The following is a 144,179-nucleotide window of genomic DNA, read 5'->3' on the forward strand; positions in this document are numbered from 1 at the left end:
AAAAACTGCGACAAGTGGTTTTGGCAGTCCTCTCGTGATGTTAACCTGACACTGCCTAAGGAATTCTGCAGAGACCGAAACAGATGAAAATCTGAAGGTGCAAGGTCAGGACTATACGGCGTATGCATTAATGCCTCCCAGCCAAACTCTCGTAATTTTTGTTGAGTGGCTAAAGATGTGTGAGGTCTAGCGTTGTTACGGTGAAAAACCACACCCCTTCAGTTGATCAATTCTGGCCGCTTTCTCTCAATTTCTTGCTTCAATCTCATCAATTGTTCGCAATACAGTTCTGAATCGATGGTCCTGCTGGGCGGTAACAGCTCATAATGAATGATGCCCTTCCAATCCCACCATACACACAGCATTACCTTGTTGCGAGTTAATCCGGGTTTTGCCACAGTCTGTGAAGCTTGACCGGACTTTGACCACGATCTTTTTCGCACGTTCTTGTCGTATGTGATCCACTTTTCATCACCAATTATCAGCTTCTTCAAAAGAATCACAAAGGAGTACACGGTTCATTACGTTTCTTTCAGTGAGTTCATGAGGCACCCATATATCGAGCTTTTTGTGTACCCAGCTTTATTCAAATGAGTCAAAACCGTTTTGTGGTCAATTGCCAGTTCTTCAGCTACATCGTAACTACTAATATGCCGATCTTGCTCCACTTTTTCAAAAATGGCATCAATTTTGTCCGTAACAGGGCGACCAGAGCGAGATGCATCTTTGATATCAAAATTTCCGGCTTGAAAACGCTTAAACCAAACTTGCGCTACTCTCACAGATACTGCATTAGGTCAATAAACATCACAAATTTTTTTCGCGGCTTGAGTTGAATATTTACCTTTTTTTTTGTAAAATTTTAAAATGTATCGAATTTCTTCTTTAGATTCACTCATTTTAACAACAACAAAAACAAATGAAAATCACACAAATTCCTAATTTGAATTTGGAAGTGCCTTCTTTAAAATTAAAACTTTTTAATGATACCAAAACCAGCCAGATACAAATGGTATAGCCAAAGAGATTTTATTATAAGTTCATACATACTATATGCGAAAAGACTTTTTCCCCAACCTAATATAAATAGTCTGGCTGTAAATAACTGAATGTTTTCACCAAATAGGATGAAATTTAAACTTATTTTTAATCTAGGTACATTACATTGGTTTATTTTTTTATATAAATCTTATAAACGTATCTTTATCATTAATTATACTATATTAAGTAGATAATGTAGGACTCATTTATAATATAATTGTTGATAATAAATATTATTTTAATTAATATTGTTTTTATGTTACAGACGAGTATTTGTGACATTGTGTAATCATCATTATAATATTATCTTTTCAACCTGGCAACATGACCATTTGACAGATACTGATCATGGCGGGAAAATTGACTCGCAAATATATATTTTAATCGAACATCCAGTAACCTCTGTTTATAGTTTCTATAAAATTATGTAAAAAAAATAGAAATCGTTTCATGCCTGAGTTAAGACCAAGTTCTTACAATATGTCGTAATCAATACTCGCAGTTAATAATTTGGTATGTCGGTTTTTATTTTTATATTATTTGTATGAAAACAAGTGCGATCCGCAATTTTTTTAGTACTATTGTATCAACTTTTGTTAGTTTATTATGCATGTAATGAAAACTTTAAACAATGTTAAAAATTTACAATGTTACACTTTTATACAATCTATATGTTATAGACACCATGCTTTTGTGTGCCTTATTTTTATCCATAGATAAAAAGAAGGCACACAAAAGCATGCATACATTAAAAAAAATTAATAGATAATTTAAATGTTCACAAGGTTAATATTATACGATATTCTTTCCATTAAAATATTAACATGTTATGGAGCTTCAAAAATATATTGGACTAGAAACAACTACTCTTAAATTACAAAATATTTGAATCAAAGACAATGAGATTTAAAGAGAGACAATTTTACTACTTTTTACTAATTGATAATATATTCCTAGCAATGTTTTTTTTTATAATACCTATAGTTACTGTGATTTTATTTCCTGTTTCTGGTTCACTTGCATTGAACGGGTATTGGTCTATCTGAATTGTTCAGCATGGTGGATTAAGGGCCAAGCCAAACACACACAACACACGTTCAGAGGAGTCCTTAGCCCAGCATTGGGATATTTACAGACTTTACGACATGTATAAAACGATTATAAACAGGTAATTTTTTTTTTAAATTCCTACTTCAAAAATAAATAACTGTAGTAAAACATAACTGTATGTATTTAGTGAAAGCTGAAATCACTCAAACCTGCAACTGCAATATCTATGAAGTGTAGATGCATCTCATACGATAGATCGGATAAACAACGGCACTATTTCCAAAGCTAAAACTTTGCTAAAACTCACTTGAAATTGTGATTACTTTCCTTTGACAACACCATCAACCGTTTATAAATCTGTGATCCATAACATTAACAAAAGACAGGATTCGCTAAAATTACCGTTATGCCATTATCTTACAGTGTATATTGCTGTAAACGCTTCGTAAATTTGAAACGCGTACGGTTAGTGTTGTGTAAGCGATGCGCTAATGGAGTACACTAGAAACAATGTGAAAATCTCAAATAGTACCAACGCCTTATAGAGTATAGACTACGGATCATACTCTTGTAACAGTATAATGGCTCGTACTATAAATGCTTTACATTATATCGATGTATTAAGTATAAACTTAAAACATCCGTGTAAATAAAAGTATCTTACGGTTAGATATATTGGAATTAATATTTTTCATGCAAATAACGTACGTGTCAAACAATGAGACATGAAATAGGTTAATTGATTTTTTATTTATTTATTTATTTGTAAGTAAGTGAAACAAACAGCATATTTTATATTACATAAAACTTATAAACCTTAAATAACACACATGCCAATACAGTTTCCACAAATAATTAATCTGGAAGTGAACATATATATAAAAAAGATAAAACAGTGAAATTATAAATGTATGGTAATTAAAAAAAAAAAAACAAAAATCTAACAACTGTATGAATGTATATAAACCAAACTTATATCATGTGAAATATGAAAAAGGAAAAAAAAGTTAATAACAAATCTTAATCTAATTATTTCTAAGTATCGAGTTAAACTTACTGAGACCGCTGCTGAACAAGTCTATGTGGTTATATTCATCGTTATAGTTGCTACACGATCTTACTATAAAACTATTTTTGTAATAATTTGTTTTATGATTTGGAGTTGCGAAAGTAGCTTTGTACCGAGCACTTAAGCGAGGACAGTTAAATAATATTTTATTTAGGAGATAAGGCGAATCTATAAGGCTGTTAATAATTTTAAATAGAAACAATTGGTCCCTATGTTCTCGTCTAGTTTTTAAGGACAGTAGAATAGGCAAAGCGTGACCAAATTTATATTTTAATTTTTTAAGAAATTTATTTTGAATTGTTTCGATTGCTTGAATATACTTAGCATAACATGGATTCCATACAGTCGATGCATATTCCAAGTGTGACCGAACGTAAGCATTATAAAGTATAATGTGTGTATTAGGGTTCCTAAAGTCAGTACCTTGCCTGAAGATGAAGCCCAACATTTGGTAAGATTTTAGAGTAATTTTTTCAATATGCTTATCGAACACGAGTTGGCTATCAAGGTGTACACCAAGATCCCGTACCTCAGTTACCCTTCGCAATTTAACACCAAACATTGAATAATTAAAAGAGTGTTGCATTTTTTTCCTTGAAAATGTTATAATACAACATTTAGCTAAATTTAGTTGTAAACCATTAGATTTGCAGTACTGTCCTAACCTATTTAGATCATTTTGGAGTTCGATACAATCCTGGTTATCTCTTATAACTTTGAAAATTTTTGTATCATCGGCATAGAGTAAAAACTGTGAGTTTAAGAAGCAGGATGTTAAGTCATTGATAAAGACGTTAAATAATAAGGGACCAAGGTGGGAACCCTGAGGCACACCGGATGTTATAGGTACAAAAGTAGAAGTAAACCCTTTAACTGCGACAGCTTGAGTACGATCACGAAGGTAGGATGTCAACCATCGCAGAAGATCGCCGTGTACACCGATGTTTTCTAGTTTTTTTTTGCAACAGATTATGAGAAATTTTATCAAAAGCTTTCGAATAATCGGTGTACACGGCATCCACCTGGTGACCATCTTCCATAGCTTTCAATACTATATCAAGAAATTCACAAAGATTTGACTCAGTTGAGCGTTTATTGATGAATCCATGTTGATTTGGTATAAGTAAAGGCCTTAATAACGGAAACAAGGTATCAAAAATATTTTTTTCAAACATCTTAGGAATCACAGACAATTTTGAAATGCCACGGTAGTTTTTAACATTATTTTTATCGCCTTGTTTAAAAATAGGTGTGATTAAAGATTTCTTCCACTCCTGTGGCATACAACCAGTGTTCAAGGACTTTGTAAAGAGAATAGTTAAAGGAGTGCAAAGTGCCTTGCTGCAATTTTTTAGAAAAATAGGATGTAGTCCATCTGGGCCGCTACCCTTAGATATATTCAGCTTTGAAAGATAATGCTCTACTTTGTTATTAGTAATCTCAATTGAATTTATTATTGTCTGATTGCAAGAGTTGTTAGACGATATGATCGAAGTGGACCCTGAATCCAATTCAAAAACAGAATTAAAAAAGTGATTAAACATATTCGAGATTTGTTGTCCATCAGAACTGAATTCATTATTATAATATAAAGTATCCGGCAGACTGTTATGACCTTTCTTAGATTTAATGAAAGTCCAGAAATGCTTAGAATTGAAATATATATTCTGTTCTGCTCTCTCTACGAATAAATTGTAACAATCAGTTTCAATATTTTTTGTTTGAGCCCGAAGGTCCGAAAATTTATTGTAATCATATATTCGTCCATAAATTTTCCACTTCCTATGCCATTTTAATTTTTTATTTATTAAGGTAATTAGTGTCCGAGAGTACCAACAAGGATATTTATTGTTTTCAGTAATTACTTTTGATGGAATAAAATGTTGTATGATCTGGTCCACGATTTGATAAAACATATCAACTGCTTCGGTTATATTTTTATTATTTAACTGAAGCTCCCAATTAACTTTGTTTAATTCAGCACTGACAACCTCATAGTCAGCCTTATGATATAAACGAACAATACGCCTATTAGGTCTTAAATTCCTTTCAATTGAACAAATATCTATCATAAGACAGAGAGCAGGGTGGTGGGCATCCTCTGGTTCAGATAAAGGGGCGGTACGAGATACATCACAGTGTAAATTTGAAAGAATTAAATCCAATAACCTACCGTTTACATTAAAAACGTGATTAAACTGACGCAAGCTATTAAAATTTATAAATGCAGATAACTGATATGTCATAACATCCACAGAAGGATTTGAAATATTAAGAGAGTTGTTATCATCACTATATAACCAAACAGATTTACTTATGTTAAAATCACCCACCATCACAATGTCTTGACATGGATGTTGAATAATTAAGTCAGAAACAAACTCGAAAAATTCCAATTGTGACTCAGCCTGGTAACAATTTTGTGGAAAATAGCAACAGAAAAGAAATATTGACTTATGTGGTAAATTGTGCCGTAATATAATTTTTAAGTAAGTAATATCGACATGAGGATGAGTTGGTGAAAATTCTTTTATACGCATGTCTACAGAAAATTCCTTACGAATAGCTATTAATGTTCCACCTCCTCTCTCCACATCGAGACAGTCATATTTACGGTCATTACGATATACAGTATATCGGGTATCAAATAATTCCTCGTCAAAAATACCTTCCAAAAGCCACGTTTCTGTTAGGCAGATAATGTCATAGTTATGATTTAATACATTATGATAAAATTGTTTTGTCTTGGTACGTAAACCACGAACGTTGTGGTAAAAGATATTCAAAATCATGGCGGATATAGAAAAATATACAAATATGCATTCTGTTTATTACGAAATATTACGAAATATTACGAAATTGATAATTGCTTAATCTCTAATATAAAGGTACTCAAGCTCTAACATAATTAGAGCGATAGAGTTCTATCGAAATAAAATTGGAAAAATTGGAGCGAAATGTGACTAATAACAAGCTAACCAAGTAAATACATTTTTTCTTTACTCCTTTAAAAAACATAATTTTAAGGGGACGATTCTTATGTGTATGTTGTTTATACCGCCAATTTTTTAAAACAAAACAATTGAATGTATAATAAAGAAAGTGAGTTCTTGTTTTATATAAGAAACTAACTACTTTTCTTTATAGAAATGTAAAACAAAATTACCGGTACTTCATGAAAATTAAAGCTTTACTTCAAAAATTTAATCACAAAGATGAAAAGATTCTCATCGTCGAGTGCAAATTTCGCTAGGTATAAATGAACCGATATTGCCGATGCGGGCTATTCAGATTTTTGCTGTGAAGTTTAAGGTCAAGTTACTCAATCAATAAATTGAAGTACCGAATTTTTATGCAAAAAATCTGTTACATGACCTCAATTGTTTTGCTGAAATGTGTAATATATCAGATAATAACACGGAAAAAGTATCAGAATTCAAAAGTTAATTTGTTTAAATATTCACGTAGTATGAAAAGAAACAGTGAGGTTACTGTGTCACGAACGGAAGCCTTAACTCATGTACAATGTACATACGACTCGCACCCAAAACCCCCTTAGACCAATAACGGAGTAGCATAACCGTAAACAACTTTTTCCTTATGGGGTTAGGACTCAAGAGGCAATGTAAGAGCAATTGGATATACAATATTATTTAACTTATCCCAACCATAAGAGGAACAAAGCCCAATTAAGCAATATTTTACAATAAATTAATTATTTACTCAGTATAATTCAAGATCTATGATAAACAGTTTGAAGAAGTTTGAATCTGGGGGCACGGCAGTGCCCCAGCCAAGTCTCGAGTGAAACGGGCACAGCCGTACCATCTTTTCTCGATTCGTTCGCCCCCCCACCCCCTATATCTTCGAAGCGGACAAAGCTAGGAGTTTTCGGTGACTAATAGTAGGTATTAGAACAAGCTTAAGTTCGCAATTACATGCCAATTGAATTAAAAGTTTAGGATTTACGATCGATCAAAGTTACACGATTTTGTCACTGACTCACTGACCGATCATCAAAAATCTAAGGTACTTCTAGCAGACTTAGAAACTTCAAATTTTGCATCAACATAGATCATTAGCCACATATAAAGGAACAATTATAAAAACATTAAAAAATAATATACCATAGAAAACAATTTTATATTTGCGGTTTGGCAGGAACATTGTGTATGGATTTTGACTGCATTGTTAACTTTGTTCATTATTTAAGTATTCAATTGGATGAATTCATACATAGAATAGAAAATAATAAAATAAATGTAATACATAGACTATAATAAATACAAATTAATACATAATTCATAAAGTTCATAATTCTTTAAATTTTAAAGCTCCATTGTATAGCGATAAATATTGTATGCTCCGCTCGGGCTCAGGAGACAGCAATGGCTGAATATAATCGACTCCGAAGCATATATCGCCCAGACTTGTCTACCATAGAAGTAATAAAGCCTTAGAGAGGAAACAAAAGAGATAGAGATAGAGAATGGATTCTAAGCAAAGCAATAGCTGTAGTCCAAGAAATTATGAGGTCTCCTTAAAAAAAAAAAGAAATACGCTTACAAAAAATAAATGAGATCCCACCAAACATTAAATTTAAAAAAATGCCAAGCCTCTCGCTGCAGTCTTTCCATCGTAAAGTTTTGAGGTCTCATAAAAGCAAAGTCCTATTCAAATTATTATGTAGTTATAAATCAACATTTAGTAATTGTATCAATAGTTTTCTTTATATTATAATTATAGTGCCAATTTGTTTAGCCTACTTAATAATATTATGACATTATAGAATACGATCAAGAATAATTTTTTTTTTCGCCTCTTTATCCTGAGTGTGCCTGGAAATTATAATTTTAAATATTATAACTTCATATTATATACCACACAAGTTCTGCAATATCTGCTGTGCAACAACTGGACATTGTACTAGTTTTCTATAGTAATGGTCAATCAATATAATCATCTTTAATTATAATGAAAATATAAGAAAATTGTTATATTTCTCGCAATTACTGTATTGTCCTTTAAAAACTCTGCTTTCCAATGCGATATACCGTCGGCCTCCCCGATTTCGACCAAGAGGTACATCAAAGGTGAGTAGCCATACCGAATACAAGTGTGTAAGCAAATACAGATGCACGCTCGATTCCCTCACGAACACGCCAAATTAGGGCGCAGAACAAACGTACTGTTCGAAGCTCGGGAGTTTAAACATTACCCACATGTTTTCAAAGTTCGGGATACAACTGGGAATTACGTTTCCTTTTTTTGCAAGACCCGGAATTGGAAAACAGAATCTCGAGATTTTCAGCTTTAAAACTAACCAACATATTAGGTATATTATATTTGGCGGATATACAAGTGGTATTTGCTATAAAATTAGGAAAGGAAAAAATAAAACAATCAAACATTTGCTTTATCCGTTCATATTTAACAAACTTAACTGGTATAAATAAAATCATTTGATAGTTAGAGTGAAGAACATTAATTAGGCGCGAAATAAAAGGATATCAATAATAGATATTACAGTAGAAAGATTACATGATTGTAACGTAAATTGTCAATAATCCTATTAAATTGTTTATTTTCATTTCTATCTACTTTACCCGAAAGTAATTACAAATTATTAACAACAAGCTAAGGAGTTATATCTCCTAATTTTTGCGTACAATTATTAAGATTTTTTTTTAAATTTGGCTAATTTGTTTCATAAACTTTAAGTAACATTTTTAATTGTAGTAAAATATGATTGTTACTTATAAGAGTATATAATTAATTTTGGAAATGATTTGTAATATTCTCTACATTTTTCAAATACAAGGATACATTTATACTTAAGAAAAAGTATTTTCAAATAAATGTCAGAGATTACATGATATGTTAACTTGAGTTTTGTCTTTTATAAAGATTTCCAACTCAAAATTAACATAATATTTTGTTCGAATTTAATCATCATTTAAGTATCATACATTTCAATATCCCTGGCCATTATCGTTTTTAGGCCACCCCTTTCTAAAAGATGCGTACATATCACCTTTTATACTAAAACAGCGTAACAGTTAACACAAAGACGGATATTACACATTCTGAACACCAATGAGTATTTTTATGTTTAAAATATATGTATTTTTAAACTATCCGTTTATTATCAAACGGGTATACTTCTATGATAATAACCAACAAGAATTTTTAATAAATGTATCAATTACGAATTCTAACTTTTTTTCTATGGAGTGTAGAGTTAAGAAGTATTCACATAGGCCTTCTGAAAAAGACACGTTTATTGAAATATATCAATATAATAAAAGTTCGATGAATTGGTACTTCTGTAATTACATGGATTTATTTATTTAATTAACAGAGTCAGGTCCAGTTTTTTTTATGTCCATTGTTGAATGCAAAACATTAGCTTTCTAAAAGTTTAACCGCCTCGCTTCATCAGCGCCATCCACATTTCATACATTTTTAGGGTCACTTTGTATAAGCAAAGATACTCCTCACCTCTACACTCCAAACGCTTTTAGGTTGTCATAATGTATTTAATCCCATTTTATAAAAATACAGAACGTTATGATAACACATTCATATGAAAATTTAATTCTTAATTATCTGTATAAGCTTACAAATTATGTACTTCATAAAGCATATTATAAATGATTTGAGATTCTATACTGTCATCAAAAGCTAAGTATTATAAAACATGTCGATTATATAAACTAGTTTGACCATAGACAATATTTTATTCATATTATGTACTGTTCATCATCGCGATTATTCGAAATTAATAAAATCATAATTCAATTTATGTGTCCGTACAACCGTCATCAGTCTGCAGCCAACATACATAGCCCTCCATATTTTATCAAAAGCTACGATCACCTACATTCATTATCACTTCGTTCCTGTACCGTACTTAATTTTATTATATATTGTCAATAAGCCAAAAAAATATCTATAAATTTATACTATCGTAGTCAAACTACATTTAGCTAGCTTCATGATGATGTCGAGGCTAGGCACCCCTTAACGTTAATTAAAACTTTTTACGATGACATTATTATTATAAATACAAGAATACATCTTTTATGTCAATAATATATAAATGGAATTTACAATGTGTATTTCATGATTATTTAGTAAATAGAACGTAAATAAACAAAAGAATGACGTGTTAAATTGGCGAAAACGGAAGCAAGCAACAGTATTTAACAAAGTCTGTAGGATTTCATATTATTTATATGAAATCAGACTTCAATAAAAATACAAGAAAGAATGACAAATGACTCGTTAACACGATAAACTAAAATAAATAACTTTAATAACTTCCCACGTTTGAGATAACAGCAACTTAGCTATATACAATAAAATACTTAGCGTCATTATATAGATTACCCATTAGTTAACTGTTATGACTCGATAACTCACTATCCCAGGACTAATTCAACAACGTTGCTTGGAAAGCAGTCTCTTTTACAAATTATTCATTTTGATTTTCGTCACTCTATGTGAAGTCGTTGAACTGTGCGAGGGCTGTTTTCACTCTGCGGAAAAAAAAAACAGTTTAAAACATTTTAAGGAGAATAATATCCAAGCAAATTAAAGCAGTAAACTAGACAAATGTTTTACATGTAATTTATATTTTTATGTAATATAACACCGATATGATCAATAATAAAAGAAAAAACATTCGGTACGAATTATAAAATAATAATGGCCTACCACAAGAAATAATACTCGCAGTTGAGAATATACATGTTTAGCTTAGTTTAAAAAATGTAATAAAGACTCACAAGTGTCGGGCTAAACTCGCCATTGCTCTCTCTTTTAGACACGCAGTAAACTAGCCCGCCAACAAGTCGGTGATGTATGCCAGCACGCCGAGGCCCGCGAGGCGCGCACAATACTCACTTCTCGTGCAGGTGGTGCGCGTCGTGCCCAATACTCACTTCTCGTGCAGGTGGTGCGCGTCGTGCACAATACTCACTTCTCGTGCAGGTGGTGCGCGTCGTGCCCAATACTCACTTCTCGTGCAGGTGGTGCGCGTCGTGCACAATACTCACTTCTCGTGCAGGTGGTGCGCGTCGTGCCCAATACTCACTTCTCGTGCAGGTGGTGCGCGTCGTGCCCAATACTCACTTCTCGTGCAGGTGGTGCGCGTCGTGCACAATACTCACTTCTCGTGCAGGTGGTGCGCGTCGTGCACAATACTCACTTCTCGTGCAGGTGGTGCGCGTCGTGCACAATACTCACTTCGCGTGCAGGTGGTGCGCGTCGTGCACAATACTCACTTCTCGTGCAGGTGGTGCGCGTCGTGCACAATACTCACTTCTCGTGCAGGTGGTGCGCGTCGTGCACAATACTCACTTCTCGTGCAGGTGGTGCGCGTCGTGCCCAATACTCACTTCTCGTGCAGGTGGTGCGCGTCGTGCCCAATACTCACTTCTCGTGCAGGTGGTGCGCGTCGTGCCCAATACTCACTTCTCGTGCAGGTGGTGCGCGTCGTGCCCAATACTCACTTCTCGTGCAGGTGGTGCGCGTCGTGCCCAATACTCACTTCTCGTGCAGGTGGTGCGCGTCGTGCCCAATACTCACTTCTCGTGCAGGTGGTGCGCGTCGTGCCCAATACTCACTTCTCGTGCAGGTGGTGCGCGTCGTGCCCAATACTCACTTCTCGTGCAGGTGGTGCGCGTCGTGCCCAATACTCACTTCTCGTGCAGGTGGTGCGCGTCGTGCCCAATACTCACTTCTCGTGCAGGTGGTGCGCGTCGTGCCCAATACTCACTTCTCGTGCAGGTGGTGCGCGTCGTGCCCAATACTCACTTCTCGTGCAGGTGGTGCGCGTCGTGCCCAATACTCACTTCTCGTGCAGGTGGTGCGCGTCGTGCCCAATACTCACTTCTCGTGCAGGTGGTGCGCGTCGTGCCCAATACTCACTTCTCGTGCAGGTGGTGCGCGTCGTGCCCAATACTCACTTCTCGTGCAGGTGGTGCGCGTCGTGCCCAATACTCACTTCTCGTGCAGGTGGTGCGCGTCGTGCCCAATACTCACTTCTCGTGCAGGTGGTGCGCGTCGTGCCCAATACTCACTTCTCGTGCAGGTGGTGCGCGTCGTGCCCAATACTCACTTCTCGTGCAGGTGGTGCGCGTCGTGCCCAATACTCACTTCTCGTGCAGGTGGTGCGCGTCGTGCCCAATACTCACTTCTCGTGCAGGTGGTGCGCGTCGTGCCCAATACTCACTTCTCGTGCAGGTGGTGCGCGTCGTGCCCAATACTCACTTCTCGTGCAGGTGGTGCGCGTCGTGCCCAATACTCACTTCTCGTGCAGGTGGTGCGCGTCGTGCCCAATACTCACTTCTCGTGCAGGTGGTGCGCGTCGTGCCCAATACTCACTTCTCGTGCAGGTGGTGCGCGTCGTGCCCAATACTCACTTCTCGTGCAGGTGGTGCGCGTCGTGCCCAATACTCACTTCTCGTGCAGGTGGTGCGCGTCGTGCCCAATACTCACTTCTCGTGCAGGTGGTGCGCGTCGTGCCCAATACTCACTTCTCGTGCAGGTGGTGCGCGTCGTGCCCAATACTCACTTCTCGTGCAGGTGGTGCGCGTCGTGCCCAATACTCACTTCTCGTGCAGGTGGTGCGCGTCGTGCCCAATACTCACTTCTCGTGCAGGTGGTGCGCGTCGTGCCCAATACTCACTTCTCGTGCAGGTGGTGCGCGTCGTGCCCAATACTCACTTCTCGTGCAGGTGGTGCGCGTCGTGCCCAATACTCACTTCTCGTGCAGGTGGTGCGCGTCGTGCCGCGCGCGCAGCAGCTTGAGCGCGCGCAGCACGCCGAGGTCCGCGAGGCGCGCCTGGCGCGCGGCGGCGCCGGCCTCTCCGCGCCACACTAAGTTACCGGCCACGAATAGCGCCGCTTCCTGCAGCTTGCTCTCGGGATGTGCCTGTGAAAGTTAAAACCAAATATTAAGGGTTCTAGGCCCATGCACTCCTAATGGATCTCATGTAACCAACTTATCCAACGATTATTATATGTACTTTACCACATAGTTCAAAAAATATTCATGAGATAAAAATAATTGAATTAGGATTTAATTTCCAGAATTTCTACGTACTGCAAATATACATAGATGTTCTATGTAAATTTAACCATAAATGTGCATTTAGCTAAGCTACGGCCTGCACTTTTGGTTTTAAAATCTGCTATTAAACTAATGATGAATAACTTCAGATAAATTTATACATTGTTAGTGTTAGTAATCATATTACTTACTAAATAATCTACAAGTTTCCTCAACACGTCCTCGTTAGCCATTATAAGATCTTTTGCCTTTTCTCCATCGCCGATATTCCCCAAAATGCACAGCGCTTGCTCTTTCACCTCAGCTGGATAGGAACCTTCTAGCACTACTATGACTGCCTGTAGACAAATTCATATCGTTATTATTTTAACAGCTATTAGTTATTAAACTTCAGTAATTTTCAGATCTAAATATAAATAATAAATGTACTATTAGTAGTATTAAGTACATATTCAAACTTACAAATTACTTAAACAACTGTAATATTGTACACTCAAAGGAGAATTTACATGTTAGCAATACTTTTACAAAGTAAGAGACAGTCTGTTATAAAGTATAAGTCTTGTCAATGTCTATCGGCAAGGATGACCACTTACCACCATAGGGTCCAAAAAACGTCATCTTCAGCGACCGACCTGCATGACCTGCGAGGAGTACTCCGCCATGATGGCGTCGATGTGATGTCTCGTGGAGAGCAAGTTCCGCAGCAGCCCTAGCGTCTTCATGATGACGCGCGTGTCTCCATCGCCCAGCAAGCGGAACATCTGCTCCGTGCCCAGGCAGCACAGGATGCGCTGCTTTACCTTCTGTTCAGCCTGTTTCATATTAAAACATTTAAGCCACATACAAAAAACCAAAACCAAACATTCTTTGATAAATTATTAATATTTTACCTGGAAAGCCATATTCATAAGTGCCCAAATTCCATTTAACCTCAAAGCTGCCTCTGGCCTCTTTGTCAAGTTACACAACATTTCCACGGCACCTGAAAATCAAAATCAAACCAAAGGTTATACAATATAAAATAAAACACGCTAATTAAAGTTATTGCTTTAAAATAAATATTGAATTCCACAAAAATAATAATGATGACAAAATAAAAAAATCCTACATGCAACACAATACAAATCAAACCTTGGTCTAACATGGGCTCTTTTGCTGGAGAGAACTCCAATAGCAGGTTGCATAGAGTTGATGACCCCACTGTTAGAAGTTCTGTTCCAGGTGAGTCATTCAGGAGTTGCATTAACGGTCTCCAGACCGAATGATCCTAGAATAGACGAAATTCCAAATTAAATGTTACTTAAGCCTCAAATCAAAGTAATAATGAAAACATATTAACATCCTTGACATTGAATTGACATTCATTATGGATTAGTGAAAAATGCCTGCTGATTTCGGAATTTTGGAATGTACTTAAATTTCTATTAAACAAAAACTGTTTGTGGTACACAAAACGTACAGAGCTATTAGCACTAAATTTTCAATCACGTGAAATATATGTTTATAAAAACAAAATAAAATGATTTCGCAGTTTTATTAATATTTACTACGCCAATAGGCATAACATAGACATACTTATATCCTACTTATAATTACTTATGTGTTTTCATCTTAATTAATATTATAATTACTTCACAGCCAAACCACTAAAACATATTATAGAAAATTTGCCATGGAAGCTTGAACTTTAAGGAAAGACATATTTTTATACTCAAAATGTGAACACAGCCGCGAGTCACAACAAGTATTAAATAAACATTATCTCTGTGTTCTTATGTGAACCCCAAAGAACATTAAATTATTTAAGATATCTATTGTAACCTTGGTTACATCTTATTATAAAGACACGATTGGAAACGTTGGCGGCGAGCCCAATTTAATTAATGAGTTTATTCTGTTCATTTACCTGAAATGTCGTCCGTAACTGTTGAACTGACCTTGAGAGCGAATGCAGGCATCTCACAGCTGCTAATCGCACCTGAAAAAATAAAATCATATTATAAATATTATTATAATTTAAATTGTTACCACCATGAAATATTTTAAAATGTCCTCTTTTAAATTGTTTCTGCATAACAAATATTTATTTAAAGAAATGTGTAACAAAAACCAAATTATTAGAACAATAATCTTCATATACTCAATCAGCAACAAAATATAAATCTTGTCTTTCATGATTATGGAAATATATAAATAAAACAAGTCATGTCAGGAAGATGCTTTTATGCCTCGAAAGTATAGTACCAAAAGTTTAGTATAGAAAAGAAAATAAAACCGATCACTGTCGATTTACACGACCAATAGAAATAGCTCCCTATCGCGTCATTCGACGCTATTAGTCGCTATAGATTCCCGCATTAGTTCAACACAAGAAAACAAGTGCATGTAAATCGACGTGCCAAAATGACGAATTGATTAGGTCATATGATATTAAAAGTTATTACGTTGGTGTAAAGATCATATTCGCATCAGAAATAAATATTGATAATTTGGGATAGCGTAATCAATTCGGATGTGATCGGTTTTACGAATTTAGCCGATGCTACGTCTAAGTTGTGTCGTACTATACAGTGTGCCGATCTCTCTGCCTTTGATCACGTATCCCATCGGATGTAGAGTGAGTAGTGGGCACTCACCGAGGGCTCCGGGTTGTTCATGCCGTTGACGACGTGCACCATGAGGCCGTGGTAATCAATTCGGATGATATCGGTTTTACGAATTACCGATGCTGATACTACATCTAAGTTGTGTCGTACTATACAGCGTGCCGATCTCTCTGCCTTTGATCACGTATCGCATAGGATGTAGAGTGGGTAGCGGACACTTACCGAGGGCTCCGGGTTGTTCATGCCGTTGACGACGTGCACCATGAGGCCGTGCGTCTCGATGATGCGCTTGCGGATGTCCTCGTCGTTGGCGCCGAGCGACGCGAAGCACTTGAAGGCGCCCTGCTTGGCGGCCGCGGACGGGCAGTTCACGATGTCCGCCAGCGAACTCATCAGGTGGTTGGATATCGCCGCTAGTCTTTGTAGGGATGTGTCCACCTTATAAAGATCATTTGTATAAAATTAATTAATTTATTACCATATGTAAAATATACATAAAAAAAAAAAATTTTTTTTAAAAAGAATATTATTGCCTCTAAGTGAAAAAGGATTTACCAGATTTTATAAATTAAGATATTCGTCTTATAATTTTTTTTTTTAAATAAAACTAGTTATAACGGATTTTAATCGCGTATATTAATTATTTTGGACATCCCGACGTTTCGAGCACTTTACAGCGTTCGTGGTCACGGGTAGACTTAACATACGCGATTAAAATCCGTTATAACTAGTTTTATTTAAATGTGTAATAATCGCGAAAATTTAAGACAAATTTTTTTTTGTCTAACTTTTCGATACTAAGTAATTGCACAAAAATTGCAAATTTCCAGAGGCAAAGATAAAATAAATGCATTTTGTATGTAATATAAATTATACGTACTTCTGCTAAGTATGCTAGCGTTTCAGCTGCTGTTGCTCGAATATCTTCTGGCATATCTTTCGTACAAAGCCGAGCGAGACATGGTAAAGCTCCAAAGACAACCCTGTAACATAATATTTTTATTTCAAAATGTTGCATTTACTTCTTTAAAAACTACTTGTATACATTCCTCTTGAAATAAAACTAAATTATAAATACACACAAATAGAAAAGACGAATTAAGTACATTAGTTAAAGTTATTCAATATCCATAATATGATGAAACTATACTACTATAAAATGAATTAAAGATCAGCTTCAAATTATTAAATATTATGACAGGTATATATAAATATTATAGTCACAGTATAAATACCTGGTATCATCAGCCGTCAAAGCTCCAGCTCTATGTATGAAAGTTAGACATCTTGCAGCACCCATAGCAATTGCCAGTGGTTTATCTCTGGACACGAGAGTTGTGAGCAATTCTGGGATTGTTTTATCTCCAAACCTAAAACATGGATAATGAGGATTACAGCTTTATCATAAAGAAACTAATTATTTATGTTACTTGATATAGATCTGCACCTTAAATAAAAAATTATATTACTACATATAATAATACATATAACAGAGTTTCAGCAATATATATTTTTCAGATCATAAATAAAAAATAAAATTATATAATAATAAAATTTACAATATATTTGTGATATTACACATAATAACAATTCCATTTAATTTTTACATATAGTTAATTAAACTCAGCATTACCAGTAATAAAGGGGATTAAGAAGAGTTTAAATATTCCAGTTATAATAAACTGTGCTGTTATCTTTTCGAATAAAACTTACGCTATATAAAATCTCCTTTATATAGATGAGTAATATAGACTACACTATTTTAAAAAAATCAATTAAACGCCACAATGAACATCAACTTACCTAGTATTGAGAGCAACTTGCGAAACATTAGCATTTTCAAAGCACATAGCTGCTAACAAGTCGAGCGCAGGGAGTGCTCTTGCTAATGGTGGTGATGAGAAGCCTCTGCTGGCCAGCAGGGCTGCGACAGCTGCGCATGCGCCGGCAGCACAAAGTGCTTCCTGTTCCACGGGGCCACTGCACCATATAGACAGAATGCGAACTACACAAGCTCGTGCAGTCGGTGAACCTTCACGTGCTATTTCTGCATCAAAACACATTCACCATATTATTATTCGCCTTCACCTTCGATTTATAATAGAATGCATGTTGTAAAGTATTAAATGCATTAAAATAATAGACTGTGATTATTTGACATTGAAGTAAATTGAAATCTAATTGAGAAATAGTGAATAATAAAAATAAATGAGATTTATGTAATATGCTCAATAATAATTCAACTCAGTATGCCAAATCACCAAACAACAGTACAAATCCATAAGAAATATAATGCTTAATATGAGCCATTTCTTTTATACCAGATTTTGGAAAACGCAACTAGGTAGGAATTCCATTACATCGAGATTATCATTGTTATACATCACGATCAGTATGAATGTAAATGATTAAGACATATGTCATGATAGTCGCCCTGTATTCAATCAAAAAGTAAAGAATTTCATTTGTGCTCAATTTTAATTTTAATTGTTATGTTTTTATTTTCTATTATTTAATTTTAGTTTAAATAATGTTTAATTTATATTTTCAATATTATGCACATTGAAACTCAGATAGTCTAGTAAATAGTAGAACTTTAACTTTGATAATTTTGAAATGTAATTTATTTTGACGACCTCCATGGTCAAGTGGTGTGTACACCAGTTTTCAAGGGTACGCCACTCTGAGGTCCCGGGTTCGATTCCCGGACGAGTCGATGTAGAAGGTTTATTAGTTTCTATGTCGTCTTGGGTCTGGGTGTTTGTGGTACCTTCATTACTTCTGATCTTCCATAACACAAGTGCTTCAGCTACTTACATTGGAATCATAGTAATGTACGTGATGTTGTCCAATATTTATATTTTCATGTGATATTGTATCTTCTATTGGTTGTCCTAATAAAAATAATATAAAATAAAATGCTTACGTGTTAATCTGGTCAAAAGTCTCATATCAGCAGGCAATGCTGTTATGGGTGCTGGAGGTTGCTGAAAGATACTCCTTAAAGCACATAGACAAGCTTCAGCTAATCTTGTACCGGTTGGCACTACCTTTAATAACTCTACAAGTACTATGGTTGTGCCTTGGTCGACCAATGATGCTACATTCTCTGGTGTGCCTTTTGCTAAAGAACCTAAATGGAAACAACATTTTTAATATCAAAGTTATAGAAATATAAAAAAGTATCATATAAGTTAATTAAAAAAGAAATTTATTGGAATAAGGAACATAACATTAACATTCCTATTTACGACTAATTGAGTTAAAAACATATTTGGAGGGCTAAATTAACATGGAAATTTAAAAATATACATGGTAACAGAAATAAAACTTAATAATAAAATAATAATAGCAAAGTATGTACATAACACAACTAGACATACCTATCATCTTGTCATTAACATAGGACATACATACAAGACATGGTTGAATATTTACATATTTGTAACTGTACCTTTTTTTATATTTTTCTTTCACTATAAAGCATGAGATAACTGGTAAACGCAAATTGAGGATATGAAAACTCAGCTGTACTTGCTTAAGTTTGAAGACATATTAGTAAATTTAACATGTTGAAGCCACTAATTATTCTACGTTTATTGGATTACAATATGGAGGTATTTTTTTAATACATTACACATTACTCTAATCAAGGCAAAATAGCTTGAAATATAATAATTATATAATAACCAATAAACTAGGTAACATATACATATAATACTTGTAAAATAACAACGCTTTGAAACTATCTAAGATTACATCACTAATGTTAAGTGTCAAATGTAAATTAAAATAGTATCACAAAATAAGCACATTTGTAAAACAGAATTACAGAGGATAAAAAAGAAAAATCAAATAAAAGTAAAAAACATTTCGGCTTTTTAAAGTGAACACATATTTAGTACTCGGCACATACTTATTTTTTATATATGAGTTTATTAATTTGAAAATAAAACTATGTAAAGTTTTATTATCAAATTAAATTATGAAATTAAATCATCCTTGTGGAATACAACAAGGATATTATGTCAACATTATGTAAATTTTTACTAAATAGCTAATACATTTTTTGCCTTTAAAAATTTACTAAATTAAAAACAATATAATTGCATATATTTTTGTGAATATATGATCAAATATTCAAAATAAACATTATACTTTGTTATTTTCTTCGATTAAGTTCTATTAGATTAAAATAACGATCTTCAAATCGTTTCACTATAATAGTATATGACATTGATAGCAAAGGGCAGCTTGTCATTACATTTTGCTGAGGCCAAACTTTTAGAGATATCAAGGCTAATTTAAAATATAGGAGATAAGAAAAGTCAATAGATATCCTCACCGATTGTAATTGTTGCTTCGAGTCTTATGTTCGGATCGAGGCAATCGTCCGTCATCAATTGCAATAATCTAGGTACTATCCCTTGTTCGATTACAGAACTCTTTTGCCTGTTGCTGCCTATCACAGAATTCTTCAGTGTAACCAATGCATCCATGATTTTCTCTTGATTCGGCGAGTAGAGCTCGTCGATGTAGGAACGTGAACTTTCAATATCCTTTCGGCAAAATATTATAGGTTATAAAGTTAAATACTATTAAATATATTCTGATAAAATAACAAAAAATATATAAATATTCATACCATAAATATAGTGAGCTGCTGCATATTTTGTGATATCTACGCCGAAGTGTTGTTAAAAATATCACCAAAATTACTTTGCGAAACCGATTGGTGAATACGCTGTAGCTGTCAGATCCGCGAAACTGCTGTCAATATCATGGCAATAGATAACATATTTTATCATAGCTAATAGTCCCTTATGTAATAAAATACTGTACCACAGTGTAGAATCGTAATAAGACTTTTACTAAATAGGTTAACTTGATTCTTTCGGAATCTGTGGACTGTGGTAGGTCACTTTGAATTATTATGACAATTTACATAATTTGACATTTGTCAATCTGTAGAAAGTTTTGTTGTCCTCAAACTGTTATTTCTTAAAGAAATTGTGTGGTCTTCCGCACCGCTGTAACGGCTGGTATGTGTCCTAAATACTTTATTTAAATAGACGTAATAAATATGGCTGATTCAGGTGTGGACACAGGTAATGAGAGTAGCGACAATCCTGTTTTCGACCATTCGTACTGTGTGTTAGATTTCAATCCACGAGCAATACCGATTAATTTAGCTGGACAACCAATGCCAATTGAATTTTTAGACGAACCTCATGAACATATTGGCAAAATAAAATGTTCAACAAAAGCTAGGCATTGCAGATTGAAATATCGATATGTGGGTACAATATGTTCTTCGAGAAACAAGAAATTACGATTTGCAGCGTCTACAAACAATACCGATCTGGTTGAAAAGCTGCTTTTATCAGGCGCTGACCCAAACTGTTCTGATGAACACAAAAGAAGCCCTTTACATTTGGCAGCTTGTCGTGGTTATGTAGAGGTTGTTAAAATGTTAATTAGACACGGAGCTAACCCGAATATTAAAGATACTTTGGGTAACACGCCTCTTCATCTTGCAGCGTGTACAAACCACATCCCTGTTGTCATAGAATTGCTTGATGCAGGAACAGATGTTAGCTCTCATGACAAGAATGGTCGTAATCCCATTCAGTTGGCACAGAGCAAGTTGAAATTGATACAAATGCGACCTAGTGGTGCTGGCCACTTTGAGGAGACTAAACAACTTATCAGTGAAATTTGCTTGGTTGTTGAAATGATGCTTAAATACATGAAGATACAAAAGGCAGATGCATGTGAATTGGAATCTGTACGAGAAAGATTAGAAAATGTTAGCACAAGGGAACAAGTTGATTCTGAAGTACAAAACCTACTTGACAGTCTTGACTCCTTGAAATTAAGATAATTCTATTGATTTAAGATATTAAGACTGTTCAAATAAATGTAACTGCCTAAATATAGGAGCTCATAATAAAATAGTTTTATTAATAATTGTAAGCTACAGGTGTCATCAATTTGATTTCTTAATTTAGAGTAAGATTTAATGATTATATAAAATAAGACATTTTCAACTTATTATTGTGAGTACTCTAATTGTCTTATTGATTGAAAATATCCATTGTTACAACTAGTGTCTTGTAGTAATAAATTTACTATTGTCTTTTGAAATTTCTTTTACTTGCACACTATTATAAATAAATAAAATAACACAATAAATGTATAACCATTTATTGAAAACAATTCTTATCATTCAATAATTTAAAACTTAATATGAAGATGGAATGCCTACTGCAATTATTATATAAAAAAAATCCTGTTTTAATTCCTTAGCCCATATAACATTAAGGAAAAAAATACAATAATTATCTGTATAAAATTTTACCATAATTTTAAATTCTTAATACATAAATCCATTCCTCTGAAAAGTTTTTAAATAATAATTAACATGCATACATTGACTATTAAACTACACATTTTAAAATAAATGATAACAGTTATTAATAACATGCATGCAAAAATAACAATTTTATTTGAATGTTTCTTTCACACCCAATGCCTTGTGCTATATTCCGTTTTAAAAAAATAATTATCACAGAAAAATAATATAGAAAATAATGGAAATAATCATATACAGCTCATTCATTTTTAAAATGATAAACACAACTTCAATAAAAGTAAATACAAAATATTTTTTGGAAAATTCTAAGCAGGAAAAGATGGCAACTTCTTAGTCTCGTAACAAAACTTAAATTTAATGTATTTAAAGTAAAAATAAAAACTGAGTGAATATAATTTAAAAAGAGAAGTATTTCATACAAAGCATATATTTATTAGTATAAAACTTTTAAATAGTTTTCAAAAATTATGAAGAATAAGATTAGGCACAGACTGCAGGGTTAATGTGAAACTAATAGACCATGTGATAGAAACTAATGTTATCACAGAAACTTTATATTATGTAAGCTAATACTGCTAAATATATTAAGTATAGTGAACAGAGGGTACTTATTCTATCATTAATTTTATTATTTATTATAAAGTTTAGTCATAAACCACTGTTCATTCTGAAGTAAATAAGATATGTTCAGAAATTAATTTTAAAGGATTGATTAGACAAATAATGCTGAGCTACCAATTTATTAACTTTATAACAAAAAGCTACATGATGATTTGAATAAAGTTTTTTTGTGATGTAAATTTTTACATAATTGTAACATTTCTTTTTTTGTTGTAAATATACTGAAAGATCTTAGATACCTAATAATTAGTAATCATATTATACTAATTAACTATTTATTAACAAGTGTATTCTAATAGAATAAAATAATAATTATGCTACAAGTGAAACCCACTGGATACGGCAAGTTATTAGAGCAATGTGAAAATAATAGCCCGATTTTGTGCTCTAATGTGCAAAAACAACCTTAAAATCATTGCTTTGAGTACAATATTGAGTCTTAGGAATTCCGTTTAAAACGGGAAACAAAATTGATATGAATATTTAAAATAACAATTTTAATTGATTAACAAATTGCTTTGAGCTATAAAAAAAATATATAGTGCATTGCATTCAGCTAAGTAGATATTATGGTAGTTCTGTATTTGTGTACAAGTGCCCTACATTGAGCAACGTGTTTAGAAGTATTGACAAGTTATTAGCAGTTATTACTGATCAATTCCTTCCAATAAATTATTTAAAGTGCGGTATATTTGGCACTATTTTAAATTTCGATAGTTTTGACTAGTCACAATAATTATCGACAGAACCGATTTACTTAAAATATTATCACAATTTTCGCTATTAAACGGATACATTACAGTCATCATCATGTTTAAAATATTGTATTGATAATATAAATCACAATGATATTGGAATGGCATAGTCGATTGTACTTAAATATCTTACTTTGGTATTAAATTATATAAACGTGTTTTCTGGCACAACCATCTTTAGATATAAGAATATTTTCTATTTAAAATATTTAACACCATTTATTGCACAAACATCGGCTCGGTAAGTTTCATCGAACTAAATCAGTCAAATTAGAGGCCAACACATCACATGTGAAATCATCTAAACGTTATTTTGTATCCGGTACCAAGAGATTAACTATGTTAGGAAATATCTCGGCCTGAATGGGACCGTACTCGACAAGCTCGCCATCCACCGTGAGATGGCCATTTGGACCCTCCGGTACTATCCTAAATGCACTGACTGGAATCATTTTAATATGTTCCGTGTTAATTTCGGAATGATTTCCCTGGCTCATACCTAATAATAGTGATAAAATTTGAGATCTCGATATACCAGCTTTTATGATAAGCATCCACATGATACCGTCTGACAGGTTGGATCGTGGAGCAAACAGTAAATCCTCGCCGATATACGACTGATAGGAAACGTAAACCATAACGAATTCGCCTTCCTCGTGCACCCAATGAGACGGCAATTGGGACATGAGGGAGGGCAAGTGGGAAGCGGGGCCGTGCATGCACGCGTGAACCGGCGACCGCATTTCAGAACCACTGCTCGTTACGCTGTGATACTCCGAACCCCTGGTGCTGTAAAATGCACTTCGCCTAGAGTTCACGGAATACCAGGAATCGACACGTTGGTGTCGTTTGCCGTTGACGGCGCTCGTGAATACTTCGGAATTTTCGTCGCAATCGAAAAATGCGTCAGCTTCCGGCGAATCGAGCGCGCCGTCCTGACTTACGCTATGGCTTATCGTGAGCGGGTGCTTCGGCTTAGGCAAATTGCTCACATCCTTTATTTTAGCGTAACTCACAACACCTTTGTACTTCCTCAATCCCACCAGCCTCGCTAATGCCCAAACTGTGAACCTTTGCCCTCCGATTGCTCTTAATCTTTCACTCTCAATATCGATGTCCGATAATAATCCCCAGCCGACTGATAAGAAGGAAAACATTATCTGCAAATGAAAATAATTATTTATACGTCAAATTTCATGAGATATATATTTTTAATTAAAAGGAGTAGCATGAGTTGTCGTTTCGGACATTACAAGCGTTGAATAGAATATACGATAATGTATTTGTATTGTAAAAAATATTAAGCTAACAAATACGCGTTAGGGAGATAATCGCAGATACGGATGTAATAGAACGAAGTATATGGGTATAATTGTATCCGCACTACGCCGTTCCTTGTTTGTTATGACGGACGCACTCAATTGTATAGTGTAACATTACACTTGAAGGTGAAAAGAGATAAATTGTATATTATCTAGTAGTAGAGCTGCGTATAATTTATAATATCACACAAAAAATCTTGAGGTGAGTAGTTCTAATGCATAAGCTGATTAACTAATTAATAAAACGATAACAAATTAACGCAATAGCGTAATCACAATTAGGTGACCTTCGTGAAATAGATAATATGCTTCAAGAATGAATATACTAAATAAATCTCGTATTAAAACCGCTAAATAATCTTGAAGTCTCAATAGCTCAACGGGACACAGGCCGTTTAGTCATAGGTTCGAACTTGATACCTCAGGCTAATGTCCTACCAAAAACTACGAGATAAATGAGAAAAGAGGAATATTATGAAGCAAAATAATAGACATTGTAACGAATACTCGTCATCTGTTCAAACAAAAAATCTAATACAATATTTTCAAAATATTAAAATACTTCTTAAGAAAGACTCTAAGAGATTTTAAATTGATATTTACAAATGTAATAGTAATGTAATGGAATAATTCTGAATAAGTGTGAAGTTAAAACCGGTTCCGAATATGAATTTTAGAAGCAAGAAACTGAATAAGCTGAGTTGAATGATGTGTAGCCAAATACAAATAAGAAAAAAATAAAAATAGTAAACATTTTTTATTTTAAGTCAACCAATCAAAGCAATCAATATTGAATGTTTTTTATACTTATAGGTATTTCTATTAAAGTTTCATGTCGATTTTATCTTGAACAATTAAACAAATAACTAAGATAAGAGTGACACAAAAGTAACGATATCTCTTCAACTGTGTTTTCGTAAGAAAATGAGGTTTTAATTAAGCTAGGTGTTCAATTATGAAACATTAATACATACTTTTGATTTAGTCTCCACTCTGACGACGTCCATATGCGCTGTTTTACCTCGTGCAAGCGCCATCGTCAAACCCGTCAAATTTTGAGGGATATAAGGTTCGCTGAAACAAAACAATCAGGTTTTAATTATGATACAATAGCGACGGCCCCGACTTCGCACAGTTTATCATATGACAATACATAGATATATTCCATTATGGAATTTTTGGAAGACCTTCTTTAGGTGTATAATATTATAGTTTTTTATTTTGATTTTCGTAGTGTTCAACCAGCGTGTGCAATGTAAGCGCAAAAAATGTGTTTAAAAAAATTTACAACATAAAATTAAAAACTTCTAAAATTATCTGTGTTTTTTTTTTACTATATTGTCCATCTCCATATACAAAAACCTTCCTCTCGAATCTTTCCATCTATTAAAACAACCGCATCGCGCGTTGTGTAATTTAAAATATATAAGCTTACACAGGGACAGATAGCAGTAAGCGACTTTGTTTTATAAAAATACAATACAATAAAATACAAAATCAAACTAATTTCCCTTATATCAACAGAACCCTTTGACCGGTCTACAAAAGGAAAAACCAGAGACGTGTCAGATAAGGCAACGAATAAATTACTATTTAAATGAAATTTACGTCGTTGAAACAACAGACGATTTTGTAAAATACGATTCTAACCTCGCTCTACTTTTTTAAAGATGATGATTTATATCACTGGATCAATGTTAGTAATCAATGAGACTTAGTGAAGGATTACTACGAAAATGAGTAATTTTTATAATATTTTATGACTATTTATTAGCAATATGCTCTAAAACTGTGCCGTATATGCACATAGGTATTAAAGTACAATTGATATAACATCAGCCCAGCAATAAAACTAAAGGTTCTTCTTTACTTTAAATTGTGTACGATAGTCGATTAATAGTAATTATAAGAAACTCTTTTGAACCAATATTGCAGTTATGTGCAAATAGTTAAATATTTCTGAAAAATTGATTATCTCATTTATTTAGTAATACTATCTGGAACACGTGACTCGTGTTAAGTGAACTGTCCCTCAAATATTGAAGCATTTTTTTAATTTATGAAATGAAGAAGAATTTCTAGGAAGCAAAATACCTACTAGAATATTTAAGTCGTAAATACATATTAGACTAATATTTTTTCATTTTTTCAAGGATGTTTTACTTAGATTTTAATAAGTGTTTAAAAATAGATAACTTGCTTTAGTAAGTGGTTTTCGTTCGTTCTCTCGTTATCATTTGCACATCCATTTCACTATCTTTAAACCAAGTTTCGTTAACGATCTGATAGCTGGCATCCTAGAAAATGCATAGAAAAAATCTATCAAAACCAACTTTTAGGACATATGTGATTAATATCAGAAATTGGAAGTAGGCAATGTTATTCTCTGGTGCGGAAAAAACAGACCTACAACATCTCCAATGCGAAGATTATCATTTTGGATAGCCGTTGCCGAAATATAAACAGGAACACGTTCTTATTAATACCAACAGTTAGCTGCACGCTGTACAATGGACATATTTTATCGCACATTTACAAAAACATACCCTTATTACTTAATTTGTATAAAATTTTCATCAATGACAATAAGATAAATTGTATAAAGCTTTAGATGGATAAGATCGTAACCGAAACTAAAGCGGAAAAAAAGTGAAAGTATTTATAAGCAGCCATTGAGCACGAGGTAAAATGAGAAGTATGAAATACCGACCCGTACTTCTACCGGATTATGAAATTGTGACATAACTACAATATAGTTAAGAACGAAACAAAATACAAGCGCAAACCAGGTAGAATAAATTTATTTAATAAAAACAAATTACAATATCAAATGTTTGTCTGTTTAAACATATTCTCTGACCTAACCTTGGCCACGAACGATTTTTCACGGCGTTACCTCATTTCCACTACTTAGATGCTTTGAAATGATATTTACATGTCTCTTAACACAAAGCTCTCTTACCGCGTCCTAAATCTGTATTCATTTTATAACGAGTTAATTGTACATGAATACAACATTTGCGGTTTTAAATAAAATACATAACTTGTATCCGCTATTAAATATGAGTCTTAACAAAAAAGAAATATCAATATAAAAGGCATTCAAGTCATCCAAGCTTCGGAAAACTACTGGAACATTACAACACAATATGTTATTGTCCGCGTTAAATACTAAAATTAGTGGAAGTAAAATACAGAAGAATGAGTTGTCGGTAATACTTTTCCAATATAAACACATGTATAATGTACAACATGTGCAAATACATATACGGAGCACAAATTTAAATCGTGTTCACTTGTACTCGTCACAAGAAAACAACTTGAGAAAACGCATCAGACATGAGACGGATGAAAAATTGCCACAATTATCCAATACCCCGCATTGGATCATCTTTATAATAAAAAAAATCGATTTCTAAAAAGCTTGAACCTTTACCTCAAACTAGGATAAAAGCCTTAAACCCAGGAGTGATATATCTACAGGCTAGGTACATGAAATTTCTGCTTTTATATGGTATTATCTGATTGTATTGTGTTAGTGTACTGTTTGATTGTATTAAACGCCTTTGCATGAAATAAGATTAAGGGTTAAAAGCCTTTCCTAATAAATGGGTACACAAACAACGCAATAAGATTTTCGAAATCGAATGATAAATCCAGAAATTAGCGGTTAATGTACGATCAAACAAGTTATTGTACAGTAAAACGCCGATTATACGAATTAATTGGGACCCGGGTCGATTCGGATAATGGGGCATACACTAAATAATAAATATACAAATAACACAGTTCTACAATAATTCTTACTTGAACATCTGGATCACAGTAAGTTAGAGCCCCACAAGGCATTAACAAAAATACAAATATGAAAATTACTTGGTTGTTTTTTTATATTACGCTTAGGACCGATTCGGATAATTCGATTAATCCACGTTCTACTGTACTGCCTCAATGTCTCTCCAATAATTATAATAACTTGACTGACGGGCACAGTTTCTATATGGCATTGGGAGTTGAAATTAGGGCGTAACGTAATGAAAAAGCGCCTTAAAGGAAAATACTACATTTTAAATTTAAGGAATGTTCCGCCTCTTCGTATTCTCTGCTTTATTATTCATCCTTTAATTCCTTTATCACAAGAAAAGAAAATACAATATACGATTTAAGGACAAGAGAGCGCGTCGCGATGAAAATACGATGAATAATGTAAGTTACAATATATTTGAATACGATTAACAAATACTATAATATAAGAACGATACGCGAACGATATAAGAATTGATAATGAAGATTACGATACGATAATTTGTTAGGTATAATAGTAATCGTGAATAAAAATAACAAAATATATAAAACAAGCAAGTTTAGAAGATTACGTTAGAAATTTCTACCGATTTTTTTATGATACCACCGATGACTTTTTTTAGACATTTAAAAGCTAGAAAAAACCTAAATGGTTTAAAATAAATAGGTACCCTTGAACTTTGCAGGTAATTCGATATTATACATACTTAATTAACAAAATTTTTTAATACTTGAGAAATATTTTTCTTTCTTGACAAATTTGTTTTAAATAATTAGACAAAAATATTTTGCAGTAACATTGCGCGTCAATACATCATTATAACGTACAACAAACTATAATTCTGCTGCAGAGCTATTAAAATCAGATTTTCTCAACTCTTGTAGATGAATCAGAGATTGAAAGCAATTTATTATTTCAATTGAATTATTATCTATGAAATGTTTATTATAACGGCGAGATAAACACTTCACTTATCTTCTAAAGACGTTACGGTGAGAAGATCTCCAACAACACTTAGGCCAAGGGCAAACCAATAGCCATACGAGTGTCTTTCAAGGCGGAAATTGAACTTACAATCATCAAAAATGGCCTGGTGTGAAAAAAAAGTTATTTCTAAATCAATTGTGGTAATAAAATGTTAAGTTTAAACAAATATCATGCAAAACAGTATGTATTGTTATAAAATTTGTTCCACAGAAGCATGTCTACGGTATTTATAATATAAATGCAAAAATAAATGTCTGTCTGTTAATTTTTCACGGCTAAACCAAAGAACCGAACTTTATAATATACCTAATATAAGTTATGCATCAAGCCTTTTTATACCAACAACATGAGACCTATCTAAAACGCTGTCAAATTTGATATACATATATATAATATCAATAAAAAAAATTCATCGTTTTTTTTTTAATAAAAGGAATAACAAAATAATGGTTTTTTATATGAAGTGAGGTAATTATTACGATTCTTTTAGATAAACTGTATTATTACAATGATTAAATCCACTTAAATTACGTGTGAATATAAAAAAGAAACAAAGCTTAAATTTTAACATCCTCCTTTGTTTTGCATATGAATGAATCATCACTTATTACTAATAATTATTGTTAGCGACATGTTCTAAGACAACAATTTGTGACGAATATTCTTTTAGTTTTCTTTATTTATAAAAGACAGACGTAATTTTAAATACAAATTATGTACAATTGTACGTACACGAACAAAACACGTTTTTATAAGACACTTGTTTGCGTGCTTAAAAGTAAATCTCCAAAACACGATTTCGCTTATTACGAATTTGACCGTGTTATCGTTATATAACAGATTTTGAGACGTTTTATTTGTTTGCTACGGTAACTCCGTCTCTTGTCAACATTCGTGTCAACTCTTTGTCTATTATAAGGACATTATAATTGTCAACTATTATCAGAAACAATATTCCATGAGCCAGTGATCGGCAGACCATTTTTTTCATTATTACAGATTTTTTTAAGTAAGAGACATGAAATTTTATTTACTAACCAAATACTTGGCAAAATTCAAGTCCCTAACTTTAATACTTTACGCTCGGCGATAATGAATCAGTCAGACAGGACTTCTTACTTTATAAATATAGAAAGAAGATATAGAAGGAACCGGAGTGTCTGCCATTGAAGTTTTATAAATATTTTTTTTATATATTTTACGATATCAAAAGGGCAGACTTGCTGCGATCACGTTTGAAAGTCGATTTTTATGCTTTTCGACTTCATGGCACGCTCAAAGGAATGGCGAGGAAGGCTCAAACCCTCGATGGGAATAGTGAACCTCCATTTCACCAACAGCAGGTGAAGCAGTGAACAGTGGCAGTAATATGGAGCTTGCTACTATAACGTAAGTCTGCCGACCACTGGCTCTCAATCTACAATATTTTCTTGTTATTATTGTCCACGAGTATCTGTTGATCGCATAAAGTAAAACAACATTTCTGTATCAGTCATTGCACTGAGTAACATTTGCACAGGTATCCAATTTGATAGGAAAAAAAAAATATTAAAACGTTACTAATTAAATGTACGTTACCAACATAATACTAATTGTATAGTGTTGCCTTGTCTTAGATCTTCGATCGAGCTTTCAGGATACATGAAAGTACAACACAATGAAAATATTGTGTTATTAAAAACCCATGATTAAAATAAACTTATTGACCTCTCAGGATAATATTTTCACTTTAAATAACATAATTAGAATTTAATTTCAATTCTGAGTACTGACTTTCTGTTATCAGAGAATTATTTAAACGCTGCCTGCGTTTAAATAATTTAGAAACAAATCGTAAAGAGTTCAGAAACAAATCGTAAATCATAAAAGTCATAAGCTACATTATGAAATGTCGAAATAATTAAAACCATTTGTAGACACGGATTATCTACTGATAAAATTTTAGGTATCATCGTTATCAAAAAACAACAACTAAAAATTTATATCACTTACAAATATACTAAATACATTTATAATTCTATAATTCATGAGAAATGGACTAAATATAAATAGCCTTATTAAAATAATGATAGTAATATAAGGAACAATGAGGAAAAACAGGGACGAATAAAAATTGAAGAATATGCACAGTCATGACAACAATACATGTATGTACAATGTTTTGCACGTGATGGAAAGATATAATATATTTTTAGCAAGTCGCAACATATGGTGTTCCTGTCTTCTCTAATAGTTAGCCTATTACATTTTTTAAGTTTTTTAAATACTTTGACTTAGTAGATTTAAGCCACATTAATTATTGTTTGAATTTGGATGACAATAAAATGACAAAAAATATCAAGCACGTAACAGTTAATTTTACACATACAAAAGACATAATTATTTGTTTTCAGAATTGCCTATTATTGTCTTTGTATATATTACCTTTATACTTATTTGCTTAACTTTATACAATTTAAACTAGCGAACATAAAGAATGTTTATGAATTTTCTGATAAGAGTAATAGGCGAGACAGATCGTTTAAGTTAGCTCACGAGAAACAATGGAAACTGAAAAAATATGTATATACCAAATACCGATAAATACTTAAGCTTAAAAAGCAAAAAATAAAAAACTACAACCTTCATCTGAAGTCATAGAAATTTATGTATTATTTTTTTTAAACAAAACACGGTAATATTTTTTAGCCAAATAATTCATCCCACTTAGAATTTAGAGTAGGCTCAATGTGTTTCTCTATTTTATTATCTATTTGACTTATTTTTAATTACGATCTATTCCTGTCATCGGTACGCATCGGAGATAGACGTGTTACTTTACGATCCGTTCATTTAATTCTAAATAAATAATAAAAGTGCTATTATATAAAACTAAAGTATATAATTTGGCAAAATAGTTAGTGAGTTATATGTTCAGTGAAAAAACTTAGTATGAAATTGTGTAGAAGGACCTAAAAGTGATCAAAACTTTAATACTTATTATTCAACAACTAGTGAAAACAAAGTTAAGAGTGTGAGTCTATTGGATTCATTTTTCAACACCACCCGCTTTTACAAATATAATATCAATCATACTTTACGAGTACAAGCAACTGAAGCAGAAATTCACCTATTCCACTAGCAATCGGCTGGTCCAGCGGTGCGAAACTTGTTGATCGCTCCCAAGATTTAGAGTTCGATCCCCAGTCCGGCCGTAACTTTTTCTTTATTTTAAAATATCTGCCATATCACTAATTAGTATTCCTCATTGAAATATGACAGAAACAGTGTCATCTTGGGGATGTTGCAATGCACGTATAGGCGATGATGAATACGTTCAATGCTCAAAATGTAACGTCTCATATCATTGTGGTTGTTTGGGTATTGAAGTTAATTCAAGAACTTGTCATAATTGGAATTGTCCGAAATGTTGTGGAACAAAACCAAAAGGCGTTAGAAGTGATGAGACACCAGTACGGTCAAGTAATTATCGCAGTAATGCCCCTATAAATGAAACCAATGTCACAAAAAGATCACACAAAAGACAGGCACTTAGCTCTCCAACGTCACCAAACGAAACACCATTAATCACTCAAGAGCAAGTTCGCATTATTATTAGTGAAGTATTAGAAAAAGAAATATCTTCTCTAACTGATAACATTAAAAAAACCATCACCTCCTCCATCAGTAGTCATTTAAAAAACTTAGAAACTAAGATTGAAGATCTACAACAATCAGTATCATTTATGAGTAATCAATATGATGATATGAAGAAACAAGTAGACTCATACTCCGAAATAACCCTAAAACTGCAACATGAGAACCAGTCACTACAGTCCGCTGTCTTAGATCTTTCTTACAAAGTTAATCAAATGGAACAAAGAGCGCGAGCAAATAACATTGAAATTCAGTGTGTGCCCGAGTCAAAAAATGAGAACTTAATAAGTATCGTAAAACAATTGTCCAATACTGTTGGCTTTAATATTGAAGATTGCAATATACAAAATTGTACGCGAACTGCAAAAATGAATCGTAATTCAACGCGACCGCGATCTATTATCTTACAACTAAATTCGCCATCTGTTCGTGATCAACTATTGGCAGCAGTTATAAAATTTAATAAGAAATATCCAACAGAAAAATTAAATAGTTCCCATCTAGGTATTGGAGGAAATACTGTGCCAGTATATGTATGCGAACATTTATCTGCAGCCAATAAATTACTACATGCAGCTACGAGGCGCAAGGCAAAGGAGTTGAAGTACAGACACGTATGGGTACGAAATGGGCGTATATTTGTGAGAAAAACCGATAATTCTGATTACAAAATTATATATAACATGGACTGTCTTGATAAGTTAAATTAGTCATACTACTTTTTGCATGTTAACTTGATCTCAGTTGTGTAAAATTCAATCGATTAAATATTTATTATCAAAATGTTCAAGGATTACGAACAAAAACTAATGATCTATATAGAAATATTTGTTGTTGTACCTATGATTTAATAATACTCACAGAAACCTGGTTATGTGACAGCATTCTTAATTGTGAAATGTTTGGCTCCAATTATATTGTTTATAGAAGGGATAGAGACATGTATAACTCTAAAAAAAAACATGGGGGAGGAGTGCTGGTTGCCGTGTCCACTAGACTTATTTCTCGAAGAATGGTTCACTGGGATAGTTCTTGTGAGGATTTGTGGATCGTTCTAGAAATAAAACCATCTATAAAAATCGCTATTTGCGCAACCTACATTCCTCCACCAGTTAATAAAAAGGTCTTGGAAACATTTATGGACAATTATAATCGTGTTTCTGAACAAACGAAATATAGCACACTAATAATTGGCGATTTTAACTTAAGTTGCATTGATTGGAACTTGGCTGACGGTCCCCATGATAGTTACCATACAACTACTTTAGCTCAATCTTTAATAGACTTTTCCCATTCTAATTGTCTTCGTCAAATGAATCGCATTAAGAATGTAAAAAATAAAGTACTCGATCTAGTGTTTTTTAATGGTGAATCGTTAACGGTTACAGTAGATAATGCTCCTAAAGAATTAACTCGCATTGATCCACTACACCCACCCCTTAATATTGATATTGTAGTAACACACAATTTGCAGGAAAACTTGAGGATTAATCAAGATATCAAAAAATATAATTTCGCTAAGGCCAATTTTGTAGCTATAAACGAACTTCTTAAAAGTATAGAATGGAGTGAAAAATTTGCAGAGCTTCATGATATTAACACAATGGTTGATTACCTATATACGAAGATATATCATGCTATAGAACTTTACACGCCGAAATTCAAAAGAACAAAATCATTAAAATATCCACCTTGGTTCAACAAAACACTAATAAAGAGAATAAGAGAAAAGGAAAAACTAAGATTGAAATTTAAAAAATACAAAAATGCTATGGATGGTTTGTCACTAACGCTCTTAGAAAAACGATGCGATAGACTATCTATTGAATGTTATAATTCTTATCTTAACTTTGCAGAAGAAAAGATTACATCCAACAGTAATTATTTCTGGTCATACATGAAAAGTAAACGCGATAAAAATGTTAACACCTATCCAAAATCAATGAAAAATGATGAAAGTGTAGCGTCTGATGGCTTAGCAATTTGTAACCTATTTGCGTCACAGTTCTCTTCGCTGTATGAAGAAAACGAGAGCAAGTACGATATTGACAAAATATTTCGAACCATGGATGCTACAATCAGTTGCAATAATAGCCTACCTTTGATCCAGCTTGATGAATCTGAAGTCATTAATAAATTAAAGAATTTAGATATGAATAAGGGTGCTGGATCTGACAATATTCCGCCAAATTTTATTATAAACTGTGCCCAAAGTCTTGCTGTACCACTAACAATTATTTTTAACAAAGCATTAGTCACCGGAATATTTCCTTCTAAGTGGAAAACTGCGAAAGTAGTCCCTATTTTCAAAAGTGGAGAAAAAAATTATGTAAAAAACTATAGGCCTATTTCAATCCTCTCTATCTTTGGTAAGGTGTTGGAGTCTCTAATATATCCATATATTTACAGTCATGTTAAATGTTTTCTTAGTACCCACCAGCATGGCTTCATAGCCGGTAGATCTACATGCACAAATCTAGTAAATTACTCCGAAATCTTATTTGAATCTGTTGATAGGAACAAGAGAGTGGATGTTATCTACACAGACTTAAGTAAAGCATTTGACTTGGTTCCGTGTTCAGTACTAGTCTTGAAGTTGTCCAATTATGGTATTGTCGGATCTTTATTGAGATTTCTAGCATCATATCTCACAGAAAGACATTTTTATGTTGTTGCCAGCGGTTATGAATCGGTTGAATGCGATGTAAAATCTGGAGTCCCACAAGGGTCACACCTGGGTCCACTGCTCTTCAACATATTCATAAACGATCTGCCTAATTGTTTTAAATATTCTACACCATTTCTGTATGCTGACGATGTCAAACTTCTTAAAATGATTGAAGAACCAAATGACACTATTCTTTTACAAGATGATCTGACAAGATTATACCATTGGTGTAATGATAACGGCATGAGACTGAATTCAGTAAAATGTTCATGGATATCATTCACCAGGAGTTTAAAAGAATCTCAAACAAATTATTACATAGCTGGTGCCCCTATTAAATCTGTGGACAGAATTACAGACCTGGGAGTAATCTTCGACAAAAAACTAACTTTCATACCTCATATTGATGGTGTAATTAGCCGTGCCTCGAAAATGTTGGGTTTTGTAATAAGAAATGGAAGATTATTTCGAAATCCTAAAACAAAAATTATTTTATTTAACAGCTTAGTCAGGAGTATACTGGAATACGGAAGCGTTGTTTGGAGGCCACATTATGCAACACACTGCCTAAGACTTGAGAGGATACAGAAACGTTTTCTTTATCATCTTGCTTTCTCGTTAGGTAAAGGGAAAATGCTTCCTTCTTACAAAAAAAGATTGGAATTTTTCAAAATTCTTTCACTAAGTGATCGGAGGGATTTGTTGGATTTAAAATTTCTATATAAAACATTTAACAACAACTACGATAACTCGTTTTTTATATCAAAAATTGAATGTTCCCATTAGATATCCACGTAAACCAATAACACCATTAGTAAGACCTTTCCGCAAAACTGTTTTAGGAAGCAATTCACCTGTATCTCGCTTATGTAAAATTTTAAATGAGCACAGCGCTGTTTTAGACCCTTTTGGAGACTCATCAAACAAGTTTCACAAAAAAATATTGTCAAAATTGTCGGCTAACTAATTTATTATTTTTTTTTTTGTTTGTATGTTATTATTTTACTATTATTGTTAATTCTTGTCATTTTTAATTAACTTTGATTTACTAACAATTAATTATTTGTAAGTTCGTCATCTCCAACTGTATCTTTGCAAGTGGTATTCACCTTAATAGGTAATGCATTTAGTTTTAAGTTGTATTAAAATTGTATACCTTTGTACGTGTTGATGTATTTACCACTGGTGAATCTTAAATAAAATAAAATAAAATAAAAAAATATTCACATAGTGTGCAAATGATCTTTATTTTTTTATCTATCGAATGATGGTTACTTAATAATCAAATGAAATTAAAAATATATATGTATAAGCTTTTTTAATCATCATGTTACAGCATTGGATTAAATGTAAATCTACCATCGGTTCGGAAAGTAGATTTTACCGAAAGGAACCGACAAAAGAATTGTTGAATTATTTTTTTTCCAAACTAATTAAGAGTTAATCTAATTGGTAAATCGATTACAATTAACTTTATATATGTATTTTTAAGGAAATCGCGCATGGAATACTAAATCAAAGGTTTATTTATCTTCATTCCTTTTTCGAGTGGAATAGGCTATACCTATATTACACGTAAATTATTTTTGTTTACAGCTAAGCCATGTTACGTACAAATACATAATCATAACCGTTGCTATAACTGAACTGTGCCGAGTCAAAATTCGTTTTGCATTTGAGCAATACTTATTTATTTAAGTACAGGAGCATGATACTCGACCTACATTCGCCTACTTATCAAACCAGTTCAAATTATTTAAACACGGCGTTAAATTATGTATCTTACAATCAACTTTTGAAAACTTTGCGAATCCACATGCATAATTTATTTTTCCTTCAGATACCGTGATTCCCTTACATATCATACTGCTATCCTTTCCCAGATCCATTTCGATTATTCGTTTAATTACGATTTAGCGTTACTTTCGCATTTACAATATTAGTTTGGGTCATTTTAATTACAAAAATGTTTAGAGCTGCTATTAGTATTATTTACATCTATCTATACATTTTTCACAAACAGTTTTGTATTAATTTAAAAAAGGTTTCGTTTCCAGCGTTAGCACGATATTTTTAAGACATTTCATATTTTATATTTTGAAAAAGCAATTGAATAAGAATCAAAAGCCTATAAAATATTGAAGGATATGTATAATCCGATTCGATAGACCACAACAGCTACTGTTTACTTCGTCTCGAATTACTAAGTATAGTACGACACAAATTAGATGTAGCATCGGAAAATGCAATGGAATGAAAATAAAACCGATTACTGCCGATTTACACAACCAATAGAAATAGCTCCCTATCGCGCCATTCGACGCTATTCGTCGCTATAGATTCACGCATCAGAGAAAGCAAGTGCATGTAAATCGACGCGTTAAATTGACGAATATATTAGGTCACATGATTATTACAAGTTATTACGTTTGTGCAAAGATCATATTCGCATCAGAAACAAAATATTGATAATTTGGGATACCGTACTCAATTCGGATGTGATCAGATTTACGACTTTTGCCGATGAGACATCTAAGTTGTGTCGTACTATACCGCTTTATAATTGAAAATGATTTATAAAAAAAGTATCACAATTTTATTCCGTTTGGTGTTGCCAAATAAAAAAATAAAAAAGTACTATTTTTAACAATTTCAGTTGCATAGTAAAAGCTTAAAACAATACAAAAAAGCTTACTTAAACATTTTAAATATTTACTAGTCGTATAACCCTATCTTCGGAAACGCAACGGTGTTTTTCAGTATTTTTATACTGTTCATGATGAATTTTGAAAATAAAACTAATAAAATATCTATAACTCATTAATAAGCCTGAACACGCACTTTCATATCTCTAACATAAAAAATTACGAATTTACATACGAACTGTCATCCTTTGAGAACCTTCTGTTTATCGGATGCATTATATATTAGCGAGACCAGTCATTTTTAAATTTATAAAGTAGATAAACATCACGGATCTTCCGAGCAAATTATCTTTTTTAATTATAATGTAAATATGTGGGTATTACTATTAACCCAATTTATAGTGTCACCTTTACAAGTTTCAAAATTAAGATTTAAATGTTTTTTTTTTTTCATTTAATCTATCTAGATATTAGCAAAGAGGTTAAGTTAATATCATTATTGAAATTGAAACACGATAAAATAAAAGATAAGAAAATTCAATGTGATTGTCGCTTACCTGTATAATTTGCATTCATTCATGGATGATACATAAGCATAAAACTGTGTTATTTTCAATAGAATAATGACTAAACATGTAATAATAAACAGTGGGGATCGTCAAATGGGTCACCTGATAATATTAACCATTCCTTACATTACTAATCCTACCTTTGGAGCTAATATGTTATTATAATAAGCCAGCAATATATTATTGAATATAACTAAACATTAAGAATAAAAAAAGATCTTTAACAATATATATAGCACACAACTAGAACAATATTCTTTATATATATATATTTTAACCTTGATACCTTTCAATTAACAGTTTAAATGATTTTCCGAACAATATGTAGTTGGAACGATCAAGTTTTTATCTAAGCTAGTAGTAATATATATAAGAAATTAAAATAAGGGTTAAAAAAAAATAGTTGTTTCACAATTTTAATCGTTCCATAACTTTAAAATTCATTGCAAATTCCTAAACAAGTTAATTATAATAAGTTTATAAAAGTTATTTACAGCAAACATTTCATAAAAATATTTACTGAAATAACACTACCTCATTGCAGGGGTGAGAGAGTAATCTTATGATTATCTTTTTGTTAATTTTAAATAAAAAACAATTAAAACATAGTGTTTCCAAACCAAAGCAAGAATAAATAAAAAGGATAACAAGGGGACAAGCATTAAACCAAAGGGCATTTTTGGTTAAGCATAGCTTTGGTTTACTCAACATTCAATGTTATAATTTGAAACACAAGGTTTAAGACTTAATTCATTAATAATTGAAACATTTTAACTGTTTGTTGGCCGTTTTAAATAATACAAAAACATTTGCCACTTTTTGTATAGCATATGTATGAAAAGTGGCAAATATATTTTTTTAATAAGTATTTTATCAATTGAAGATATTATTAAAATAAAAAATATATTTTAATACAAAGCTTATCTATCATATTTGTTCTAAAATGATTTTTTAAATAACGCAAGTACAACAGATAGGCAAATATTTTCCTTTAAGATTCTGATGCAATTAAGAACTAATCTATTTGTAATCATTTGAATGGCACTGGATTACTTTTTCACATTTTATTATCATAAGCATTTACAATCTATTTATTAGCTAATAAAGATCTTGATCTTTATGATAATTAGGAAAAACTCTTAAGACATCTGATAAAGCTGGATTAGTAGTGGGCAAGGTTAATGAGCAAATCAAAAATAATATTAAAATTTTACTTACTTGTAGTGATGACAAATGGTTCTCGCCAAGCCATTGCCAGAACCACATGGCAGAATAGCTAATGGAACTTCAGCAAAAGCCTGTTGCCAATCAAGTCGCTCAAACATTCCATTCAATATTTCAAACAAAACCCCGTCACCTCCCACTGCCACTATTCCGCGCCAGGCGTAAACATTTCTCGTACGCACAAACTCACGAGCATATTGGGCATACTTGGTAACATGGAGATCGTAAGGTGTATCTGACTCTTGCAAAATTGGAGCGGCTTTTGTCTGAAAAAGTTCTCTTGCTTTCCCGGGGCCAGACTTTGGATTCAACAGTATTAATAATTTCTTATCGTTGTAAGGTAACGTGTATGTAATCGGCTGATCTACTAATAAACATTTTATTGTTGTTCGCCACTTTTGTGCTTCTCTGTTATTGTCTTCGTATTTATCGTAAGATCTGAACCTGAGTGTTATTGTTGTTCTCTCTCGTTTGAAACTACGGCGACTGCGCTTTAAATTGTAAGCGTATATGTAAAGATACGCACTGATATCGCTTTCATCAAGGTCGCCACTGTTTTCATCTACTACCTTGAGCTGTTGGTGGCCCACAAATGAACTGCAAATACAAGATCTGGCTCCAACACGACGTCTCTTACTTCTCATACATTTACTGCCGATGATATCCCGCAATAGTATGGTTTGCTCTTTTGAACTATCGTCAGTTTCTTTTATTAATGATAACCCTTTTGACGTGAGTCTTACACGGAACACAGACTTCTTCTTAGAAAGAATATAAAATGTTTCTTCAAGGTAAATATGCTCTTTCGAGTCGGCATTTTCATCACTTTTGACGTTATACACGTCTTTACTGAGCTTAGGTTCCGCCATAACTGCCAGAATCAAGGCCATTAAACTACTAATACCAAGTTTACCAGTTGTTTTTATTCAATGACAATTAGGATATTATAAATGGTAATCAAGAAATCTGTTATTGATTGATAAATATAGAGTTAGAAAAAATAAATGTTATATTTATTTACTAATAATATATTATATGTAGGTATACTCGAATTGACCGTATATATTATATATCCACAGATCAGTTGATACCTACTTAAGTTAAAAATGTTTATTTTATTTGTAAAAAAATCTGGTATTACATTTTACTTACTAATTCGATATATTATTATAGTAAATTATTGGCATTTTACGTTTACAGTGGCACGTAGTATTGTATAATTATGTAGCACAAATAGTTTATCATAGTAATGGAAAAAAACTTTTGAAATTAATTATATCATATTGATGGTTTTTAAAGTGTTTACGAGTAATTTAGATTTATTTTAATTTCAAAAATAATTACACAAACTCATTAAGAAAAGCTAACCATGAATGTAGCATTTATGTAACTGGTAGCTCAGTATTTAATTAAATTACCTTTCAAAAAGGCTTGTATCCAGAGCTGTCAAGTGTCAAAATATTATAATTTTGGTTTTTGAAGTTTTACAATTTTAGTTATTACAAATAAAACTATGTAATTGTTAATCGTTATCAAATTTCTTTGACTTTTTAACTAATTATAACTATATTTTGTTAAAAATCATTGTAATATCAATTAAGAATATTTTATTAATATGACGTTACACAGAATTTTAGAACTTTATAGTGGTATTGGTGGCATGCATTGCGCGTGGAATGGTAATATTATTATTAAATGTTTTGTTTTATTATATCACAACATAAACATTATTCATGTTCCTAATTTTAGAGTCGGGGTTGAATGGTGAAGTAATGTTGGCTGTTGATGTAAACAATGTCGCCAACGAGGTTTACAAATACAACTTTCCCGACACTCCATTACTGAATAAAAATATACAATCCTTAACACCAGATTACATCGATAAGCTTAATGTGAATACGATTCTTATGTCTCCCCCTTGTCAGCCCTTTACTAGAAACGGTAAATATTTGGACGAAAGTGACCCTAGAACCAACTCTTTTTTACATTTAATAAACATGTTTGTACACTTAGACAATATTGAATACATTTTAATGGAAAATGTAAAGGGTTTTGAATGTTCAACTGTAAGAAATATGTTTATAAACAAATTAAAAGAATGTAAATTTGACTATCAAGAGTTTCTGTTATGTCCGTCCAGTTTTGGTGTGCCTAATTCCAGATTGAGATATTATTGTATAGCTAGAAGAAACAATTCTGTATGGCCTTTTCGAAGTAAAGAGGATATTGTAAGTTTCTCTCATATGTCATTACATGATAAATCTTTAAAAAATAATAATTAAACAATTTTCTTTTTATATTCAGATCAAAAGTCTTCCAAAATATTATGGACATCCTATAGCTTTAGAAGATATATTAGAATTGAATGTTCCAGAAAAATATTTAGTTAGTGACAAATTGTTAAAGAGGGCTAAAGTATTGGACATCTGTTATAAACATTCTAGACGATCCTGCTGTTTTACTAAAGCCTATACTCATTATGTTGAAGGCACTGGTTCAGTTTTTACTAATGCTACACCAGAAGAAGTTGAAGAATGTTATAAAGTAGCAAAAACATTTGATGATAAGAGCGATGATTTTGTAGACACAATAAAACAATTGAAGTTGAGGTTTTTCACACCCAAGGAAGTTCTAGCACTAATGTCATTTTCGAAAAACTATAAATTTCCTGAAACTATTACAACAAAACAGTGTTATAGATTATTGGGAAACAGTGTTAATGTTAAAGTTATTACAGAATTATTAAAAATACTCTTTGAATGATTAAAGATTCTTTATAATTTTTTTTATTTTTTATTTTATACATTCTGATTTGCTTTATGTAGCGGTTTTGTATTAAAATACTTTCTTTTTATTTATTTGCTTACATTTATTTTATGTTTAGGGAGGGGAGGTCTAAAAGTTAAGAGGTAGGGTACAATAGAATATTCAGCATGTTAATATTCTTAAAAAACTAAGGAATATTTTCAAATGAGACTGAAAAAAGGTACTATCAAAAAAATAAGAAGGTTATTTTAACCCATTATGAAGGCAAAACAAAGTTATTTTATAACCATTATATATTATTATTATACTATATTATTGATGTTGAAGCTTGTTATGTTGATTATTACATTTGTAGATGTCAGACTATTGGACCTCCCATTATAAATAATATAAATATGGTTATGTTACAATATATTCATATTGATCCATTGCTGAGAACTTGACGAGCTCTTAGCTTTGCTTTGTAGTTGAGTACTCTCATTCTAAGCATGACAGCTAATGATGACACCATTCCAATAACAAAAGACCAAATAGTGAACTTCCAATATGCCCTTTCTTCTAAATAAGCGACTCGATCACAGCTGTAACATAAAATTCACTGATGAATAATTTGATTTAAGATAAAGTAAATGTCAGGTTAGTTTAAAAATATAGATTGATGCTGAATGCTTTGATAACTGAATCTATACAGTAGTCATTTTATTTGACTGGTTATGATCTCATAATTTGTTTTTTCAATAGTAAATAAAATTTACTTCATTTGAGAATTTATTAGACTATGACGTTCTTACCACCAAATTATTACAAACTTATGAATGACCATGATGTGCCTATGATCATAAGAAAAAATAGAGTTGAATGGTATAAAAAAAGTTTAAAGCATAAAATTTTTTCAACAATCGTACAAAATTACCAAATACCATAAAAATATTTTCCAAAGCAGATATATTTTTAAGATTGTTTCTCTGTATCTACAATTGTCAAAGTAGCACTAGCTAGTACCCACATAAAAAACATTTATTCATACCTTCTTGTTACTGTTTCACCATTATCACATTTCAGAATTTCTTTGAAATTTGTGTGTATACATACTCCAATGCTCTTACTACGTATCTCAAAATCTAAAATTGAAAATGTTTACATTAATACAAAATAATAGTACTATCTCTTGCTATGTACAAGTATAGTTTTCACTTACCTGAGCAGGGGTGACATTCGCTAATTATTTTATATGGTTGATGCATCCAGCATGTAGAATTGTTCTCTGTAGGAAATGTCTTGTTTTTCATTCTTTGGCTGCCGGAAAGTGTGTCAGCCAATTGTGATTCTAATATAAGAACCACAATGGTTAAGCTGAAAATTTTATTTAACATCAAAATAATGTAGTTCTAAGTCCTAGTACCTTTTACAGTTTTAAAACTTACACCCCCAAAAAAATCGTTCCTAAGAGCATACATCGTTTGGAACACGTCTCAATCATTTTTTTATTTGTATATAAGATTATTTCATCATTATTATTATAAAATAATATTACGATTCAAAAATTCTTATAGTGAGTAAGTTAACCATAGTAATTCTTATTTACGATTTATCGTAATAACCACTATTTTAAATGGATAGTAGTCACTAATTATGTTATCGTATTACAAAAATTAATGGTATTTACTAAAAAATAAATAGATTAAAGCCAACGAACGAAATGTCAATACTCAATTGACATTTGTCATTACATGATTACACGATTGCTTGTTTTGTTGCTAAAGTTACAATAGTCTGTGGTACGATTAATACAGATTATTATATAGACAGACTAATATACAGTATTTACGATTGCGGTCATTAGATTTTTTACAGCAATGATAAATATTATTGTAACGGGAATGAAACGAATAAAATATTTCTTATATGCATAGACATTTATACATATGTGTACTCGTCATTTAAACAAATCTTAACAATTCGTAAACGGTTTCAATTAATCTTTTTTATATGATGCTTTCACACTATCGCTTTTAAGTATGAACTGTGGCCGTATTAGACATTCTAACGGACACTTTATTTGTTCTATTGATCTTGAAATTTATGATACCATGTTATTTTAATAGTTATTGAATTTACAGTAAATTCAATATATATATATATATATTTGTATTTTACACTTGTTGAGCCCGCAGCATGTTTCAAGATCTTGCATACAACCCATCATCTTCAACTTAAAATAGCCTTTGTACATGTTTGGGATTCAAGTCTGCTTGGTAAAAAAATTATTGACATGTATTCAGGTATTTAGCTACGAATGCGTAAAAGACATACAGAAATACTTTTAATGCTTTTGACTAATCAAATTTGCACAAATTCTAATGCGAATTAATTTTTTAATCATGTTCATTAATATTGTTTTTGAGTTATAAATATATAGAATATTTGTATATAAAATGTTACAATGTCTAGCTTATCCAGTTAACACCAAGAAGCAACAACTTTAAGAAAATCTCGATCTTTAATACAAAAAAAAGAGCTGCTCTCTTATTTTAGGAATTTCACATTGTAAATAATGATTATGTCAATATAAAATATATATAATTAAATTTTGTGTACTACTACACCTTTGTGTGCTTGAAGAGCTTATTCGATAACTGATCTAAGCTAATAAATATAGGGATAATATTCAGTTAATTTGGTTATAAAATATATTTTAAATCTAATGAATTTATCAATTTAAATTATACAAACTATACATTTTAAGTTCAACTACGATCGATTTAAAAATAATAATAATTTACAATTACAATTCACAGTCGGCCAAACTAAGTTTCTCTTAATGTTCTTTATGAACGTCATGTTCGTTAAATTGCACAAGTGTAGCCGTAGCTTATAGATAATTTAAGCAGCTCTACATTTTATTTATATCAGAATTTACATTCTACATACGATATAGATGTTATTCAATTAATCGGACTAATCATCAGTGATCAGACATCACTAATTCAGTATCTCATAGACAACTTTAAAAAAGTAATGCAAACGAATCAAACGAAGCGCCATGTTAGCTAAAAACGTAAACGGAAAAGAAAGTGTTTTTTTTTAATGATTTATGGTGTTATTGTCCGACGTTATAAACGTTCTTTATTTTCTTATAAGAGTTATGTGCTTAAGTATTTATTTATCCTATTAAGAAAACGGTAAGAAGAAAAGTGTAAGCCATGGCTCTACCTGCAGAAGCTCAAAGATCTTTCAGACTTTACGTGACCCATGTGGATGGTGATGGTCTTTTTCTGAAGATAAGTGGTCAGCTAGATCAACAGTCTTCGCTGATGGTTGAAAGCTTGTTTGAAACCGCTCGAAGTAATTTAGAACAGGGCGTAGGAGTGGTGCCACCGACAGCTATCCACGAAGGTGTAATTTGTGCCGCCAAGTATAAAGATGGAACCTATTATAGAGCAAAAATTATTAATGTGACGAATCTCGCTACCGGCTTAGTTGGAGTGCACTTTATTGATTACGGTAACAAAGACATTATTTCATTAAGTACTATACGCTTCTTAGATAGTTATGATCCTATGTTTTTACAATTACGCGGCCAAGCCACGGATTACTATTTGTCTCGTGTCATGCATCCGTCAGGAAGATGGGACGAACCTTTACTTCTAAAACTTCAGAGTTTGCTCTGCTACGCTGAATACCCTGCGACAGTCGAGGCTCAAACAATGTCATTACCAATTATATCAATACAGTTTAAGGGGAATGATTTATCGACACATCTAGTATCAAAAAGATTTGGAGTTGCATTACCAGTACCCAAACAAGAAGTTCTGCTATTACAAATGGCTGACAATCAGCATGGAACGAGCTGGTCACCAACATTGTTAACTGACACCTCACCTTTTACAGAACATGTACCATTCTTAATTAATCAAAACTTCCCTAACCCTGCATCTGCCATGCGTCTGAATCAAAATGTAACAGTACCATTTAATGGTGCCCCTGCTAACTCTGGGGTGGGCCAGAGATTACTAGTCAACAGAGCATCTAGGAACATGGTGAATCTAAGAGCCCCAGTACGTCAACTACAAAATGCTCAAACTTCAGGTCCATTAGCTTTACCTACTACACCACAATCAGCATCTACAATAGCAAACAAACCACTGTCTCCTAAAAAATCTATAACTTACAAGAGTAGACTACTTGAAGTTAATTCACAGCACAAAGTATTTGTATCATTTGCTGAAGAAGGTCCTGAGCTATTTGCAGTTCAACTCGTATCAGACGCAAAGAAATTGCAAGATATGATGGATGATATAAACAGAAGGCCACACAGTAGCCTCGCAGAGCCTCCTATGATTGGAACAGTATGTCTTGGTAGGATGTCTGGAGATCGTATAATTTGCAGAGCAATTGTGATGAATTTGTCTGGATCTCAGTGTAAATTATTCTTCGTGGACTTTGGAGACACAGAAATGGTGTCATACTATGATATTTTTGATATTCCTGAGGAGTTTGTTAAGCCAAATGTTTTTGCTATGCGTTTTTGTTTATCTGGTGTGAAGAAGTTAGAGAAGAGCCCGCATTTGAATGAGGCATTTAAGCAACTAGTTAATGGTAAGGTTTTGACTTTAAGAGTAGTGCCACCAGAAGGACCACCTCTGATTCAGTATGGAGAGCTGTTTTTGGACAATAAAAGTGTAATAGACTTGTTAATGGCAAATATGAAAGATAAGTTGCAATTTAAGTGGATGGAGATGCTGCCGTTAGGGAGTAAACAATCAGTATTAGTGTCATATGTAGATAGTTGTATTAAATTCTATGTACAATTGTCTGACAAAATCGACGATCTTAAGGCTGTCATGGGTGCAGTTAAACATCACTGTGAAAATACTTCATCTCCAGGAGAGCTAACTGTAGGTTCTGTATGCTGTGCAAGGTTTCCTGATGACGATAACTGGTACAGAGCAATGGTTATGGAGACTTCCGGGAACAAAGTTGTTGTTGCATATGTTGACTATGGTAATGAGCAACAAGTCGACATCTCAGACTTGAGAACAATTACACCAGAGCTGACGAGACTGCCTGCGCAAGCCATGAAATGTGCATTAAAAGTAGGTTATTTTTTTGTAACAATAAAATAATATAATAAAAAAAATTGTAATATATAATACTCTGTTTGCCACAACTCAAAAATATTTTACATACTGATTATGATTATTTCAGTAAGCAACTAAATGATTATATTTATTTAACAGGGGTTTGAAAACAGACCGATAGAAACAAAGACATCGAACCAATTGGAAATGTTAGCCTTAGAGAAAACTCTAATGGCGCACATAGGTGGTGTTTTGTCCAATGACACTATGCTTGTCACATTAATTGATGACACTGTTACACCACCACTGGATGTGGCTAGAAAAATGAACCAGCTGTCTCAACCCAGAAGCAACACAATTGAGGTGAATTAATATTATTACCTGAATGTTGATTACATAACTTTGTTATAATCTTTCAGTAGAAATTGTTAAATTTGTATTCACATTTTGTCTTCTTAACTTAAAAATGCTATGAATGAAATAAGTCATTCGTCAGTTTGACACTTTCACTACACACTTACATTTTCACTACACCTAAAAAAACTACACATAAAATATTTTTTTTAAATAATCTGTGTCTGTCGGCATAACTAATAGCCAATAAATCAAGAATTGAATTCAATTCAATATTTCTTTGTTATAATTATTTGTGTAAGATAAACTTTTATATAAAAACTATTCTGTATTTACACAGAATTCTTAGTAATATAAGTTTTGCCAGGAAAGTACCTATTTAGACGGGAAAAATTATAATTTTGTAATCAGGCCAAAGTGACAACACCGGTACGTAAAGATGCTCCAGAACAATTCAGTTCTCCGGAGAGTAGTGTTCCTGATGATAGTAGGAAGAGAAGTTTCAAGCGCGAAAAGAGCTTCAAAGATGAGAGACGCAGGGATGGAGAGGAATTCAGTCAAAGAGGAAGCAGCTTCCGTGGACGGTAAGTAAACAATCTTGGTACTTGTACAATGTTATACAGAATATATTTGTTTTTTCAGAATAGTGATCAAAATTGATCTAAGTATGAAAATGAGACGCTACAATTATTAAATCTATCAATTCAAATATTTTTATTCAGTGTTTATTACATTCGCAAAACGATTATCGAAACAGTTAGGGAAGTAATTCCGTTACGAAATACGAAACCAACCTTACAAAATGCGTAGGTGTTAACTTTGTACATGAACGCATAAACGACTTTATATAAACAAACTGATATTTAAAGTAGTAGTACTGCCGCAGCCTGCAACTAGAAAAATACTATGTAATAATTATCATATTTATTTGTGTGTATAATAAAATAAATGAAAAAAACGTCCAATGAGTTTCTTTCGCCGGTTCTTAGATCAGGTTGTTTTCTTTTCCAAAACGTTTCCAAAACTGTTTCATTTGAATAAATTAATTTGAGTTTGAATACATAGGTTGTGTTTGTACGATAGAAAATATCACACTTTTGCTTGCGCACACATTTTTGCACATTAATATCTTCTGTGCAGTTTGCAACACTCATCGCGTTTGATTTACATGATCGATTTTCTGCAGGATATCATATTTTATTTATAAAAATATTTGATTATTCGTTTAATTCATTGGCGTGTTTTACACCATTTAAGTTTTATATCTACGGTAATAAGTACTGCTTGTTTCATTATATATATCACTTCGTTAATGTCAATGATATTCTAATAAACAGACTATATGTTATATCCATACTAAACAGCAGAATTAAGTGTGCCGCGCCGAGGACCGTTTATGTTTACATTTCGTTAAAAGTAAAAAGGATAGCTTGATAAAAACAATAAGTAAAAGGGATAACTAGATGTTTTAATTACGCAAAACGTATTACTACGTAATTTTGATGTATTATTACGTATTACTACGTAAAACGACTAAAGGCAAACGTCCCAATTAGGACGTTTTCTAGTCTTCACTTTTTGCGCGTTAATAACATATCTGTTTACTACAACATCATTGGTTAATGTTATCAAAACATTTTTACAATTTCATTACGCCTTGAATATTAAACGATTTATTAAAGAGGGTACATTTGATAATCACGTGCTGATAGTAATAACACTTTCAATTCAATTGACACTTTCTGTTTACACTGCATAATAGTCTTAGTATAATATATGTAGGTATAATATTGGCATTACACTTTATGCTTTTATATAATACAGTTTGTGTTACAATTTAAATAATCATGGAAAGAAAAAGTCCTCAAATGGAAATCATATTTTCGTATTATCTGTAAGCATTTACAATAATTTAATTGCGTTTTTTTTTTTAATACAGAATAAAACTGTTCTTTCATATCGTTTATATTGTTGCATTCTATACTTTCTCGTTATGAATAACTGTATCAACGAATACTTTAAATTAATTACGTAAGTCATATAAAATAGTTATAATGAATATTTTGGTCTAAATACATTTCAGTTAACTTTTTCTTTAAAATGTAACAAAAAAATGTATAATGGATCCTGAGTCATGGTAACTGTGGCCTTCGTACGCGGTCTTTGAACTCGTCGAATGAAATTTTTAGTTGATGCGAGATTTCGTACATACAACATGTATAGATACTGGTATAGGTAAAACATGGATTTTACATTGAATTATATATGATGCAGTGATGATGTTTCATTGCTTCGATTGTGGAGATGTTAATTGTCTATAGATAGTAGTTTTGAAGTGGTCGTTTCTGTCTCAGAGATCAAAAGGAGGGCTTCGAGAGATCAAGCGCTGGACGTCACAGTGAAAAATACGGTTCGAAGCCCGAAAGAGGCGAGAGGTAAGAGGCGATATCATATATTCTATTACTTTAACAATTAACAGATAAGGTTTGCTTTTTTATACCCCGTTTACAATAAACTTTCATATATCAAAATCTTATTATATTTCTAAACCGATTTATTTGGACCTTTCACGTTATGTAAACAATACTCTTATTGAAAAATAGTTTGATAGTTATACAAGCGATCTGTCAAAACTGTTAGATATATACAGAGAACGTTATATGAAAGTATTGCATATAGACTTATTAGATGTTAGCTTTTTAACTTGGTGTAATTTATATTGCTTAAGCCTGTGATGCTTGTTAATATATTTTAAAATATTTGTTTACCAGTATTAATTCTTATCATGTATGAACAATACCATTTTGAAACCTTAATTTTAGCGGTAATTCATATAAATTATAGCATTCAGATCACTATACCGTGATCATGTATTATTATTAAATATTGAATTAACACGCAAATCTACCACATGGGCATTCGTTTATCGGAATCAAAAGTAATTAGATAATAATAAATAGTTTGTGATTTCCGATGTAATTCATCAATGCAATTGAAACCAATGCACTCAATGACCTTGATGTAATCGAATACGATTCTTTAATTAATCGTTATCGATACTAGATCTTCTCTTTGCACTTCGTATATAAAAATGTTTTGTTTATGAACGTCGTTTAAGAAGAAATAACCTGCAATATGTTCCATAGCAATCACTCATGACAAATATCTATTGTATATTATCTATGTTTCAGTCACAATTTAAATCTTTATTTCAAAAACAATACGTGAATGTTTTATGTAAATATGCAATAACTATTATAATTATACATTTGTTATTATATTTTTGAGCAAATCCATCCGTTCCCACCATACCGGTTTTATAATAAAACAAAATATAAATGAATTCGAATAATTAACACTACGTAGGTTTGTAAGTGCTTATAAGATAAAGTCAACTAGCTGAGAGACTTGACAAAAAGGTCACTAATACAAATTCTTATGTTTGGTATAATTACATAATAAATAAATAAATAAAATAATTTATTTCATCAGTAAGAAAACACCTCAATAACTTTACAAAGGTATAATGCATTTTAAAGATGTAATCTGTACTAATATTATAATATATAGATCTCTCTGTATTTGCTCTTTCTGAACGAATTAAGGTGAAATTTGGTGTGAAGCTAATTTTAATTCCAAGTATATGCCACTTCTAATTCGAACACCCGATGACAAACTGACAAACTCCTTAGACGCGAACTAAGTTATGAGTGACAGTTTTTTTTAATATAAAACAGTTTACCATTGAGTAAAATCTTGACATTTTCAACGAACCCACTTGTTCTGTTATGCTGAATGAGTGTGTGATAATGTCTGTATTTAACTATAAAATAATATCACAATCTATGAAAAGAAGTGTTCAACTCTTCTTCGACAGACATTTGTATATTTTTGATCTCTCTGAAGTTTTCACGATTAACTTCCTAAAATAATCCACCTTGGTAATTCTACTGGTGCATCGGTTTGATCCGCTTACCTGTTTTATTGATCAGCATAAATAATTATCCTATTCGGTAGTTTCGGATGGATAAAAATAGTGTTCCTTAATTCTACTCTGGTGGAAATAAGTCTAAATAAAAGAACTCAATCAGTATATAGGATTTTGTATACCATGTACGAAAAGCTAAATATATTTTACAATTTTATTCTATCTATTTTCTTTAGTTATCTGTTTAAAAAAACAGCTGTTAATTATTTAGAAGACGTTTAAGGTTGATTTGTGGTAGTTTAAGGGGTATGATGGTAAAGAAAGTCTGTAAACACTATATTGATGTGATAATTTAATCTTATATCAGACGTGGTCCACCGAGACCCCGAGAAAACAACGCCCCGGCTTCTACGAATAACGAAGATGACTGGGAAGAAAACGCTCAGACCATGCCTCCTCCAGCTAGGCCCAACAGGGACAACGCCAGGGAAAGGTGAGATATGATTCCAGGATCGAACGAACCGTTAAAATAAGTGATGTCGCTTTGTCACATATGTGACCTTAGCTTTACAGATCTCGTCACAGTTTGTTTGGACAAGTGTGTTCGACCCTTACGGCGTTATAATAAGCAACTACTTACCGTGTTATAATTGGATCAATCGATTTTTTGTAAATGGTAGATTACAGGTGAAATTTCTTCGTTTATATGAAGATATCGGAATTCTAATATTCAAGATATTACATACAATGCACTAGCTGTGATCAACGATTTCACCCGCCGTTTAATTTAAAAGAAATCGGATTATTTATAACTGCATCGCAATGCCCGCTCGCGTTGTTAATTCGTTTTAGTCATCGTTATTTCAGCTTGTTTTAAACTGACCCTTAAAATAAGGGTTATATCGTGTGAAATATGGTATAACCTTTGTCTCAAATCAAATGCCAACATATTTTTTCAAATCTTGGCTGGCAGTTCCATATAATCTTTTAGAAAAATATCTTGTCAATATTATTATGTTACTTTAAATTGAGCCTGCATACTTATCTTCTGAAAACTGAAACAGGTACATTTATAATAGATATGATGTTATGAGCCAATTGAGAAAATGCAGGAAAATATAAAATCGATTATCGTATCATGAACATTTCGAGTTAATGCACATTCTTAGGAAATAATTAGCTCGTTATGATAATGTGATTAATTATTTTTTTGCTTGCTTCTTCGTTGTTGCGCAAAGAAGTTATGATGAGATTTTTCAACAGAAATTATATTTAAAATTAGAACAGCATATATGTCTGTTCGAAAATAACTATATTATAATGTAATCAGGATTTATTATGTGCTTATTAAATTTGTTGGTTACGAGTCTGTCAGATTTGAACATCGTTTGTAATAAAAATAAACAATACAAAAAAGTGGGGGCAGGGGTACTATGCCGTTTATCGTCACTTCATGCGGCATACGCGACTTTACTACCTACAAGATGCACCAATATTAATTTCACATTAAAACTAAAAATTATAAATTTATCTCAAACATTCTATATCAATAAATAGCATGATATCCTAAATATCACTAGTATATTTGGATTCCTTTTTTATTTTACTCGATCTGCAGTTGCACTGGTATCATACTGTACAAACTTTGTTTTGTATTCAATCAAACTATACAATAAAAAGAAAGCAATATTAAACGTTACACGTACCGACTATAAAACAGCTAGACTTACAATTTCAGTTCGGTTTCGAAACGGCGCGTTAATATACTTTTCCTTTAAAATTTTCCAACTGAATGCACTGCTGTATATTAATAAGAGCAAAAAGTTTATTATAGAGCGAGTGTATCAGTTAATTTTATTTGTGTGCAGGTTTATGCAAGAAGTTCGCTTATGAATAAATTTTATTTATAACGATTTTATGCATAACTATACGTTCTGTAATCGTTTTTAAAGTTATTTATGAATATATTCAGTTGCATTGTTTTAATTTTATTTTGCTGAAATTGAATAATTGCTCAGATTATTATCTGTTTCTTACAATATCGCAAAGGCAAATATCGCAATTGAGGCAAACTCAATTTAGTATTTACACATTATTGTTATGTTTTCATGACAAAATATATCTAGATTATTGCATAAATGTTTGTTTATAATCTGTATATTTAATATCAATATTACGAAGTAAACACATACAAAGACATATGAACATGAAATACTGTAATAACAAAATTGATGTTCAATATTTATTAGGAAGATTAACTACAATAGTTATAATTGTGTATGTTTTTTTTAAACAAATAATTTTACTGTTTACATGTCAAGGATTAAAAATATATAGTAGATATAACTACGAACTATCATTGACTTTTGATTGCTTTCTGTAGATTATTTATTCAACATCGTTAGTACTTAATAGTAGTTTGAGACGGGCATATTATAAATGGCAGCAATTGCTGAATTATTTCAATATAACAGTTCGATGATTAAATTATATTTATAGCGTAAAAAGATCATAATGTAATTAATTAACTTTTAATGTATTGTTAAAACAATACTACTATATAGCTAAGAACTATCATTGACTTTTGATTGCTTGCTGTAGATTATTTATTCAACATCGTCAGTACTTAATAGTAGTTTGTGTCTATGGCATATTATAAATGGCAACTATTGCTGAATTATTTCAATAGTACATTTCGATGATTAAATTTAATTTATAACGTCAAAAAGATCATAATGTAATTAACTTATAGTGTATTGTTAAAGTATTTAATAATTATATGAGATTGTCGATTGAAGTGATAGAGTTATATAGATATATGTTTTTATATAAAAAGTTTATTATGCTAGCAAATAACGATGTATCAACAGAAGAAAACCTAGGACAGAGCTTCAAGATAAAAGAGGTGCGTGGAAGAAGGAAGGAAGTGGCGTCGGCAAACGACTCAGGCAGGCCGCCGAGGCCGCCTCGCTAGATGCGCAGGCGCATGCGCACGCCGCGCAACAAAGGGCCACCTCTATACAGGACCGACTGAAACGGTACTCAGTGTGTCGCTTCGATCCACGCAATTAACGCTTCGCAATACGTATAGTAAGACACAAATTAGATGTAGCATCGGAAAATGCAATGGAATGAAAATAAAACCGATTACTGCCGATTTACACAACCAATAGAAATAACTCCCTATCGCGCCATTTGACGCTATTCGTCGCTATAGATTCACGTGTCAGAGAAAGTAAGTGCATGTAAATCGACGCGTCAAATTGACGAATATATTAGGTCATATGATATTACAAGTTATTACGTTTGTGCAAAGGTCATATTCGCGTGAGCAATAATTGATAATTTGGGATAGCGTACTTAATTCGGATGTGATCGGTTTTACGAATTTTTCCGATGCGACATATAAGTTGAGTCGTACTATACAGCACTGCGACACAGATAATCGCACAAGCTATTCGAAACTTTCTTATCGATTAATAAGCGTTGAAATTATTGTTATAATATGAGCTGAGATGGCCCAGTGGTTAGAACGCGTGCATCTTAACCGATGATTTCGGGTTCAAACCCAGGCAAGCACCGCTATATATATATGTGCTTAATTTGTGTTTATAATTCATCTCATACTCGGCGGTGAAGGAAAACATCGTGAGGAAACCTGCATGTGTCTAATTTCATCGAAATTCTGCCACATGTGCATTCCACCAACCCGCATTGGAACAGCGTGGTGGAATATGTTCCAAACCCTCTCCTTAATGGGAGAGGAGGCCTTATCTCAGCAGTGGGAAATGTACAGGCTGTTACTTACTTATAATTTAATCGCTGAAATATAAGTCCTAATGTTATATAATTGTTTGCACTCGAAGTAACCAATTCTATGTCTGTTAATTGACATGGATAAGTGATATTGTACAGTTATAATAATTGTAAAAAAAAAAACAAGAATGAACAGTTGAATCGTTCGTGTTTCCTCGCCCCATTTGCTTGCCGTCACGCTTGGTCACGCAGCCGTTTGTAACGTTTGATTATTTCCATTGTACGTTGCAACTTATCTGAAACTACATACAAATCGTTCTATTATATAAACTCAAAAGTTCGTGTATAAGTATGAAATGACGACTTTGTCAATGACGCAATTTATCTTATTAAACATTCTCCTACTCGATTTGGAGACGTTTTGTATGTGGTTTGCTTCTCACATGCACTGATATTTCCAGTTGTTTTTTTTTTTTGTCGTTTCAGCACGATCTTCATTATCATTCGTTTTCACTTGTCTTTCGTGTCTGTAGAAGCTTGGTTTGGAATGTTGTGTATCTTCCAGCGGATAATCGATTTCTCTTTCCTTTGTTGAATACTTTTATTTAATTTACGCTACGGCTATTGTTAACAACTAATTTGTTTTAAGTATTAATGTTAGTTTTATTTTTTTTATATTTTAACTTTGCACTGCTATAACATAAAAGTTAATATAATAATCTCTGTATCTATCTTCCTATTGGAATGGAATGTAAATAATTTTTCTTTCTTTGCAGTGATAATAGATTCAATCAAGATGAGAACCATAGGAATGACGATCGCGGCAATAGAAACTTTAGACCCGAGAGAAGGGACAATCGAGGCGAAAGGCGCGATAACTGGGGTGACAAGAAAGACAACTGGAACCAAAAGCGAGACAATAGAAATGAAAGAGGAGAAAGGCACGACAGGGGCGAGAGACATGAGAGAGGAGAGCGAGTTGGCAGAAGTAATTTCTCGCCACGAGAGCGAGCGGAGAGAAATGACCGTTCGTTTGCGTCCGACGGCGACAAGAGATCAGAAAGGAGCTTCCGGTCTCAAGATAGCGGGAGGGAACGTAACGGCCGAGCACCGCCATACAAACCTCGCGGCAAGTTCACTCAAGTCCAATACAAAGAATTAACCAAGCCGCTCCCACTGGAGACACCGTTTATTGAGCCGTCCGTCGAAATAGGGTCACAGCACGAAGTTTCCGTCACGTGGATAATATCACCAGAGAACTTTTACACACAGATATTATCGTTACAACCCAAATTTTTAGAAATGATGCACATGATTCCCGAGTTATATAAAGGAGTTAAGTCGTATTCTGGAAACGTCCCAGTCGGTGCTTCGGTATTAGCCCGATACCCGTCGGATGGTGTACTGTATAGAGCGACAATAGTATCAGTCCAGCCATTCTCAAAGTTCATAGTTCGCTATGTTGACTTTGGTAACAAGCAACTCGTGGATGCAAAAGATATTTGGCAAATGGAAGAACAACTGATGGAGCTTCCAAAGATGGCTGTTCATTGTTCCCTGTCTGGTGTAGGCCCCAAGGATGGCGATTGGAAGGCAGACCCAGAAATAGATCTCTGTTTCAATGCCCCACGTTACCAGTGCGTGTTCCAAGATTGTGTAGAAGATCAGTACAAGGTATCTCTATGGAACAATGGCGTTAGTGTAGCCGACCTACTCGTTGAAAAGCAGCTGGCTGTTATGTCGGAAAATCAATCGTCAGTCACGTTGAAAGGTTAAATTGTAACATTTTAAGTTATACGTTGAGTATGTTTTATATTTTATATAGCGTTACATGGTACTTTTTCAGATGAGGCAATCGACTTGACAATAATTGTTGGGCAACAAATACTATGCAGAGTGACACACGTGGAATCGTATGATAAATTTTTCGTTCAATTGGATTTGGATAAAGCTGATTTGGTTGAAAGCGCCATAGCCAGCTTCGATGAGGCTAAGGTGATATAAATGTGCCGATAACTGTGTTTGTGAAAGTCAATTATTATATGCATTTTAATTAATTAATTCTTTAACTGTTATTTACAGTTAACGCCGCTGACTGCTGAGAGCCTTCTAGATGGAGTCCATTGTACAGTTAAGCACGACAATAAAGTATACCGCGCAATACTTAACGATGTCTCCGATACCAACAATATTGTAGCTGTTTTACCAGATTACGGAAATTCCATTACTACCACTTTGGATAAGGTATATATTTATTTATATGAGGATTGTTGAAATTCTTAAGAAGTAATAGTAACGTTCGTCCTAATTTTCCTTGTATTTTTCAGCTAATGATACTGCCGACGGAACTGAGTGTTTACTATTATCAATCTTTACAATGCTGTCTAAATAATTATACAAAGGACTCGAAGACTTTAATGTCTCTCGATGAACTCAAGAAAAAACTGACCGGAAACAAGTTTATAATATTCGTTAATAATGTTGAAGAGATCTCGTAAGTATTATATTATGAACAGTACAGTTAAATAATAGAATATTTTGGTGCTAGTGAAAGTATTGTCCGTAAAATGCAATCTTTGACAAAGCTTTCTCTATTGAAATGGCAAGTCGGCAAAGCATTGCATAACGAAACAAATAATTTTATATAGCAATGCGTTTATTAAAAAGAGAGTAGCGGTATAGCTGAGAAAAGAAATAAGTAAATTTTTCAAATGATTAATTAATTAAATTCTATAAAAAACCAATAATCATTAATAGCCGAGAGGTAGCTCAAATTCTCACGTGCTTTCTTGTTCTGTATTTATACATTACTTCTTGCTTGGTGGTGAAAGAAAAATCGTGAGTAAAACTGCACGAGTCGAAAGAAACTGTATCTATGTATGTAATACATAGATATTTTGTACAGTAGTGTAGTAGTTAGGAGTTTCCCAACCTCCGTAAAAGGAGAGAACTCTTTGGAATATTTTCAGCACTTTTTAATCCTGTAATGTTTTATTTCTGTCTTTAGGTTGATTTCAACATTGTATGACGGATTAACTGGTCATAAGATAGCAATATTCGAGCCGGATGATGGAGCTTATGATGAGGTCGTGCCCCTGTGTACGAGAGCCGTGTTCAATTACAATTTCGGAAACGCCTATTTGTCACACATAGAAAATCTTAACGAATTTTATTTGCAAAAATCATCCGATGGTGATAAGATTGCTCAACTCCTAGAAGATTTATACAAATTCTATGAAGAAGGTAGAACACGTTGAAATTAACTTTATAACAATTGTATTTTATTGTTTATGGAGATATTTAATTTATTTTTTTTATCAACAGGTACACCTGAGGCTTTAACTGAATTTGAAGTAGATGCATTGTGCGCAGCCAAGTCTTCTGACGGTAACTGGTATAGAGGAACGATACTTAGCTCATCTGAGACTGAAGTGAAAGTCCAATTCCCAGACTATGGTAACTCTGAAACGGTGCCTAAAGAATCGCTCAAAAAACTCGATTCTAAATTCTTTGAACCATGTTCTTTAGCTCTAGTCGCCAGCTTGGGTCTTGTGTCACTACAGGACGATACTATTAGTAAACTACTAGAATGGACGACTGAAAAAGAAATTCAGGTCACTCTTGCATTTGGTAATGATGGCTGGCTTGCCAATCTACACTTAGACGGTGTCGATCTTTCTATAAAACTAATAAATGAAAAGTTAGCTGCCCCTCAGATAGTTTCTGATGAAACTCCCGATGAACCAACAACCGAAGTTCCTGTCGAAGAGCCAATTTCATTGCCGGAAGGTTGTACACAAGTTTACATTAGTCATATTGATACACCTGGACACTTTTGGTTACAAATGTTAAATAAAGTAGACAAAATAGAAGAAATCCAAGCAGAATTGCAAGGTAATGCAGATAGTTATACGGATATTGAAACCAGAGAAATGGGCACATTGTGTGTTGCTAAATATTTAGCAGATGATCAATGGTATCGAGCGGAGATTCTCGATTCAGATTCGGATATAACAACAATTCGTTTTATTGACTATGGTAACACTGATGTTTTAGATAATCAACCCGGATTACTTAAAAATATCCCAGAACATTTAAAGGAAATCGAACGATATGCCATTAAGTCCAGTGTAAATGCGATACCGACAGGAACAGGGCAATGGTCGGAGCCGGCATCCGATTACTTTACACAACTTGTTGGAGATGTATCGTCGCCTGTAGATGCATTGATCGTTCTTAAAGATGTCACAACATATGTTGACATATTCGTAAATGGCCAAAACGTAACCGATAAATTAGTTTCAGAAGGCCATGCTACTAGATCCGAGGAAACGGAATGCGGTGATTTACCTTCTTGTTTCGCTAGTCATGTTAACTCTCCGTCCGAATTCTGGATTCAACTTGAAACTGCGGCTCCAGAATTACAATCAATGGAGGCAGCAATGATTGATGCCGAAAACTTCCCCGAACTCACTGAAAAGGAAGAAGGCGTTTTGTGTGCGGCTAAATATCCTGAAGATGGTGCCTGGTACAGGGCACAAGTCATTGTTGACGGTTCTGAAGGCACAGAAGTGCTATTCATGGATTACGGAAATGCATCAATTGCAAACGAATTACGCAGTCTTCCAGATGAACTGAAAGTTAAGCCGGCTCTTTCTAGAAAGTGTGCTCTACAAAAGCCTCGTGATGTTAAAACTTGGTCACGCAAATCCGAGATCAAATTTAATGATTTGGCTGCCGAAGGAGCCACTATTTTTAATGTACAGTTCATTGCCTCGGGTGATATTTCTATAGTAGAACTTTATCTGGAGGGGAAATCTGTTACAGAGGAGCTGGTTGGACTCTGTGAAGAACACCCAGCCTCTGAAAGACCTACTCCTGTAGGACAAGACTTGAATGCTGATGGAAAAATTTGTTATGTTAATTCCTTAGATGAGTTTTACGTGCATTTAGATGACTCTTTATCCAATCTCGATAAAATCACAGAGAAATTAAGGGAAGGTGAGGAATTCGAACCTATTACGGAGCTCAAAGTGGGCTCTATATGTGCTGCTTTCTGGGATGAAGACGGACAATGGTACAGGTCTAGGATCTTAGAGTTTTGTGACACAGGGTATCACGTGCAATTTATTGACTACGGCAATAAAGCTAAATGTGAAAAATTCAGACAATTACCCGAGGATATTGCAATAATAGAGCCATTAGGCAAATGTTGCCGTCTAGCTGGATTTACTGATGATGTTTCAAATGAATCAGCTAAATCTAAACTCGACGATTTAGTTGCTGAGCTTGTAACATTCCAAATAGAATTTTTAGATAGCCTTAAAGAACCATCTCTAGTAAGACTATTATTAAATGGTACAGATCTAAGCTCTGTACTTAAAAGTGATTCACCAGATATCGGCGACGAAGCCGATCTAGCAGATGAAAAAGCAATTAATGCACCTAGCAGCCAGAATCATTCCGATGAATTAAATTCATCGCAGCAAGACTTGAACGAAAGCATAAGTAGCAGTAATACAGTAATAGAAAACAAATCATACGAAGAAGAGAAAGACAACTTAAATGAGAGTATTACGTCCAATGAATCTAGCAAGAATCAAACGCTAACATCTGAGAAAAATATTTCAACAGATACTCTTGAAAGTTCTAATGAGGCATCAACAATACCTGAAAAGGTAGATACTTCAGTAGCTTTGACTACAGATACGAACAATATTGATGAAGAAGGTCAAGATAAAATAAGCAAAGATGCAGCCTCTCCTGAAAAAAAATTGGAATCAAAGGATGATCAAAAAGTTGAATAACATTATTTTAAAAATTTACGCATACCAAAAGCATATTAACAACTAAATGTTTTACGTAATGTTCCTTGTTAAAGATATTTCCTGTTTATATCAATATGTATTTTACATATTTACCCTTGAAATGTAAAGACAGTTACAGATAAAATTTTACGATGTGATCATTATCACAATTAAATATTGTGTTGTTTTAATAACTTATGTAGTTATTTCATTTGTTGAAATTTTTATTACTTAATTATAATCTTGTGTTATTTTTTTTATAATTTTGTTAAATGTCTGTACTTGACACTTAAATGGGCAGTCATAAAGTTGTAGTACATAACAAAAAGAATAGGCTTACTATTGACCATGTTGTAAAAAAATAAGTGGTGCTTTTGACAATCTAATTATATTTTCTTGTACCCATATAATGTTATTGTACTTTAAAAAATACTCATTTTTATAAAGTGATTTGTCTTCAGTTTGAAGATTCTAGAGTAATTAATAAGGTTTACTGCTAAAAGCACTTTTTTTTTCCTAATGTATAAATTTGGTTTTGCAATGTTAACTACATCATTTTTTATTCGCTGAAATATTTGAATGTTTAATAAGTCCAATAAGTGTACACGGAAAGATTTTCACATATAAGGTGTGCAAAGTAAAGTTAATTTTGTTAAAAAAAAAATAAAGCTATGTAAATTAAAACTTAGTTTAAATACCCAATGCTTTCAAGTATGAAGTACATATTTAAGAAAGAGTTATAAACATGAATTATGATTTCAAAGTCAGCCAAGCAGCGCAACATTTTCGGTAAAGGAAAACTTCTTAAAATTAGGCTTTAGTCTATTTGTGGTACATTCATATAGTTTGTTACTTATTTAAAAATACGCAGAACCGCTGACCCTGTACTAGTCATCAGGCTTGGCTATAAAAAAATGTTTGTAAAATAGGTCTTCCTTAAAATATGAGGAGGGCAATTTTAAGCAAAACAAGCATAACATTAGTTGATATGATAAATCAATATTGAGAAATATTTACATTTTACCACCAAATAACAAGCACAGTTACTATGAATATAAACTTTCTAAAACATTTTCTCATTCTTCTGATGTCATTACAATTTCAAAAATGTCATCTAATATTCAACTGTATTATTTTCTATGGTAATAATACAGTCTTCAAAATAAGAACTACCAAACTGTACAGGGTTATTGGTAATTCAAGGTATGATCCCATTGAGAGGATGGGAGTGACAATCTGCGATAATTTTGCATGATACAAAAGTGAAACATTTTTGAGTTGTCACGTTTTTAAGCTTTTTTCAAAATTAATCAAAGATGCAACTTCAAAATTTCATTAAAAAAAATATCAATTTAAATCTATATTTTTTCTTCGGATTTATAAAAACGGTTAAACACTGTTTATATGTCAATATTAAAACAACAATCACCAATCCAAATTTAAAATCGACATTTTTATTTAAAAAAAGACGCTTCGCCTAAATCCGCATTAAGCACATTCTCTGTGGCGACGATTTTTGTTTTTGGCGACGATATTGGGTTTTATTACAAGGAAATTAAAACGGAGTTAGCTATTCTTTTTTGAACTGATTTTTTTTATATATATTGTGAACATTGGAGCCTGTGATAGTCAGGAAAAAGTGAGCTTCTAAAAATATTCATTATTTTTTGCTGGAATGCGCAAACACGAAAACACCTAGCCAAATGTCATCACTATCGAATGTTAGTTATAGTATATTTTACAGGATCTCAAAAAAAAAATGTTTAAATGTACCATACTTTTATTTTTTGATATTATTCAATATGGATAATAAAGAATACAAAATAAACACATAAAAAGATCTGTACAATATTAGAACAGAAACTTCATTGTTCAATAAACAAATGGGCAAGACCATACCAAACTATATTTACAGAATAAATGTCCAGCACTGGTAATTGATGGAAAACCCTAAATTAATATGGCAACAGCATAACAAAGTCATTAGTTTACAATTATTTAGCAAAAATGAGTCGATCTTTAGTTACATGAGAAAATATTTCTCAATTAAAAATAACAAAAAACAGATTATAATTAATTTTTAATGAGACCTAAGATACCTATATCTTTTAGATCGTCTCTCTTTTCTAATATAAGACCTTTTTCATTTGCCAAATGTAGAACTGACAATAAAGCGAGTGGAACACTTAATGATTCTCTCATGTTCGTTGATAATTTATTTGGTAGCCGCGAATATATGGAACAAAATGTAGTCTTCGATACATCTTCTTTTTCTCCTTCAGGTGTTTCTTCTGTTAACATTTTCCAAGTGCAATGCTTTAACTGCTTCATGTCAACCTTTTTCGCGCGCATAGCATAAGGTATGAAGATCTTCGCAACCTGTTAAATTATTAAAACTGTTAAATTGAAACTGTGAAAATTAGTATTATTAATTTATATATATAGGTTTTCATGGGTACGCCATTCCGAGGTCTTGGGATCGATTCCCGGCTGAGTCGATGCAGATTATCATTAGTTTTCTTGTTGTCTTAGGTCTGGGTGTTTGTGGGACATTGGGATCAGAGTAATGTATGTGATGTTGTCTCATATTTATTTTTAATTTTATTAAATATTTTCTGCCAGCTATTTCTTTACATTTAAATAAATATATTATATTATACATATAATTGAAGTATCACAACTCGACAGATCTTATGAATATAATAGAATAAATTGTGATTTTAGTATTCTTACAAACCTTAGTAGGTGGTTCTAACATATCTCCAATCTCCTCTGACTCCATAGCTTTAACTTGATCATGTAATTCTCCAGCTGCTGTAGCATCTTCGTTACCCCATTCCTCGCCATCCTGATTTTTTAAAAATATTTTTATATAACTATGTCATTCTTGCTTAAAAGTTAAATTTAATTTTGTAATGTTTTAAAGTTTTCTGAATTGCTTTTGTCGCATTATTTTATTTAAAAAATAAAAAAAGTCTCTTGATTACTTTTGATTTATAGACTAGCAATACAATATTATTTAGTAATGAACATATTGATTTAAGCATTTAATTAACATTAATTGAAATATAGTAAATACCGGCACATGGTTAGGACAATAGGACGCATCATTCTCATTGTTGTAATCGTAATCTTTAGTCTCTTCTACAGTGACGGGTTCAGTATTACGTTTGCTCAACTCTGCATCTTTATCGCGCATCATCAATACATTGCGTCGAAGAAACAGTTTACGAAAATGTGACTCATCTAGACCTCTGAAAAAGTGTATGATATAAGAAAAATTATTATTGTTGTTTATAATGATGCAAACACCATTTTACTTTATTTTTTAATGAACTACCGTCAAAACGCTGTCGTAATGATGTTACTCCTTCAATGTTATAAAAAAACTTTACCTATCAATTGGTGTTTTAAAATTAGCCTCATTCCAAGTATGTCCAGTAGCTAGGGTCTTTCTGCTGATCATGATTTTTGTGGGTTGAGTTGGCTCATAGTCGGGAACATTCGTAGTACGCGCATCAAATGCGAGTCCACATCCCATAAAGTCTAATTGCCGCTTCGTTCTCGCTGGCTTCTTGCCTTCCACAGTCAGTCTACCTGCCGTTGATTGCGTCCTTTCAGACATTTTTGACGCTGTAAATTTAAAATATTTTATTAAATACAAAAATGCCCATTCATAAATAATTCTGATTTCAACAGAGATATTATAGGCACCAAATATATGTCATAAATGGAATAAATTGAACTATTACTGATGATAAAAATATTTGCAAAAAGTTGTACTAATGAATTACTGGCAAAAAAGATTTATTTTTTTCATGTTACTCTGCAAAAAAACAAACTCATTTTTGAATTTATGTATAGTACGACATAACTCAGATGTCGCATCGAAAAATTCGTAAAACCGATCACATCCGAATTAAGTACGCTATCCCAAATTATTAATATTTATTTCTCATGCGTATATGGTATTTACACAAACGTAATAACTTGTAATATCATATGACCTAATATATTCGTCAATTTGACGCGTCGATTTACATGCACTTGCTTTCTCTGACGCGTGAATCTATATCGACGAATAGCGTCGAATGGCGCGATATGGAGCTATTTCTATTGGTTGTGTAAATCGACAGTGATCGGTTTTATTTTCATTCCATTGCATTCTCCGATGCTACATCTAATTTGTGTCGTACTATACTGTAATATATATTCACAGGCGTAGCTATCATAGGGCTAGGTGGTGCAGTGCACTAGAGCCCCGGAGTTCAGGGGGCCCTCGAAACTAAGCCTTAAGCTTCTGAAGCAAGAAAATCACGACCCTGTGCACAAAATTTCTTATTTGGTATCTATAATTTTAAAGAGTAATTATTAGTTAAAGAGGGATGGAAAGAGGGGGTAAGAGCCCGATTATTTTTCTATGCACCGAGGCCCTTCCTCACCTAGCTACGCCACTGTATATATTCAGCAGTACCTCTGTTGTTCTTGAGGCGCCAGTGCGAGGGCCCGGCCCATGCGGCTACGATGGCAGTGCTGTAGGAGTACTCGAGGCGCGAGTGGTGCGGCGCGCTGGGCCGCATGTCGGCGAGGCGCGCGAGAGGCGCGGGCGCGATGCGAGCCACGAAAGCGGCCACGGCCACGTCCGCCTCTTCCTCGCTCTCGATGCCGCCCAGCGGCTCGTCATCTATACAAAAGTGTTCTGATTAATTTCACATGTTAACCAAAGATTTTCTTCATCTTTGAAGCATTTGGTTAAAGTAAAACACAAATTCGTTTCAGTTTAACCAACCCCAAAAAATATAACATAATAATATAACTATTAGACAATCAACTTTTAATTAAAAATATAATTTTTAATAATTTTGGTGGAACAACTACAAAAACATAATGTTTATTTAGAATCACTTTATAATAATTCATGTAGGGGCTGCTTTACATGTATATATTGAAGTATATTTATTGCTAATGTTTATTTAAATTTTATATGATAAGGTGAGCATAAACACAATAAGATAAATTTTTGAAAAAACAAATTACAATGAAATAATATGTAAAATAACTTTGAAGTCATGTACCTACAGATTTAATTTATATTGTTTGGACAACAATTGTGTGTATAAATAAATGTGGTTTTATGCACATACCATGTAAATCATTATGAATTTCATCCAGTGGTATAGGCTCCACTTCTGCATTAACATCGAAAGCGAGAGCTTGCTGAGATAGATTCAATCTGTTATCTTCTACCCAATTTGTAACACGATTGTCCCTGGAGCATAATAAAAGATTACAAAAGTTATATTAAGTTAAATACATATCTTGGTATCAATTACCTAAATCAGACAGACAAAAAGTGTGTAATGGTATTACAAATACAGTGTTTGAAATGACCAATTGACTAACCTGTGTTTTGATTTCAATGGTGACTGAGCCAGTGTCAATACAGGCATAATGACACTATATTTCATGTTTGATGGTATCTCAATAGGTTTATAGTTCTTAAGATTTATATTTTATTATTAATTAAAGCCCCAGTTTGTATGGGCAATAATGACTACAATAGTAGTCATGAATCATAATTCAGGTAATCAAATGTAATTAAAAAATATATTTATCTCATATTTATCACTTACGTATCTTCAGTTTCTGGGTCCCAATTGTTTATAGAGAAACCAGAAAAGGGCTCACAGAGCTGATCATTTTCTTTAAAAGCCGGTAGCAGCTTCAATGCTATTGTTGTTCGTTCATTCAAGTCTATGCCTGCTGGTATATTCTCCTTTATCGGCTCTAAGAAACAATCATCTGTCCTGAAATATATCAGTATTGTTAGTAAACATAAAAAAGCTTTCCATTTATTTCAATTTTATTTTTTTGGGATTCTTCCTGTGATAGTAGCTATCTATTATTTATAATTAGGCCAGTAATAAATGTGCCACTTCTGAGCAAAGTTGTTCTCTCAATAATTTAAAATAGTAATTTAGTAATAAACTGTTCCTCTGGTAATTGGACTTGGATGTTATACTTTTGGAAGAATTTTATTCAAATTTACTCAATATTTTTGCCATTGTTACCAGACTTTATAAAACAAAAACTCAAGATATTATTGCTCAAGATATACTTGCAATTTTCTTCTAAACTTCGCCATCTTGTATCTTTTATATAAGTTTATTATATTTGTAAGTATTAATATAAAAATTAAATTACCTTAAAATTAATGCTAATGTTTTGTCATGAATAGGCAGTGTTGCATTAAAGGCTCTGTTTGATGATGTAACATCACCTGTTGTAGCTGCAAGCCGCTCAAAGAAAGGATCTATAAAATAAAATAATGTAAGTTTAAAATTATTTTTTTCTTACTAAAATTTAGTTTGATAAAAAGTAAATATTATCGACTCACCTACACAGTCATTGGCCTCAAAGTCTCCATTGAAGACTTCAGGATTAGAAGCTATTGCACCTTTAGATCTTTTCTTTTTCTTTTTAGGTGCAGCCGTTTCTCCATCTGCTGGGTTTTCATCTTGGGTACCAATGTCATCGTCTTTTTTACCCCTTTTAGCCTAATAAGCAGTTTCAATATTGCCATAGGAAAAATAAATTTTAAAAAATATGGCACATATTATATTGGAATTTAATATTTATATAAGTAAGTGGAATAATAAATTCATTATAAAAAATGCAGCTTTACTAACCTGAGCAGCCTTGCTCAATCCACCAGCCATCTTAAGGACATCATAATGCACGGCATCTACCCTAAATGAGTAGATTCTAGCCGATGCATCTACCACTGTAGATGCAGTTTGAAGATTGTCCATTCGGGTATCGTGTCGCCGTAACATAGAAGTCATAAAGTCAATGAGCTGTAGATTCCATGCATTGTCCTTATTTATTTTCTAAAAATAGACAATTATCTGAGTTTAGATACAAGAATTATCCTATTTCCTATTTTTTTAATATTTGCTGAGGATAAAATCTAAATAAAGTAAATTTAAACATACTTTAATATAATAAGAGTCATTAGGAGAATCAAAATTAATCAAGTAATTAAATCTATTAGAAATGTGCATTGTTAATTTACTATTTTTATATTTGTTTATAAATTAAAATATACTAATTAGTATTTTTAGTTACAACGATATTTATGAAATATTGTTACTATAGTCTAGCATCTCAATATAATCTAATTTTGAGTTGTGGCTTGAATAATTAAATTAGGACGGTTATATTATATTATTTATACTTTTTTCTATTTAAACTAACATTTTCCGCGTAAAGTTTTAAGCATCCCTGGAAATGTTCTTTCTGTGGAGAAGATGACATCGTGTCTCTGGCTCTACGCGGAGAAGCAATTGGTGTTGGAGTAGCCACCGCTCGCTCTGAAGCCACCAGGGAAGACCTCTCGGCTTCGTCATCATTTCGCTCCTTAAAAACATTAAATATTAATAGCGTATGCCTTGGAATTTATAATAAAGATTTATTTTCGTATACTGTTTATTAACTAACGCATACTTCATCTTTTAATTTTGTTATGCGAGTTTGTGGAATTAAGCTCCTTCTTCGTATTGAACTATTTCCACTCCCGCCAACACTTAATCTTGACAAACTAGCAGGTGTTGATGTAATTGGATTTTCAACCATCATTGCACATAAGTATACAACACCCTAGATTAACTCAATACAATACACATTAACAATAACTTAGAAATACACTTAACGTATAATAACTTAGGAAATCAGTAAACGTTTAATGTTTATAAAATTAAAAACTCAACGGACAGATCCAACTCCAACAGATTATAAAATTACAAGCTCAAAGAATCAAGAGAGTAGACAAAAAAATATTAGGTTCAAATTATGTTCAAAGGCAATTGTATGAGCTTTACCTAAATATATACTATATTATGTAGAATAAGGAAGAATTAAAAAATTAAACAAAATATTTTTATTTAATTAACTTTATACGGATAAAATTTAAGCTTTTAGTATACATTGGGCTCGAGTATTCGGCCTGTTGCAAATTGACAAAATAAATTAAAATTCAAACAATATAGTCCGTTTGATAAGATTGGTTAGTTATATGATGTTTTTTTATAAATATTTCTTTTATACATATAATTATAACGATGAAACTGTAAACTGTCTGAATCAAAAGTAATAAAAAATATAAAACGATCTAAATTATAAAAAGAGCTAAATTTTCCAATAATTAATCTACTACTATTTCCTTTAATACAATCTACTTTAATACAGGCTTTACAGCTTAAATAATATCATGATATGCAAATTTATTTAAAAGAAGTAATTTGTATATAATTCAAAATATATTTCATGTCCGTATGCTTATATAAAATTCAGTAGTTATAAATACGGTGTGTTTGAGAATATGTATTTAGAAACACTGCCATTAAAATACCATATATTAAGAATGACTAATAATACAACAACAATATTTTTCTTTGGGTTAGTGGATATTATAATAACTCTAGTTGAGTCATTTTAAAAAAGTTATACGTTTATTTTTATTAATAAACTTGTTATTTTCATAATTAACATGATATAAAGGACAATATAATTCAATATATTTATAATATTGTAATTCATATGCTATACGCAGTCCCGTATCGCTTTGAAAGTTTATTTTTTATCTATATCCTCAGCTGTTTGTAAACGCCCCGCTTGTTGCCAACTTCCCGTCAGTCATTTTATTCGCTGGCTGTTAGTTTACGGTCGACAATATCCTTAAAAATCTTCGTCATCGGAAGTTAATTTCTAAAGTGACATTATGAGTTCTGGTATGCCTGAATTGGGCTCCAAGATAAGCCTAATATCGAAAGCTGATATTCGTTACGAAGGCCGACTCTTCACCGTCGATCCTCAGGAATGTACCATCGCTTTAGCTAGCGGTAAGTTGACAAATGGATGCTTGTTATCCTGTAATGTATTATTTTCTATCAAAAACTTCCATAACATTGTTGTAATTTATTGGAATCTACCGAAATATATAATTTTGAACCGAATTATTACAAAATTGCATGAACCAAATAGTCTATTTTCCCTCCTAATGTTCAAACCGTGTATATTGTTTAAAGTCTTGAAATAGATTAATTAACTTTTTATAATTATGTAAAATACTTTTGAATGATATGCTTTTTAAGATAATTATCTGCTTTACCACATTGTTTTGATACTACCCTCACTTTAAAATCTTGCTGAACCATTGTGACCGCGGTTTCACATTGATGACGTTGATAACGATTTGTTCTTGTAAACAATAAGATTAGCGTTAGAGGATTCCAATTTGATTTTAACAATTACACCTATCACACAAATGTAATACCAGAAAAAATAATGAAACAAAACCTTTTTGTTTAAGCTTGTTATGCATTATTAATAACATATGCTTAAATCTGAATAAAAAGTGGAACTAGTTTAAGCTTTGTAGAATCCTAGAATAAATGTAAATATATATTTTAATATATAAATCATGAGCATCACACTTATTTAAAGTTTATATTTATATGTAGGTATATATTATAGAAAAAAAAATTGTTATCAAATTTATGCCTTCACAATTTTAAATTGATTGATATGTAAAGTGTTTATTTTTTATTTCAGTGCGATCATTCGGTACTGAGGACCGTGAGACCCAGTACCCAGTGGCACCACAAAGTCAAGTCTACGACTACATCTTATTCCGTGGATCGGATATAAAGGATATTAGAGTTCTGAACAATGTGCCCTCATTGCCAAATGACCCAGCCATTGTGCAGATGTCTGTACCACCGTCCCTTGGGACCGGTGGACAAGGGCAGTATACAGGGCAGTACAACCACCCTGTCGTTGGACAGACACAATATCCTCAATATCACCCCATGGCTGGCTTTCCTGGGAGTGTTCACCCTCAGCTCAGCAAGACCAGTGAGTTATCCCCACAAACCTCCGTGGATTTGACACCACAACCTCAACCTGTTAATGCACCAATTGGATCAGGAGTGGTGCATCACAACCAAGTGAAAGACCAAGGTTTTCATTAGATAATTTCGCTTCAGCTTCCTAAAATGCTATGCTTGCGATTTTCTTAGCACAATTCACATTACTTTTTTTCATCATCATCATCATTAGATTTATTTTCATTATACATATATTTTCATCTATATGTCTGAATTTCCAATTAATTCTGGAGAAGGATTCATTAAAATAAGAAAGAGAACAAATTTAAGTAACTTTTGTTTTTATACCCTCAAAGATGTCACTTTGTAGGCTGAAATAATATTTGTTGAATCTTGAATAATAATTTTGTCTTTAATTCTTCAATAATAATCGTAAATAATTCTAGCTATCTAATAACATGCATAAAATAACCAATCAAAATCGCAATCTGCATTTCCCTTGGTCTGTTACTTGCAAACAAAAGGATATCAAAGTATTACTTACACATATTTTTCTTTTTTTTTATATTTAAAAAGATGAGACTAAGATCAACAGAAGAATTTTATTAAATGTGTCATCTTTTATTAGCCATTGTCTGTTTCATCTAGTCTATTTTCAAATTATGTCACTATATTCATCATACATTTATCATGTAATGTACTTTTTGAAAGTTAAATTTTGTTATTTGTTTTGTAGATGGTATAAGTATTATTTCAAAGCACCTTAGCACAAAAATATGTCATAATTTGCTTATGCTCTTATGATGCTATGGCTATGTCGAAGTAAATATTCCTTCAAAATAAATTTAATAATAATATTTATTAATTACAGGTTCCATGTTAGACCTTATTGGAGGTGGTTCTCAACAAAGTGCTTCTCGATCAGGTACTCCAGCTGCTGTGGGTCACAGGAAGAGTCCTACAGCTGATCAAGGCACTCAGGTAACATATCTAAGGGTACTTTACCAATCTTACGAAATTGGTTTTAGAAAAATGTATAAATAACAAATAGATTTATCTGTTCATATAATTTTATGTATCTGCTATGAAATATTTAATACATATATTATTTAATCCACATTCAGCTGAAAAATTATTGCAACAACAATATTTTTACAATAATGAATACAGGTTTTAATTCTAATAACATATTCATAGATGTATTTTAATCTGTATTATATTAAAATATACATATAGTGTTTTTAAATACCTTTTCAAATTCATAATATCATTTCCTATTCTATCATGTAACAAAAAATTCCTTGCATGGCTTTTTACAACCTAAATGTTAATTTTTTTTTTTTAAATATATGGTTAATACCCAAAAATCCGCTACCTGATGCTCAGTGATCATTACCACCCACTTTTGCTTTTTTTTTTATGGTATAGGTTGACGGACGAGCATATGGGCCACCTGATGGTAAGTGGTCACCATTACCCATAGACAATGACGCTGTAAGAAAAATTAAGTATTCCTTAAGTCGTCAATGCGCCACCAACCTTGGGAACTAAGATATTATTATTTATGTCCCTTGTGCCTGTAGTTACACTGGCTCACTCACCCTTCAAACCGGAACACAACAATACCGAGTACTGTTGTTTGGCGGTAGAATAACTGATGAGTGGGTGGTACCTACCCAGACGGGCTTGCACAAAGCCCTACCACCAAGTAAATGCTGTCAGAAATATTAATAATTCCTAAGCTAAGATATAATATCCTCTGTTCCTGTAGTGGCCAACTGATTTACCCTTTAAAACAGAACACAAAAATACTAAGTATTGCTGTTTTGTCGTTCAGGCTTGCACAAAAACCAAACTCTTCATGTACTGAACACTTTACATTGTTAGCAGGCGGGCTCTGGAGCTAGTGGTTCCGGCCAGCGTGACAGCCGACGTACGAGCACCGGCGGCGGCCCCTCGACCAAGCCTACCGGCCAGCGCCCGCGACCCCTCTCTCGCACCCGCCAGCGACAGCCTAGCGGATCGCAGCCCCCACAGATGCACAATCACCAGCCTGGTGAGCATGTTGAAAGTAAGATGCACTTATGTTGATATATGTCACCCATGTGTATGAAAAGAAAAAAAAGTTAAGGTAAGAGTTAGTAGTTGCATTGTCACACTTTTTTTTGTAGTGGACCTACAAAACCAATTTTAGATGTATTATTTAAATACATTTTAGTTTTTTTGTTTTATCTATATTAGCTTTTGTTTTTTTTTTTTCTTTTCTTACATGATTTTAATATTATTTTTCAATGATATTTACTAACTGAAATTATTTACACAGATTATATATGTTCATGAGGTTTTACGTGAACATTATTGTTTGTTTTATAATCTATTATTATTGTATATTCTTAAATATAATTATATAAATTGTAATGTCTAATAATTACAAATGTCCCTTCAGTGCAAAATTACAACCGCGGTGGATGGCGAGGAAGGTCACGTGGACGTGGCCGTGGCTTCGTGCCTCGTAACAAAAACACGCTCAAATTTGACAACGACTATGATTTTGAGCAAGCTAATACTGAGTTTGAAGAACTCCGCAGCCAGCTGGCAAAGGCTAAGATTTCGGATGCTGATGTTAAAGTTGAAGTAAGAGACTTAGAAGATTTAAAAGAGAAAATGGTACAATATAAAATTTCCCAAATATTATAAATATATATATTTAATATAGATCAGTATAAGAAACAAATTTCTTGCTTTGTAATATTTTGAAAATACATAACTAAATGTATTTTAATTTTATGCTTCTATAATTAATTATACTTATTTGTGGTTTATGCTAAATTTCAACATTAATTAATATTTATTGATCTTAAAGGGTGAAGTGGACAAGAAAGATGATTCTGGTAACGAAACTGGAGCCGGTGAACCCGAATTGGAAGAAGACAATCTTGCATTTACTGGCTATGATAAAAAGAAGAGCTTCTTTGATAATATTTCCTGTGAGGCTGTGGAACGGTAAGTAAATTAGTTAAATTCCCTCTAAAATAAAACCATATTTTCGAACCTAGGGTAATTAAAATGTTATACTCTTATATATCTGTCACGTTATAAAGGCTCCTCATTTTCATGGTATGTATAAGCCTTGTATTACCTAAAACTAGAACAGCACACAGTAAAAAAACCCTTACATATGAAGGAGCACAACTTTATAATAAAATTCCTGCTCACATAAAAAATGTAAAGTCATTCAAAGCATTTAAGACAAAACTGGCTAATTACATTAAAGCACAATCATTTTGAATAACAATAATAGTATAATTTGATATTGTATTATTATTGTTATTTAAAATGATTATTTGAACAATAACAAACTAATGCGTTGAATGGCTAGTTATTATAAGACGAGCACAAATGTTACCTTACTTTTTCTGTGTATTCTCATGTAAGCGACTTTTGTCTTTTTGAGAATTTATTTATTTATTTAGGTTTATCAACAGTTGTTACAATATAAAACTTACTATAGGTACAATTAAAATAAACAAAATATCAAACGCAATTGTACAACTAATTATAGATAAACACTGCATGCTTATTTAAAAACTTATAGACTATGTGCTTAAAATACTTAAAATCAGTTAGACTATGTAAAATATAAATCTAATGTAAAACAATAATGAGTAATCAAAATATAGGGAAAAAGAACAATCACCTTAATAAAAATCTACATATACTAAACAAACGAAAAAACTATACGATACAAAAATCTGAACTACTAGTAATATTTGCTTAGGGTAGTAAATGTCTATAAACCTATTTATCGTGTCCGTAGGTCAAAGGGCCGCAGCCAGCGAACGGATTGGAGAACGGAGCGCAAGCTTAACTCGGAGACGTTCGGCGTGGCGTCGGCGCGCCGCGGAGCGTGGCGCCCGCGGGCCACGTGGCGCCACCCGCCGCACAACCCGCACCCGCACCCGCACGCGCACCCGCACGCACACCCGCACCACCCGTGAGTTCATGCCTTTTAGAGAACTACTTATTTCTACCAAATGCCAATGCTGGCATTTAGCTTCCTGAGATCTTAAGATAGATCTTGTCATATGAGTAATCTATAAACCTAAGTAAAGTCAGAAAAAGTCACTGTCACTTTAATTAGAAGAATTATTTATTATCTTTGTGTTATAACACATTTTATCGTTGAATAGTAGAATTGAAATAAAATTGAATTCTTGAGGTATCATAATTTTTTGAAATTTTTAATTCAACATATGCGGTTTGCCTGCTTCCATATTCTTCCAACTCCTAAATAATAAATATATGCTTGAGAACAGTAATCATAACTCAGAGGATAGTATGTCTTACTTCCCCAGCTGGAGGCCGATGCGAGGCGGGCGCGGTCGGCTCAACCACAACAACAGCGGCAACATGAACAACAACCACCACAACCAACACAATCAACACAACCAACAGCGCCGCAACAACGCGCCCGCCGCCTCCGCATCCGCACAGCCATCGTCGCAACAAGCCTCCGCTGCAGGTATACATAAATCTATTCAACTTTTATAATATGATAGTATGTCTAAAGTAAAGAAGTAAAGTAACAGCCTGTAAATTTCCCACTGCTGGGATAAGGCCTCCTCTGCCATTAAGCCCTCTCCTTAATGGCAGAGGAGGCTGCGTGACCAAGCGTGACGGCAAGCAAATGGGGCGAGGAAACACGAACGATTCAACTGTTCATTCTTGTTTTTTTTTTTACAATTATTATAACTGTACAATATCACTTATCCATGTCAATTAACAGACATAGAATTTGTTACTTCGAGTGCAAACAATTATATAACATTAGGACTTATATTTCAGCGATTAAATTATAAGTAAGTAACAGCCTGTACATTTCCCACCGCTGAGATAAGGCCTCCTCTTCCATTAAGGAGAGGGTTTGGAACATATTCCACCACGCTGTTCCAATGCGGGTTGGTGGAATGCACATGTGGCAGAATTTCGATGAAATTAGACTCATGCAGGTTTCCTCACGATGTTTTCCTTCACCGCCGAGCACGAGATGAATTATAAACACAAATTAAGCACATATATATAGTGGTGCTTGCCTGGGTTTGAACCCGCATTCATCGGTTAAGATGCACGCGTTCTAACCACTGGGCCATCTCAGCTCTCAAAGATAGTATGTCTAGGTATTTTTAAAGCCATATATATATCCTTGAAAAAAAAAACTTTATAAAACTTGCTAAAAGTTTAATTTGGTGTATAATAAATTAAAGTCACTATGACTTAAAAGAAACAAGATATTAAATTAAATGATTTAGTTATTTGATTTCATGACACATATTTTGACAGTATTTTATCCTCTTTCAGCGAAGTAGGGGTCAAATGACGTGAAGAGTATACTGAATCTTAATTTATTATCGCGAGGACTAATCACAAATGGATAAGTAACGGAAAAGTGTATGTTGGTGATTGAAGTGTGTAATTATGTAATCGATTTAAATATGTAAAGAGAGCTGTAATACGGGAAGACAACAAGGCTAGGAATTAAGTGATGGACATTGCTATGGTGTGATAGTGTTGTATCCAATAAAAGGAAGGTGTTAGAAATGAATTCCCGTAAGCATGCGACAGAACAAATCGTCTTCGTCCAGGCGCTTATGGCTAGCGCGGTGTAAGTATATGAATAGGTGAGCCACACATTCAGTCAATGGGCTGTATTGACCTCTCGAATCTTGTCACAAGTCGACCGATACGATATTAGGCTAAATTCTGTGATGTGAGGTTTCAATATCATTTATTGTAATTGTTGCCTTTTGTAAAGAATATAGAGCCGTGCATTGTATAATTTAAATCTTTATTTATAATATGCCCAAAAAATTCTTTATATATTTTTTTTTTGTCCTAGCTTCTCACCTATTACGCGCATTTGTGCCTATTAAGAATTGTAACGAGAGTTAGATTATAAATGTGTTTTTATTTTTTCCAAAGTGTCATTGCACTTTTAATTTTTTTTTTTTGTAAGCAATGACGCAATGGTCAGTGTTACAGCAGTCCTACTAGATTATAGTAAAAATGAGCTTATAGAAATACCCTTGAGCGCGTTTGTTCCTTTCTGCTGGACAGGTTTTCTTAATAATGTAGAAAAATTTATTAGTGTTTACTAAAGTACTTGAGGTGTTTCGGCTCAAATTAAAAATCCTTGCAATGACTCGATGTGATTTATTGACTGTCATTTTTTATTGTTAGTTTTAGAGTAAATGAAATGTGATAGTAGGACTGCTGGCATGATCCTGTGGCAGTCTCACTGGAGTGTAGTTTGTGATAGTAGGTGAAGATTTGTTAATGTTGAACTGAATTGTGATCTGCCACGAGGATTACAGCCAGATTGAGCTGCAGTGATTCAAAGTGTTTTATCACACAAATTTTATGATATTTGTTTAAATAAGGACTCCTTTGTTTCTCATATCAAATTGCGATCATTATGTTGTAAATTTTAAAGTCGATTGGCTAAAGTTCCGTATTGTGCGGATTTATCGAAATAAATTTTTTGACAAAATGCAATATATTTGTAAATCTGTAACTCAAAAACTGTACCTGGTGATTGTATTAATACGGAAATATACATTTACTACAAATCTTCCATATGGCTATTTGATTAAAACATCTTTATATTTTCAAATTCTTTTTATTGCAAATTAAAACTCAAGCTTGTACCGAGTGTACTTAGCGATAGTTTTAAATAACAAAAGTACAAAATGTTTATAAAACATATAAAAAATTCTCAATACAAAACAACGGGTTACAATAATCGTGTTTTATCAATACACAAGTAAAACAGATTGTAACAATTATCTAAGTACAAAACTGTTTAATAAGGATCATGTTACCCAAACAAAAAGAGTCGGGGGCATATTTTGGCATAATGATACATCAATAAAGCTATATATAATTAAGTCACTTACTTAATGGGTGGTGCTAAGTATCAATTTTAATAGAAATATTTTAAAATTTCGTATAGGAAAAGGAAACAAAATTGAACTAGATAAGAGTGAATTTAGTAAAGTCTGGTTTTTCAAAACATGCCCGAAGCCGTCATATGCACACCATGTCATACATTCGTAACTCTTAATAACTCATTACTCAAATACATGATCTAAATAACTATAATACGATAAGAAATTCCAATAATTACATACATGAGTGAGAGGCAATACAAGACCTTAGGACCTAATTTATATTACACTTTATAAAACACTTTAAAAAATATAAATACCGTTCTTAAAACTACTACTACGAGAAGAAAATATGTACACAACCGTATATTGCGTTAAATACGTAATGCATAAAACCTACCGCCCAAAATATCCATAAAAACGGTACTGAATAGAAAATATGATTTATTTATAACGCCATTTTTTAATTTTTCTATTAAAATTATTTAATTTGTTAAATATATTATTGATTATATTAATATAATCAATGTATCATATAAAATCATTTATTTGGATTAGTTATTGATACAATTAAGTCTTTTGTTTTATTGTTTTTCTAATACACATATCAACCAATTTAAAGTTTGAAATAAATAATAACAACTGAGTAAATAGGTTTTATGTATTACAATTAATGCTAGTATTATTAGCTGTACTTATTGTAAACATCTTGAGCCTTATATAAAGAGACTATGATTTATTTTCATACAGGATTACACAATAATGGTATACATACATATCTGTGCAAATTTCATTTTGTTAATACTTTAAAAAGTGCTTAGGGATATTTTCACACATCTTGCACGGAGTAATGAGGTCGGATATGTGACACCTGTGTTCTTAAGTGAACAATATTTATTTTATTCCCATGAGTTTGACAAATAAATTAATAAACTTTCCATTATTGTTTGAATAAGGTTTATAACGTTAGATTCATAACTTGTTAATCATAGATCAAACCAAGATAAAACTATTCACCACGATTTGAAGTGTCATAATTATAATTCAAACATTTAATTAAAATAATAAGTATTATTATTATCTACAAGCAACATTCTTAAGGTGATCATTACTTTTTAAAATTAAACTAAACAGCTTATCTTTTAAAATACTAAGGTAAAAATAAATAAGAATATGTGTAAATAAGTACGTGGCAGTAAATTAGATATTAGAAATGTTATAAAATATTTCGTAAAAAAATTAACCACGCCATTCCCTTGCCGGTTGACCGTTTTCTACTATCCAAACAGACCCGCTCTGAGCCTTCATCAAGACCTCGATCAAAGTTCTCCCAATGTGCTCCGGGCTGGAAAAGTTAAATTGAGTTAACATAGATCAAACATAAGCCACAGAATAAAAATAAAATTTCTGTAAAAATACTCTCGTATATACGATTTTTTATAAATGTAATAAATTATATCATTTATGAAAGCATAAAACAATGAAAACAAGAGCGCGACTAACTCTGTGCTTAGTTACTCGTGACAAAATGTATAATAGTCACGTTACGTTGCTCTACGATTTCACCTTGAAATTTCTACCAAAAGTTTCACTTCATGTAATATTTTAATCCTACATTTCGGTTTTTTTTTTTTAAATATATTATATGGAATTACCTCTGAGCCTTGCAGTTGGCATTGTCTCGCTGCCAAGCGGCTTCATATTCAGATGACATCAGTTGTTTGCGGATCTCTTTTACAAGGCCTGTGTCTGTCAGGCCCGGGCATAAAGCTATGCTCCGAACACCAGTCAAGTTCATATGGTATTGGTCCTATATTATAAAACAATACATTTAACCCTAATTTAAACGCAAATAACTCATAGAAATTTACTCATTTTTTCCTACTTGATGACAAAATAAATAAATCATTTGATTCGCAAATATGAAAAAATTACACTAGAAGAAGTCTGCATTTGCTTTAGTGTTTCTAAATTATCTATTTCGATGTTGTCTGAAAATAAAAAGAATCTCCCATTCGATCTTCAATACATCTAAAATATACTATTTAAAATAATAGTAACGGCTTTTGTTAATAAAGTGGTCAACAATTATAATTGTCAAAAGCTTATACTTTAGCATTTTACAATGTTAAAAATTACAAAAATCTCCACAGTATTCCGGGTAAAACTTACCCCATACGATCTTGTAAGACCAACAACAGCATAGTTAGTAGCAGTGTATATTGGAGTTGAGACTTGAGGCCTGACGAAAGCAGTCGACGCTGTGTTAATAATAGTACCGCCCTGACCTCCGCGGTCTTTACCCATGAACCGGTAAGCAAGAAGAGTACCGCGAATGACACCGTTCTAAAATACATATATTTTTTATGAGCAAAAACCCACAGTATAAGAAAATGGGGCTAACAGATAAAAAATTAAAGAATGTAAAATATTTTTCTTAATAAAATATAGCTCGGAAATTGATTGGATATTACATATATTATACGAACCAAATTAACGTCGACTTCCAATTCCCAAAATCTGTCGTTCATAACTCCAGCATTGTTGATCACTATATCCAGTCGATTAAATACCTTTATGGTCATTTCAAATGCCTCTGTAAAATACATGAGGATTACCCAAAGCTGTCACCAATACGAAAATTAATTTAAAATGTCGATACAATAGTCTCACAATTAAAATATTTTTTTACAAAATAATTCTGACCTTCATATTGTGGATAATCAGTAACGTCACATTGACAAAACAAAACGTTTTTCCGACCATACTTCACGCCCAACTCATCGGCCACCTGTTCCCCAATTTCAGAATCAATATCACACAGCGATACCTGAAAAGAAATTGTATATATTTTTTCCTAATAGTGAAAATCAGTACCTTTAAATATACCTTTTATATTTAAGTCACAGATACTGTTTCTATATTAGCTTTACATATAGGCTATACATTACATATTATCAATAATCAACACACTCATCATCAGCCCGTACCCGTCCATACTCAACACATACACATACTCAACAATTTCAACACTTCCTTTATATTTTTAGTAATTCAGAATTAATAACTCATCATTCATAACTTTAACCTTATAATGAATCAGTGACGGCATGAAAGATTTATAAATGACGATGGCCAAATTCGGTTTGCAATTACAATTGGTGTGCAAGTTTGTTCAGTTAAAAAGCTCTTTGGTGTAAAATTGAATTGTCCTATCTGCTTTAATATTAAAAACATCCATTTATACATTTACAATAGGGTAAAATAAATTGTTCATGAATAATAATGAATTCAGAATACTCCGTTCATTTGATAATAGAATCCATTATATTCGCTTCAACCAACTTAAATTAAGGATATGGTTCTTTTACAGGTATCTTCAGCTTTCTTTAATTAGTTGATGAAGTATTTTAGAAATGAAATCTTATTTGAAACGTTGATTTAAAAGCCTGTAAGTAAAGCCAGCTCTGCAGGCCAAGAGATTCTATCTTCGCTAGAAGTATATATAGTACCTACTAACTAAAAGTATATAAGAATATATCTAGAGTGTAAACATATTTTAAATACAAATAAACTATAAGGCACTTGAAAAGTCACAATTGCTTGACCGGGTTTATTTCTGTTATGCACTTCCAATGTATTTAATACTATTATTTCTCAAGTATAATCGTCGTCTCATATGTGGTAATCATCGTATTTTTGGTCATAAGTAAAAAATGTGTACAATAATGACATAATTTTTACCGATTTTTAAAAGTTATGGCTAAGGCCGAAGATTTAAAAAAATCTTAGACAATATGTTTTTCACAGATTTCATATTTTTGTCGCAATAAAAAAAAAATATATTCATTAAAAATATATAAAATTTAGTATTTTTTATTATAAAGCTAATGTAATAATAATATTATATATTACCTATATATTACGAAAGAAATATTCAGAAAAAAATAAATGAACATTAATATATAAAAACAATTTAATTTGCTATAACACTAAAATCTACTAATTGAAAACGTATGTACAGATATAATGAATACTCTAAACTGGAATACTTCATAAAAATAAGTAAACATAAACGAAACGAATCAACGACCGAGGCGCGGCAAAAATCAATACAAATAATAGCTGCCTGTGAAGACACTTGACATCTTTTCTTACATACTTAACGTTTAGATATTTTACGCACATATCAAGCATTTACGACTCACTCAGTCAGTTTGGCTTCTTTCCAACCCAGTTTAACCTTTTACCTTGAACTTAAGATTAGTAATGCACCATGAACGGCTTACGTTTACTTTATCGCCGACTCACCTTAGCTCCTTGCTTCAGTAATTCCTCGCTGTAAGCGAGTCCGATACCTGCCGCGGCGCCTGTTATTAAAGCAACTTTGCCTTTTAACTCCATTTCGAAATTTTTCTATTTTAAGAGGACTGCGCCCGAATGCGGCAACCACTACGTTCAATGTGGGTGTGCTTCGATCGCGACGGAATCTCGGGCTAAAAGGGGAGGTTAGGGGGGTGTACTCCCGGTCCTCCCCTATTCCCCTCCTGTAGTAAATATACGCACGATTGCACGCCACTCTCGCTATCCTACGTCGATTCAGACTCGTGTGGACGGTTCACAGGACACTTTGTATACCGCTATAAATAGGCCTCGTAGTACGACACTCATATGTTTTATGGTATGAATGCATTGTAACTATGGCGCCTTGCAAACTTTGGTCAGTACTGCGCTATAAATAAAACAAATCGTCTCTTGTATTTTACTTTATTTGTCAATTTCTCATTAGTTCACTTGGGTACAATTTTTCTCGCTAATAAACAATTTTACATTTTTTAATATTCTTTATCTATTTAAAATATCACAGATCACACGATTTAACGGATTTTCGATTACCGCTGCATCGTATTTTTACATACATATGAGTTTAAAAACGCAGCCCTTTCGATTGCAATGGACGCGAGCTATGTATACACAAAAATACCTAAATAAAATTTATCACAAACAACTTTTCAATATAAAAAAAATAATGATTTCAAAACCTTTTTCTCTAAAATGACTTTCGAAGTAAAAACTAAATATTTTATATTTTGTCATGATTTTTAAATAATTATAATATAATCAAAATGCGATTTCAATAAAATAACCATGATTTACGTCAAATAAAATAGGATAGACAAAGTCTTATGTACAATATTAACATAATATAATATATCACAGTTGTTGAGACGGATACGTTTTAGCAAAATAGGCACATAATTAGTCTCAATAAAATATAAGCGTTTTAATATTAAAAGAAGAATTCAATAAATTATTTCAGTCCTATCTACACTAAATTATTTGAGCATGGAAAAGGGGTGATCTAAATTTTAGCTTTCAGAACGGTACATGTAAATTTTGAATTTAGTCATGAGTTTGGAAATATTTTATGAATGATATACTTGATCTGCGCCAGCGGCTGGCACGGCTTTTGCAAGGTATGAGAATGAACGAGCGTTTGGAAGGCCGGCGAGGACACAAGCGCTGAGAGCGGACCGAGTGAGGTTCATAGGAGCTGCGTCGTACCATTCCAATGTGTCACCATCATAGCATTCGACATGAGGTATCGTTGTGGAACCTGCAACATTTTATATTTAATTCATACATCATTACTTCAATATGTATGTATAACTAGTTGTCGGGCGCAGATTCGGTCGCGTCAGATGTCGGGCACAAAAAAAGCTTCATACTTCCTTGGGGTTTTATTGCAAGTTTTAAGACTTTCGGTCCAGTGGTTAGATCGCGAAAAAGTATCAAATACAATTTGAGTTTCTTTGTCATGTATAATAGTAGCATAGATTATATCAATGAGTTTTTAGTCTTACTAAGTTACTGTTTATGCTGTACTATTATAGTGTCCCCTAGTATAGATCTACTTTATTAAAATAAGATTTAGACAATTTTAGATAATAAAATGTACTTTCTAACACAATTTGGTATTTAGGCTAGGTTTGTAAGGCAAATCCTGACATCGTAGGTTCAATTCGTGAATTATTTTAGGTCCTGTTGAATCTCCATCCCATAGCAATATGAGATTGCAATTGTATTTACGCATGCTTTTGAGCAGTATAAAATCTCTTGAGCAAAATTTATTTATTAGAAATGGACCAGAAAAAACTTTTTAAATAATAAATAGGTGATATAAAAAGTAGGTGAATAAGATACATGGAAAAATTAAATATGCAATAAAAACCACAATCGTTGGTTCATTGGTTCACATTTCGGCATACAAAAGTTGGGTTGAACACTCGTTAAAAAACCTAACGTGAAGTCTGACTAATCCGGTATTCTGCGTAATTTGAAAATGGAGAGTATTTTTTGGTGAGTTAAAAAAAAGAAAAACGATTCCCTTCCATCATACTGAGATACTTAGTAATATATAAAATAACAAACCATTAAAACCTCCTATTACAAAAATCATGTCGTCCAGCAAGACTGTAGCAAAGTTGCTTCTGGCACTAAACATTTCCGTCACTTCCTGCCATTCGCTACCGCGCTGCGGACAAAACCGCTCCCCTGTGTAAAAATAGTACTCTCGTAAGGGGACTATCTTACCTCCTTTCTGATGTATTAAGTCATCAAGTTATTTTGAAACTTATACAAATATCCGAGCAGAGCTTATTGGAAAATATTGTTTCTGTGTCGATGTCAGTATAGTTAAATTTCCGGATTATAGAATTTTTAAAATAGTATAAAAACCTAAGCCCATAGTTAAAAAACTAAATTGAGAAATTTAATTGTTCACATTATTTTAATTCACATAATTGTACTAGTTAACATTAAAAATTCTTGCAGTAGCGAGATATTATTCCAACAATTTCGGGTTAATTTGTTAATTGTATTTAATAAAGAATAACGTATCGAACTTATGTCTATGGCTACCTACCTATACTAAAGCATGCAATCAATAACGAAATATATCTAAGGAAATGCGTTAATAATAAAATATTTGCATTCACCAGTATTAAGACGACTGTAACCGTTAAATCCACCCAAAGCATACAATGAGTCTCTGTACGCAATTAGACTGACTCCCGACCGTGGACTGAGCATTGACCGAATAAAACTCCACTGCTTAGTTTCCGAGTCAAAAATCTCGGCCGAACTCAATACCTCTTGACCGTTGAAACCTCCTACTATGTAAATCTGTAACGATTTGCTCTTACTAAAATATTTTTAATATTTCAAAACATCCAATACTATTTATTTTACAATAATTAAGTAATATATACCTACTGGAAAAACAAAAAAAGGTTTTTAAGTGAATAGTAATATAAAAATAAAAAGAGTAACTACTGAGTTTCTTGCCGGTTCTTCTCGGTAGAATCTCCTTTACGAACCGGTGGTAGCTTCACTTAATTGTAAAATGACGATTAAAAACTGCTTGTAAAAGCCTACTTGAATAAAGTTTGTTTTGATTGATTGATAATAGAATGTGACTATTTTCGTGAGTCATATAAAGCAGTAATTATGTCTTGTATATTTTTGATCGATGCATCATAACCAACTTTATTATATATTCCAGATTTATGGAAAGTTAAATAACCAAGTATTTTTTACATTTATCCATAAACCTTAACAGGTTTTTTGGTTAGCTAGGGACAATACCCTATACTAGTACTCACCTTGCCTCCAAGCGAAGCCGCACTGGCATCAGAGCGTTGTTTATTCATTGGCGTTGTCATTTCCCATTGGTTCTTTTGAGGGTAGTAGCGCTCGACTGAAGACATACGAGTACGACCATTGTAACCACCTAAGGCGTATATTAACCCATCTGCAACACATTTTCTATTCAACCGAGAGAGCTTAAAGCATATCTTCGAATTACAATATAATAATGGTAAATAAAAGATATTGAATCGAACCGGCGTAAAACTTTAGGTATCTACTAGTTTCATGTAGGAAAATAAAATGAAAATATTTTAGAACTTAGACTAGTCAAGATAATGTGTTGGTTGAGCTATCAGGATTCAGGACTAACCGTGAACGACAACACTGACGTAACATCTTGCTTGATACATGCAAGCTCGTTCATGCCAAGTATTGGCAACCGGGTCGTAACATCGAACAGTATTGAAATGGTCGCTGCCATCGAATCCGCCAATCATATATATTAAATTATTTAACGCACACAGTCCGTGATAAGCACGGGGTGATAAGTCCATATGAATGGAAAGAAACCAGCGGTCGGCTCTATAAAAAAAGTATCGTCGTTACAATGATTTTTTGCACTAATATAAATTTATTACTAAATCTAATTTTGCAGCACATACAAAATACGGCATAAAAAATAGAATAATTCCTTAAAAAATATACCGGGTATCATAAGTTTCAACAAAACTAGTTGGACTGCCAGCGCTCCAACCACCTACTGCAAAAAGTATTTCGTAAGGAATTCGTGGTCTCGCTAAAGGATCGTTAAGATCGGCTTCCCCATCTGGCCTCGAGTCCAAAACAGTGAGAAATACTACAGCTGGATACAACGCTTCCTGGCATTTCTATAACGAAATAATATTTAATTATAGAGCAGTCGTATATACTAAGTAATACATCTCAATAATAATATGTCTTACTTCGTCATCAATGACTGGCTGCCACTGTAAAATTTTTGACTTAAAATATTTGTAACCGATGTGACCAAAGCGCACGCAAGATAATAATGACGGGATATATTTTCTTCTATTTTCTAAGTCATGCTCTACCCACATTTTCACAGCTTGAAATACTATTTCTTCGTTCCTAACATTCAATTCATCGTCGCGTAATATATCTTCCAGTTCTTCGTGTGATAGTAATTTGAATTCACTACATTCTTTCAATATTCTCGCAATATTTTGTCTTATGAACAATTTTCCTTTATTTTCTAGCTCACTACAGAAATAACACCTGGCAAATTTAAATATTCCAAGACAGTTGTGAGGTCGTAATTCTTGTAAAAGGAATTGGCAACATAATTGTATAACACCAACGACATCAAATTGATCAGCGTAGGGTAATAAATATTCCACATTTTCAGCAGTAACTACACATGTCCCCGTATAAGCATAATCAAGTATTAAGTTCATATAATAGGAAGGGACGTCAACGACTATTTCTGTTTCTTCTGGTTTACCTTTTTTTAATGAATTTACAAAAATTGCTTTAAAGTAAGGACTGACTGCTGAAAGTATAGCTCGATGTACTTGAATAGATTTCTTATCTTTACAGACGATTACTCCGTCACATAATTGACCGTTTTGTCTTAACTCGTTCCATATTGCCGGAAATTCAACTACAGAATAATTTTCAGGGAGACACACACATTTTCTTTTTCGAGCTATAATTCTTCTTTTTGTTAAACGTGGCTTAGTAGCTGTTGCAGTACGCACAGAATTTTTGCTTTTTGATAGTTTTCGATGTTTCGAATTAAATTCCATCCCTTTCGAAAAAACGGCGGTCGAAACTTGTGGTCTGTCACGACGACAGTTTTAAGACAGTGGTAATTTCATTTGTTTCAATATTTTAAATTAAATAAAATTTTCAATTTAATTGAAATATTGTTATTTCGTTGGCCAGTTCGAAAAACACATGTCTATGGTTTTTTGTTCATGACAGACGCATACTGGTAACATCGAAAGCTCCGTCAGTTATTGTTTTTGTCTATAGACTCTCTTTTTCTTCCGGTTGTCAATATGGTGAGTTTCGCTCGAAGAAAAATAAAAATTATCCATAAAAATCTTCGTGATATCAACCCAGTGTGAAAGTTTTAAGTGATTTACAGTTAAAGCAGTGAAGTTAAAATGTGTTATTATATTTATTTCAGGGTGTCGACATCAACCATAAACACGACAGGAAAGTTAGGCGTACCGAAGTTAAATCTCAGGATGTATACCTGAGGTTGCTTGTTAAAGTAAGTAAATAAAGAAAATTGTAAATTATTTTACTTGGTAATTACGAGGCATATTATTTTTCATTGATCACAATAGTCTTAATATTCTAACCTAAATTTTTGTTGACAGTTATACAGATACTTGGCCAGACGTACAAATGCCAAGTTCAACACGATTGTCTTGCGTCGGCTGTTCATGAGCCGCATCAACCGGGCGCCCATTTCTTTGTCTCGTCTCGCTCGCCACATGAAGAAACCCACCCGTGAGGGTCTGATTGCTGTGGTGGTCGGAACCGTCACCAATGACGTGAGGCTGTATACAGTACCTAAGTTGACTGTTGCTGCACTTCATGTGACTGAAAAGGCACGCGCCCGTATCTTGGCTGCTGGAGGTAAGCAATGTTATATTCTATTTTATTGTTTAAAAATGTTAGGTTATGTAGCATGCTAATGTTTATCCTTTATAATTGATCAATATGATTGTTACCCCTATAAGCATACATATATGTTAATTTGCTGCCTTTTTTATATATTATTACAAAAATTTTAATACATATTAACAACCTTTGTATTCAATAACAAAAAGGGAAATAGGCAAAATTTTTAAATGAGAAGTTTCATTGTTATAATAAGTTGTAGAAAAGAAACATGTTACCAATAATTCTTAATATCTTACTTCAAAACTTTATTTAACTTAATATATAATGTTCTTATCAATTCAATTATTTTGATTCAGACCCTTAATGCAATTTAAATTTTTTAGGTTATTGAAACTAATTTAGTGTAAATATATTTCAATACAACAATATATCACTTTAGTTCATGAGACTATAGAACCAAATTATTAGTGACCAGTAGGACAACTATTACCATACAATTATGATTATTATATAGAAGATCTTTATTATGCTTAAAACTCTGATATAGTAGCTTGTGGTACAATCACTATAATAAAATGCTAACGAGAATTAAAATATATTACCAGTTTGACCTTTTACTTATTGACACTACAGTGAATTTCTATTACATGATTCAATTAAGCTTTTAACTGTTGAGTATATAATATACAAATAAAAAATAATAGTAACTTGACAATAAATGTGCATATTTGAACTGTATTCACTTCTGCAGCTTTTTTAGACTATTTTGTTCTGTTGTGATCTCAGTCTTATGTTTGACTTGTTTGTGGTCTTAGCTGTCTTAGCTTATATGTGTTAAATATAATTATTTTTCTAGGTGAGATTCTAACTTTCGATCAGCTGGCTCTCCGTGCTCCCACCGGCCGTAAGACCGTTCTGGTTCAGGGACGTAGGAATGCCCGTGAAGCTGTACGTCACTTTGGTCCTGCACCAGGTGCTCCACGCTCACACACTAAACCTTATGTACGTTCAAAGGGCCACGAGCGTTCAAGACCGAGCCGTCGCTCAAATGTGTAATCTTTTTAATATAAGAAGTACTACCTATGTTTTGTGTTTTCATTTATAATGCCTTAAAATCTAATTATATAAGAAAAACTAATATTTTTTTAGGTTGAAATATTATTATAAGTATTAAAAATACTATGGTTTCTGTTAAAAATATAATTTAATAACAATTGAATAATAAATATTTTCATAATATCTTTATAAACAACAAAATGATTGTGACCAATAATTCACCAACAATTCATCTTTTGGTGATACTCCCAATATTTGTTTTAACTTTGTAACTGCATCTGGCTTTCCAGAAGATTGTAAAGCCATCTTGATAGTTTTAGCAATTCTGTAACAAACATAAACACACTTCAATTCAGAAATCAAATGATTCAATAATAAAGTCACATTTTTCATAAAACACAATGATATTATTACTTAGTAATGAACAGCTTTATTAAATTATAACCTCAAGTTACATGATATAAAAAAACAATTCTTACCCTAACCACTCAACTGTTAAGGATTTTATATGTTGATGTAAAACAACATCATTGAATTTTGTATTTGTCATAGCAATCATTATTTTGTTCATCAAGGTAGGACCTGTAACAGTACATTTGAACTTATGTTTTAATTATTTAAATTCCAAAAGAAAACATCACCAAGTGTAAAACATACATTTGGTTGGCAATGTGCCACTCCATTTGCAACTGAAACTACTATTATCCATTTCTTCTAATATACATACATCTGGTGACTGTGTAACTGGTACCAGAGTTACAGGTCTGATCTTTAGACCGTTACTATTACTAGAGCTTGGCAATAATCTTGATAAAGTATTTATAATTTTTGATGGATCTGTTTGTTTACTTTTGATTTCAATCTGTAACAAACTACTATTACATAAAATATATACAGGTGTCGCAATTTATGCAATTAAGTTATGACCATGTTGTGGAAAGATTTTTTATTGGAAATCACCTCTATCACCCTAATTTGTTTGAGCTGCAATATTTGAGCCATTTATTCCTTATTATATCTGTATGATATAATGAATAAACAAATTCAACAGAAACAGGATTAGGTTGTTATATTTTAAAGCAAGAAGTTTCTCTTTTATACTCACATCAATACCTGTCAGAGTACAATACAGAATTATCCTAAACACAGCATTTGTCAGTAAATTTTCTAATTCTCTCAGAGACATACTATCTTCATTTTCTGTCACCAAACAAGCATTATCATCGAATACTGTCCCGTTAGTCATTTCAGGGTTTAACTTTTTAAGTAAATCTTGACTTGTATAAAGAGTTTCTGAGTAAGTAACTGCTCCCGTCCTTAGCATCCATGTGAAATGAGAATGAAGTTTTTTAAAAATATCATTGTCTCCTACAAGTGATAAGAAAATTATGTTTTAAAAAGTTATATTATTTATTGATAAAATATTTTTCAGTAGTAGGAGAATGTTTTTCTAGTTTCATTTATTTTAAATAAATAAAGGATAATTAACAAGAAATATATACCTGTGAGCTGTGTGAGAGATCTAGACTGGCCAAAATCATTTCTCCCTGTTTTAAGCCTCAAAGCTCTTTGAGAACAAATACTTTGTTCATTATCATATACTAAATCTGCTGATTGTTGAAGTTCTTTTGCAATTTTCTACAATTAAAAAAATCATTATTATTCATATTGTCTAATAAATCTTCATTAAATATTATTTGATAACGATTTAATGTTTATTAGATAATAACTGTTAATTTATATCTTACCTGCATGTGTTCTGAAAGTACTGGTGTTACATTGAGGAGCAACATTTTATCTTTCATCAGAACAACTATTGAGAATAATCTCTTAAGACCCCTCGCCCTTGTATCTTTCAAATGAAACATTAGACTCAGGACATGTCCTTGGGTGTCACTGAAGTATACCACTCCACCTTCTTTACTCCAACTCACCTAAATAGTAATAAGAAACTAAAACACTAAATATGTTAATAATAGCAATATAAAAGAAAAAAAAAAAAATACAGACGAATTGATAACCTCCTCCTTTTGGAAGTCGGTTGAAAATAAAATTACTATGTTTCTTTAACTATTATTCACTTGAAAATTATGTATTTATATAATCAAGAAAACAAATATTTACTTCACAAGTAATACTGCGTAGAGCAGCCTGCCTCAAGAAAGCAGTAACATCAGCATTGGGAACCGACTCTCTGCTACAAAATATAATTCCATCGTCGTCTCTTGATACATAAACGGTTTCAGGTCCTACAGAAGTACATCCACTACATTGAACTGCGCAATTCGACGATTCAGTTGTATGGGCCTCGTTATCCGTCGTAAATGTACAGAATAATGGTCGAGGTCCGTGAGCTTCACAAAAATGGCACAAACCAACAATTGCATTCATTTTTATTTAACATAAAATATCCTTAAAAAAGGAAAGACTAGTTTAAAACTTCATTACAACTAATTCATTTTGATATCATTTAAGTCTTTTTAATGTATGTATAATTTTATTAAACTTTGCATAATGAAATATAAAACGTTTTTATGAATAAATAAAAACAATAAGTTAACTTATACTCCGAATAATAAATTAATAAGATATATCAGTAACTGTTTTATTTTTAAAATGTCAAAATTGATGATTGTCAAGTCAATGTCATAACCAACGATCATATTTTTTGTAGTCTTCTTTTCTTTCAGAAAAAGACTCAAGTATCGAACTTTCGACCACAATCGCAAATGTTTTAATGTAGGTATCTACTTTTTAATGTTTATTTATTGGAAAAAAAACGATTCTTTTTAAATTTTACGAAAATATGTTAATAGTATGTTATTCAAATGAATAATTAATGATTTCTGGTTGTTTCATCATAATTCATTTATGTCGAAATCGTTGTTGTAATTATTTAATGAAATAAAAGGTTGAAATTACTCAGTTGTCTGACTCAGAGTAGAGTTGGGCGTAATAGTTCGCAACTGAGATCGCTCAGTTTAGTTCGCTCTTTGAGTTCTTCAACTCCCAGCTGCTTACCAACTACCGAGCATCTGGGAACTGAAGAGAGATGAAATAAAACAGCGATCAGACTATTATTGACACAAAAAAGGGCAGATATGCGGCAGCAGTGACAAGAATAAAATAAAATTTTGTACTAAAAATAAAAGATTAATGAAATGAATATTCGTAAAACATATTATATTTATTGCAAAAAAATAGGTTTATTATTTAGACAGTAATTAAAATAATGTTTTAGTATTTTTGCCTTTATATTTTTTATTAAATACCATATCATATAATATTATCTTTCTTGACAAGCATGTAGGTAAAAGTCAAACAAAAATAATTAACTTTTAATATTCACCATATTAAATTATTTATATTAACACGTTCAGTGCCAGCGACAAGCCTAGCGTGTTCATGCGAATTTCTATAGCCACGCCGCGAACACGCTAGGCTTGTTCTAAGAATTTCAGTGATATCTTAAAAACTAGGCTAAATTATTCATTCAAACTAATTGTGTGCAATCTTCAAGCGATAAGCTACTGAGTTTTTAAGTGGCCCGTTAAAAATAATATTTTTTTTTTATTTTAGAAAAAAATGTCTTTTGTAATGCCGGCGACACGCTAGGCTTGTTCACTTATTAAGGATAATCATAGATTGTCAAACTGTTTTTTCAACAAACCACATTTTATTAATGGCTTATTACCAATTTGTTGACAATTGAACTAATTTTGTTATTGTTTTCTCAAATTTGAGGAACTTTGTTACATTTTTTTTTGTACAAATATCTATTATTATAAAAATTTATACACCTTTGTAGTAAAACTATATAAGCCGTAATTCTGCCATTCCTATTTAATGACAAAGTTTATACTAAATTGTCTTACTTTGTGTTATGTTGATACTGATACTGATTATGTATTACAAGTACCTATATGTTAGTTCGATTAATCATTAACTACCACATACATACACCAAATATATAAAATCAAACACTAAATAAGGCTGATTTACCTTAAAAATGTAAACACATGTCAACTTCAAATTCGTGTTACAAGAATTGAAGTAATGAAACAATAAAACGAGTTTAGCTTACAAGAAGCTTGATTATTTTTTATATAATTTGTTTATTAATTATTACTTATTTAATTTTTCTTTATTATTATATCAAGACATGTGCACCGAATCGATATCCTATGACCTTTGAACATTTCTAGCAACTAAAAAGAAAGTGAACGAAACAAGTGAGATAAAAATTGATTTTAGAAATTAATAAGTATGTATTTGAGAAAAAAAAAGAAGGTGGATTTTTATGGACACTTTATGAAGCGAAATTTAAACTCTGTTTTAATTTGTATTGAAAGTTCTATTTTATTTTATTTGATTATACCTTACTAATTTCAAACTGACCCGCGTCCTTTGCAGGGATACAACAGTAGATAACAGATAACAGTATATATCATAAACAATTTTTTTATTGAAATACGAACTAAATCATAACGCGATAAAAAGTATATATCAAATTCGACACCAATGTAAATATGATATGTGGGAATTTATTAAAAAGTTTTACAACCACTGATTCATTATGATGTTTAGTTACCATAAAAGCGGTTTTTTGTCATAATTCCGGGATAAAACACTGACAACATCATTCTAAACACCTTAATTATTGCATAACACAAGAAATATTAACTAAAAAAGACCGTTTTAACAAAAAAATAATCATTTTTTTGTTCCTGTGCCAGTGGACACGCTACGCTTGTCCATACAATTTATCTTGCGATGCCGGGGACACGCTTAGCGTTTTCGCGGCATTATATATGCCGGCATCGCTATAAGCATAGGAAAAATGTAGGTGGCAGTGAACGTGTTAACACGTCTTTTAGATATTAGCGAGTGTCAGGTAGAATAACGCGCGAGCGAGCGAGCGAGACTAGAGAGAGAGAGGGAGAGAGAGAGAGAGGGGGGGAGAGAGAGAGAGAGAGAGAGAGAGGGGGAGAGAGAGAGAGAGAGATCAGATCTAGCCCGATGATTACATGTTCCAAACCGAATAAAACACTCGCTTAGAGCATTGTAGTGAAATAAGCTAAACCCTCTTCAAAAGAGTGTCAAACAACAAAGGACATTTACAAGCAGTTATTTTATTTTTAATCAAAGAAACATTGCAGAGATATTATAAATACAATATTTATTTAAAGACTTATTGATGTAACTGGCTTAGAAGTAGGGAGCCAACAAGGTCTTGAGCTCAAATCTCTGGTAGAACGAATGAAAAGTATTAAGGTTTTTCTGAAAAGGAAATAGCAATACAGGGTTTCTGTATGTGGTAGTGTTTACACTATCTTGATTAAGAGATAATCGCCAAAAAATTAACATTATTTAAATAAAGATATTTATTATTATATAACATTTAAAATGTTGTTTGCATTGAGTGATTTTAATTAGAAAAAAACAATTAAAGCAAACAAAATTTTCATAGATTTTAATTTAGTAAGATTACAAAATGTATGTCTATGTAAATTGTAAAAACTGAAACTAGTTATGGGATTTAAGACACGACAATTTAATATATTTGGAATAGATAATGGTATTATATATTAAGCCTTATTCATTATATTTTTAGTAACATTGACTTAGAGAGAAATTAAAACACCAATGCCATGATTTTCAATAACTCATTTATTGAACTGTACACGGATTCAGTTTAATTTTCATGGAACATCACTTGCACAGCTTACAATTGTACCAACTGTGCCGCATTCACCATACGACAGACGGTAATACAAGTTTAACATTACATAAATTATTAACAGTTATAATATTACCCCGCCAAAACTAGCCAGGTATAAATGGTAACCGCGGTCAGCAAAGCGAGAACATGATTTTAGAATATCAGAAAAGAAAAAATTTCGTATGTAATAAATTATTTTAATTATAAACAAATAACATTTGTGTCGCCTATTGAAAAAAAAATTGTCTAAATTTTACGCTTTACACTACTATGTCTTATTTCTTAGAGACGGGTTTGTAGGCTAGTTTCCTGGATTTGATTGTAGACCACTTGTGCCGTTTATAGTAATATACTATGGCAGCCAACACTGAAAAGATGCCTAAGGCCTTGATAGTCATAAGACGACGATCGTCAAGTTCTGGTTCAGAGCACCACCGGAGGAAAGTGGCAACGTCCTTGGCCAATTGGGACGCCGTTGCTGGTGTCCCGTCACTGTATTCTGCCGCCTGTATGCAAAAAAATATATAAAATATTAGCAAAGGATAATAAACTTAGTGCTTAAAATCATTATGATCATAGAAATAGTGTAATCAGATTCTGAACAGTCATATACTAAATATTACAATGCATTTTCATTTAGTAGTATTTGAGCTTCATTGTGAAATAATTATAGCATAATTTGTTACTACAGATTAATAAAATGTTTAGTTTTCAACATTATCCTTATATGCACCATAATGATCAATTATTGATTGAAAAATGATGTGTTATGTAATCAACTGGTATTCAAAATAAATTAATGTGATTTATTTGAATGATGTTGATTTTATGCAGATCATATCATAACATTAGTACCTAGGTTAAAACAGAAAAAGAAAGGTGTTTTGACATAAAACTCATAAAAACTCACCAGTTACAATCATACGAAATTTAGAATAACATTTCAAATATCACTCATAAGATATTATATGATTTTTTTTTTGATTGAATTAACATATTCTTCCCTATCAAAAAGTGAACTTATACATAGAGCCTGCTATATTTTTTTTGATCTTTGTTTGAATTATTTAAGTAAATATGAATAATAGGAATAATTATATTGATAGATTGCTATTTACCTCATCAAACAGCACTTGTGCCATAGAAATGGCACCACCAGGGAAGTATGGGTTGTAATTTTGTCCCTCTCGCAATATGATTCCAGCTGGTGCATCCATATATCCAGTCAGTAGGGCAAAGATGTAGTCTTCCCCACCCTTGCGAGCTGATACTATGAGTGACAAGTCGGGTGGGTAAGCACCTGGAATATAAAATAAAGTTATAGGACCAATAACACTCTGACTTTAACAAAAAGAATATTGTGCCATCTTTTTCATTCAATATTTTTCACTCTACCAAATCCTATTTACCTGGGGTCAGTACAAAATGCTTTAACACGTTTTTCTTTTATTATTAAAAATTATCTCAATCCAATGCAAATTTCAACCATATGGATTGATTAATATTTATGAAAGTCTTATTTGAACTATTACATCATTGAACATGTGTTTAATAAATATTCAATATATTTTTAAGTTTTGAAATAGTTCTGGCATTATTATAAGTATCAAATTTACCGTTGTTGGCAGCTCTGGCAGCATTCTCATTGGGGTATGGAGAAGGTAGGTAGTCTGAGAGTTTTCCAGGTCTCTCAAAATAGTTGCCTTCTTCATCAGGACCATCTTTCACCATGACCTTAAATTAGTTTTTTTTAATAACTAAAATTACAGATTTTGTGAAATATTCAAACATGGATATACATATACATATATATATATTTAATAATATAATACAAGTATGTCTAAGATAAATGCATAAGTCCCTTGCCTACATATTACATGACTGACAACAACTGTTTAAAATTTGTGAGTTCATAGTATGCTTACCTCAGCTGCTTCAGCCTTTGCTTCTTCTTCAGTATGGGTGACATTGACCAAGTTACGGTAAGCAATGTACTGCAGAGAGTGGCAGGCTTTGCATACTTGCTTGTATACTTCATACCCACGGCGAACACTTAGAAAAATTAAAGAATTTATATTATAAGCAAATTAATTTGTTTTCTTTAAAATGATTTATAGGATATCACATATAAATAATGTCTACATTGTTCCATTAATATGACCCACTGATGATCAGTCTTTAATTAAAATTTTTGAGACTCTTTGACCACTCCTTCAATTGGTATAAAATTTGATTCAGTGTATGCATGATCCCTTATGATGATTACAGCACTTACTATTCCTTTTATCCCCGCTATGTGCCTGCCAAAATTACCTAACCATTTTTTAGGCTTTTGTGACATGAGTGTGACTCGTATATCAAAAGGCTCATATAACTATCAATACTAATATTATAAATGCAAAACTATCTCTTTTCTTTTATTACCACTTCCACCTCATCATCAATCGAACACTTCTTCGAATCGAAACTGCAGTCGAAAACTTGTTCTTCTATTAACTTCTCTAGTTTTATTAAACCGAGTGAGCCTTAGTATTGATTTTGAACACTTGAGAGAAATAAGGTACATAATTTCATTTAAAAATCTCACCTCGCATGGTCTAAAGATTGGAACCAACCATCATGGCTCCAAGGCTGGTGAAATGCATGGGCCCTGTCATCAGAAGCTTCAACAGATTGCTCTAAAGCAAAGAGTAGAGCACCTACTCCACCACCAACCACACCCAATGTGGATAACCACTGAAAATATAATACCACAAAATTATAACACCATTATCAATAATGTAATGCGAATACCATGAGCTCCAATTATTCTAACTTTGTTGGATGCATTGAATCCATTTTATAAATAATGTCTTCATCAGGGTCTTCATCATTTTATATAATGTCAAACAAAATATTTGTTATTTGGTTCTAATTTAAGATAAGATAAGCATTTTTAATTTATACTTAAACTTACATTATCAGGTATATAGTTTACTGTGACAAATCATCATAATAGTCATATTTTAAAACTATATGGTGACTTATATGTTATTTGTCAGGGGTGCATAGAGTTAGCAATAACAGTCTATAAATAAAACAATGTTAATAATGTAGTTAACTAAACCTAAATACATTGTTGGTCCTTAAGATTTTTTTTATGATTGTAATTCTTTTTTTTTCTTTGTTATTTCAATGGCACTTTTATACAAATATTAAAGTAGGTACTTACCAATTTCCTATTCTTTGTCCATCCCTTAGCAGTGGTGGACAGCTGACGGACCTGCAAGGGATGACTGTAATTAATTTTCAATATAGTAGTTACATAATGTTGAGAAGGTTATGCTTCGCCCCGATTATTTTTGCACACACTGAGCAACCACCTATCTTCGATTACTTTCAACACCCACTATTTAAAGTATAACGCGATATTAACTATTGTAGACGTATAAATTTAATAAATTGCACCAGTTTTCCGCAGAGATTAGAACTTCTGTAACCTCTTTTTTTTGTTGCAGGGGTTGCACTTTAGAAACACTAACTAAAATGTAATTGTACTGGAATTAGTTTTATATTTATAGTTATACCTTGGGTCCAACTATCCCATAATTTTTCAAAAGTCGTGCCCCACAAATCCTGCCTACGGCGGCCGCCATGATAGTAAAACGTCGTAATGAAAGACGAATCGACTGACATGAGACATCTACCATCAAAATTTCATTGCAAACACTAAAAATTATATTGTCTATATTATACTGGTTGTTTATTATTAAAATTTTTAATTGAATAAATTAATTTTGTGATGTAACAGCATGATAACTTAGTTGCTTTGTTTTTATAAATCCGTATTCATTCATTATAGAAATAATATGGTATACATTTTGTATTAGTAGTAGTGTAAGACAGGGATATTTTTAAATTAAGTATGTATCATTTTTTATAAATTTATGTAAATTTAGCATAATAATAGATCGCATCACATTGATATTTGCTTGTCGAGATAGCGATAATGTCTACTTTATTGGTAAGTTAATAATAATGCAAAAGCAAACGTTTATACTATTACAATGATCTATGATATAAAAATAAATCAATGAATTTGTTGCTAAGTGCAAATCTCGAGAATAGCTGAGCTGATATCGTCATTTTTTTAGAATGTTTATGGAGTCTTGGTTTTCTGCACTGAGATTTTTTTCTGAAAAAGTTTAAAAGCAACAATTTTCTATAATCTTCTACAGACGATTTGTAATAATACTTAAACGTCAATTTGAACCATAATTTAATAATACACGATAAAGTTCAAGTGTTACTGTATAAGTTCGAGGAAGGCAAAACCGTGTGAATAGATTATTCTCTATTAAGATTAAATACTTAAATTACATGTTGTATTTTTATTACAGCATTATAATTATAGTGGATATTTTCGGAGACATTAGAGATTTAAAACTATTATTGTCTAATGCCAAAAAGCTGGGAACACAATCCTGGCATAATAACTTTTTTGGAAGAAAAATCAATAAAATTGACATCACCAACAGAATGAAGTTTGACAGTTTGACATTGACTTTCGGATTTTTGTGTTCTCACATGGGATGGAGTTGGTTTAAATAAACTTGTATTGCAAAAATATATAACATGTATTATTTAATCATATAAGTTCTAGTCTTCAATGAGATTCGATCTTATTAAAGGATTTCGTAGTTACTTATTATGCAAGTCATTTAAAAGGTTAATTCTTAATTCATAAATATACTGAAACCGGCGTGAGAGAATTTCTGTTATAAATATTATATTATATTAATTGAAATAATTTTAGTTCGAGAAATTATTCAAGCACAATAAAAATGCAAGTTTTTACTCAAAAACGTAATCCAATCACTGGTGATACGGAGTGGGATGTCCAACATGAAGATTACGACTATCACCAAGAAATAGCCCGATCAGCTTTTGCTGATATGCTTCACGATACAGAAAGGAATAAGAAATACTATAGAGCTTTGCAACTTGCAATACAAAAAGTGCATAATCATGGCAAGAAAGCAAATGTATTGGACATAGGTATGTATCATTCATTTTCGATAAACATTTTATTTATGTAAAATATTTTTTGCAATTTTAAGTGACTAATACTCTAAAAATAACTAACACACATCATATTTCCTATAATAAAACAAACAGAAAAGCTTTAATGAATCAAATATGCTTATACACTGAATTATTTCAATGAAATAATAATTTCATTAAATATTAATAAATTTGTATAATGGTAAGTTAATACTAATTTTTCAGGAACTGGTACAGGATTATTGTCTATTATGGCAGCAAAATGCGGAGCTGATACTATCACAGCGTGTGAAGCATTCAAACCTATGGCCGAATGTTGTATAAAGATCTTACAGATGAATGGTGTGGCTGATAAAATAACTGTTATTCCTAAAAGATCTACCGAGTTGACAGTTGGTGATGATGGAGACATGAAACAGAAGGCTAATATATTGGTTACTGAAGTGTTTGATACTGAATTGATTGGTGAAGGTAAATATAAAATTTTATTATGAAATAATCTTAACTAATATTTGGTAACTTACTAAAGTGAGTCTCTTTTATCTGTTATGATATCACACTTTGAATATTCAATCAAATTGTCATGAACTTTTGCTTACACATTATTGGAGCACAGTAAAAGGATATATATGTATCTTAACAAGAAAACAGGCTATTGAAAGTACACATAACTGTAATCCTAAATTCAATTAATCTACTTTAAATAGATCTTAAATTTCAAGTTTATTAGGCATTATTATATTGAAGTAATAGTAGCTTAACAAAGTAGAGCCTATAAGTCTAGCTTTTGTGTAGCTCAATTCTTAAACAAGCATTTTACTTAACTGAGCCACAACTGAGGACACAGGAAGGCATATTTGCAAAGGCTATGTCTCTTAGTTTATTTTTAAAATAACTTTTGTAGGTAAAATGCCAGTGTTATTTAGTTGTTAATGAGAATTATATTAATTGTTAATTCATTTTACTTTTATTACTGTATTTTTTTATATAGTAAACTGTTGTAGCTACCATAATGGACAGTGACACTTTTATTTTAAGGTGCATTGTCAACCTTTTCACATGCTCATAAATATCTCCTGGAGGAAGAATGTCTTGTTATTCCCGACTCAGCTGTTATATATGCTCAGGTTATTGAAAGCCCACTGCTGCAAAAATGGAATAAACTAAATGATTTGGTTGATGAAGACTTGCAACTAATATTACGTACACCTAAAAAGGTATTAAAAAGTTTACGATTTATTCAGTATTTTCGACAGAATTAACAATAATTAAAACATATAAAAGACTTGAAACGTAAAAAATTAAAGTAAATTGCAATTTTAATTCGACGACCTCCATGGTCGAGTGGTGTGTACACCGGTTTTCATGGGTACGCCACTCTGAGGTCCCGAGTTCGATTCCTGGCCGAGTCGATGTAGATTACCAATAGTTTTCTATGTTGTCTTGGGTCTGGGTGTTTGTGGTACCGTCGTTACTTCTGATTGCCCATAACACAAGTGCTTCAGCTACTTACATTGGGATTAGAGTAATGTATGTGATGTTGTCTCATATTTATTATTTATTATTATAATTAAAATACTACATATTGTGAATAATTTGATTTCAGATGAAAGACTGTGCTGGTTCAGCCGCTGTGCATGACATTCAGCTGTCTCAAGTTCCACGGGAGGCATTCAAGGAACTCTCTGATCAGATACCAATATTTTATTACGATTGGTCTGGTCATTCCTCGATTGATATGAAACGTACTGTCCAGCAGCTCTTCACAGTGACCAATACTGGCAAAGCTCAAATGATCTTTATGTGGTGGGAACTCAATATGGACCCTGAAGGTATTACTATTTCACAAGAACCTTTACTTTAAATATCATATTTACAATTTCGAAAAACAAATTTTGACATTCAATTATGACTTTTTGTTACAAATAAGATAATATATTTTACTTTGATATTAATGATCTTCAACATTTTCTCTATTAATGTAATAATTAAATACTTTTTGCTGTCTTAGATTTTCGCGATTATTACACATTGAAATAAAACTAGTTTTAACGGATTTAAATCGCGTATATTAATTATTTTTTATCATCCCAACGTTTTGAGCACTTTACAGCGTTTGTGGTCACGGGTAGACTGTAAAGTGCTCAAAACATAGTTTCATATCAATACTTTTTGTTGTTTTAGGTAAAATATGCTTAAGTTGTGCACCATGGTGGGCACATCCTGATGCTAATTTATCATCAGAAAGCCCCAAAGACACCATACCATGGCGTGACCATTGGATGCAAGCAGTTTATTATCTACCACGGGAATTGATAGTAGAAAAGCATTCCGAAGTCTCTTTGATATCCTGTCAAGATGAGTACTCATTATGGTTCTATTTACAAGACGAGAAAACAAAACATAAACATTATCAAAGACCCGTATGTGAGTGTGGGGTTCACATGGCGCTATCAAGAACTCATGTCTCTTACTTGAATGATGGGAGACGAAGTAAAAAATTACTTCAGAAAGTAATAGAAGAAGTTTCAAAGGATTCTGTAGTTTTAGACCTGAATGGTAGTAGTTTTCTTGGGCTGGCGGCTGCAAGAGTAGGTGCTAAGTCCGTATACATCATTGAAAATATGAGTTTAAATATTGGAATTTTAAATGATTATATCAAAGAGAATGGAATAGAAAATGTTCAGATAATATCAGAACCGACAGATGAGATTTTAGAAAAAGTTACTAATATAGTCTGTGATCCCAACTTTAGTAGTGCGATACTACCGTGGGAGAATTTAAAAGTGGCATACTTGTTGTACAAGTATAGAAATAAATTGAAGGATGGTATTACTGTAATACCTACGAGTTGCGAGTTTTGGGCAATGCCTGTTGAATTTCAAGATTTGCATAAGATAAGGATACCGCTTGGTATTTGTGAGGGAATTGACATGTCTATATTTGATACACTAGTTGAGGTAATTGATTGTTTGATATTTATATTTTGAATATATGTACAGTCAGAGTAAGAAAATTCGTTTTCAAATTCATATCTTCATCAAGTCGTTAGCTCTTAGTACCTTTTAAAACTAAATCACTAAACTGACAACTGCATATAAAATTAAACTTACATAGTATGATAACTTGGTTCAAAATAGTGTAACATCTTTTTAAATTAGATATATTATCTTCTACTGAATTGTCAAAATGTGCCTGTCTGTGTCATATATTCTCGATCGGTAAAGCACAGATAATCGCTCATACTGAGCACGCGAAAATAGATCTTAAGGTGACGAACCTTTTCTTACCCCGACTGTATACGTGTTTCCTTCTTATAACCTGCATGCCTTTAAAGGCGTGAAAGCTACTGACATGGCGAGGGCGACGACTGTGCTGACTGTTTTCGCCTTTGGACACTAACTACCACGTACTATCAAGTGGAATGGAGTCTTCCAAGATTGTTTAAAAAAAGAAAAAAAAAACTTAGATTTACATTTACATGGTATATGTATAACATAAGCTAATATTAGCTTAATTCCACCCTTATTTCAATACCATTGCACTGACATTTGAAACACCATAGATTGTTTAGATCTTAAACTTGATGTGATATTATATCAATTCAAGTTTATAGTATGTAGTTGCTTTATCAATAAATTGGAAACAATTGTATAGTTTGTGTTGCGGTTGGAGAACTGTAATGCCTGTAATTATACTGGCTTACTCATCAATCAAAAAGGAGCTTTTGATTGTTGAGTAAGCCAGTGTAATCAGGATAAGGAACATAACATTTTCGATTCGAACATGATCGCCGACGCCGGGCCAATACGGCGTAAGATGTGGCTTTTATGTTAGTTTGCCATGAAATAAGCAAATAAGTGTGTTTTATTTGTAATGTATTTCTTGGTGGTAGGGCTTTGTGCAAGCCCGTCTGGGTAGGTACCACCCACTCATCAGGTATTCTGCCGTCAAATAACAGTACTCAGTATTCTTGTGTTCCGGTTTGAAGGGTGAGTGAGCCAGTGTAACTACAGGCACAAGGGATATGACATCTTAGTTCCCAAGGTTGGTGGTACATTGACGATGTAAGGAATTGTAATATTTCTTACAGCGTCATTGTCTATGAGTGATGGTGACCACTTACCATTAGGTGGCCCAAATGCTCGTCTCCCAAACTATATCATAAAAAAAATCCAGAAAATTAAACCATAATGATTTTGCATATTGTCCTGGGTTAAGTAAAGAATACGGGCAAACTAAGTGTACTCATACATATGTTATCAACAATTCCAATATGTATAAGAGCAGTTATATGTAAGATAGTAGGTAAATAATGTATGCAATTACATTCCAGAAGTCTCGTATGATCAGCGATTCGGAGATAGAAGCGCAGCCTCTGTGGGAGTATCCTTGTAAATGTCGTGGACTGCCGAGAAAATTGTTTGATATACACCTGAAAGATTTGAAGCCTACTTTCGCATGCGATGGGAAAAATCCAATCGTGTAAGTAATTTATTTATATACGTCTGTTCTGTACCGGTAATAGTATTAAATTGCCAGTGTAACTGCAGGCACAAGGGACATAACAACATAGTTCCCAAGGTTGGTGGCACATTGACGATGTAAGGAACAGTTAATATTTCTTACAGCGTCATTGTCTATGGGTGATGGTGACCACTTACCATCAGGTGGCCCATCTATCCACAAACCTATACTATAAAAAAAAATTATAATCCGTTGCGTAGTTTTAAAGATCTAAGTACACATAGGGACAGACAGTGGTGAGCGACTTTTTACTTTATGTATGTAACATTCAATTGAAGAATTGCTAAAGCTAAATCTTACGATTACATATTAGATTTATTTCTGCTATGTTATGCAGTACAAACAATTTTCTTATAAATATATCTTTTTTAAAATACAAAACCATTCTCCCCTCCACTTAAAATATGAAAACGAAATTTTATCAAATTTGGATCAGCGGTTTGATCGCGAAAGTGCGAGAGATAAACAGACATACAGAGTTACTTTTTCACATTTATAATATTAATATAGATTTAATATTATAGTACTCGGACACAACTTAGATGCAGCATCGGCAGAATTCGTAAAAACGATCACACCTGAATTGAGTATGCTATACCAAATTATCAATATCTATTTCTCATGTGAATATGATCTTTACACAGACGTAATAACTTGTAATATCATATGAATATATTCATAAATTTGACACGTCGATATACATCTCGGCTTAAACTGGCGCGAGAATCTATAATGACGAATAGCGTTCAATGGCGCGAAAGGGAGCTATTTCCATTGGTCGTGTAAATCGAATTTATTTTCTATTCATTGCATTTTACGAAGCTACATCTAGTTTGTGTCGTACTGTACTTGAAGTTCCTGTAATGACATTGCTAATATTTAAAACGATTTTTTTTATCTAAAATAAGGAACACCTTAGACTATTATAATTCCATCGATTATTATAAAACCAAAGACATCTCGTTAGTCTCGAGTTGTTTATTTGTCTTTACTCTTGTTCTTGGGCCATAGTAGAAATCGGTTCGATTCTAAAATGTGTATATTTTGTGTTTAAGGGATTCAGAGATTGAAGGAGTTAATCCAGTGAACGGTTTTGCGATATGGGCCGTGTGGGTAGTGGGGGAAAACCGCATTAGCTCGGGGCCTGTGGACTGGCCGAACTTTGGGGATAACGTTAATTGGGATTTGCACACCAGGCAGGCGGTGAAGATTCTTGTAAGTTTTAGAAGTAAAAATGGTTACATTCTTGGGACTATCAAATACAACAACAACAACAACAGCCTGTAAATTCCCACTGCTGGGCTAAAGTCCTCCTCTCCCTTTGAGGAGAAGGTTTGGAACATATTCCACCACGCTGTTCCAATGCGGGTTGGTGGAATACACATGTGGCAGAATTTCTATGAAAATTGACACATGCAGGTTTCCTCACGATGTTTTCCTTCACCGCACATTAAGCACATGAATCAGCGGTGCTTGCCTGGGTTTGAACCCGCAATCATCGGTTAAGATGCACGCGTTCTAACCACTGGGCCATCTCGACTCAATCGCATCGGTGGTTCAGTGGTAGAATGCTCGCCTGCCTATCAAATACACATGCATGGAATACAAATATAATTTACATAACTGCAATTATCTTTTGTATTTTTCGTATAATAGTCCTTCTTATTCATTATTTAAATCCGATCAAGTTATTTGCTTGTTGTGTGTGTGTTGTTTTTCATTTGCGGGTCATATTATATGGTATCAACAAAAGCTTTTCTTCTGAATGCGGGTTTTGCCTATAGGTTGGTTTATACTAGAAGCGGGATGCGTGGAGAACATTTTTGAAATATTCAACCGTATCCACAGCTCTTAATCAGAAATTCGAATACCAATAAAAATTAATAGAAGTCAAAATATAAAAACAATATTTAAAACTGTTTAATTTTAAACCTACTACTTTTTTTGATATTAAGTTATTTTTAATATTTGTAACCAATGTAATTTAATGTATCAAGAGCGTTATGGTCTTTATAGCTTGTTGTTGTTGATGATGATGAAGTAGTACCCTGTTGTATTTAAACAATTACGAATTTCCAATTATAACAACCGTATCTACGTATAGAAAATAGGTTAATGGAGACTTCGAGAAATCGACAATTTGTAAAATCGATTAGGAATAGAAGTAGAGATACATGAAGACTTATACGTGTTTTCTCGCTTTTTGGAATAGTGTTGGCTTATGCCAATTCAAATCAATTTTATTCAAGTAAACTTCACATTGAAGCGTTTTTGAATCGTCGATAATTAAATACTAACCACCGTTTCGGAAAGCAACTTCTAGCGAGAAGAAACGGCAAGAAACTCGTATAGTTGCTCTTTTCAAATAAACAGATTTACAACGCTTTTATTTACAGTAATTAGTGTCCTATGATGGAAACAGAGCATAACTCCATGCGTTTTTTTTCTAAAAAGTACTCTTTTAATGAATAATATGATTTATTTAATTATTAAGTCTAATAATAATCTTTTTAAATTTTGAAAATGGTAGATTGATTATTTTTTCCGGTACCTTTTTTACTTCTTCTTTCGTTCTTTACTTGATGGTAGAGCTTTGTGCAAGCCCGTCTGGGTAGGTACCACCCACTCATAAGTTATTCTACCGCCAAATAACAGTACTCAGTATTGTTGTGTTCCGGTTTGAAGGGTGAGTGAGCCAGTGTAACTACAGGCACAAGGAACATAACATCTTAGCTCCCAAGGTTGGTGGCACATTGACGATGTAAAGAATAGTAGATATTTCTTACAGCGTCATTGTCTATGGGTGATGCTGACCACTTTCCATCAGGTGGCCCATATGCTCGTCCGCCAACCTATACCATAAAAACAAAAAAAAACATATTATATACCGGTGCGTATACCATTGCCCAAGAACGTTCTATTTACCGTATGCAAACGGAAACTGGGGGTTACAAGTTTATTCTTATTTCTTGTATTAATAGTATGTATATCAGCATTGATGGAATATTTTTTTATATTCTTTTGTATAAACATTATATTATCATAAATATATTGCGAAGCAGCCGTTAATACACCTATTTCATTAAATTTCTCGCGTAATGATGTCCTAGAGCTAATATTGTAAATAGATCGGATAGCTCTTCTCTGTAGAATTAAAACAACTTCAATATCTGCTGCATTACCCCATAACAACATTCCATATGACATAAGACAGTAAAAAATACTAAAATAAACTAGCCTAGCAGTACTCATGTCCGTGAGTTTTCTAATTATTTTTATTGCATAAATGGCACTACTTAGTTTCCTTGCTAGGGTATACAAATGGGCCCCACTGCAGATTGGAGTCAAGGGTTATCCCTAAAAAGACCGTCGACACAACAAACTCAAGCCTTTTATTTTTCAAAGTGATTGCAGAAAGCTTTGATTTAATATTTGGCAAGGAAAACAAAACACATTTCGTCTTTTTGGCATTCAGTACTAAATGATTTATGTCAAACCAACCAAGAACCCGCGACAGAGAACTGCTTACAACGACATAGTTGTTTATTTTTCTTTCAAGTTTAAAAATAAGGGATGTGTCATTTGCAAACTGTACATTATCGCAAGTTTTTTTTACAAAATTACCAATTAGTATTATAGTGATATTTTGGGAAGTTTTTTAACCTTACGCTTAGAGCCACTTAAAAGTGGCTTAAAAATAAGGTTTACGGTGTTTTCGTTACATCTCAACACGATACTAACATCAAATGAAAATTTATTTTCATTAATTCACATTATTGAAATGTATTTTTTGGGGCCTTTTTATTTACTATATATATATATTTTATATTTGTTTCAGAAACATTCAAGAACAGTAACTGACTCGGATGTATGGTATTACCAAGTAGCCTGCGATTTGGAGAAGGGACAATTCAATCTGCATATAGACTGGGTCAATGAAGAATAATTATAGTCTGTATCAATCATATATTTAATAAATATTGATGCAATTACTTTATACATATATAGTTATTTTAATTAATAAGATATAAAATAATCTGATGATTATTAATGACTCTGCGTGTTGGGACATTTTTGTCATAGTTTTTATTTACATGCATTTACAACTGAATGAAATCAACGACAATATGGTTTATATTGTTTTTTTTTTTTTTTTTTTTAAAATAGTTTATTTATTTTGGTTACTGACTCTTTCGAGTACAAGTATTAAATGTAAACGTTTTTAAAATAAATAAAAAATATCTGTCATAATTATCAATGTCTATGTAACTTAATATCATGTCAATGTCAATAAATGAATGAAATGCATAACTGAATTATTATTGCATATTTTATATGAAACCTTATTTAAAATATTTGGGCATAGATATGTATTAGTTTTTTCACGTGAACAACAGTAGACGTATATTTATATTGAATCATTTTGTCGGTAGTGAAAAATCTCTTCTTTAATAAATGTCGAATGTATTTTGTGCCGCCTTAATAATTAATTGAAAATTGTTTACTGTATTAAAGTACAAGGTTTTTTTGCGCGATATTTTTTTAACTGGTTCTGATCTTACTTAGGAATTACTTTTGAAGTTAGAGAAAAATATGTATTGTTGATATCAAAGAGATTACAATACGAGATTTTTAAGGCGCGGGGATAATGAGAGAACACGAAATTATAACCAATATTTGATGTTGAATGCTCGTCCAAACCTGCCGTTTGCATTTTGCTACTGCAGACTACTTACTAACAGTCTTTGAATAGTGTATCATTATTTATGATACAAAAATACTCCACTTAACTACTGATCCACTTTAATTTTACGTACCTTTAAAAAATTCTAATTTTTAATTTCCAAGAACAGTTACGTTGACGTTTAAGTCGCCATTTTTTCACACTCTAGATTTTAATACAATGCTAGTACCTAATTTAAAATAGTGTGTGTGCAATTTACAATCTGTGATTAAGTAAAACTTAATGAATTTAAATGTTTCCTTTTCTTTGTCTCTTTGTCGTGTTTCCTTTTCGTTTAATCTTGTTTTAAATCACTTTTTATTTCACTTTAAAAACAATGAAAATTAATTCGATAATAGAATGTCTTATGGCTAATTAAAAAAAAAAAAGAAATCAATGTTGGCTTCCATTCAATTTTATTCCTTATATTCATTGAAAATCTTTGTGACGTTTATATTAACAATGGCGGTTATGCCTTAGGTCTATAGAATGGGCTAAAATTTAGGTATATTTTTAGCCAGAAAGACTTAGACATTGAAATTACTAAGAAAGGAAAGTATGAAACTTAAAACAGTTAATTTAGGTGCACTTTTTATAAGTGATCCAAAAATTGAATTAGCTTAATTTGTTTAAGTATGTATACTCAATATTACTGTGTTCCGGTTTTAAGGGTGAGTTAGCCAGTGTAGTGTAACTACAGTCACAATGGACATAACATCTTAATTCACAAGGCGTGACGCATTGACGAGTAAAGAATAGTTAATATTTAGCTATAACATAAAATAAGTTCACCTACTTGCCTTAGAAAAATTTCGTTATCACGAAATATTTAAGTAACAATACATACAAACTGAAATGCATAAGGTCTATATAGTTGTATTGTTGTATTCTTTACTCATTATTTATAGTGTTTCGAATCCGGTCAGAACAAACGCGTTCCGTTATCAAAGATCCGGCACGTCTTCTACAGAACTCCGTAAAAAGATGGGATGTTAAAGTATGGTAACTAGTATCTAGCGTCACCTACCGCAGTAGCACGAAAAACTTAATGGCAACTCAGCGATTCCACACTCGTAGTTCGACCACGCTTTTTGCCGCTACTTCACGCAATCTCATTATGCTGTCGGGAACTCACACGATTAATTAATTATTTATGGCTTATTAGAAAATCAGCTTAGCGCCCGGATTGAAGCTCGGATGCGGAATCAATCTGTGTTTAACGGTTCTATTTTTTGTTTTAAAATGATATATGATGTTTATGTTGAGTTTGTAATAGTTTTGAAAAATGTTAAGGTATATTACGACACAACTTAGATGTAGCATCGGCAAATTCAATAAAACCGATGACTGCATGTTTATACCACCAATAGAAATAGCTCGCTATCGCGCCATTCGACGCTGTTCCTCGCTATAGATTCAGTTCATTCCGACAAAGAAATTGCATGTAAATCAACGTGTCAAATTGACGAATATATTAGGTCATATGATATTACAAGTTATTACGTTTGTGTACAGATCATATTCACATTAGAAATAGATATTAATAATTTGGGATAGCGTACTTAATTTAGATGTGATCGGTTTTACGAATTTTGCCGATGGTACATCTAAGTTATGTCGTACTATACCTACTACCTATATTACATTTTATAGCTCCTTGTTACAACTATGTAACTGCTGTATGATGTTAACCCAACATTCTTAAGCCAATCTATAAATGTAATAATAATTAAATATATATTATAAGCTAAGATTATTTATGAAAAATTAATAGTAAAATCTCTTGTCATTCCGATTTCCTTGTAAGTGAATGGCATGCATTTAACTTGTTTTCCATTTTCGTAATAATTCATCTCAATTTTCTTACACCTTAGATGTTCGAGATGAAAGTTTTAAATTCAAGTTAATATAATATGAACTATCAAGGTAACAATCTACCTAAATAGATAGGAAGATTGTAGATGGAAATCAAACAAAAGCATATACTGTTACTATGAGGAAAATGTTTAAGTATAAATAAAACGTAGTAGTCGCTGGGAAAAATCTTAATGTTTTTGATTAGTATTAATAATATTCGACAGAACCTACAAATTATGGTTCTGTACTGGATAGCCTAACAAGAACGTAATATTAGGAACGGTTCGGTATTTAAGGTTAAGCGTAATCATTTAACGATTGTTGCGTTCGGAGATTATTATTATTATTATTTTTATGGAATATGTTGGCGGACGGGCATATGGGCCACCTGATGGTAAGTGGTCACCATCACCCATAGACAATGACGCTGTAAGATATATTAATTATTCCTTACATCGTCAATGCGTCCCTTGTGCCTGAAGTTACACTGGCTCACTCACCCTAATTAATAAGTATAATTTATTCTATTATTTTATAAGTAAAATAATTTGGTTATTAAACAAACTTAAAACAGTTTCCTGGCTAGCATTCTTAGATTATAATTTCAATGAAAATATTTCTGCTCCTAGATGAGTAACAAAAGTTTTTTGTTTTTGTATTATACTTGGTAGTTCTGTAACCATAACTATGTATGTCATACATATTTTTTATAATGTTTGTCAATTTATGATGGATTGTTTGTACAATGTTCGTGTAAACCGATAGCGACAAGAATAAATAAAAACTGTTAAATTGTAAATACTTACCCACGATACCCAGTATGGGTTCCATCGGATATATCAAACTTTTTATGTCGATATATTTTTTTAATTTTCTGTTTTATTTTGCGATGGTAACATTTAATATGAATTTATTTAGTATGCTTTACAATATTATTATGTTATTTATCCAAATATCAAAACGATCTAGATTGCCTTAGCGATAATAATGTTAAATATCATATTCATATCTATAACTTATTATTAGTACCACGACTAATATTAGTGTATTTATAAATATATCAATTATTATATAATAAATATATACGTAACCACAAAGTTAAATCTCTCTACAAGAAGGTAAGGAAGGTAGACTTAACAATAATATGCAGGTCGTGAAATAATTATTAGAGAGGGATCCATTTGCACAAGGACTTGATCTCTTGTTTTTTAAATGTCTCATGTTTATTCTTGGCGGCATTTAAAGTACAATATTACAAGAACTTATTAACATACCCTACATTCATGATTTAATTAAGATCTATTAAGAAGCACAACTTCGTTCGAAGCTTTTCAAAATAAGAAGTAATTCGTTTGTTGATGTAAGGTATAAGTTTGCTTTATAATACATTCCATTATAGTATATCATATTACGCATGATTTACGCAAAGAGAAAATGGTGGATATTAATTGTAAAAATGTTTTTTTTGAGCGTGGAAAACGATGCACATTATAAGTTACGAAAAAACTATTTTTACGGAATGCGGAAATTATACAAATCTCCACTAATCTATCCACAGAAACTAACCACCAAAAAAAAGATTGACATCGGCATTTAAGGCTTATTAAGGTGTAATTTTTTAAGCTTGTAAGATAATTTAGTATAATCAGACAATTACAAAAAATTACGAATTCTCTGTACATATAATCAACTTCGTGATTAGAATTCGTCACAAGAATATGTATCACGATAATTTAGCTATGATTATTCAAATAAGTCAAAGTACTAAATATTTTCATTTAATTGTATTAAACACGATACCTTTCGTGTGGCGCCGGCTTTTGTATCCGGAGACACGCATGTGGTCCAGTTGACAGTTCTAATCGAGCATTGAAGACATAAGTAGGCACAAAAGTAGATAAAGTCATGTTTTTGTATCAACTAATCGTTGGAAGGTCTCCGCATAAGAGGCAAGAAACTGGTTCGTCGTTTAAAACGTCTCCTTATATAGTTCTTTTTTCTTAATTATGCATTTACCGATGAAGAATGTGCAAAGAGGTTGCGATAAACAAGTAATTATTCGAGAAATAAAAAATATGGCAAATATAAGGGTACAAACAAGCTATATTTAAACACCATTTATAGCATTCGGAAGTGATTAGTGCATTTCAACTGCATGTTAGATGCCACGTGAAGAATGGCTTCGGTATTCCTTGTTAGCTTACAATTATATTTATCTTTTAGATCCAATTTTGTATTTTAATTTACTATTTTTTGTCTTGATGTTGACAAGTAACAGTGCTTGAATTTGCTAATACTAATCAAAGAATACTTTTTACGATACATAAGTCGAATAAATGTTTAATTAAATTTAAAATGTGTTTAAATAAAACTAGTTATAACGGATTTGAATCGCGTATATTAATTATTTTTGGCATCCCGCCGTTTCGAGCACATTATAGCGTTAACGGGTAGACTAAGGTCTATTTGAGGAACAAAAGAAATATTATTTACAACTACCGCCAACGATTTCTCAATGAAAATGTGTTATCGTTAAATTTTAGACGACAAATAGCCAAAAAAATCGGACTACGAATATATCGTAATTGCCTGCATTTGCGTCATTGTTGATGCTATGAATTTTTTTTTATTGTTTTCACTACTTTACCCCATGGTAATCACATTTGTCGTATTTTAATTGTAATACAACTTATATGATTAAAATACTATTTAATTAAATGTTTACGGTAATACCTTTAATTAATCGCCTTAATAGAATTGTTAATCAAAACAAGAATGCAAATATCGAGTAATAATAGTAATGTAACAAAACATCGCGATATATATGTCACCGTAAGATTACAAAATTCGTTAGATTACAATCTGTGTGGTCAGATTGTAATCTAACGAATTTTGTTAAACTGTTGAATTATTGTAAACTGTGAAATATGATTGCAATTTCACGTATTATTTTTCGCTATAAATACACACGTATGTTTAAAAAGTAAGAAGGCCTCCTCTTCCATTAAGGAGAGGGCTTGGAACATATTCCACCACGCTGTTTCAATTCTGGTTGGTGGAATGCACATGTGGCAGAATTTCGATGAAATTAGACACATACAGGTTTCCTCACGATGTTTACCGCCGAGCACAAGATGAATTATAAACACAAATTAAGCACATATAGTGGTGCTTGCCTGGATTTGAACCCACAATCATCGGTTAAGATGCACGCTTTCTAACCACTGGGCCATCTCAGCTCTACATATGTTTAGTGGACTGAAGTTAATGTAAAAGTTTATATCAGCGTTTAATAAAGTCAAGAGCGACTTCTGTACATGAAATATTTTTCCAAAATAACTATCATGGTCAGGGGTCGATACTGATGTCAAAAATGCAATCAGTAAAATTTTTGTCTGTCTGTCTGTCTGTCCGTATAACCGTTATAGAAACAAAAACTACTCGACGGATTTTAACGAAATTTGTCATACTCCTGAGCTGGTTATAGTATACTTTTCATCACGCTACAGTCAATGGGAGCAGAGCAGTGAAGGGAAATGTCGGAAAAACGGGCGAAGTTACTCCATATTTTAAGCTTTCGTCGCGTGTACAACCTTAATGGTTAAAGCTACATAGAAATTGTGTAGTACGGAAATATTCTCCTTAAAATTATATAAAAAATATCCCTTGACAGCCTTTGTCTATCTTTTATGGTTGACTCACAATAATACGTGTCACTCCCGCTTAGTAGTTCGAAGCTTTCTGATTATATTTGTCTATTCCGTTTATATATACATATATATTACACTCTCAATCATCCCAAATTAAAAAAGTTAACAGTATTAACTATTCTTTAAAAAAGAAGCATAGAAATCGGTATAGAAACACCAAATTTATACATGAAATACGCTAATAATAAAGCTATCGCACGTAATTGTTGACATCACCATCCCTCATGACGAGAATCTCGTGAAAGCTGAGAAAGATAAACAAATAAAATATCTTGACTTAGCTCACGAGGTTGTCGACATGTGGGATGTGGATACAGCAGTTATTGTGCCGATAGTTGTTTCAGCGAATGGCCTAATGGCCAAGAGCCTCGACCAACACCTTAAGAGGCTCTCGTTAGGTGGCTGGATCAAGGGCCTGATGCAGAAGGCAGTACTCCTCGGCACGGCTCGTATTGTGAGGAAGTTCCTCTCTCTGGAGCCCTGACCACCGGTGGCTTGGACCCTGTTCCCGCCACTGGTTGGCCTCTGTATTTTATATTTTTAAATATATTTTATATGTTTGTATTTTATATTTAAAAATGTAACATTATATGAGTGAAAATAAATAAAAAAAAGCTATCGCACGTAAATACTAAATCTATACTAAGTATATAAATCTCTAGAGTCTGTCTGAACATTTATTTTTGTCGTAATTCGTCATAAGTATTCTTTTTATGATTGACTGACATAATTTTTACAATTTTTGACAATTTTGTCTATCTGTATGTTCTGCTATAACTCGAGAACAGATGCACCGATCTTTATAAAAATTGGTATACAGGAAGAACATGTGCTTGCGCAAATGATAGGCTATCTATATACAAAAGAGGATGTGTTTGTATGTGTGTCATTGATAAACTCAGAAACTATTTGATCGATCATTAAGATTAAATGAATAAAGAGATTATGTTATCCCCATTGATGTAACTCGCCACCAGGTAGCGCTGCGATATAAATTTATATCTACACCGTTCAACCGATTGTCATGAAAATTAGTACGTACAAGTATTATTTCACGGATAAAGTGATTATTTCATCCGTATCATTAAAAATGACCAACAGATGGCCCTTACGATTATTATGATGCATTTCTATGACGATCAACCGATAAGTATAAAATATGAAAGAGAAATGAAATTCGTTGATCACCATTGAATCGAATAATTTATATAAATAGAAACCACCATGCCATTGAAGAAAAAAGAAATCTGAACATCAGCAATATGCATATGTTGCTGATGTTCCGATTGACGACAGCGTCATCCAAAAGAGCTACAATAGAGTTTAGAAACAAATAGAATCCGAATTTTACCTTGAGAGTTGCCAAAACAGTTATTCAACGTAATGATCAAGTTCCAGATCTTCGAACAAGCATCTTCATCAAGAGATACTGAAAAAGCGAGCCCAACGACTGGATGATCAATGATTAAAATAGACTAAGTCAAAAACTAGAACCAATCTCAATAAATCCCGATGTGATCATTGGTTCAATGAATATAGTATGCCCATATTGTCACGCTATGATGTTTAAAATAAACTGCTGGTATAGTGCTACTCCACTGGCAAAATGTATTTACCACAACTGGTTGAACCACCAGAACCTCTTCTTATGTACGTTACGGGAACTGCTGAGGAGTCTGAATATTTCCTTAAGCATATTAGAAATTACAATTCTTGCTTTGAAATGATATCATTTGAAGCAACAAATATTGTACAATACAATAATTTCGCGTCTACGTTTAAAGTGTATCATATGATTGGTTCACTTCTTCCAGTATCTAAATAAAATCTCCAGTTTCTGGACATTTATTCTATGGACAACGTAGAAAAAGATTGATCTTCGATACATGTTCAGCACCACAACTAATCGAGAAATCATCGCTAAAATTAGGACTAAAATAAATGTTTAGTTCATGATTTTAACAGTTTTAAAAGGTGAATCTAGGTGCTCTAGAAGGTGAAACAACAAATGATTCAAAGTTACTATCAATGCAGATAGAACGCCATTGAATGCAGAGCATGAAAGGCGTTTCAATGCTGCCCTAGCTCCTGAAGTCACAGCTGTAGTTGTCGGTACATAAATTACAAAACGAGGTATTGTTATCACCAAGCAACACAAACAATCAAGGTGTCGCTGAAACACATCAATCGTATGACAATTATTACGATTACCCAATTATGTTTATGCGAGAAGAAGATGGATATCATCTCGGACTGTATCAAAATATTCTCACGTTTCATGATATTCATTGTTGACATGTACGCTATGGTCGAGAACGAACGATTAAACTACATTCGATACAACCAATCAAAAGTCTGGCTGCAAAAAGTAGCTGCTGATATTAGACAAAGATCTTCGTACAGTGAAAGTCCAAGACATATGCACGAATATGCTCAGGATAGATGTAATAACATCGATATTCGATAGAACCGGATAAAAGAGGACGTGTTGGTTTGATGCAAACTTTTACAGACTATAGAAGTTTAATTAAAAATTTCATCGTACCTATATAACATCTTATAAGTTTATGGGTGTTATGACCAATCTGCAGCCTATCGAGAACATCATTGAAGAAGATGAAATAGATGACGAATATTAAATAATTTTTAAGAATTTGATTAAATCTCGCATGATTTTTTTTCTTTTCATTTGTTTCTTTATTGTTTGTACATTGTTGATGATCAGTAATTAATTACAAAATGAAAAATTAAAAAAAAAAAATTCTGCGACTAATGCCCAGCGAAGCGGGCGGGTATAGCTAGTCAAAAATAAAAATCTTTCATTCAAATAGAAATTTGAGTAGATTTGAATTTTCATTTTAAATAAATTGAATTAAAACAATAATCGTTTCGGAATGCAGTGTTCGGTATTCTACTCCGAAGAACAGGTAAGATCTTGCTGGTTGTTCCGCTTTTTTGATAATCAAATACATAGATTATTACATACAATAATTAAATTATTGCGTATCCCAGTATACGTATTTTTTATATTCGATTGTTATTTTAGTGTGATTAGACTTTTTTTTTTTAATTTAGTTTGACGTTTAACAATTTTGACTCGGCTGATGTTATAATCACCATTATCATTATATATTATAAAACAAAGTCGCTTACTGCTGTCTATCCCTATGTATGCTTAGATCTTTAAAATTACGTAACGGATTTTGATGCGGTTTTTTTTAATATATAGAGTTATTCGCGAGAAATCGTTGTCTTCATTTCGTTAATAAAGAAATTCTTTCGTATATTTAGTATCAGTATTGCACCCGTGCGTAGCCGGGGCGGGTCGCTAGTGAATATGCTACAAATATTATAATTTAGTAGCGATAATGTTAGCTTAACAAGTATCATTATTATGAAAGCAAAGCAAATATCGACTAAAGTAGCTGTAGTGCAACATTGTATGAGAAATAATGTTAAGCAATTTACAATGCGGTTACTCAGACCCCCTGATGAGATATATACAGATATTACATTTTTAAGCCGCAGACCGATACGAGAAAGTTATTCTATAAAATTCAATTAATATATGATTGAAAGGAGGCTAAAAATGTTAATTACAGAAGGTGTTGCGTGCATACTTGAAGTACCTATGAATAGCATAAATACATGAGCTTAATTGAGTAGGTAGATTCCTACTATAATTCCAATTACCTACTACTTATTGTAGTAGGTACATTTCTTCTTATTTATTTTAATATGGTATTGAAAATAAATGACTTGATACATGAAATGCCTTATTTTGTCTTAAGTATATTGTTTCAATTTCGTCCAAAAATTAGACTGTGTTTTTATAAGTTGTTTAGCTGAGTAATAAATTAATTGTTGAGTACGTGTGTTTATTTTATTGTGTAGGTTTTCTTTTCAATATAGCTCTCTATATTATTTTTTTCAAGTGTAATTAAAATGTAATCCTAAGGAGTCTACCTAGTTGAGATAAAAAGTGACATCGTGATAAATAGACAGCCAGCCTGACATTCGACGTGTTCATTGTGAATCAGCTGTTTCGAACTAGCGGTAGACCGTGTCCTGTCTCGGTAACTTACAGTTAAGTATTACGCAAAAGTTCATGATATGAATTGATTTTATATTGTAATTTCTTGTTACTTTCGAAAAGTTTGTTCTTTCGAACTTTCAAGTTAAGGTGATTATAATATATTGTTTTCGTAACAAATTATAATATATAAACACATTAAATATACGATCCGATATTGGTCAGTGGTGGGAACATTAGAAGGAGATTTTGGGTTTAAATCCGACCAAGCATTACTGCGCTTTAATGTAGTTTGTGTTTATAATTCATCTTGTGGTATTTTTTGAAGAAAAACATCGTTAAGAAACCTGCATGCTTCGGATGAAAATCTGTTATGTTTGTTTGCAATTTACATGTCATCATGAAGATAATGCCTTACTCCCAGTAGTGGGATTTAGGAGTTGACATTAAAAATGTTATACATTAATATTTTAAATTGAAAGTAACTCTGTCAGTCTATCTGTCGCTCTTTTACGACTAAACAAAAAAAAACAACAAAAAAAGGACAAAGGCTATTTTTTGCCTAAGACATGAAAACCAACACCCTAAAAAGCAAGCGGAGCCGCGGGCGCCTACTAGTATTTTTATGAGTGATTGGCCAATAAAATATATGAAACAGTCGTCCGCTTAAGCTGTCTCATGGAATAAGTGACGGTGTTGACGCCTTTGACACACGCGGATAGCTGACAGCTCGGCTCGATGTGATGTTTCTTCGACCACTATCCGTCAAATCAATAAAAAACCTATCGTCAATTCATTGCATTTCTCCATGGCATAGCCAGGTCTTGGCAGTTTTATCAACTTTATAGCCACAAGCACTAAAATTGAACATATAAGTTTTGAAACGTATCAGAATTTTATTATATAGAAGTTTATCAGCACAGATAACTACTTCAGTAATATATAATATAATTTTAGCAATTTCATTTAAACTATTTCATATTATAATAATGTTATTTAATAATATTTGTTTTGAATATAAGCAGTTAAATTCTGATTTGCTCTTACATAAAGTAATAACTCAATCGTAGGAACAAATCTATTGCATATATATATACGTGTATGAGTAATTGTAAAAGTAATGTAATAAGAAAGCAAAGCCGCTAGCAACTAATAGTTTTTTAATGCAAGGCTGTCATATCAAATCATTCAAAATATTGAAATAACATGAGCCAATCCATCAGCAATGAGCTATTCATACGATTCCTACCACTTCATGTCTCAAGTGTCGGTCACACATCACGCAGGATTGCTCCACACAGCCTGACATAATGACTCTGTTGGGTTGTGATGGATGTCGGTGTTGCTGTGAGATATTTGTTTATATTACCTGTATACGTTAGAAAAAAAAAGAAAATTGTATTGTATTATACTTAAACCATATTATTTTCAATATTCAAAATTCGAATGTGCCAATATAATTTGAAAAATATTAAGACCTTTTTTTTAATTTGATTTTGATTACTTAAGTGTCAAAATATTTCACTTAATCAAACTAGAAAAAATAATTATAAATAGATGAATAGAAATTTTACAAAGTTTAAACTGAAATCAAACTATATATTAATTTTAAATCGTTTTTGATAAATTGATTAGCACCTTAGTTTATTTTGTAATGTTATCCAACGTGTACAGCTTAAGCATTCTACAAGCGTAAATAATAATTAATTAAGGATATAAATACTAATGAACAATATATAAACGTGTCATTTGGTTACAACCCTAGTAAATTGCCGTGTTTAAATTTACGAAGCTTCCTATTTCTTAATATACAATGGACAATAGGGTTTTAGATTGTCTTAAATACGGCAATTTTCTTGTACACGGCAACACCGGTTTCAAACGTAGGTACTCCGATTAACCTTTGCCGTCGCCTCGGGCGCTGTAACCTTATAATATCTTTGAGATTATAAATTGAATATCTACCTAACAGCCCACGGTTATGTTTGGTAATGCCGATACATAACTCTAATGCGATATCGAGATGAACAAATGCACGTTTCTATATATCCAATGTATGTAACGGTCACTTAGAAAGTGTGTGATCTTTTAAATAATTTATTATATTCGATTACACTTTTTGATCTTTGCACTTAACATAATTATTCTATTGTATTCTATTTTACGTGTTTTCTATTTATTACAAATATAAACCATATTTATTTAAAATATCTAGCTATGAAAACAAAGAACGTTTAAACGTGAATACAGTAAATTAGCTTATGTACATAACTTATTAATAACATGAATTTCTAACCAATCAAAGTTATACAAACGAAAAGGTCAGCGGATTCAATAAATAACTATATTTATCTTTAATAGAGGTATTGCGATAAAATCATTGATTTAGGCTTATTAACAATCATTGCATTACACGTTATGCCTGTTTTAAACGACCATTAAATTTGATCAAATACATGCAGTTGCTGAATTAGATTCTAAGAAATACGAATATTGAGTAGACTTTCAAGTATTGCGCCATTGATATCTATTTAATCTTGTAAATTCGAATAGCTGATAAAAGTTTTTCAAAATATATTTTAGATATGCTAACGAGTAAATGTCGGTGTTCTCCTGACAGACTTACACAACGTAAGGTGTATGTGGTAGTTTTCCATCCAATAGCGAGTTTAATTGATTTCAATTGATTAAATGCATGCTTTTCTATTGGAAGAGTTATGGAAGAAGTGAGCTATAGGTACCTACCCAGTAGAGACTACGCAAAATCCAATTGGAATAAACAAATTTGTATTTGCGTTTAATTCGGAATTATTAATTGATATATAAGGCTAATATGTAATGAGAACTTATTAAAAATATTCAACCTTTCTATAACGTTCCGGTAAATGTGCCCCAATGAAGGAAAGACGAATTGGAAAAAAAGAAAATTAGTTTTATTATTTTAATCGTAAGAAACTAACAAAGCCGTTACATTACTATTTTTATTATACAATAACAAACGTATATTAATCGTATAAAGGTTATTATACAATTAGTGAGTACATAAGTGATAGCACACCTTGGGAAAGAAACGATGGCTCCTTCTGGCTATTTTTAATTATATTGCAAATAGTTAAAAATGAGGCAAAAAACATTAGTATTAGTGGTGCTGTTGTGGTATTATAGTACTCTTTCTTTACTAAGGTATTGTCATTTTGCTTTTATAATAAAAATATGCATACAGGAAACATGACCTTCTCCAATTTGAAATTATGTTTAAGAAACATTTTAATCTGTTCGGATTTCCTGGGATGATGATATATATGATCTGGATATCCAAACATCAAAGCATAAACTTTTAAAATATATAACAGCGCATAACCTTTCTAAAGAGCCCGTTTCGAGCCATGTTTTTTAGTACACTTTTTCTCATTTGATTGATATATGTGATGTACCCTGTTCAAGTACCTTCGCCACCGAGCGCAAGATGCATTATCAATAAAGATTAAATACGTAAAAAATAGTGATAAATTAGGATTTGTAATCGTGGGTAAACCAGATTTTCAATCCACAGTCATCTCGAATCTAGTATTATTGAACATAGTTATAAAATCGTTCAATTATTCAAAAAACTTACCCATTTAACTATAGATACTACTAATGTTACACCACATGTTATTTAGTCTAAGGCAACTCGAGTTTAATTTTATAATATAAACGAAACTTTTACAAGGCTTGTTAACAACTTACTTAACAGCTGTTCTCAGTGCTCAAATAAATTTAGCCTTACTTTACTACAAATAATTAATAAACAAGTAAATTGTTTACTTGGCTGTAGGGCTTTGTCTAAGCCCGTTTGAGTAGGTAATATCCATATATGTACCAAATAGTAATACTCAGTATAGTTGGGCATGGGTTTCGAATGGTAAGTGAGCCAGTGTAACATCAGTCTTATAATATATTATAACGTCTTAGTTATTAGGCATGGGGTGGTAATTATTTCTTACACTGTCAATTCAGGACGATGTTTACCAATCAGTAAGTATAGTCAAAAGAAAACAAAAAAAAAAAAATGTTAGTCTGACGCTACTACTATTTATGCCGACAATACTATATGCTGTCTCAGACTTTTCTATAGACGACTTGGAAATCTAAAAATCTTACAAAGTTTACGAGTATCCGCTATTGTTTTGGCAGCGTTGGTGGTACGCAAAAACATATAAACATACTGTATAATATGTTGGTATAAAATACTGATTTTGAACATTTACAAGAATCAAAAATAAAACAATTAATTTACCACTTTATATCGATTAATTATTAGTCTGATAAAGTGTTCATGTCAAATCAAAAAGTCAAGACCGCACTGACTTATTCTGACACATTTAGCTTAAATTGTAAACGCTAAATACTAAAGGTAAACTTGCTTAATGGTTTCCAGAGAACATTCATCTCGTTAGTTCGATGCAACGACACTTAAAATAGGTCTTCTCCGACCGCTACTATCTCATTAGCATAAAATTTAGTGTTTCATATCAATATGCGTTTCGACTTGGTCTATAAATACTCCGACGAAAGGTCAGTTAGAAATTTATACGAACACTTTCCGATACGTGTGAAGTGATAACATTAAATTAGTTTGATATGCAAGGAGTGCTTAGTTGGAAGTCTGGCACGTTATCGGGACTACCTGACAATATTAATTTAAGTTACTGTAACATTAATAAAGGTATTGGTGTAATGTATCAGCTACATTTATAATGAAACTGTTAAAAGCTGTACCATAATATTAAAAGCTCGACTTATAGATTTTTGATATAATTTTTTTGTGAGTTTCTTATTCAAGTATCTTGAATGAAAACTTTTTATAAATAACACTGATATTTTCTTTAGTCCTGATTTGAATTATTTTTTTTATATTAAGTAGATTGTTGTTGTACATATAAATAAATAATACATATAAATAATTCTTAAATATAAAATTGTCAATTAAACAATGACAAAATATATTTTGGTCGAAGATCAAGTGTTATACGAGAGAAAGAATTCGCTCCTTAAACTAATATTTAGCAATACGCATTCAGATGTATTATGCATTTATAAAATGACATGTCATGACATGACATTTAAAAATATTGAAATATTCAAGTACAGCACCGATTAAGTCAACATAAATTACAGGCGATCGTACCCACTGCCCTTTCTCTGGAGTCTGTTAAAATGTTACCTTTTTCAGTTTTATTGTTTATAAAAATCTTTCCCCATGAGCAAGTATAATACTTGTTATTCGCCTTTATCTTTCCGGTGTGAAATAATGAGTGTTCATTAATTTCGAGAGCGAAATACTATGGTAACCTGTTATTATGATTTATTATTATTGATGCTTTAATGCTTTAGTCGGTATGGAAGAGAATGGAGCTTAATAACCCGATAATATGATCTCTATTATCAAGGACATAAGGCGCATAAATTTATGTGATGTTATTCATTGCGTACATATAAACCCCGATTGATTTTATCAATGCCGTGTAAGGAAATGGGTGTAATTATATATTTAATCATATTGATTACGCTAAACCGTAGATCTATAATTACAGCTAAATAGGTAGATATCGAAATGACTACACGATAAATTGCCAACGTATTTAAAGGTTTTAGTCGTGATTCAAAATTATACTTTTTATCGAATAAAAGGATAAGGTTTTGTTGAGGCACAGTCGAAGGACTCGTGCTGTCTACAAAAAAATTAAATTATCTGTCATTCGAACGCTCCTTCTAATTTTTTAGTAAATATAAAAAAGCGATATCATAAAGATTTTTTTCATTGAATTAAAACAATTTTAAAAAGTTATGACCATTTGTTTACGATGTCATATAATAATGTTTTATACTTAATAAAGCTGTTTGCACACTGCAAATGTAAAACGTTTACATTTCTATGTATCTAACTAAAAATAAATAAAAGCAATATTAAACACTTATATACTTGTGTAATTATTTTTGGATTTGATATTTATAATCCTATTAGAATTTGTAGGTAAGTAACTAAGTTCAGATTATCGATATAAAACCTTCATGCACGATTAATATTTAATTGCTTGACAAAATGTTATATTACCGTCAGCTTATAAAACATTTTTTTTTTGTCTGACATTGAAGACTATCAGTTTCAATACATTGATTGTGCATCTTTGAATGGGCGAATGGTATATTACAACTGGGCGGTTACGACTGGATCGATATTTTAAACGTATCAAATTATTTGTTTGTTCGATCTTTAAGGTAAAATAACTTTAACATAAAATAATATCTGATTAAATGCTTGTTTGAGAGTAGAAATAGCCTTTAGGCCTTCGGAAACATATCTTAGTAAGATAGGAAGTTGGTATGACCCTATTGTGATTTACTAGTGTTTACACCCATTCCTTATAGAGGAGCGAGAGTCATAGGCCGGCGCTTCTGATCTGTTGTAAAATAAAAGGAGATGGAGCGACAAATAAAGCGAATAGAACATCTATCTATTTGTCTTTTGTTTTGTAGTCTGACGTGAGTGAATACACCTGCGTTCGCTTACACCCGTTGTTTATAATATTTTCTACGGTGTAATTGACTTCAAGATTAGTGTTCTCGAAATACAGTCAAATGTACTTCCATATAGTGCTTTTGGTACTAAACTATGTTTTTTAAAACTATATATTTTAGTACCAAATTAAATAAATATATACAATGAGGAGATATAAGCAATTATTGGAACCATAGTTATGATTTATACAATCTATTAATAAGTATAAGTAGTAGAAAAAAATTGATTGATATATCTATTTCATCAAGATATTATCGTATATATATATCGTAGTAAATGAAAACCACTGTAAATTTAAGCCGGATGTATAAAATGATATTGTATAAAAAGTATTCATTTGTAAAGTAGCACCTGTTTCATTGTATCGATTTTTTACAGATTTTTAAATTTTAAGTGTATACACACTTAAAATTTTAAAAAATCAGTAATATAATCTTAGTAACCCACGTGTTTGCTAACGCACTTGAATTTTGTTTTCCTTAATTATATACTTTATTTATATTCAAGTGTTTCATTACATACACCTACGCTAGAACTCCTTAGCAATATAAATAAAATAAAAAAAACAACTCAGCAAAACATATTAATTGTAAGATATTCTCAAACATATTACTGTTATAGAATATGATCGTTTTACGTCTAAACGTGTTATGTTAAGAGATATTTGTACTACTTTTCCAATAGGATGAAACCCTTATTATTAAAAAAGCGTAGTACCATTTAAAGAGTATTGTTTAAGGTATGGTTTTCGAAATATCTTCCAGAACAGTTGGTTGTAGTGTTATTAATTTGTGAAACTATAATTCACCTCATTCTTGACAGCTTGCCTGTCCAAGATTATTGGCGTAGTAGAAATACTATCTAGTTCGTATTTTTTACCGTATTTATTCTTACATTAGTCACCTCACCCACATTAATACATCATGTAAACACGATGGTTACTCATCCTAACGCACTCCAATAATTTAGAGTGGAAGGGCGCGCCTTCGTGTATGAATAGATCTATAAGATTATTAAATTATAGAAAACTACTACATACTTACTACTTTACTTAACAAAATTTGTATCAACATGTATGATTTTGTACCGATAAAATGTCATTGAGAATATATATTCAGATGGTGACTGCATTACTCACTAAACATTATGTAGATGACACTAAACATGACACGAGTGGGTGTGTCAGTCATTTATTATTAAATAGCAGGGTCACTGTTTATCAAGTACAGCATGCGAGCTGGGGGCGTCGAGGAGCCATTGAGATGTAATTGATATAAATTATATACTTCAACGGTTAGATATTAAGATCACGATACCTATAATGTAAGCGAAGATTCCGCGTCTGTGACACATCGCTTCACTTTGAAAGATAATCACTCGCAATCATATTTAAGTATCGCCTTTAATGTCATTAATAATTTATTTTTATGAACGAAGATATTTATGAAATCTTATAGTTGAAGGGATGTACGAAATGAAAAATTATTATGTAGTTAGCGTTAAAATTACTCTGTGATTATTCTGATTTATTGTAATCATTCTTTGTCGAGTAAAATGGAGGCTATTTTTTTTTAAAAACGGTATCTGATACGAGGTTAATACAAACAGAGATTGAAGTCTGAGATAATAGGATGATGATGACCAGCCATTATTATTGTTTGTTCATATTTTCGGTTCTTTTGAATAAAGAAGGTTTTTTACTAAGTCATTTTTCTTTGAGGATTTCTTAAGGCTTTGAGCATGTTCCCTTCCTCATAACTTAACTAGATGCATCACATACGACGTTAAATGTCCATTTCAACCATTTTATGTACCACCCTCGATTTTTTCGAAAAAGGATGCACACAGTTACACAGTTCTATCTCTTAACTTACCTAATGAAAAAAATCCTTTCAGTTTCGTTTCGTATAATATGATTATGGTGAAATTTGTGCGACATATCTCATTATTATATTTAATCGTACTATTTTGAGAAAGAACATTAAAATACGTTAAAATCGATTTTTTGGAGTGATCACTTCTATTGAGGGTAAACTGCTTCGTTACGTAACGCGTTACTGCGCCAGTCTGTCTGGCTTCCCTTTCTCTTAAATATACAGCAGCGGTAGTAATGCTCCTCCATTCTTATTCCAACTCACTCACTCAGCTTTAATTCTAATTAAATATTTTCTTGTTTGTTTGTCATTTGAATAGATAATATCCGCATGTCTTGACTGATTTTGGCAGCACATATTATGATGTAGTCGTATGTGCGTAATCTTACTCATAAGTGCATTCTCTATTTCTTTACTATCATAAACAAATAGGATTGCCAACATCCAGACCCCGGATGTTACTAAGAATTTTGTCAATAGAAAAACCCAATAACTTTCTATTGAGCCCGGGGTTTAATCCCAGGATCTCGGGATTTCCGGTCTTACAAGCAAGCTTGGACCAATCATTCTACCGTTATATCTATACATTATAAATTATTTGACACTAGTAGCGTTTCTTGCTCTCATATTATAAATTAACAGTACGAAATGGTTCCACCGATATTATTGGCTATTAATGAAATTTATTGATTGTAAAGGTTCTGTTAAATTGTTCTACATGCTATTTCACACCGATTTACTGGTAAAACACCTTGATTATTGGTATTGAGGTAACGCAGTTTTTGCGAAGTATTTGATAACTATACAATATATTATTAATAATCTCTGGATTATACGGCGAGTCAATAAAGTCTAAGACGGTTTCAGTTGTTAATAACCGTTTTAATGAAGCTTCAAATACGTAATTTATAGTAATTATTTATTTATTAATAAACGTTTGCGTTCTATAAGTATTGATAGATAAATTAAAGGAGTTATTAATTGAATATGAATAACTGCATTATTTATCAATAATAATATTAACGAATTCATTGCGTTATGAATTAATATAATTTATACGGAATGTTGTTTATGTTTTGTGTAAATCTTTTTACAATTATAGGTAATCGATAAATAGTCTGTTAATAGGTATTTCGTTTCACGCAAGGATTATGTGAATAACTAAACATTTAGTTAAGGCTATTTGAGATACATTTTTTTAAGATACCGGTAATGTCGTTCGAAATTTGAAAGTCGATAAAATGTTTATTACTGACAAAGGAGGATGTATTTTATTATTATTTTATTTTAACTGTGACTTACGAAAATAGTTTTAAACGAATTATGATTTTTTTTGTCTGCTGTAATTTGTATACTTAATGTTTAGGCTTTTTGAGATTATTTTTTTTGTAATACCAGTAATTTCGTTCGAAATACGAAAGTTGATAAAATATTTATTAATCAATAATGAAGGTTTGTGTTATTGTTTAACTGAGACTTATTACAAAAGATTTAAAACGAATAACATCATTTATATCATTATGTATTTATTGTTATTTTTACTTCTTTTAGTTATTGATAGTTTTAGTTGATGGATTATTATAATAAAAAATCAATCCGTACATTAAATGAAATAATGAAATATGGTGATTTTTTTAGTTTAATTTCTTCATATCGAAATACAAAAGAATTATACATCAAATCGATACTGAAACTGCCTACATAATTATATTTATATAATATACTTACCTTAAATTAGTGATTTATCATAGTATCGAATAGGATTTTTTTTAGACAAGATAAAAATAGGTTTGACCTAAATATATCGAATTTTTCGGTTGAATTCAATAGCATCTGAATCGACGGTAGCATCGTAATCGATTGAATCATAAGATCGAATCGATTACATTTTTACTGTCAAAAAAAATATTTTTCATGGTCTTTACGAATATCGTAAACGCGAAAGTAACTCTGCCTGTTTGTTACGCTTTCACGGCTGAGCCAATAAATCGATTTTAATGTAATTCGGTACGGAGTAAGCTGATGCCCCAAGTAGCCATAGGTAACCTTTTTTTTAATTCACCCCTCGATGAGGTAAAATTGCGAGTGAAGTATAATAAATTTTGAGTAGGTTTAACTAGTATTATATCAACACAAATTCATGACACTTTATCTAGAAATTTAATTGAGCAGCTGTTTTTACTGTAGGTACTTCTATTATTTATTAACTTTATTTTATCACTCTAGAAATATAAAATATAGTCAATAATAATATTTAGTAATTATATTACTTTTTAAATTATGTAGATGAAATGAATCAAGTAGATGAACGATTCAATGATCAAAAAGTGTTTTTAGTCCTAGGAAGAAGTTAATTGGTGTCTTCTAGTCTAAGCCTTTGTATTTTCAAATGCTAACTCCTTTACTAAGTCATCAATAAAATTATATCATATAATATGTATTAAATTTCATTTAAAGTGCCGCTTAGTTCTAGTACTCCTTAGTCCGTAGATAAAGTTTTTATATATATTCTAATATAATAATATATTATGTCAGTAGTTTAACATTGTGACAAATAAGACAAAAGCGTGATCGAAGTCGTAATGTTTATGGTCGACATTTTAAAACGTGACTACAGATTATTAATGTATAGTGTATTTGAGCTCTCTCGTGATCTATACATCATTTGTCTAATTTTGTGTTCGACTATCGTAAATGAGATCCTTTTTTGTAAATAACTTTATAATAATAAAATGTATTGTACCATTGTAGTTAGATACAATTGTCTTTAATTTGATTTTGGAATGTAATATATTTTTACTTTTTAATAATTAAAGCAAAGGCCTGAAATTGAGAATCTTCTTGTATTGGTCCTTATTAAAATATTTCTCAATATGTTTATTTAATAGTAAAATTTTGATATGGTCCAGTGGTTAGAGCGTACATCTTAACCGATGTTTGCGGAATACAAACTCGGGTAAGCACCGTAAAATTTTCATGTGTTTAATATGCGTTTATAATTCATCTAGACATCAGTGGTGAAGGAAAACATCGTGAGGTAGTCAGCATGTTTCCAATTTCAATGAAATGATGCCATATGTGAATCCAACAACCCTCATCGGAGAAGCGTGGATGAATGTTCCTAACCTTCTCTTCAATAGGAGAGGAAGCCTTAGCCAAGCAATGAGAAATTTACAGACAGATCTTACTTTCATATAGTAGTGAAATTACTTCATTTACGATTCGTTGATTTTTGTATATCTAAAGGAATCGTATAGAACGAGATTTAAATATTTTAAAGAGTTTTTATGATGATTATAAGTAGTGAAGAAAGCTTGGCGCCTATAACGGAATAAACCAGTAGCGCTGATCGCTGTGTAGGCGGCTTACCGTAACATTAACGAAAGGCTAGCGTAATATAAGTCCATTTCCTGTTTTGATTATTAACAAAATTTAAATAACTAATATGAGAAGAAGGTCGTAAATAATAATTTCTATTAATAAAGGCTATCAACACCGCAACAAATCCGTCCCGTGGTTAATTAAAATAAGAGATGCATATATACATATTTTTAGGATTATATTATACGTCATGAGAACTTTTAATTGTCGCGTTCGTGAATACTAAAAGATTATTAATAAAATATTATTCGCTTCATCTTGTGCAAACGCATTACTTTCTTTTAACTAACCTAAATGTCATCACCTGAATCCCGATAGGACGGTTAATCCGACACGACCTTTTATTTACGTGCTTTTCGAGGCACGAGAGTGTACACTTCGAACTTTCAGACCAGGCTGTTACTGAGAATTTTTCGACTGAATCAAATAAATTTTTACTGACCAGACCTGGGATTCGAACTTAGGAACTCGGATTTGCTGATATATATATATGCTCGACCAGCATTCAAGTGACTATTTCTAAAATATATATATTTTATTTCTTGCGTCACAAATGACTCCTAAAACATTCTATAATTTTCAAATGAATATTATTAATAGATTATTAAAATATCTTAATCACTTATTATTATTAAAGTATCTTAATCTCCTATTTATAGTGACATATCCAATAAAAGGACTTAGAAGATTTTGAATGTTATTTAAAATACATTAAATCTTCAACACTTTATGGTAATCTGCGATAATGGGGCAATTACTTAAAGTTAATGGATAAATTAATCTCGTGTCTATTTCTAAAATTAATGATGCCTTGTAGTCCAATTTTGGTGGCAGTTCTAACGGAAACTACCTAACTATACTGTCATACTATTATTTATACTAATGATAAAAATGCAAAACTAACTCTCATTGTATGATGCTCTTGTACGGTCAAACCAGGGGACAGATTTTAATGAAACTTTAAGGCCCCCAGATGTTGCCGATTAAAATGGGCGGTGGTAATCACTTTCAATCAGGTGAGCCTCCTGCTCGTATACTATCTATAATATAAGTATACACGTACGTAGCACGTATTCTATAGAGGAGAACAAAGAAGGAGTTCGAAATATAATAGAACTTTTTTAATCGTTCCACTCTGCTGTACCGCACAATTTACACTTTTTTACTCTCTATTAAGTTACGCTGTTCCCAGGGAATAATTTATATGACTATCATTAAGTAAAAGCCTCTCCCACTAATGAACGTACCATCACAGAACGATCTGTCCCTCATAAATGGATTTTTTTAAACCGAGGCGGAAATTCTTTGCGCGCCACTCATTCGATAGATTCTACACACTTCCTTTTTGCGATACGCGAGATAATTAGTAATGTGTGCAACTAAAGCACACTTGTACACAACAACAACAACAACAACAGCCTGTAAATTTCCCAATGCTGGGTAAGGTATCTATTTCCTTTTTGAGGAAAAGGTTTGGAATATATTCCACAACGCTGTTTCAATGCGGGTTGGTTCAATTCACTTGTGCCAGAATTTCTATGAAATTATACACACGCAGGTTTCCTCACGATGTTTTTTCTTCACCTCGGAGTACGAGATATATTATATATGTGTATGATATATTATAAACACAAATTAAGCAAATGAATATTCAGTGGTGCTTGAGTGAGTTTGAACCCGCAATCATCGGTTAAGATACATCTTAACCACTGGGCCATCTCGGCTACTTTTTAACATGTACACATTTAAGCAAAATAATTTAATGAAATACGAATACACCTTAAAATATTTTTTCTATTATAAGCAATAATGAGAATATTATTCGCGCTTATTGAAACTTAACGGAATTTTGACAGCAATTCTCAATACGGTTCAAATCGCTTTCAATTTAGCAGTTGTGTGTTAATGAGTTGATGTGAAGAGGCTACAACAAAAATAGCATTGAATGATAGCCATAATAAATAAATATTTCGTATAAATGATATAATGCTTTAAAAACAAACAAAAACTATATATAAGTAATAAAAAAATCGATTGAAATAAGGATTAATATAAAGGAGCATTATTTCCCCGGCTGGGGACGGATGCATGCTGCTGCTGCTGCAATGACATCACAGTAGAAACTTCTAAAATTATTATTCGTGTGTCTTCTCGAAACACTCTATCTATTAAAAATAACCGCATCAAAATCCGTTGTGTGATATTAAAGATCTAAGCATACATAGAGACAGCGTAAGCGACATTGTTTTATGTTTTGTAATAATAATAACATGTAATGATGACACGCAAGGTGAGAATAAAATGAGGCATTAGAGAAATGGATGGGGAAACATTAAACGAAAGGAAAAGCCAGGCTATGAGATTATATCGTAATATTATCCCGAAGACGATCTAACGAACTGATGAAATTTATGATTAGTTGAATAGTTTACATTGAATCAATTTAATTCCAAGAAACGAAACTAAAGTGTGATGAAAATCGAATGCGCCTGAGAAAAGACACCTAATCCGTTTTCGTGGGCGATCATCTTATTAAAAGATTTTATCACCTCCGAGTTGTAATAATATTCGGTGACAGGCATGAATGAAACGTGTTGGATTTGTATGTGGGCTTATCAGATTTCCGTAAACCAATTCGAAAGCCGTGCGTTACCAGCTTTATGCGCGGGCGACGAAAATCGTTTCGTTTGTAAAATGCTAATAAAAATACTTTGACGGTCGATTATAAGGCATTAATACTTGTAATTTAAAACGAGATGTTTCATTGTAGGACAGCGAAAAGCAGTTGCATATACATATGTAGCTATTAAAAATGTATGTAAGTATACGAAATGGCAATAGTGTCTTTCTAGTCGATTTTGGTTGTGGAGGCCAATCGCAAGGCAGACTAGCCAACTACTAACGTATATAAGATACGCTGTTCATAAGTTCAGGAACACTTCATTCGCTACTCTCATAATCCGATGGGATGGCGATTCTGACATGAACAGAAAGAGCTCATGCGCAAGACCAATGTCTTGCCATAAGATTCAGGGTTGTTACTGAGAATTTTTGGACAGAGAAATACAATAAAATCGCTCCGACTTTGTTCTCGAATCTAGGACTTCGATATCTCCTTACGTGTTACCACTACACAAACAAGACAGTATATGAAATAATCAACTAGAAATACTTAATGTAGTTAAGCTCTTGAAACGAATCTATATTTGAATCGACTTGAACTCTATCAAATAATACGACAATCTAAATTGAAGCTAAGACATCAATTAATAGAAATTTTCAATATTCTACATTTTGACTGCATTTAGTCATCGGTGGTAATTATTTTTTATTCTACAAATGGTCAACTATTTTTAATTATTAGGAACACAGGTTATAGCCAAAAAATTATTTAAGCTGAAATTCTTTCTTACGTTGATATTTAATAATGAAGAAAAAAACATTGCAAATAAATAACATCTAGTATGGACAAAAGCGCAGCTCCTCTGAATACATTCAATGAAAATGCTAAATATTACTCTCATACTGAAATATCCTGTGTTTACCAACACTGATCAAACAAACAATTGAAGAAGACTAAATAACAAATGGGTAATTCAGCTTTATTCCTAAAGAGAAATTAAATACGCGATAAGGAAAGTAGGCAAACGCATTCAAACAAATTGAATTTTCTACCGTAATAAAGATTAAATCAGTCATTGCAAGGCAAAGGAAAGTTAACTAACATAGAATTAACACTTACAAGAGTGATGGTTGTGAAATGGTGATATGAGAATGTAATGGGTGGTATTAAATTGTTAATTTGCCCTGCGGATGCAATAATCGAGTCCCAGCTTCAAATGGTCAAACGTATTATCAATTAGGGCAATTATATTCTGCGTATATCATAAGCCAGGACTTCAGAACCCGTATTACAACTCTCACCAGCAAGGTATAACCACAGATTGCACACAATGTGCCCACTTAACATAATTATTATATTAACTATTTTAAAAAAAAATTAAGTAATTTTCCATGACTCCGCTTGCGTCTATTATTATTTGATTTGAGTAGACTCTAAAAAAGTAATTTTGAATTGTCACTAATATACCTACAATACCTAGCTAATTAATGTTTATTTAATTGGTGGTAGGCATTTTTCGTAGCCAGTTTGGTTAGGTCCGCTCAATCATTAGATATTCTACCTTAAAACAGCAGTACACAGTATTGTTGTGTTGCGGTAAGTAAGCCAGTATTACTTCAGGCACGAGAGATATAACATCTTAGTTCCCAAGTTTGGTGGTGCGTTGGCGATGTAACGAACGTTAATGTTTCTTGCAGCGCACTGGCGCTCTATGTATTTATAGTGAACCGCTTGCTATCATGCATCAGACGGTTCACTTGGTCGTCTGCCTACTTATATCATAAGAAAGGTATGAATGATGTATAATGGTATGAAAACTCCGTTTTTCGAAAAAAAATTTTTTTTAACAAGTTTAAATAACGAAACATATCAGAAATACTGAGCATGGGGCGCTTCTTAAGTTGGACAAGTGAGGCACCACGCTGGCCCAGTTCTGGTTGAAGACAAAACTCTCAACGACTTCACGAAAACTTAAAAAATCTGTACCAATTCGGTACTGCCTTGAAAATATATATATTTTGAATTTGAATTAATCTCAGGTATCGCGTGACGCACTAAATTTAGTCATATGGACAATTTAATTTCAAGATTATTCATAAAATTATTCAATATGTTATGAAGTGATGTACTAAATCATACAACCAAGTATACTTTAGCGGTAAATTTATAGCACCAGGTGATCAGTGACAACTTACCATCACCTTACGTGTCGCGTTATGTAGTCAATCATTAGCAATTAAATATAATACAGACAGTGTACTTTAATTTCATTTAAAAAGTAAACTGTAAGTAATAATTTTCGTATTAATCAATTTATTACTGACGTTTAGACTTATGCTTGTTTATTATAAATGACCATTGCTTCAGAGGGAGTTTATTATGAGTGGCCAATCGATCACGAAGTCATGACAAACGAGAGTGTTGCCAGACACCTAGAGGCTGAAATATTATATTTATTCGATGTTGCAAGTCGTGTCAACTTGTATAAACGGGCAACCCATAACTCGCGATACATTTTATTGTTGATAGCTTAAAGTTTGATAAAGGGCACCGCAAAGAGGTTGCAATCAATTAAATTAATAATAACAATTCATTATGGGAACAAATAATATCTCACGGTTTTCATTATGGGTTTACGATACGCGAGCTTTTGGTCTTGTTCGATAATTATTTTGCAACATTTTACGTTTCACGTTAATGCGGCTACTTTCAAATTATAACTGTTTATTTAAAGTTTGATTTAATTTTCTCGTGATTATTATTTGAATCCTCTTATAAAAAAATTTTGTTATGTTTTTCATCATTTTTGGTTTACATTATATACAGTCACCATAAAGCATTATAAATTCGATTTAAGTTTAGATTTTAGCGATTTTATTTTGGAAATCAGAGCTTATTAAATCTATAAGTTACCTAAATAAGTTTTTGTGATTTTTGAGTTCAATTCCAAATCTAAAATCATTGATAAGACAATATAAATGATTTTTTTTAATTTTTTAGTATGAGAGTACATGTAGGCAAATTATTAAAATCTTTTTTTAATGTTATATTTTTTTCTGTCAAAACCCGCTTAAATAGTAAACAGTAAATTATGTAAAACCAATTAATAATAAATTGCAATCAGTCTCAGTATTTTTTCAGTACTTCCATCAGTCTACACCAGATCAAATTAAACGCAGATACTTTTTAAATACAACCCTTCAAATGCAATCAAATGTTTCACCGGAGCGTACAATGATCCCACTCGTCTAACACTTAAAAATTGAAACGACGACAATAGCTGGATTACGTAGCGAAGGTACTTTATACCGATGGGGTAAATCCGACCCACCTTTAATTGGTCACTTGACGAAGGTTTGACGATAGTCTTTTTTACCCGCGCATTCACGGGTTGATTGCGGTACGCGGTAGTCTTTTTATTCAATTAAAAATATTTACTCTGCAATTTCCACCGGGTTCGCATCCATACCTTGCTATTTCAACAGTCGAGTCCGCATTACAAGTGCCCGTTTCGAAGTCCGAACAGATTTATTTTCTGTGTCAATGGCAGACCAATTTAAATAGCATATTCTGAATTTTCGTTTTTTTTTTTAATTTTAATTACAGACTAAGGAACGAATATATAAAGCATTGGAAGCTGCTTAACCGATTTAATAAATTCTACTAAATTATATGATATGGCATTTGTCGTTGGTCAATAACACACAGATTAATGAAGTTTATAAAAAATATTGAAATATCTTAATTTAATTAAATCAAAAATATACTTTGAATGATCGAGCTTATAGATAATTCTTAGAATTTTTATGTGTACAGCAAAATGCCATTTTTAATAAATATATATATTGTTATTGTATCCGATATTGATTATTCGTATTGTTTAGGAAATAACTTAAGATTTTTCCCGCGTAAATTAGAAATCAAAATGGCCGTCATCGTGTAATCGGGAGATTTTTTAACATGATAAAATTTTTCAATCAAACGTTTTATAATAATGGTGAAGCTGTAGGCCATTCATTCATTTTCCCGGTTTAAAAATAAGGCTTTGTCATTAAAATACAATTTACTCGTGCAAGCAACAAAGTAACACTTAATCGTAAAATGCCCGTAGTATCACAGAATTTATTGCTTAGGTACGTGAACCAGTTACTATGTGAAATTCATGTTAAATAAATTTACTTTTATGCCCGTAAGATGGTGAAATTTTTGTTCTTTATTTATATAGTCGTATTATATCTCTACAAACACGTTGCTCGCTTCTTTATTGTATAGTTTTAATTTGTTGATGATATCCCATAAAATCTATTAGGGTTATTGGATAATCAGGATCTTTAACGACTCCACAAATTTCTATTGGACTCAAATCTTGTAACATTTTCTTATCATCGTCTGCTAATTCTTATATTTTTGCCTTAAATTATTTATATCTCGTTGCCGTTTTTGAATGTATTTTATTGGTATTTATAACATTATGTTTAAAGGTTTTGTATATTTCAAGCGCAAGAACAACCGCTTTATTTGCTTTTGCCAAGTTGCTACCGTTTGCTTTCCCGTTCATTCAGTATATAAGCTGTGAAAACTTCGGATTGACTTCTCCAGATTGTCACGAAGTTTTGACAAACAGACCTAGTAATTATTTTTTCGCGTAAATAGGTGATAGAATCTTAATGTCAGCCAAAGCCAATAACGCCGTCAGTCTGTAACTGAAATTACACTTACTACCAAGAAATAAAACAAAGTTAGTATTATCACAAAATCACTGTGGGGAACCAGCTTTCGCCAGCGCACAGATACGACTTGGAGCCTATTCTTCTGGAACTGCACTTTCCATCCAATGAGCGTCATGCGAGAATATGAAAATATAATTTTCGACTACATTGAGAGCAGATTAGACTGAATTTAACGAGAGCATAAAATATCTGGTTAATTAAAAACCAACCATTTTACTGCCTAGCACTATCACCATATATCTGACTGTCTTAAAATTTACACATTTTATGGAGAAAATAATTCGTTCTCAATTACACACAAGGCTGTGTAGTGTATCAAATATATAATTTCATGTAATCGAAAACATAAATATACATTCTTATCTAAATGCAAGAAGCCGTTTAAATGTTGCCGCTTTAATGTTCTTTCACTTGCGATATTACGGCCATAAAGCTATTTTTAACGCATAAAATAAATAGTCAACTGTACTAAGTTTTTGTGAAGTAATATTACTTGTAAATAGTAAAACATTATCAGATGATAGTTGGAATTAAAAGAGGTACGCGTTTATTTTTCATTTATAATGTTATTTTGTATGAAAGAAGTTTTTTTTATTGCTATCTTACCATTGACCGTCTTTATGGTAAAAGGTTAAAGGGTCCCGTTGGCTAAGTAAGTGCCATTATTTAAATTCTACACGAAATACATTACTATTTTGTTAAATAAATGGCGTAGAGTGTTGCCACAAGTAAAATAACTTTCTTATTTTCTACTGGACATAGATAAAATCGATAATTATTCTAACGTCACATTATGAATTCCAAGAATTCAAATATTTAATTGTAAGGGTATAACGATAAAAATAACATTTAACTTAACAAGATACTGTTACACCCCATCCGTCTCATTTTTTTTAAATAAATAAAGCATAAATAATAAACAATATCTCTTTTTCAATGTATAACATATTATAACTCGTCGGTCATTAACCAAAAGAATACATTTTTGCAATGATGTTGTAGTAAAAAGATATGTTATTAACGCGCAAATTCAGAGAAATGAAGTGAAGACTAGAAAACGTCCTAATTGGGACGTTTGCCTTTAGTTGTTTTACGTAGTAATACGTTATAATACATCATAACTACGTAGTTATACGTTTTGCGTAATTAAAATATCTAGTTATCCCTTTTACTTATTGTTTTTATCAAGCTATCCTTTTTACTTTTAACGAAATTTAAAAATAAACTAAAATAAACGGTCACCGGCGCGGCACACTTTTTTCTGTTGTTTAATATGGATATAACATATCTGTTTATTAGAATATCATTGCATTTTTGTAAATGTGTGCTTCTATGATCTGCATGAAACAATTGAAAAACTCACAGATAATTTATTTTTCATTACGTTTTAGAATAATTAATCTTTGCTTATCTATAAACAATACTCATACAAGTATAAACTCTTCTAGTTACTTGTAAAGGAAATTTTAATTCAATGGGATGATAGGCTTTACTGGTATCTCAATCGCGAAATTTTGACAGCCGACTTACGGCGCCATTTTGATAATTGTATCCCATTACAATTAATTTAGTCAATGTGATCTACATTGAGTTTCACGTTTTTTCTTACAGAATATCTGTAATGGTTACAAAATGTTTGATCGAAAGGACATATACAAATATAATTTACAGCAAAATGTTTAGTCAGTGGAGATGATTTAAAAATGAAATAAAATAATTAATTATATATGGAATACGTATTCTATGCGGTTCTGCTATGGGTATCATTATATACTCGTGACTTCCTGACAGTCATAGCTACGGAAGTGAGCGAGACGAGACACGCTAAAAGATGCATGCGTTGCATTTCGTAAAACCTTATATGGTGCTTAGATTCATTTGCAATTTTCAATTTATTTATTTAATTATAATAATCTTATTCAAATTTATGGAAATCTCTTTATACTTTAGTTAATTGATAGATTTTCAATGATTTCATTATTTTATCTTTGTAATCATGTAACTCTAACTGCCTGCAGAAATTTCGTTACGCTAAAAGACCAGTAATATATGTGAATGTATACATAAATGCGTATTTTCCTCAATATCATAGTTGATTGGGAATCAACGAGTGCAGAACGAAAGGTTACAAGCGCTTTCCGAGACACGTATCACTACTGAGAAAAAATCTACAACTATTATATTTAAGTGACAGTTATTGTAGACTAATTATAAGTATGGTATAGTAATAACAGCATTGGGATATAGAAACGAACTTAATTGTAAGAAGGAATAGTAAATTATACTTATAAAAAAAAAATAAGTTTTTGTTATTTTATTATTATTTTAAAAAACCAATCAACTCCGTTTTCTGAGGAGAAGTATGAATTTCAATATTATTTTCTATTGGAGAATTATAAATAAAAATGTAGCATATGAAAACTAATTGGTTGCGGATTTCAATTCGCATTATTCAGTTGAGGTTTTCTTATTTTAAGTATAATAAATTAATAATATTTTACGCTCCTATTCTATTATTTAAAAATATGACCCCTAATTACGATCAACATGAAAATGACCATTAAAATCATTATAAATAATTTATATTGGACGTAAAAAATACGAATTTATGGGATGGTCATTATTGGTGCTTCTATAAATAATCTATGCCTTGTATCTATTCGATTAAATAAATAAATGTGTATATAATAAAACACATGGTGGTCTCTGGGGACTTGAAGGCATTTGCCTCAAGGGCTTTAACGCTTATGGTAATTGCTACATATTCTGATGATGTTTTTTAAGCGTTTATTAAAACAATCGTTATAAATCAGGTATATTGTACTAGTCAATATCTTTTGTATTCAAATCATGGTGCTTGGTTTAATGTATCGTTGACTAATAATGTAGGCGTTAATATTTTAAACAAGTCCGACTTTATACATTGATTATAATATAGAATCGATCATTACTATTTATGGATGTTTTAGATTGGTTTTGTAATAAAAATACAATGTTAATAATGTCGTAAATTATAAACAGTGTATTTTCATACTTTTAATTTATTTTGGAAAAATTAAAGGTTTAAAACAGATTTATTTTGTGTCTGATAAAGTGTTCTTGTGCTTGAAATGTTGCATATATAGGCTACCTTTTGTTAATTTAAGAGTTAAAGGTTATTGTAGACAATTATATTTCTGGTTAAAAAGACTTTTTAGAAGTTTTTGTGTTACGAAACGTCTTTTTGTCTACATTGCTTTCTCTCACATTACTAAACAAATACTTTAAAAATCCATTTTATATATACTTTAAACATCATTTTACAATTTTGTCTTAAATTTAAATTTTTGCTTTTATAATAGTAGATTGTATCCAAGTATATACAAAGCATACCAATAAGGAAAGCCTATTTCTACTAAAGGATCTTTTAAGGTTGATGATTGATAGATAAGAAGTAAATGACAAATTTAGTCTATTCTACATTTAACCGTAGAATTTTCTTTTTCTGTCATTTATATAAGTGTGTGTTATAGATATCCATTGGCGCTGTAAGAAATATTAACCATTCCAACCTTGGGTGTTAAGTTAAGGTGTTTACTGGAACGTAATAATACTAAGCATTGCAACAGTAATGGCGGTAGAATATCTGATGAGTAGACCCAGATGAACTAGCATAAAGTTCTACCACAAAATGACTAATTAAAAACAACTCGCGATATAAAAAAGAAAAAAATATCCGATCAATTGAAAACTCTTTATTGGGAACTCAGCTGAATGTAAAATGAAATGTTAACGAAATAATTATTTTCGATACGGTATCAATAACAGTTGTGACATTTGTGTCTTGCAAGTAATATTTTCGTGTAGATAAGACAGTGGTGTAATGCAAATGATAAATAGGCCTCTTATTAGTGAACTTTGGTACCAGGAATCTTTATAATTCATCAGTTAATATCGAAACTTGCAACCTATGACCACTAGGTGTGGTTAGACTAGACTAGGCTTGCCATAAATTGCTGTAATTTGCCGTAAAGTCTTTCTAATTGATTTATCGAATTAAATAATCTCAATAATTATTGCTCTCCATGTATTTTGGAATACATTATCATTAAATTTAAATTTAAAATTAATTAAGAATGACAAATTAATTTCATATGGTTTATTTCTTTACAAAATATACATAGTAATGTTCTTAACTGTTCTACCAAAAATAGAATACTTTAATGTATAAAATCTGCTTTGGTTTCAATAATATTATTTCAGTCACAAATTTCTAATATCAGACTGACCATTTGAGATCAGTATTCATATGAAAATTCAGAATAGGTACTCATTTTATGACATATTATAGAAGTGAAAAAATATTGTAAAATGTAATATAGGCTAGACTTGCATAGCAAAAAGCCTTAACGCCCAATTTTGTCCACATACAATATGAGTAAGAGATATATGTATTTGCGATTTTATTTCTTGGAATTAAGTAATCTTAAGTTGAATTGATTTTAATGATTTGTTATTTTGTTAATTTGTATTGCCATCGTTTTGATGGCAATACAAATTAACAAAATAACAAATCATTAACTTGTTCTATCATTAACTTATTTGGCACAAACATGTAATGTAAGTCGAAAGATTGATAGAGCAGATGAGATCTAGAGTCAAATTCAAAATTCAACTTTCTAAGTTGAAGTACAAGAAGTTGTGTTTATCTTTCATTTTTCACAAACTTGCGTTTGTTTGTCTTTTTAGGTGTTTCAATCTACTAAGTCGATTTTGATATACTTCCTTCTGTCCAACAAGAGCGTTTAAATTGTCCACTGCTGGGCTAACTCCTCCTCCTCCTTTAACGAGAAGGTTTGAAACCTATTTCACCACGCTGTTCCAATGCGGGTTGGTGGAATACCCATGTCGCAGAATTTCTATGAAATAAGACACATGCAGGTTTCCTTCACCGCCGAGCAAGAGATGAATAAACACAAATTAAGCACATGAAATTTCAGTGGTGCTTGCCCGGGTTTGAATCTGAAATCATCGGTTAAGATGAACGCGTTCTAACCACTGGGCCATCTCGGCTATCAAAAATATTCTTCTGCC

The 144,179-nt window shown here is 32.1% G+C and overlaps 14 protein-coding genes across 22 annotated transcripts; 6 read left to right on the forward strand and 8 right to left on the reverse strand.

Moving 5' to 3' along the window:
• Positions 1-8,570: 8,570 nt before the first annotated feature.
• LOC124536254 (armadillo repeat-containing protein 8-like) lies at positions 8,571-20,656 on the reverse strand. 2 transcript variants are annotated; one of them, XR_006966868.1, is made up of 14 exons: positions 20,493-20,656; positions 20,193-20,406; positions 18,774-18,980; positions 17,651-17,894; positions 17,083-17,217; positions 16,728-16,830; positions 16,070-16,285; positions 15,148-15,219; positions 14,373-14,508; positions 14,132-14,223; positions 13,874-14,053; positions 13,430-13,576; positions 11,069-13,100; positions 8,571-10,701 (listed from the first exon to the last, which is right to left on the reverse strand). XR_006966868.1 is itself a non-coding variant. In XM_047112760.1 (14 exons), the coding sequence occupies exons 1-14, from the start codon at positions 20,514-20,516 to the stop codon at positions 10,662-10,664; spliced, it is 1,980 nt and encodes a 659-aa protein (XP_046968716.1). In that variant the 5' UTR covers positions 20,517-20,656; the 3' UTR covers positions 8,571-10,661. The 2 variants fall into 2 exon arrangements, 1 of the variants encoding a protein (XP_046968716.1); XM_047112760.1 differs by having other exon boundaries at positions 12,931-13,100.
• A 123-nt stretch (positions 20,657-20,779) lies between these two features.
• Positions 20,780-21,994, forward strand: LOC124536257 (ankyrin repeat domain-containing protein 54). The gene has a single exon (XM_047112762.1). The coding sequence runs from the start codon at positions 20,931-20,933 to the stop codon at positions 21,729-21,731; it is 801 nt and encodes a 266-aa protein (XP_046968718.1). The 5' UTR covers positions 20,780-20,930; the 3' UTR covers positions 21,732-21,994.
• A 44-nt stretch (positions 21,995-22,038) lies between these two features.
• On the reverse strand, positions 22,039-41,346 carry LOC124536256 (sphingosine kinase 1-like). Its single transcript, XM_047112761.1, has 3 exons — positions 40,450-41,346; positions 25,896-25,995; positions 22,039-24,759 (listed from the first exon to the last, which is right to left on the reverse strand). Exons 1-3 carry the CDS (start codon positions 41,343-41,345, stop codon positions 23,908-23,910), a joined length of 1,848 nt encoding a protein of 615 aa, XP_046968717.1. The 5' UTR covers position 41,346; the 3' UTR covers positions 22,039-23,907.
• A 551-nt stretch (positions 41,347-41,897) lies between these two features.
• LOC124536295 (tRNA (cytosine(38)-C(5))-methyltransferase) lies at positions 41,898-43,239 on the forward strand. Its single transcript, XM_047112812.1, has 3 exons — positions 41,898-42,134; positions 42,205-42,683; positions 42,760-43,239. The coding sequence occupies exons 1-3, from the start codon at positions 42,071-42,073 to the stop codon at positions 43,216-43,218; spliced, it is 1,002 nt and encodes a 333-aa protein (XP_046968768.1). The 5' UTR covers positions 41,898-42,070; the 3' UTR covers positions 43,219-43,239.
• A 257-nt stretch (positions 43,240-43,496) lies between these two features.
• On the reverse strand, positions 43,497-44,956 carry LOC124536296 (protein JTB). Its single transcript, XM_047112813.1, has 4 exons — positions 44,646-44,956; positions 44,420-44,574; positions 44,249-44,342; positions 43,497-43,802 (listed from the first exon to the last, which is right to left on the reverse strand). Exons 1-4 carry the CDS (start codon positions 44,699-44,701, stop codon positions 43,637-43,639), a joined length of 471 nt encoding a protein of 156 aa, XP_046968769.1. The 5' UTR covers positions 44,702-44,956; the 3' UTR covers positions 43,497-43,636.
• A 1,194-nt stretch (positions 44,957-46,150) lies between these two features.
• On the forward strand, positions 46,151-62,831 carry LOC124536241 (maternal protein tudor-like). Of its 2 annotated transcripts, XM_047112741.1 has the most exons (12): positions 46,151-48,317; positions 48,462-48,665; positions 49,068-49,240; positions 51,011-51,091; positions 52,952-53,077; positions 55,455-55,622; positions 57,117-58,111; positions 58,187-58,335; positions 58,423-58,584; positions 58,668-58,834; positions 59,348-59,583; positions 59,665-62,831. In XM_047112741.1, exons 1-12 carry the CDS (start codon positions 46,425-46,427, stop codon positions 62,145-62,147), a joined length of 6,837 nt encoding a protein of 2,278 aa, XP_046968697.1. In that variant the 5' UTR covers positions 46,151-46,424; the 3' UTR covers positions 62,148-62,831. The 2 variants fall into 2 exon arrangements, with proteins under 2 accessions (XP_046968697.1, XP_046968699.1); XM_047112743.1 differs by lacking the exon at positions 55,455-55,622.
• A 1,120-nt stretch (positions 62,832-63,951) lies between these two features.
• Positions 63,952-69,923, reverse strand: LOC124536505 (condensin complex subunit 2). The gene is made up of 12 exons (XM_047113061.1): positions 69,654-69,923; positions 69,405-69,566; positions 68,837-69,037; positions 68,545-68,704; positions 68,352-68,460; positions 67,781-67,954; positions 67,292-67,416; positions 66,622-66,831; positions 65,543-65,780; positions 65,227-65,401; positions 64,885-64,995; positions 63,952-64,526 (listed from the first exon to the last, which is right to left on the reverse strand). The coding sequence occupies exons 1-12, from the start codon at positions 69,783-69,785 to the stop codon at positions 64,221-64,223; spliced, it is 2,103 nt and encodes a 700-aa protein (XP_046969017.1). The 5' UTR covers positions 69,786-69,923; the 3' UTR covers positions 63,952-64,220.
• Positions 69,924-70,805: 882 nt separating this feature from the next.
• Positions 70,806-78,665, forward strand: LOC124536012 (protein LSM14 homolog B). 7 transcript variants are annotated; one of them, XM_047112381.1, is made up of 9 exons: positions 70,806-71,047; positions 71,760-72,167; positions 72,906-73,015; positions 73,922-74,090; positions 74,481-74,701; positions 74,898-75,037; positions 75,852-76,028; positions 76,372-76,556; positions 77,393-78,665. In XM_047112381.1, exons 1-9 carry the CDS (start codon positions 70,927-70,929, stop codon positions 77,398-77,400), a joined length of 1,539 nt encoding a protein of 512 aa, XP_046968337.1. In that variant the 5' UTR covers positions 70,806-70,926; the 3' UTR covers positions 77,401-78,665. The 7 variants fall into 7 exon arrangements, with proteins under 7 accessions (XP_046968337.1, XP_046968339.1, XP_046968340.1 ...); XM_047112383.1 differs by having other exon boundaries at positions 74,481-74,668; XM_047112384.1 differs by having other exon boundaries at positions 71,760-72,062; positions 73,922-74,105.
• Positions 78,666-79,506: 841 nt separating this feature from the next.
• On the reverse strand, positions 79,507-83,451 carry LOC124536013 (15-hydroxyprostaglandin dehydrogenase [NAD(+)]-like). Its single transcript, XM_047112386.1, has 6 exons — positions 83,290-83,451; positions 81,685-81,808; positions 81,468-81,574; positions 81,151-81,324; positions 80,634-80,788; positions 79,507-80,323 (listed from the first exon to the last, which is right to left on the reverse strand). The coding sequence occupies exons 1-6, from the start codon at positions 83,380-83,382 to the stop codon at positions 80,218-80,220; spliced, it is 759 nt and encodes a 252-aa protein (XP_046968342.1). The 5' UTR covers positions 83,383-83,451; the 3' UTR covers positions 79,507-80,217.
• Positions 83,452-83,743: 292 nt separating this feature from the next.
• Positions 83,744-88,544, reverse strand: LOC124536011 (kelch-like protein 10). Its single transcript, XM_047112377.1, has 7 exons — positions 87,591-88,544; positions 87,334-87,515; positions 86,999-87,210; positions 86,643-86,791; positions 85,977-86,163; positions 85,411-85,533; positions 83,744-84,595 (listed from the first exon to the last, which is right to left on the reverse strand). The coding sequence occupies exons 1-7, from the start codon at positions 88,431-88,433 to the stop codon at positions 84,405-84,407; spliced, it is 1,887 nt and encodes a 628-aa protein (XP_046968333.1). The 5' UTR covers positions 88,434-88,544; the 3' UTR covers positions 83,744-84,404.
• Positions 88,545-88,585: 41 nt separating this feature from the next.
• On the forward strand, positions 88,586-90,348 carry LOC124536014 (60S ribosomal protein L18). The gene is made up of 4 exons (XM_047112387.1): positions 88,586-88,691; positions 88,820-88,906; positions 89,016-89,277; positions 90,122-90,348. The coding sequence occupies exons 1-4, from the start codon at positions 88,689-88,691 to the stop codon at positions 90,319-90,321; spliced, it is 552 nt and encodes a 183-aa protein (XP_046968343.1). The 5' UTR covers positions 88,586-88,688; the 3' UTR covers positions 90,322-90,348.
• Positions 90,349-90,453: 105 nt separating this feature from the next.
• Positions 90,454-92,921, reverse strand: LOC124536441 (folliculin). Its single transcript, XM_047112982.1, has 7 exons — positions 92,446-92,921; positions 92,070-92,255; positions 91,824-91,959; positions 91,427-91,689; positions 90,979-91,183; positions 90,801-90,903; positions 90,454-90,646 (listed from the first exon to the last, which is right to left on the reverse strand). Exons 1-7 carry the CDS (start codon positions 92,710-92,712, stop codon positions 90,508-90,510), a joined length of 1,299 nt encoding a protein of 432 aa, XP_046968938.1. The 5' UTR covers positions 92,713-92,921; the 3' UTR covers positions 90,454-90,507.
• Positions 92,922-95,973: 3,052 nt separating this feature from the next.
• Positions 95,974-99,760, reverse strand: LOC124536260 (cytochrome c1-2, heme protein, mitochondrial). Its single transcript, XM_047112766.1, has 7 exons — positions 99,610-99,760; positions 99,255-99,305; positions 98,631-98,779; positions 97,969-98,095; positions 97,660-97,777; positions 97,162-97,343; positions 95,974-96,549 (listed from the first exon to the last, which is right to left on the reverse strand). The coding sequence occupies exons 1-7, from the start codon at positions 99,730-99,732 to the stop codon at positions 96,319-96,321; spliced, it is 981 nt and encodes a 326-aa protein (XP_046968722.1). The 5' UTR covers positions 99,733-99,760; the 3' UTR covers positions 95,974-96,318.
• A 787-nt stretch (positions 99,761-100,547) lies between these two features.
• Positions 100,548-109,612, forward strand: LOC124536268 (protein arginine N-methyltransferase 7). The gene is made up of 9 exons (XM_047112773.1): positions 100,548-100,750; positions 100,839-101,080; positions 101,312-101,557; positions 102,125-102,303; positions 102,693-102,918; positions 103,271-104,046; positions 105,423-105,571; positions 106,669-106,828; positions 109,452-109,612. The coding sequence occupies exons 1-9, from the start codon at positions 100,692-100,694 to the stop codon at positions 109,557-109,559; spliced, it is 2,145 nt and encodes a 714-aa protein (XP_046968729.1). The 5' UTR covers positions 100,548-100,691; the 3' UTR covers positions 109,560-109,612.
• Positions 109,613-144,179: the final 34,567 nt, after the last annotated feature.

This window comes from Vanessa cardui, chromosome 16, assembly GCF_905220365.1.
Source record: "Vanessa cardui chromosome 16, ilVanCard2.1, whole genome shotgun sequence".
In the NCBI taxonomy this organism is placed as follows: domain Eukaryota; kingdom Metazoa; phylum Arthropoda; class Insecta; order Lepidoptera; family Nymphalidae; genus Vanessa; species Vanessa cardui.

Coding starts and splice junctions, on each gene's coding strand:
- LOC124536260 (XM_047112766.1), bottom strand. CDS start 99,732: ATGGTAGATGTCTCATGTCAGTCGATTCGTCTTTCATTACGACGTTTT. Junction 98,780..99,254: donor GGACAAAGAATAGGAAATTG/GTAAGTACCTAC, acceptor TTATATTTTCAG/TGGTTATCCACATTGGGTGT. Junction 97,778..97,968: donor CAAAGGCTGAAGCAGCTGAG/GTAAGCATACTA, acceptor AACTAATTTAAG/GTCATGGTGAAAGATGGTCC.
- LOC124536011 (XM_047112377.1), bottom strand. CDS start 88,433: ATGGAATTTAATTCGAAACATCGAAAACTATCAAAAAGCAAAAATTCT. Junction 87,211..87,333: donor GTTGAAACTTATGATACCCG/GTATATTTTTTA, acceptor CTTTTTTTATAG/AGCCGACCGCTGGTTTCTTT. Junction 86,164..86,642: donor CGGCTTCGCTTGGAGGCAAG/GTGAGTACTAGT, acceptor AAATCGTTACAG/ATTTACATAGTAGGAGGTTT.
- LOC124536254 (XM_047112760.1), bottom strand. CDS start 20,516: ATGCAGCAGCTCACTATATTTATG. Junction 15,220..16,069: donor TGAACAACCCGGAGCCCTCG/GTAAGTGTCCGC, acceptor TTATTTTTTCAG/GTGCGATTAGCAGCTGTGAG. Junction 10,702..12,930: donor GCGCACCACCTGCACGAGAA/GTGAGTATTGGG, acceptor TTTTTTCCGCAG/AGTGAAAACAGCCCTCGCAC.
- LOC124536295 (XM_047112812.1), top strand. CDS start 42,071: ATGACGTTACACAGAATTTTAGAACTTTATAGTGGTATTGGTGGCATG. Junction 42,135..42,204: donor CATGCATTGCGCGTGGAATG/GTAATATTATTA, acceptor TCCTAATTTTAG/AGTCGGGGTTGAATGGTGAA. Junction 42,684..42,759: donor TTCGAAGTAAAGAGGATATT/GTAAGTTTCTCT, acceptor TTTTATATTCAG/ATCAAAAGTCTTCCAAAATA.
- LOC124536014 (XM_047112387.1), top strand. Junction 88,907..89,015: donor ACCTGAGGTTGCTTGTTAAA/GTAAGTAAATAA, acceptor TTTTGTTGACAG/TTATACAGATACTTGGCCAG. Junction 89,278..90,121: donor CCGTATCTTGGCTGCTGGAG/GTAAGCAATGTT, acceptor TTATTTTTCTAG/GTGAGATTCTAACTTTCGAT.
- LOC124536505 (XM_047113061.1), bottom strand. CDS start 69,785: ATGATGGTTGAAAATCCAATTACATCAACACCTGCTAGTTTGTCAAGA. Junction 69,038..69,404: donor TAAAACTTTACGCGGAAAAT/GTTAGTTTAAAT, acceptor GTCTATTTTTAG/AAAATAAATAAGGACAATGC. Junction 66,832..67,291: donor AATTCATAATGATTTACATG/GTATGTGCATAA, acceptor ACTTTTGTATAG/ATGACGAGCCGCTGGGCGGC.
- LOC124536257 (XM_047112762.1), top strand. CDS start 20,931: ATGGCTGATTCAGGTGTGGACACAGGTAATGAGAGTAGCGACAATCCT.
- LOC124536012 (XM_047112378.1), top strand. CDS start 70,927: ATGAGTTCTGGTATGCCTGAATTGGGCTCCAAGATAAGCCTAATATCG. Junction 71,048..71,759: donor TACCATCGCTTTAGCTAGCG/GTAAGTTGACAA, acceptor TTTTTATTTCAG/TGCGATCATTCGGTACTGAG. Junction 76,029..76,371: donor CACGCACACCCGCACCACCC/GTGAGTTCATGC, acceptor CTCAGAGGATAG/TATGTCTTACTTCCCCAGCT.
- LOC124536441 (XM_047112982.1), bottom strand. CDS start 92,712: ATGAATGCAATTGTTGGTTTGTGCCATTTTTGTGAAGCTCACGGACCT. Junction 92,256..92,445: donor TACGCAGTATTACTTGTGAA/GTAAATATTTGT, acceptor ATTACTATTTAG/GTGAGTTGGAGTAAAGAAGG. Junction 90,647..90,800: donor TTAACAGTTGAGTGGTTAGG/GTAAGAATTGTT, acceptor TGTTTGTTACAG/AATTGCTAAAACTATCAAGA.
- LOC124536296 (XM_047112813.1), bottom strand. CDS start 44,701: ATGATTGAGACGTGTTCCAAACGATGTATGCTCTTAGGAACGATTTTT. Junction 44,343..44,419: donor CGAATGTCACCCCTGCTCAG/GTAAGTGAAAAC, acceptor TTTCAATTTTAG/ATTTTGAGATACGTAGTAAG. Junction 43,803..44,248: donor GGTGAAACAGTAACAAGAAG/GTATGAATAAAT, acceptor TTTATGTTACAG/CTGTGATCGAGTCGCTTATT.
- LOC124536268 (XM_047112773.1), top strand. CDS start 100,692: ATGAGATTCGATCTTATTAAAGGATTTCGTAGTTACTTATTATGCAAG. Junction 100,751..100,838: donor TTATGCAAGTCATTTAAAAG/GTTAATTCTTAA, acceptor AAATAATTTTAG/TTCGAGAAATTATTCAAGCA. Junction 106,829..109,451: donor GGCAGGCGGTGAAGATTCTT/GTAAGTTTTAGA, acceptor TATTTGTTTCAG/AAACATTCAAGAACAGTAAC.
- LOC124536013 (XM_047112386.1), bottom strand. CDS start 83,382: ATGGAGTTAAAAGGCAAAGTTGCTTTAATAACAGGCGCCGCGGCAGGT. Junction 81,575..81,684: donor TGATTATCCACAATATGAAG/GTCAGAATTATT, acceptor TGTATTTTACAG/AGGCATTTGAAATGACCATA. Junction 80,324..80,633: donor GCCAACTGCAAGGCTCAGAG/GTAATTCCATAT, acceptor TAACTTTTCCAG/CCCGGAGCACATTGGGAGAA.
- LOC124536256 (XM_047112761.1), bottom strand. CDS start 41,345: ATGGCCTTGATTCTGGCAGTTATGGCGGAACCTAAGCTCAGTAAAGAC. Junction 25,996..40,449: donor ACCATTTGTCATCACTACAA/GTAAGTAAAATT, acceptor GTTTTGTTTCAG/CGAACCTTATATCCCTCAAA. Junction 24,760..25,895: donor GAGTGGAGACTAAATCAAAA/GTATGTATTAAT, acceptor TTTCATTTGCAG/ATAATGTTTTCCTTCTTATC.
- LOC124536241 (XM_047112741.1), top strand. CDS start 46,425: ATGGCTCTACCTGCAGAAGCTCAAAGATCTTTCAGACTTTACGTGACC. Junction 48,318..48,461: donor CCATGAAATGTGCATTAAAA/GTAGGTTATTTT, acceptor TTTATTTAACAG/GGGTTTGAAAACAGACCGAT. Junction 48,666..49,067: donor CCAGAAGCAACACAATTGAG/GTGAATTAATAT, acceptor TTTTGTAATCAG/GCCAAAGTGACAACACCGGT.